The 144179-nt window shown below is 42.3% G+C and overlaps 2 protein-coding genes across 13 annotated transcripts; both read left to right on the plus strand.

Annotated features, from left to right (window-relative positions):
- The first annotated feature begins 1724 nt into the window (after positions 1–1724).
- NADSYN1 (NAD synthetase 1) lies at positions 1725–31881 on the plus strand. 6 transcript variants are annotated; one of them, XM_050955331.1, is made up of 21 exons: positions 1727–1905; positions 3373–3433; positions 3952–4068; positions 5224–5277; positions 5718–5807; positions 6377–6428; positions 7171–7259; positions 12644–12761; positions 14204–14335; positions 15119–15193; positions 15407–15531; positions 17364–17412; positions 18928–19030; positions 20261–20429; positions 21483–21618; positions 21872–21978; positions 24467–24598; positions 25637–25737; positions 26516–26670; positions 27677–27853; positions 30779–31881. In XM_050955331.1, exons 1-21 carry the CDS (start codon positions 1821–1823, stop codon positions 30830–30832), a joined length of 2181 nt encoding a protein of 726 aa, XP_050811288.1. In that variant the 5' UTR covers positions 1727–1820; the 3' UTR covers positions 30833–31881. The 6 variants fall into 6 exon arrangements, with proteins under 6 accessions (XP_050811293.1, XP_050811291.1, XP_050811288.1 ...); XM_050955332.1 differs by having other exon boundaries at positions 1728–1905; positions 25637–25706; positions 26542–26670; XM_050955334.1 differs by lacking the exon at positions 30779–31881 and having other exon boundaries at positions 1726–1905; positions 26542–26670; positions 27677–27775.
- A 6789-nt stretch (positions 31882–38670) lies between these two features.
- Positions 38671–97606, plus strand: TPCN2 (two pore segment channel 2). Of its 7 annotated transcripts, XM_050955320.1 has the most exons (25): positions 38671–38856; positions 44774–44838; positions 45487–45563; positions 46177–46354; positions 52918–53034; positions 56640–56746; positions 59748–59820; positions 62563–62662; positions 63073–63138; positions 66304–66368; positions 71804–71901; positions 72337–72418; positions 77897–77983; positions 79427–79546; positions 79976–80035; positions 80119–80247; positions 81895–81944; positions 85028–85127; positions 88546–88617; positions 90571–90644; positions 91141–91231; positions 91336–91418; positions 92403–92484; positions 95691–95776; positions 96476–97606. In XM_050955320.1, the coding sequence occupies exons 1-25, from the start codon at positions 38724–38726 to the stop codon at positions 96552–96554; spliced, it is 2274 nt and encodes a 757-aa protein (XP_050811277.1). In that variant the 5' UTR covers positions 38671–38723; the 3' UTR covers positions 96555–97606. The 7 variants fall into 7 exon arrangements, with proteins under 7 accessions (XP_050811277.1, XP_050811280.1, XP_050811281.1 ...); XM_050955322.1 differs by lacking the exon at positions 45487–45563 and having other exon boundaries at positions 38823–38856; XM_050955321.1 differs by lacking the exon at positions 38671–38856 and having other exon boundaries at positions 44778–44838; positions 45487–45574.
- Positions 97607–144179: the final 46573 nt, after the last annotated feature.

Here is a 144179-nt window from a genome sequence, read left to right on the forward strand (position 1 = left end):
GAAGAGTGGATGCTAATGAGATCTGTGGGGGTTTTGAAAACCTAGAGGGCAATTGGACTGATTAGAAGCAACAAAATTAGTCTGAGCCCAAGCCCTAAAATTTGGGAATCTTGAATTGCCCCCGAAGTCTGGAGTCTTTGGATCTTAGGTTTTGCTTTGAGTCCATCTCTATTAAACAAAACAAAGGACAAGACAGTGGAGCAGTGTTGTCAGTGTTCTGGGCTCAGTGGATTCAGGGAGCCCATATGTGAGGGAATTACAATATCTGAGAAATAGTTAATACATGAATAAAGATTCTAGCAGGAGAAGAAGTCACACTCAGGATTTTGGCTGCATTCTTCAGTAAGCTGCTATTACACAAACCACTTTAATACCTAATAATTAGCTATGTAAATTGACTGGGTAGGGAAACTTCATAGAGCAAGGTGTGGGATGGGAGTACAATTAAGTTTCATAATACAGAACCCTATTCTATGATTTTCTCAACACTCATATGAACTGCCACTTAACTGAGAAAGAATTGGGCACGTTCAGCACCAATCAGAAGGCACTCAGCCATTGGGTCCTAAATGAAGAAATGGACCCAATCCTGTTCCCACTGAAGTGAAAGTGGACTTCTGTCTTTGATTACAATAGGAGCAGGACTAGACCTAGTTTTACACTCATTCTCCTTCATTTTATTTGTTATAAATGTATGTTAGTTGCCACCACTAAAGCATTTAGGTGAAGGGCCGGCTTTAGGCCTATTCCACCAATTCCCCTGAATTGGGCCTGCGCCTAAGAGAGCCCCGCACACAGTGAGAATCCCTTCCCTGGCTAGAGGCGCCTTTTTAATTTTTACTCACCTGCCAGCCCTCTGGGTCTTCGGCGGCACTTTGGTGGCGGGTCCTTCGCTTGCTCTGGGTCTTTGGCGGCACTTAGGTGGCAGGTCCTTCAGTGCGGCCGAAGACCTGGAGTGAGTGAAGGACCTGCCGGCAAAGTTCCGTCAAAAACTCGGAGCACTGCCTGGTGAGTATAAGCCCCAAGTGTTTTTTTAATTTTTTTTTTAAAGTCATCCATGCCGGGGCCCCGCCGAAACTGTTCGAATTGGGCCCCGCACTTCCTAAAGCCGGCCCTGTTTAGGTGTCTTACACCTTATATTTTAAACAACAAAACATAAGCTTTTTAAGTTGAAAAGCTCTATTCCAGAACCCTGTGTACACTGAATGAACGGCACAATCCCAAATATTCCATGGATTGGCAGGTCAAGCACAAGCTTGCTTGTTTTAAAGGGCCCTCTAAAATAGTTTAGACCCAAAGCTGTTTTTAAAAAGTTTTACTAAAACCTACTATTAATACAAATGTTTTCATGAACACTCCCTCCCCTCCCGATACAATTTGCTTGGATTCCTTTGCGGTGTCCATTGCAACCTGCTGCTAGGCCTTCAGAGCTGGAAACTGACGCGAGCAGCAGGGGAACAGAAACCCGACAGGGACAGGGCCCCTTGGAGGCTGTGCTGAAGGGTCTCGCCTCAATGCCTGGCACCCAGCGGCGGCTCTAGACATTTCGCCGCCCTAAGCACGGCGGCATGCCGCGGGGTGCGCTCTGCCGGTCCCGCACGCTCCACCCACCCCGCGGCATGCCGCCCCAAGCGGGCGCTTGGCCTGCTGGCACCCAGCCCGAGCTCGGCTCTGGGAGAGGAGGGACGGCAGGAAGTAAAACAATGTCAGCGGCGCCGGAAGCGCTTAGCTGTGCAGTTTGTTGCTGGTGGCCGGGTGGGAGCTGCTTTGCGTGCAAGCAGCTGCAGGGGAGGAGCGGCGTCCCGGGCGGAGCGGCAGCCATGGGCAGGACCGTGACGGTGGCTACCTGTGCCCTCAACCAGTGGGCGCTAGATTTTGATGGCAATTTGGCAAGGATTTTAAAAAGCAAGTGGGGGCACGTTCGGGGAAAGGCTTCAGCCGTCACCTAGCGGGGAAGCGGTGATTCCCTGGCCTCGGGGAGGGAGATTTCTCTCAGCATCTTGGGACTGCAACTGCAGTGGGGGGTGACTAGAGAACTGAGCCCCAGGCAGGCGGTCCATGAACTCCTGAGCCCCACTAGTGTCCAGCTAAACTCAGTGCAGAGGGTGATGTTATTGCCCTGATTGAATTAAAATGGGGGGTTTTTTGAGCTGGAGTGGGTCGGCTGACAGGACAATTTTAGCCTTTTTAAGTCCCTAGTGTAGCTCCCTGTGTCTCTTCCCTGGCATGGGAAAGTGATACCAGGAGCTGCTCTGGGGACCTGGAAAGCCTGTATTGTCCTGCCAGCTGACCCACTCTGGAACAAAGGTAGAATCCGAAGAAAAGAGGGAGGTTCTGCTTGGAAGGAGAAAAGTGAAGATTAAGGCCCAATCCCTTCCTGAACAGAGCAGAAAGAACCCTTTCTGAGCAGCTCAGAGATTGCCTCTCTGATGCCCTCCTGTGTGACTGGGCACAGAGAGGGAGCTGAAGCTCTCAGTGGTCAAGCTAGCATCAGTGTTTGCACAGTAGATTTTTAGCCTCGCTTTTCCAGGAGGTGAACTGTTTTGTGAGGCCTGTTTTCTGGTTCTCACAGTATGTGCTAGTTGTGTGGAGGAGCTGCTGCAGCCTCAGGTGTGTAGCAAGCACTGAACTGAACCCCTGCCTTAGTTTGTACAGCCCTTTCTGATCCATTTCATTATATATTAGCTTCCCTTATGATAAGGCTCTAATGGTTAGATTTTCAAAAGAGCTCTGCTCCCAGTTAGGTATATAAATGAAGTGGTTATTGCAAAGCTCTTTTGAAAATCTGCCCATTTTGTTAAGGTGCTAGATGGAAACTGAGCCGTTCTTAAAAATATGACTCTACATAAACTTGAGCCAAAAAGTATAGTGACACTTCAAAAGGACTAAAACGGGGTAGGCAACCTGTGGCACGGGTGCCGAAGGCGGCACACGAGCTGATTTTCAGTGGCACACTGCCTGGGTCCTGGCCACCAGTCTGGGGGGCTCTGCATTTTAATTTAATTTTAAATGAAGCTTCTTAAACATTTTAAAAACCTTATTTACCTTACATACAACAATAGTTTAGTTATATATTATAGATTTATAGAAAGAGACCTTCTAAAAACGTTAAAATGTATGACTGGCACGTGAAACCTTAAATTAGAGTGAATAAATGAAGACTCGGCACACCACTTCTGAAAGGTTGCAGATCCCTGGACTAAAAGATTACAGGATGACACTGTTATATGGATGGAGACTAATAAAACAAACCTGGGACTGTATGTCCAATGCTGGGCTCCCCTATGCACACTGACAGGTTAGATTACCATTTTCTGTCTAGAATGGACTCATCTTTTATCCTTCCCCTCCCCCCCCCGGGCCATTTTATAGGTATTGAAATAGCAAAATACAAAGGAGCAAGATACAGACTTGGACCGGAGCTTGAAATTTGGTGAGACCATCTTAATTACTGTATATTGGGTATCTTTTTAAGGAGGAGAAGTGTATATTGCTCATCAACAGAATAACTGAACAGCAATGAATGGTCAAGAACAAATTGTAATGCAGAATACTCTGTGTAATATTATGCAAATTGCAGTGTAAACCCCAGGACTGGCTATATGAGCAAAAATATGTTAATGGTAGCGAAGGGTGCAGGATTGGGTCCTTTGTTTTGCAACTCCCAGTGGCATCAATTATTAAGTTTATTATAATGAAAATTCCAGATGGTAAATGTAATGTTCAATTCTATCCTTTAAACCATGTTATTTTTTGTTAAAAAGAATACTTCAACAACAATACTGTAGAATTTTAAATGCTGTCAATTTAAATGGGTAAACTATATGTTTCTTTGTGCTCTGTGTAATTGCCATATGTTTGGGATGTTGTTTTTATCTTAAGTGACAGTGGCTTCTTGTGTCTAATTCTGATCTCATCTGAATTTTTTGCCTGGTATCTTTTTGTACACAGTGGCTATGGCTGTTCAGATCACTATTATGAATCTGATACGCTGTTACATTCATTTGAAGTTCTGGCAAAGCTTTTGGAATCTCCTGCCACTCAAGACATCATCTGTGATGTGGGAATGTAAGTGTTGTGTAATTATTGTGAAGGGGTTGCTGCCTTGGAAAACGGTGACTTGGCTGTCTGAGCAGACACTACTGGATAGCAAGGACTCTAGAGTTACAGTGGCCCAGCTGTAGCATTGCAGCTGTAGCATAGACAATACAACAGCAAAAAGGGTTTTTCAGTTGCTTTAGTAAATCCACTCCATCAAGAGGTGGTAGCTTGGTCAATGGAAGGGTGTACAGTGAGGGTTAGGTTTATCTAACTACATTGAATGGGATCTGAAATGTTTCAATAGTGCCTTAATGACTTAGACTCCTAAGCCCCACTTTGAAAAGTGATTTAGGCTTACAAGTGCCTAAGTTGTTTTAAAAATTGGACTTGGGCTTCTGAGTCATAAAGGCGCTTTTGAAAACTTATCCTCCGTATTTAATGTTGTTGTCCAGTACCAGGAGCTTTGCTACTGTGCATGAAGTTTTTACATGGGAAGAGCTGCAGTATGAAAGTGGAAAAAGAACCATTAGAAATGTCTCTTTCTTCTGGATACAAACTGGGTAGTTTCACGGTTTTTAAGTTTGAAAAATAAAAAGCCCAGTTTTTTCTGTTTTAAAGAGATTTGAGTGGAAGGATCACTAGGATTTAGAGCATACTCTTGGGAAACGAAAAGTCTGGGTTCTATTTCTAGGTATCATGGACTCGTGTGATTATATGCAATTTTTTCAACCTTTCTGTACCTCAGTTTACCTGTCTGTCCAATGGGATTAATATTTGCATATATCCCAGGAATGTTGAGGCTCTATTTATAAGTATGTGTCAAGGGCTTTATGATCCTAACTAGCTATCACAGTGAAACTACCTTCATGAGTAGAAGCAACCTTACATTGACATTAGGGAAAATGTTTTCAATTATGTGCTGTTCCCTAGTCAGATTTCCTGTATTAGGTTAAGTGGTTCTGAATTTCATCATTTTAAAATTAAATATGTAAGATCAGCTTTTCTACTCTGCTGACCCAGCTGGAGGTACCACACAAGTCAAATGAGGCAAAGGATACTAAAATATATATCACATTTACAGCAGATCTCCTGTAATGTGGTAGATGTGTTTTTCAATAATCACCTTGTTTTATTAAATGAACTTAGCTTCAGGTAACACTGATTTTTTTTTTCTTTGTACAGGCCTGTTATGTGCAGAAATGTTCGCTACAACTGTAGAGTGATCTTTTTAAACAAGTATGTATTTCTTATCTAGATAATACCTTTTATAGTCACAGGTTAGGTTAACTTCTTGGTGTATCGTTATCAGTAGAAAGCAGATCATATGGCAACACATTTATATTTAAAGAGACAACACCAGCTTCGTATCTGTTAATTTCAAAGAGATTAGCAATTGTTGTGGACTTTCTGTTTACAATCACATCTTATTTTTTAATGTAAACATCAAAAATTCCCACTGCTGTGTGACAGACCTGCAAAACCAAGAGAGGAAGTTGAAACAGACAGACTATGCAAGGGGAAACAGTGGAAATGACTGCATATTTGACAGCAATTTGTATACAAAGTAAATATACTGAAAAAAATAAATAGAAACTTGGCATTTCTTAATACTCATTTGCCTTTGCTGCAGTGTAAGTACTTAAATCCCCTCCCCTCCCTTTTCTTTTTTTTTAAAGGAAAATTCTTCTGATCAGGCCAAAGATGATACTGGCAAATACAGGAAATTACAGGGAACTTCGATGGTTTACCCCATGGAGCAGAGCACGGTGGGTTGTGTACAGCGTACTACTAAAGCTGCTAAAAAGCATGGATTTGCCATTGCAGTCACAGAAAAGGGATTGAAATCCATCCCCATTCCCATGCATTATTTCTACTGCAGGTTCAGCAGCAAGGGAAATTCATGTAAGCCACCTAATGGTATCTTTAAATAGGACTAAACTTGTATCCTGTACAGCCGTGCATGGAGGGGAGGCTCTTTACGGAAGATAGAGTCTGCTGCCAATGTGGCAGTGTCCTTCCCCCCATACCGCTTCCCCCTACTGCCTTCAGACCAAGCAGAAACCTTTCCATGAAGTCTAGGGTTGGAAGGGTCCCAGCCTATTTACAGATCTAAACCCATCTCCAGCTGGGTATCTTCTCTAGATGTTTACAGAAGATTCTACCTCAAGAATAGAGGATGGATTTCTGGCCACCTTGCGGTACGATCCACGTGTATTGATATAATGGTCCCTTCTGACCTTGAACTCTATGAAACATCAGGTTAGCATTGACTATAGCATTGAGTTAAAGCAGAACATTTATTTCTGAGAACTGCTGATTTGTATAATTGTTTTAGGTTTGTGGAGGAATATTTTCTCCCCAGGATGATACAGGAGGTGACAGGACAGGTGAGTTTAAGGAATGTATTTTCTGATCTTGTTTTAGTATCAACTAGACGTAACTTAATCAAAAAGAACTTAATGACAGTATAAAACTGGTAGGCCAAATTTGGCTGTCAGTCACAACAGTGCAATTTCAATGGTTTCAGTGACATTTGAGTTACTTGTGAGAATGAGTGAGTGAATAATTTAGCCTTATTTACTTAAATGTTAATGTTCTGCAGCAAGGCAAGAGGGTCCAAAGTTTGCCCAACAGAGGATCACATTGGCTGCTTACCAGGAGCTTGAGGATCATACCTGAATTTCCCAAAATAGAACAGGTTTTTCTCCTTGCTTCATACACAAGTGCAACCTGCAACAGTTGCATGTTACAGCACGAAGTGCTCCATCTTGATCTAAGTAGACAGCTCTGACTTATTGCCACACCTTTTTGTTAAATCTGAGAGTGACTTCTAGAACTGCATGGGCTACTCCTGTTCTCCAGAATCTTTAATTAAAAAGAGATGGGCCTGAACCAAAACCCCAGCTCCTAACACCACTGGGACTCTGGGAAGAACCTGATCTAGATTTTTCAGTTTGGGCCTATCTCCAAGTAAAACCAATTTGAGATTAGAGAATGTGCATTGTGCTTTTGGTTTGATACTAATTTTATGTAGGTCAGTATTTTTCTTTTTTGGGGATTACTTTTTTAACTCCTGTTAGACAAGGCCCTCTGTTAAACATGCATGTCTGTGTTCTCTGTTTTCCTCAGGAAACTGTTCCTTTTGGTGATGCAGTGCTAGCAACCAAAGATACATGCCTAGGGAGTGAAATCTGTGAAGAGCTGTGGGCACCAAATAGGTAAGACAGACAGATGAATGAAAAATAGGATGAAGCATGTTCTGAAGCTGTCAAAAGGAGAGGTGCCTCTGCAAAGCTCAGTTAATGCTCCTCTATGGAAAAAATCTTTCAGAAAATGCCAGCATAATTCGGATTATCAAAACATAACAAGGAGCAAGAAATGCATGTGGAGGGGGGAGGGTGCCTAAGTAAACAAGTCAAAGAATTTTGTTGTCTTTATGTGTTACAGTTTCAGTGTTGACAACTCTGTGTGCTTGAGTCACTCCTTGGGATGACAGATCAACTTGAGAGTTTTAATTAACCAGTTTATGTACCAGAAGTTTAATTGTACTACAGCAAGGAGTCCTGTAGCACCATATAGACTAACAGATGTATTGGAGCATGAGCTTCCGTGGGTGAATACCCGCTTCGTCGGATGCACGCATTCACTCACGAAAGCTCATGCCCCAATATGTCTGTTAGTCTGTAAGATGCCACAGGACTCTTTGCTGCTTTTACAGATCCAGGCTAACACGGCTACCCCTCTGATAATTGTACTACAGTGTCTCCCAGGATAATACATATGGAACCAGCCTTTCCACTATGGTTTTGTGTGTCTTGTGAAGAATTAGGAAAGATACTCGTTGTGACGTTCCCCTCTGGTGTTATCTAGACTGGTGATCTGCTAGGCCACTCCAATCCTTGACTCTGGGAGCCAGCCTTACCCTGCTCTGCTGTGAGAACCCCGACTCCTAGGCTGTTGATGCACAGCCTCTGGCATGTAAGCTGCTCCCAGCTACTTGCAAGCGAATGACACTAGCCAATATCTCATTACGAACTGGGGAAACTTTTGGGATGGGAGAGCCTATAGCGGAGAGATAGGCTCCACCTAAACCAAAGTGGAACCAGACTGCTGGCTCTAAACATTAACAAGATTGTAGAGCAGTTTTTAAACTAGGAGATGGGGGAAAGCCGACTGCTGCAGAGGAGCATGTGGATCGGACACAGACTTCTCTCTATCTCCTGATGATAGGGAATCTCCAGGTTATAGTCAGGAACAGAGGACGGAAGAGGATAATGTAAGGGCCGGATCAGATGATAAACAGTCACATAAAAAAGAATCTGGCACATCAGATAAGGGCAGACAAATAAACAGGGACAAGTTTTTTGTTTTTTTTAAAGTGCTTGTACACAAATGCCAGAAGTCTAAATAATAAGATGGGTGAACTAGAGTGCCTTGTGATAAAGGAGGATATTGATATAATAGGCATCACAGAAACCTGGTGGACTGAGGACAATCAATGGGACACAATCATTCCGGGGTACAAAATATATCGGAAGGACAGAACAGGTCATGCAGGGGAAGGAGTGGCACTATATGTGAAAGAAAATGTAGATTCAAATGAAGTAAAAATCTTAAGCGAATCCACATGTTCCATAGAATTGCTATGGACAGAAATTTCATGCTCTAATAAAAATATAACATTAGGGATCTATTATCAACCACCTGACCAGGACAGTAATAGTGATGATGAAATGCTAAGGGAAATTAGAGAGGCTATCAAAATTAAGAACCCAGTAATAGTGGGGGATTTCAGTTATCCCGTATTGACTGGGAACATTTCTCTTTAGGATGAAATACAGAGATAAAATTAAATGACTGCTTCATGGAGCAGCTGGTACGGGAACCCACAAGGGGAGAGGCAACTCTAGATTTAATCCTGAGTGGAGCGCAGGAGGTGGTCCAAGAGGTAACTATAGCAGAACCGCTTGGAAATAGTGACCATAATACAATAGCATTCAGCATCCCTGTGGGGGGAGGAACACCTCAACAGCCCAACACTGTGGCATTTAATTTCAAAAGAGGGAACTATACAAAAATGAGGGGGTTAGTTAAACAAAAGTTAAAAGGTACAGTGACTAAAGTGAAATGCCTGCAAGTTGCATGGGCCCTTTTTAAAGACACCATAACAGAGGCCCAACTTCAATGTATACCCCAAATTAAGAAACACAGTAAAAGGACTAAAAAAGAGCCACCGTGGCTTAACAACCATGTAAAAGAAGCAGTGAGAGATAAAAAGACTTCCTTTAAAAAGTGGAAGTCAAATCCTAGTGAGGCAAATAGAAAGGAGCACAAACACTGCCAGCTTAAGTGTAAGAGTGTAATAAGAAAAGCCAAAGAGGAGTTTGAAGAATGGTAGCCAAAAACTCCAAAAGTAATAACAAAATGTTTTTTTAAGTACATCAGAAGCAGGAAGCCTGCTAAACAACCAGTGAGGCCCCTTGACGAGGGCTCCAAAAGGAGCGCTTAAAGACGATAAAGTCATTGCGGAGAAACTAAATGGATTCTTTGCTTCAGTCTTCACGGCTGAGGATGTTAGGGAGATTCCCAAACCTGAGCCGGCTTTTGTAGGTGACAAATCTGAGGAACTGTCACAGATTGAAGTGTCACAAGATGAGGTTTGGGAATTAATTGATAAACTCAACAGTAACAAGTCACTGGGACCAGATGGCATTCACCCAAGAATTCTGCAAGAACTCAAATGTGAAGTTGCGGAACTATTAATTAAGATTTGTAGCCTGTCCTTTAAATTGGCTTCAGTACCCAATGACTGGAAGTTAGTTAATGTAACGCCAATATTTAAAAAGGGCTGTAGGTGATCCTGGCAATTACAGACCGGTAAGTTTAACGTCGGTACTGGGCAAATTAGTCGAAACAATAGTTAAGAATAAAATTGTCAGACAAATGGAAAAACAAACTGTTGAGCAATAGTCAACATGGTTTCTGTAAAGGGAAATTGTGTCTTACTAATCTATTAGAGTTCTTTGAAGGGGTCAACAAACCTGTGGACAAGGGGATCCAGTGGACATACTGTACTTAGATTTCCAGAAAGCCTTTGACAAGGTCCCTCACCAAAGGCTCTTATGTAAATTGAGCTGTCATGGGATAAAAGGGAAGGTCCTTTCATGGATTGAGAACTGGTTAAAAGACAGGGAACAAAGGGTAGGAATTAATGGTAAATTCTCAGAATGGAGAGGGGTAACTAGTGGTGTTCCCCAGGGGTCAGTCCTAGGACCAATTCTATTCAATTTATTCATAAATGATCTGGAGAAAGGGGTAAACAGTGAGGTGGCAAAGTTTGCAGATGATACTAAACTACTCAAGATAGTTAAGACCAAAGCAGATTGTGAAGAACTTCAAAAAGATCTCACAAAACTAAGTGATTGGGCAACAAAATGGCAAATGAAATTTAATGTGGATGAATGTAAAGTAATGCACATTGGAAGAAATAACCCCAACTATGCATACAATATGATGGGGGCTAATTTAGCTACAACGAGTCAGGAAAAAGATCTTGGCGTCATCGTGGATAGTTCTCTGAAGATGTCCACGCAGTGCGCAGAGGCGATCAAAAAAGCGAACAGGATGTTAGGAATCATTAAAAAGGGGATAGAATATAAGACAGAGAATATCTTATTGCCCTTGTATAAATCCATGGTACGCCTCGAATGCTGTGTACAGATGTGGTCTCCTCACCTCAAAAAAGATATTCTAGTACTAGAATACGTTCAGAAAAGGACAACTAAAATGATTAGGGGTTTGGAGAGGGTCTGATATGAGGAAAGATTAAAGAGGCTAGGCCTCTTCAGCTTGGAAAAGAGGAGACTAAAGGGGGATATGATAGAGGTATATAAAATCATGAGTGATGTAGAGAAAGTGGATAAGGAAAAGTTATTTCCTTATTCCCATAATACAAGAACTAGGGGTCACCAAATGAAATTAATAGGTAACAGGTTTAAAACAAATAAAAGGAAGTTCTTCTTCACGCAGTGCACAGTCAACTTGTGGAACTCCTTACCTGAGGAGGTTGTGAAGGCTGGGACGATAACAATATTTAAAAGGGAACTGGATAAATTCATGGTGGCTAAGTCCATGAATGGCTATTAGCCAGGAAGGGTAAAGAATGGTGTCCCTAGCCTCTGTTCATCAGAGGATGGAGATGGATGGCAGGAGAGAGATCATTTGATCATTGCCTGTTGTCTTCACTCCTTCTGGGGCACCTGGCATTGGCCACTGTTGCTAGACAGATACTGTGCTAGATGGACCTTTGGTCTGACCCGGTACGGCCGTTCTTATGTTCTTATGTAATACAAAATGCTGTCAGATGCATAAATTAAACGAACAGGAAAAAAATGTAAATGTTTCTCTAAATACTTTCATTCTCTTCTAGTCATTCTTTGTTCCTTGTAGCTATAGAAGGTGCAAAATTTTCAAAAATGTGATTGATTGTCCTTTTTATATCAGTATATTTTCAACCAATTTCCTATAAAAATAATTAAAAAAAATGCAACATGCTCATTTTCTCATCTCCATGTCATATGACTGTAGTTGATTTATTTGTTTGTGCTGTGGTGTTTGCTGAGAAGGTGAGAGTGGAGCTACAGACCTTGGAGGAATGCTTTCATTCCCTCAATGTTAGAAAGATACTCAGATATATGAACAGGTGACTTCCTTTGAATTAGAAGGATGGTATTTGATAATGTAAAGGAGGACGATCAGGGCAGGTGCAAGGATGTTTCGTGCCCTAGGCGAAACTTTCAGCTTGCGTCCCCCCCCGAGCCCTGTGGCAACTCTCCGCCCCCCTCTGCCCTAAGGAGCCCCCCCCGTGGCAGCTCCCCACCCCCACTGCGCCCTGAGGTGCCCCTCCGCGGCAGCCCTCTTCCCCCCCCTCCCCTCCCCCCCGCAGCAGCTCTCCCTGGCCTGAGGAGCCGGGTGACAGCTCCCTGCCCCTGCTCAACTCTGCTCTGCCTCCTTCCTGAGCACGCCATCACCACTCCACTTCTCCCGCCTCCCAGGCTTGCGGCGCCAATCAGCTGTTTGGCGCCGCAAGCCTGGGAGGGAGAGAAGCAGAGCAGAGCGGTGTGCTCAGGGGAGGAGGCGGAGCAGGGGTGAGCTGGGGCGGGGAGCGATTCCCCTGCGTGCCACGCCTCCCCTTACTTGCTGCAGGCAGCCCTCCCCGTACCCCCTACCCCAGCTCCCTCCACCTAAATGTTGATGAGGACCGGGGCAGCCAAAGATCCAGCCACCACGGTCGCTACCGAAAGACCCGAAATGCTGCTCCCCAAATGCTAGTGCCCTAGGTCGCCTAATGCGTTTCACTGGCTCTGAGGACGATGAAAGCCCCTCCTTTTCTCTGGAAAACAATCCATCCATGACAAAGGAACAGCGCAATGCAGGGAAATAAATATGATGCTTTAGCAAATATTTTCATTATTTGAACTAACCAAGACATGTATTAAACTGGCAGTGGACTACTCTAGGCATGGCAAAGAGATAAAATTAGTGGCAACTAATGACAAGTGGAAGTGCCAGCTGAATATTATACTGTCTCTTATTTTTATAGCCCTCATATTGAAATGGGTCTTGATGGGGTAGAGATCTTCACTAATTCATCAGGGAGTCACCATGTGCTGCGGAAAGCTCATACCCGTGTGAATATGGTAAATTCTGCAACAGCAAAGGTAGATCTTTTTAAAGACCAACTCATCTCTTCATTACTTACCCCAGTTTTTCAGAGTAGTCTCCTCTACTCTGGTAGGGCATAGTGTTGCCTGCCTGTGTTAGTAATTAGGCTTGATGGCATTGGAAAGCTAAATCTGTAATCTTCTTTTCATCTATCTATCTATCTATCTATCTATCTATCTACAAAGGAGAGTTGGCAGAATCTTTAAACCAGGGTGTATTTAATTAAACCAAACCCCAGGGATGTGAGATCAAAAGAATTGGTGCCTTTGATTCTTCTCTAGCTTTGTTGCTTTTACAAACACACAAACACACAAACAAAAACTATAACAATAAGGAGACAAAACCACCATTCAAAGTGACTAATTATTTTACTGTTGAAAGCATGAAATGTTGTATCCGCTTTATGCAGAAAAAAATTGTAACCAATTGTAAACCGATGTAGCTCTAAACAAAATATACATGCATACTGTATGGTGCAAATTTACCAGGATTAACAGCTCATTACTTGGTTATATTCCACTCAGTGAAGGGGAGAGATTTCCTGGCATGAGCACAAGTCTCTGTGGTTCCGTTAAAGCCACAGGCTCCTTTCTGATCTTAATTAAAATGTTCATATTGACATGAGAGCTGAAGAAATATCAATAAATATACCATGAAGGGAAAATAAAGATCTGGGTTTACACTGAAACCTTGAGGCTTTCCCCTGCCGCCTCACCTTATCCCTTTGCCTTCAGAGGTTTATAACTGCAGAGGAGATTAGCAAAATGAAAATTTTTCCTAAAGCAAATTATTTAAAAAAAATTAAGATGTTAGGATGTTTTGCGTTTTTTATATCTAAAACTCACCTTATTTTAAAAGAGAAAATATATATTCAGTGATTAGGCAAAAACTGTATCTGTTTTTAATAAAGATGGGATGGAGGAGGAACAAGCCAGTGAATGGCAAGCTAAGCCATGAAATGTGGTTAGTGTGGGTATGATGGTCTCTTCATAATAATTTAACATGCTTTGCTTGCTTAACAATATTTGCTGTGTCCCAAGACATCCAAATATAATTTCTTCCTCACTTTGCCATGCCCTCTATTATAAAGAGTTGTTATTTTTGCAACACCTGCCATCTTGAACTTTGAATTTCAGTTTTAAAGTATAGGCCTCTATTACTTGAACTAAAGGGGCAACTCCATTTGCTGGTTGCAGCCATCTGAGGCAGATGTAACACACTTAGCCAGTGTGTTATATTATTTGTTTTCACAGGGCCCACAAAGTGCTGAGCACTTTTTTCAATCAAAAAGGAAAGAATAGTCCCTAAATTAGTCACAATGTAAAGATGGAGAGTAGACTTGGGAGGGGGCAAAAGAAACCAGTAGTTTGCCTTTTAACATTCCATAGTTTTCAAACTGTTATATTTTGAAAAAATATATATATTTTTTTCTTCTTAGAGTGGTGGGATTTACGTCTTAGCCAATCAGAAAGGCTGTGATGGTGATCGTCTGTACTATGATGGTTGTGCCATGATTTCTATGAATGGAGACACTATTGCTCAAGGATCCCAGTTTTCACTGAATGATGTGGTAATAAACTCAGCTGACTGACCCTGCGAGATTCATTTCACTCCTTGGTCTCCCTCAGCATGGCATTGCTATCCTTCTCTCAGACCTTGTTGCAAGGTGAAGTCAGTGAGACTGCTTCTACACTGAGGCTTTTCAGAAATTCTCCCACCATTGGTCTAGCACAGGTTCAGTTCTATTGGTGCTAGGGAGGCTGGATGCCATAATATAGACCAAGCAAGTGCCTTTTTACTAAGTTATCCAACCCTGCTCCAAGGAGGTCTAGATGTCACAGTGGTACAATTGCTTGCCCCCAATCCACACTAGCACTTCTTGTTTTGCCTGCAGTGATGGAACTACAGGAGGGTAAGAGTTTCTGAAAATGCTCATATAGACCAGGCCTGGAGGTTTGAATATCAATGTGGAGAGGAGCAGGCCTTGTTGGTTTATATGTGTTTATTTAAGCAATTGGACACAAAGGTGTCAATTAGAGTGTAATTATTATAGGCTCAGTTTTGCAAACCCTTATGCAAACAAGAAACTTGTTAAGTCAGTATGAACTTTCTCATGTAGGGATTGTGGGATAGTCTATTGTCTAGTGCATTCAGGATAAATTGTTCTCATTTAATTCATGTGAGGAATCCTGTTGAAGTCATTGGTCTTACGCTCATGAGTAGATTGAGCAGGAGATATCTACAGTGGAAATGAGTGTATCCCTTTTTAAACAATTCTTTGTCCCGCACATTTGGGTTTGGAAAGGCATTCTGTACCTTTGTCGGATGTCTAATTTTAAATGCCTTTCACCAGGAAGTCTTGGTTGCTACACTGGATTTGGAAGATGTTCGAAGTTATAGGGCAGAAATTTCATGTCGTAACCTAGAGGTAAGAATTCTTCAAATGTGTTAAACTTGTGCTCTTTGAATTTCCGTAAGTTATTGAGTCAACACATCTTCAATTATTGAAAGAGAGACTGTTGAAATACTTTGGTTTCTGCAGTATTCCAGAGGATGTATTATCTGTGAACATGTAATGCATTTAGAGATAAATGCTACATTAAAACTGATGACATCCCAAATTTTCTATTCTATTAATTAGGCAAGCAAAGTGAATTCCTATTCCAGAATAAAAGTGAATTTTGCTCTGTCGTGTTCTGATGATATCTGTATACCTGCATGTGAGCCAATCCAGTGGAGATATCATAGTCCAGAGGAAGAAATCTGGTAGGCATAAATGAGGTGAAATGAATTTACTCAAAATAAAAATATAGTCTGTTGCATACTTTATTGGTAAGGTTAAAAAAATTTGGACTCTAAAATTATTTCTTGATGATATGCAAAGTCCTAGAAGGGAAGTGTCTAAACAAAGGAGATCAATAAAGATGGATTTTTAAATATGAAATAGTTCTTATCTTATAACTGTTCTGGAATATTTATTAAGGCTGTCAATTAATCACAGTTAACTCATGCGATTATCTCAAAAAATTAATCGTGATTAAAAAAGTTAATTGTGATTAACTGCACTGTTAAATAATAGAATACCAATTGAAATTTATTAAATATTTTTGGATGTTTTTCTACATTTTCAAATGTATTTATTTCAATTACAACATAACAAAGTGCACAGTGCTCACTATATTTTATTTTTATTACAAATATTTGCACTCTAAAAATAAAATATTTTTCAACTCACCTCATACAAGTACTGTAGTGCAATCTCTTCATTGTGAAAGTGCAACTTAACAAATGTAGATTTTTTTTTGTTACATAACTGCTTCAAAAACAAAACAATGTAAAACTTTAGAGCCTGTAAGTCCACTCAGTCCTATTTCACATTCAGCCAATGGCTAAGACAAACAAGTTTTTTCACATTTACAGGAAATAGTTCTGCCTGCTTTTTATTTACAGTGTCACCTGAAAGTGAGAACAGACGTTCGCATGGCACTTTTGTAGCTGGCATTGCAAGGTATTTACGTGTCAGATATGCTAAACATTCATATGCCCCTTCATGCTTTGACCACTATTTCAAAGGACATGCTTCCATGCTGATGACACACATGGAAAAGAAAAAAAAAGCGTTAATTAGATTTGTGACTGAACTCCTTTGGGGAGAACTGTATGTCTCCTGCTGTGTTTTTCCCACATTTTGCCATATATTTCATGTGGTAGCAGTCTCTGATGATGACCCAGCATGTTGTTCATTTTAAGAACACTTTCACTGCAGATTTGACAAAATGCAAAGAAGGTACCAATGTGAGATTTATGCAAAGAAGGTTCCAATGTAAAGATAGTTACAGTACTTAACCCAAAGTTTAAGAATCTGAAGTGCCTTTCAAAATCTGAGAGGGATGAAGTGTGGAGCTTGCTTTCAGAAGTCTTAAAACAGCAACACGCTGATGCGGAAACTACAGAATCCGAACCACCAAAAAAGAAAATCATCCTTCTGCTGGTTGCATCTGACTGAGACAATGAAAATGAACATGCGTCAGTCCATATTGCTTTGGATTGGAATGGTGGTTGAAGCATGAAGGGACATATGAATCTTTAGCACATATGGCACGTAAATATCTTCTGACACCGGCTACAACAGAGCCATGCAAATGCCTGTTTTCACTTTCAGGTGACATTGTAAACAAGAAGTGAGCAGCATTATCTTCTGCAAATGTAAACAGACTTGTTTGAGCGATTGGCTGAACATGAAGTAGGACAGAATGGACTTGTAAAACTTTAGAGCCTACATTATTTTGTTTCTGAATCCAGTTTTTTTTTACGTAATTCTACATTTGTAGGTTCAACTACAGCTTGTAAGGGGGGATTTGAAAAACACATTTTCTTTTGTTTTTTACAGTGCAAATATTTGTAATAAAAATAGCTATAAAGTGAGCACTGTACACTTTGTATTTTGTATTGTAATTGAAATCAATATAGTTGAAGATGTAGAAGACATCCAAAATATTTAAACAAATAGCATTCTATTATTGTTTAAGTGTGTGATTAATCGCGGTTAATTTTTTAATCTCTTGACAGCCCTAATATTTATATTTTGTAACTTACAGTCTTGGCCCTGCATGCTGGCTTTGGGACTACTTAAGACGCAGTAATCTGGTAAGGACTCTCTTTTCAACATTGTCTTTCTATGTTTTAACCATAAGAATAGTATAGGTAGCTTGCCTCTACCTACATCTCTTTAGAGCAAGATTATTCTGTGAGACTTTTCTCTAGTGTCTTTGGTTCAAGCTTAAAGCACTTATTCAAGGTGTGTCTAACTGTTCTCTTCAAATCTATTAGTGCTCAGTACTGCTTTCTTTAAATTCAATAACTCCCATTGACAAAGGGTTTTTTGTGTGTGTGGTTTTTTTTGGTAACTTAAGTTGGTGTTCCTGTTTCCTGCAAGCAACATATTTTTAATGGCATGATAAAAACATCCTTTCTTCCCTGTACCCAGAAACAATATACCAGATTCATTGCTGACTTGCACCCTGGCAATCTGACTAAAGTCAATGGAATTGTGTAGGGTGTAAATCAGCACTGAATCTGGCCAGATTGTTTAGGATCTCTCAAGAGAAATCCCTTATAAGAGCTTCATTCATGAATCTGTTTTCTTTGTGCAGTGATGTTGCTGTTGACTTTTTCTTTCTTCTGCTTGGTTTTGGGCCCTCTTTTCATCATGCGTATCTCTATGCCGTACATCACACAAGTGCTGAATTCTGATGCTTGTATTCTTACCAGTTCTGGGCTTGCTTCTGCACCCATTGAAGTCCAGTAGAAAACTCATATTGACTTCTGTGGGAGTAAGACTGAGCCCATTATGGCTGTTATTGGGAGAGGCGTATTACTCATGTTTCCTCTGTAACATGAAAATGGAGGTGACCATCATGTAAACTATTGATGAATAGGACAGTGAATTTAAGATTTAACCCACAACAACAGTTTATTGCATCTGCAACATATTCAACCATTGCTAACACGCACACAGATGAAATCTCAGTAGTTGTTGAGAGCCTACAGAGACACATGAAAAAGTACTAGTCAGTTACAGCTCTCTAAAAATAGGTGGTCCCTAACTATAAAGAAAACATACAGCATCCGTTACAAGGTAATTGCTTTTACCGTTCCTTGCCAACATAATTCTGATGATCACCTTCCATCTTCTCAAAAGCCATTTTAAGTAGATGGACCAAAAAAAAAAGTGACAAACACACATGCTAGTGGTTTGATTCCAAAGACTGTGTTTTGAAATAAGCAGAAGATCACATTAAGCAATGATCCAAATTAAACAGTGTGGATTGGATGCTAAGAATTCCATCCTTCTTAATGAGCTTTCCTTAACCACGCTAGTGGGTGAGGACCTGTTTAGCAGCTTTTTCTAGCCATCAAAGTAAAAGGTTTAACCTGAGACTTGGCTTGGTTAGCCAATGCAAAGTGATAAGGGTGTGAAATGCTTTGCTAGATCTGTTTTCCAATTAAGTACTACCAGACATGACTGGCCCTGCTGGCTGAGCATGCGTAACTCACCTGAGGGAGGGAGACAGGAATGGGCTCAACATATTGTTTCTGAAGGGTAAAATATGTTTTTACAATGGCACTTCTTACAGCTTTTTCCATTGTTTGCTGTTTAAGGCAGGATTTTTTCTACCGCTTAGTGGTGGAATTGACAGCTCTGCTACAGCTTGCATTGTATACTCCATGTGTCACCAGGTTTGCCTTGCAGTCAAGAATGGAAGTAAGTTGGGGTGTGTGTGTGTATCCTTGTCAAAGTAACCAAGCTTGCTAATGGTTAGAGGTAGATGAATATTAGCCATTAGTACAGTACAGACGGTGCAGCATACTGGTCATGTTCTTAATTAGAGAGCGGGCCCAAGCACTACATTTCAGTGGAGTGTGGTAGCTAATTGCCTTAGACGCCTTTTGAGAAACCCAGCCAAAATGTGGATCCAGATTTCAAAGATCCAAACTGTATTTATGGGTTTTGGTCAGCTATGAAACTCAGGCTATGTCTACACTTGTGGTGTGTGGAGTTCACCTGCAGCATGCCTGCTAGCGGGGGTATAAATAGCAGTGTAAATAGTGATGCATGGCTTAACTGAATAGAATAGAGTGCCCTGCATGCCTGGACCTTGATGGTGTACTCTACATATGGGCTATCTATATGCCCAAGTAGTGCCTCCCACGTGGACACTGCCATTTTTAGCAGTGTAGTGTCTCACTGCCTCCCTGCTGCTAGAGCCTTTCCCGGCCACAGTGTAAAGCTGCTGTGGGAGAAGGTGGGGGAAGAGCAGCAGGGAAAGGCTTCAGCAGGAGACAGCAGGTAAGGACTCCGGCAGAGGGGAGCTGCCAGAGCCTTGCCCTGCCACCATCCCACTGCCAGAGCCTTTCACTGCCGTGGGTAGCTACATGTGTAGTGCATATCTTCACTTATGGGCAGTGCATAGAATACATAGCCATGGATCTGGATTATTCTTTGGATTTATCTTCCAAACTCTGAGATGTTTGGGTCTAGTGTTCCAGTTTATTGTGGGAGAGTTTGTTCATTTTGGGTGAAATTCAACTGTACATTGGCCAGCACAGTTCTTAAGCCACGCTTAAGTCTCACATGTGCTTAAGGAAAGTTAAGCCCTGAAATTGGGTTGAAGTAGCATTTCATCCTTTCATCCTTATGAAGCCTCTTTGTAATAAATGGGACAAAACTTTTTTATATTTATAGATGCAAAGCCAGCAGCAAACTCAATAATACTCTTTAATGGAATTGAGGACATTTGAAATGCCAACAAATGAAGTGTTACCTTATTTTGTGAAGGGTTGTTGTGAGGCTTAGTTCCTTTATGATTATAAAGTGCTTTGAGATCCTCTAATGATTGTTGCTGTGGAAGAGCAAAGTATTATTAGCAGTAGTATAAGGTATCTGTGATGCATCATTTGATTTCTCATTTTACTTTTACTGGATTGTCTGCAGATCAAGGTGTGCTAGCCGATGTACGTAGGATAGTGAATGATGAGACCTATACTCCTGAGGATTCCCAGGAATTCTGTGGACATATCTTCACCACTTGTTACATGGCTAGCGAGAACTCCTCCCAGGATACATACAACAGGGCCAAATTATTGGCTGAACAAATAGGCAGGTATAGAATAAGAAATACTTGGATTAAATAATTGCAATTAAGATTTTATATACAGTTTCAGGTTTTCTAAAAGACCAGTATGAGAGTAATAAAGGTGGTAAGTAGAATATTATAGCCTTTAATATCTGAGCGTATGTGTTGGTGAGGCGTTAGAAACATTGGGGGAAGAACAGAGAAACCAGTCAACTGAACTTGAAAAGTCTGCACTCCAGGCTCCCCAAGTCTAGAAGCCGGATATTAGGTGGTGGTAGGCTTCAGTGCAGAAGTGGGCAAACTACGGGCCACATCCGGCCTGCAAGAACATCCTGCCCGGCCCTTGAGCACCTGGCTGGGGAGGCTACCTCCGGCCCCTCCACTGCTGTTCCCCCTCCCTTGCAGCCAGGCTGCTGTGTGGGCAGCACTCTGGGTGGCGGGGCTGTGCGCTCCTGCAGGGCAGCGCAGCAGCATGTCTGGCTCTGGCCGGGTGGCGTGGCAGCCAGACATGCCACTTTGAGTGGCATGGTAAGGGGCTGGGGTGTTGGATAAGGGGTAGGGGGTCCCAGGGGACAGGGAGTGGTTGGATGGGGGGGAGGGGCGGTCAGGGGATGGGAATGGGGGGGTTGGGGTTGGATAGGCATGGGAGTCCTGGGGGGCCTGTTGGGGCGGGGGTAGGGGGATAGGGAGCAGGGGGGTCGGATACGGGGTGGAGTCCTCGGGGTGGTCAGAGAACAAGGGGGGGGAGTTGGATGGGTCGGGGGTTGTAAGGGGGGCAGTCAGGGGGTGGGAAGTGGGAGGGGTCAGATAGGGGGCAGAGGCCAGGCTGTTTGGGGAGGCACCGCTTTCCCTACCCGGCCCTCCATTCAGTTTTGCAACCCCGATATGGCCCTCGGACCAAAAGTTTGCCCACCCCTGCATTAGTGCCTTATTCCTGTATCCTTGATTTACATGCTAGAGAATTGAGGGTTTAATTATTTTCTTCACATAAGGAAGACAAAGTTAAAATCATTTGTTTTATACTGTTTTACCTAGTCGTACATATGCAAACTGACTTACTTATGCTTGTAATCTTCTCAGCTATCATATAAATCTAAACATAGATGTGGCAGTGAAAGCCATTGTGGGGATTTTCAGTATGGTGATGGGCAGATCTCCCCAGTTTCGTGTCCATGGAGGGAGCAGCAGGGAAAATCTGGCACTGCAAAATGTGCAGGTATGCTTTTGTTGCCCCAAAGGAACCACCCCACATAACCCTTCTTATAGTAACATTTGGGGATTAAGTGACACTGGGTTGCGGTGTTCACTAGTCAGCTGTAGAGACTGGAGCTCTAAAGGTGGCTTAGTTCTGAAGTATGCTGGGCTCATGGTAGTTCCTAGTGGACATTTGAATTTCTTTGAATTCTGTTTTATGAGGGAGAAAGTAGTTTGCTTTGTAAATCTGCTTTATTTCTCAATTTGATTTGTAGGCTAGAATAAGAATGGTCCTTGCCTACTTGTTTGCTCAGCTGAGTCATTGGGCTCGTGGGATGCCTGGTGGGCTTCTAGTGCTTGGATCAGCCAATGTGGACGAAAGGTGGGTGAATATTAGAAATCTATTAACAAGTCATCGGGAGTCAAAGTCACTGCAGTCTTTTGTAACTCCACTGGATGACAGTATATACCAATGCCCCAGAAAATATAATTAATTTTAAAACTAAAATGAGTGTACTGGAATCAATGAAAACATGAACTGAACCAAATTAGTAGACATTTTTCAGATGCCCATTAGAGAATTGGTGCAGTAATTTGATAAAAATAACAGCTGTTCCTTTCTCAGCAATCTTCAGTAGTGACCCATATAGTAAATAGAAAATGAAAGTGAAGCTAATATTTTGTGTCTTTTTAATGCTTTTATTATTAGAGATTTAAAAAAACAAACAAAAAAACCCCCCAACAACTTTGGAAGCCATGCAATATATTTTAAAAAATCAGGACCAAGCTTAATAGGTTGGTCACAGTAAGGTGGGGCATCAGAGTGGGATTTTAGTTGCTATTGAGGTAAGAAAGACAGTATTTTAGTTGTTTTTGTGTGAAATGCCTTGCTTAATTGGTTGGTGGAGGCATCCGAATTAGATTTATAGTTGCAGATCCTCAAGTTATAAATGGGGGAGTTGGGCGTCGATACACTGCAATGTAATACAAAACAACAGTCAGACATACTTAAGTAAGCACAGGGTTAGTGGGACTCACCTTAGCTGACTTGTGTTACAGAACCCTGGGCTTAAGTGTCTACATTGTATTTAAACCCTACATTGAATTGTCTAACCCGTGCTCTAACCTAGGGCTCGGACATCCAGACTGCAGTGCGCAGACTTGAGTCAAAGTTACCATATCCCAAAGTCTCCTGTAATGTGGTCACTCTAGCCATAGGACTGTGATGCACTGTGGGAAAACCTTACTGCCTGGCCTGCATGTTTTACATGCTGGAGAATTGAGGGGTTGTCGTTACAGGAAGTTTGAATAGCCCACCAAACCCATAGTAAACCCAGGATGCTCTCTTATAGTGTTCTTGAAGATGGGTGATCAGAAGAGAATGGGTTAATGCTGACCTGAGCTGCCACTGTTCGCCAAGGTGGAGTGGTTTCCCTTTTCAGTAGAGTGGACTGCAGATTGTTGGGATAGAGAGGACTAAAGAAGTTGTCCCATGGAATTGTGGGATACTTTTGGATGAGTCCCAGGACCCAAGTCAAGCAGCGCTGCATCTACACTGCAGAGCAACAGGGCTTGGACCCTGGGTCCCGGTTTCACTTGAGCTGTGACCCTAGAGCTCTGCAGAGTCCTGGGACCCTGGGTAGTGTAATTGGAGTGTAGACACGAGAGGGGGTTGGCTTAAGCCTGGGCTAAAGCATAGTCTTATGTTGCAGTATAGACATTAGAGATCCCAATCAAGATCAGGGCCCCTGTAGTCCAGGCACTGTACAAACACACACTGCATTGAAACTGTCCCTGCCCAGAGAGCTTACAGTCAAATAGAGGCATAGAGACTTTCCCAAAGCATTGCTGAAGCTCAGAGGAAGAGCCCACAGCTCCCAAGTCCTAGTTCAGTGTCCTATTCACTGGACCATCTTGCCTCTCTGCCTGGGCCGGTGCAAGGATGTTTCGCACCCTAGGCGAAACTTCCACCTTGCGCCCTCCCCCGTCCCCAAGGCCCTGCCCTGAGGCGCCTCCCACCCCCCACGGCAGCTCCCCCCCTCTGCCCTGAGGCGCCCCCCGCAGCCCTAGCTCACCCCTGCTCTGCCTCCACCCCGAGCACGCTGTCTCTGCTTCACTTCTCCCGCCTCCCAGGCTTGTGGTGCCAATCAGCTTAGGCGCTGCAAGCCTGATAGGCGGGAGAAGTGAAGCTGCGACGGCGTGCTCGGGGAGGAGGAGGCGGAGCAGGGGTGAGCTGGGGCCGGGAGTTCCCCTGCATGCTGCCCCACCCCCTACTTGCTGCAGGCAGCCCTCCCTGCACTCCACTGCCCCAGCTCCCTCTGCCTAAATGCCGGCGGTGACTGGCGTGGCCGAAGATCTGGCCGCCGTGGTCGCTGTCGAAGAAAATGCTGCCCCCCAAATCCTAGCGCCCTAGGCGACCGCCTAGGTTGCCTAAATGGTTGCACCGGCCCTGCCTGTAAATTACTTACCCTTCTGATTTCCCAAGAAGGTGGTCTCTGATTGGTTGGATTATCCAGAAAAGTTGAGACCTCAAGAGGGAAGAGCCCTAAGAAGTGGCTTGTGCCAGTCCTGGGAGGCAGTCAGCCTACATTGCTTCAGGAAATACAATTTTCATTTTTTTTTTATTTGCAAATCACTTGTAATACATACAGTGCTAACTGCAGTTGCAGTAGGTATTAAAATATTATCACCTCCCTGCCAGAGATATAATGGTCATTAGAGTAGCACTACCACATCCGAACAATAATCTGTTTACCCTTAATGTCCCAGTGACTTTAAAAAAATGATAGCCTTATAAATACACATGAAAACATAAAAGGCCCTATTTTTATAATCTTGGTTGTTATATAAAGTTCCTTATTCTTTTTCAGTCTTCACGGATACTTGACCAAGTACGATTGCTCCAGTGCCGATATCAATCCTGTTGGTGGAATCAGCAAGACTGACCTGAGAAGTTTCATACAGTATTGTATGGAAAACTTCCAGCTTACAGCACTCAGAAGGTGAGTGGTCAAGTAATGATTTTTAGGCCCTGTTCTAGCATCCATATTCCTGTTCCTCTCCTACAGTGTGTGCACATGTGTAACATACTGGAACTCCAGTTCTGAACCTCTTATGCCACTGTAATACATGTGATAAATAATAATAACTTCTGTGTTTAAATGTGGCTGCAGCTTCTATATTTTTCCTGATCAGTGTGGACAGAGAGATTTTTCTCTGAAAACCTGGCAGCCTAATAGCACTATTAATATTGGCCTTCTATACCTATCAAAACGTTGTAGTCTTTAGCATAGCTTTAAAACAAGAGTATATTATGGTTCTTGCAAAATAAATCCAAGTGAATATTTGTCAAGGAATTTATGCCATAACTGTGCTAGCAACTACGTTTAAACATGATTCCTACTAGGGCTGTGTCTACACTAGGGTTTATTTTATGGCAACTTTTTTCTATCATTGCTAACACGAGCTTGTTGAGGGTGCTAGTGGAGACAATGCTGCTGTGACTGCCTACGTTTTTACACTGTTATTTAAAAGGGACAGTGTTAATATGGTCAGCTTGAGGAGCTGTTCTATACTAGCTTTCCCAATGTTGTAACCAGCAGGGGAGCTTCAACAGTGAGAGACTCTTGGCAGAAACTCATTGTAGGCAAGGCTATGCTCTTTTTCAGCCTTAGCCTGGACAGGGATTTAGATGGATGCAAGACTGTTTATTTGCTGTTTCTGTGAATTTAGCACAAACTACTGAAAACTTCAGGTGCAGAACTGATAGTTGCTGTGCTTGAATCCTGAGGTCCTTATTCTATTTATACTCAGACTTGACTCAGGAAAATATATTATAACTATGATTTTATAATAAGCATCACCCTGTGCACCTAGGAGAGCTTTTGGCACAAATGGCAGTAGTCTAGTAGATGTCCCATTTTCTTTTTACGATCATTTTGCAGGTTGTGCTCCCGAAATGAACTTAAATAAAGCACTTGATATTTAGCAGGCCAGTCAGCTAATGTGATTGGTTTGAATGAATGCTTTTTCCTACACAGTATTATATCAGCTCCACCAACTGCAGAGTTAGAGCCCCTTGCAGATGGACAAGTGTCTCAAACTGATGAGGTAATGGGCAGTGACTTTAAAAAATGCTGTGGTAAGCCTTATTCACAACTTGTTTTTTGTTCAGTAGCAGCGCTGCTGCCCGTCTCCAAACTATGACTAAGATACGTTTCTCTCCTTTTGAATGGTCTCATAAGCCATTCCACAAAACAGCTCTGTAAACATTAATATTTGGCACTAGGCTTGTTTATACAGGCCAAGAGTTTCAGAAGTAATGCATTTTTGGATGCCTTGAGTTTTGGGAGCTCCACTCGAGATATTTGTAAGGGGTATGTATTTCTTAGCTCTTTCTGAAAATCAATCCCCTTCAAGGCCTCTCAAGTTGGACCCCCCCCAAAATGGGAGTCACTCAAAGTCACTAGTCACTTTTGGAAATATTGGCCCCAGAACTTTGTTTCTTCATTTTCTTTATTTAGCTGGATATGAGATCACTGTTCAAACCTACAGAACACCCCTGAAATCTAGGCTGGTCTAAATTCTAGGGAACTGTAGTGTGTTTCTAGGAAAGTGGAGGTTAAGTCAGGGCAGAATTTAGCTTCTTGTCTTCAAGCAGAAGGCCAACATCTAAGTTTATCTTGCTTCTGTGGTACTTGAAGCCTGTGTTCAAGTACCACAGAAGGAAAAATCCTTTTTATTCAAGAAATTCTCTTGCTAGCTAGATGCAATATATTCCCATAAAAAAATTCTGAAATTTCATTGCAGTCCTTATTTTCAATGGAGATGGATTTTCTATTTAGTATTTCTCTGATTAACTGAATTTATTACTGTCCCCTATAAAATAATACATTCTGACTCATGTTATACATTTTCAGTGCCCTTTTTGTGTATGATATTTCAGGAAGATATGGGGATGACATACACAGAGCTCTCAGTCTATGGCAAACTAAGGAAGATGGCCAAGGCTGGACCTTACAGCATGTTTTGTAAGCTGATCAATATGTGGAAGGAGATCTGTACCCCAAGAGAGGTAAAAATTTAAAAAATCTTGTATTTAACAGAATTTGCTCTCTGAAAAAGATCACGTGTAGTTTTCAGAACTTAAGAGGAACAGCTTAATCAGTCTCTTGTATTTAGAAATACCCTAGAGAGGTTAAAGAAGAAAAGACCAAATTTCAAGAGAAATCTCTCTGTGGAAACCTGACAGCTGACACTGATCACATACTGCCCACTGTCTGTGTTACGTTTTGCTGTTTCTGCTTCTCAGAAAACCTTTCTCTGCTAGTACAATCTGGCACAGATCCTAGAGTGATTCTGGACTTTTGTCTATACTGCAGACTGTTAGATCAACAGTTAGGTATTCTGAAGGGAACTGTTTATTTTTAGATCTATACATGCCTGGCCAAATTCTGCCTTCTCTTATGTGTGCCCAATCCCCATGAAGTTAATGGGTGTGCCGTGAATATATTGCAGGAGAGAAGGTGGCTCTTGATTTTCAAAACACCTAAAAGAAATCCATGTCCGCATATCCTGTGACAGAGTTGGTTGGAGAGGTGTTATTTCCATGACATTTCAATGGGTACTTGCTTTTATCCCAGCAGTGCCCTTTCTTGGACCTCTGTGAGGAAGGGAAGTTCTATTATTCCCATTTTACAGATGGGAAGCTGAGGCACAGAGAAGCTAAGTGACTTGCCCAAGGTCACACAGGAAATCTGTGGCAGAGCAGGGAATAAAATTTGGGTCTCTCACCCAGCCCAGTGCCCTAACCCCTGGGATATCCATCTTCTCCCTTATAAAAAACATTTACAGCAAAATAGTACAGATGTGTTTCATTGTGACACTTTTGTGTATTCTGATACTTTAAATGCATATTACATAGCTAGCTTCCTCTGTGGTAAGTACATTAGTAGTGGTAACTAATACATATAAATTTGGATTTGTGAATTATCCCTCTCCAGAGTAACTTGCTCGTCTAGAATTGTGTTTAAGTTCTGAGAAATTTCAGTTGACCTGAAACTATGTGTTTTGTACACCAGGTGGCATCCAAGGTTAAGCATTTTTTCAGGATGTACTCAATTAACAGACATAAAATGACCACCCTCACACCTGCCTATCATGCTGAAAACTACAGTCCTGAGGACAACCGATTTGACCTGAGACCTTTCCTTTACAACTCCACCTGGTCCTGGCAGTTTAGGTCTATAGATAAACAGGTAAGCATAGTTCACTTCTTCTCTAGGTTTATTTTAAATCATTTGTGATACGATAAGCCCAGATCCAGTATATCTACAGAGACGAGATTCCTATGATCTAACTCTTAGGAGAGCATAGTAACTTTTTAACTGTTACTTTAACAGGGGTGCGGAGGAACATTTAGGGGAGTGTGGCGGGGCCCGGCTCAGCCTCCATGGAAGGGCAGGGAGGGAGTGCCACCCAGTCCTGCTCTTCATCCAGCTCTGCTCCAGCACAGCCCCAGCACAAAATGTGGTCTGGTCTGGGCTCCGTTTAACCTCAGTCTGAGTGTCCCCACCCCCACCCCAGGGCCGTGTCCCTTGCCACAGCTCCCAGGGGTGGGAGAGACAGGGTTAAGGGGGGACACAACCTTGAAAAGTTTGGGGACCACTGATCTATGCTTATGAACTCCCTGCCCATTCAGAGCAACAGACCAGCACACAGTAACAGAAGTCTATCTACACGGACCTGTTTGCAGGATGGGACCTAAAATGGTGTGACAAATTCAATAAGAGCTGGGAAATTCAGAGTGTAGGTGTCTGCCCATCTGCCTTTACAGCAATCCCCTCTTTGAACCTTGAAGTCAATGGAGTTACACCAGGATTAATTTGACCTTGTATGCCTGGATATAGCAACTGTTTTTAGACTGACACGGTGAGGTGTGGAGAGGATCAAGTGGTAGCTGTAACTATGAGTTGCTTGGCTTTTTGTGGGCTTCAGTCACAGCCTTAACATTATTTCAATACATTTTCTTTTACCATAAAAGTGCTTGGCTGAGGAATTTTAACACATCGGCATTTTCACTGCCAAAGATTTTACATTTCAGTTGCTTTTAAGACTATGTTTACGTACGCAATAAAATATTAATTCCCACCTCTCTGAAATGTCAGGCATGCTGTAATAGTATCTGACTCCCTGGAAACCTAGGATAAAAGGTACCATATGGTGTATTCCCTTTTTAGCCCCACCCCACAACTCATAATTTTGGGCCTTTTCCCATTAAAGCATAGGGCAAAACTCCTTTTGGCTTCAGTGGGAGCTGGATTGGATATTTTTGTAGGATCAGACTGTAAAAATCTGGCCTCTCTTTTTGTGCCTATAAATATTTATGGGCACAGTGAATATCACTTAGACTTGTAATGACCCAGTGTATTGGCATATGCTTCCCTGTGATATTACTTGTGCCTGCAGGTATTTGCCATTGCAAACTGTGTGCAAAGGGGGGGCCAGTTTAAAAAAAAAAGAATCCATTCCTTAAGTTTTGGCTTATCCAGTAGGTTATAGCAGCAGCCTGTGCTGGTAACTGTTTCAGAAAGTTTTTCACAAGACTCAAAAATAAGGGCATGTTACAGGGTTCACTCTGCACTGTGGTGCCTTCTGCTGGCTGTTGTGGGGATTAGCTCTGTTCACCAGTACGCCCTCCTCTGGTGGTGCCTCGCCACCATCACTCCTGTTCTAGGATCCACGTCTCTCCAAGGACTGCGGTGTCCTCTTCAGCAACACAGCCCTCTGGCTATGCTGCACTCTGTGCTCCCCCATTCTGGGGGACCTGCAATCTGCTGTTCAGACACTTCCCTTAGTGGCTACTGCAGTATATTGTCTGGCCACTTCCTCGTGGCCACAGTATCCTCTTTATCCTTGCCTCAGACTGTCCACCTGCAAACCCCAGCACCCACCCAGGAGCTGTCTCTCGCTCCCCCAACCCCTGCTAGCAGCACTGCCATGTCTAGGGTGCTGGCAGTTCTCTCAGCCCTCTAGGGACACAGTCCTTCCTCCCTGGGCTCCCCGCAGAGAGCTACCTTTCTGTTCCCTGCAGTTCCCTTTTTATATGGGCCTGCTTGGCCCTGACTGGCTGCTCCCTTTAGCCCTTCTCTGATTGGCTGCCTCTGGTGCAGCCTCCCTAGGGCTCTATTAACCCCTTAGAGCCAAGTGTGGGGCAGATCATCACAGGACCTCTTATAATACTACAGGACAAGATTGGTCTGTTTTGGGAAATGAGTGCACTAAGGGTTTCCCTTGGCCTGGAAATTCTGCCATCACAGGTCACACACTTGTAATTCCTAAGAGAATCATCCTCCAGGACAGTGTCACGTGTTGACTGTTGTGTTCCTGTATTTGTAGCACAAAGCCCAGAGATAAGATGTTAATTGGCGACAGCTTGAGACAATGGTTTTATTCAGATTTGCCAGACCTGCAGTTATGGCTCATTTCATCCTCCAGCACAAAGGGGCTGTTGCCCTGGTAGATCTACCAGTGTGAGGGAATTCCCAGGTGGTGCAGCTCTGATGCCACCCTCCATGGCACGAGCTCTTCTGCACTCTACTACTACCTGGCTTCCAAAATGGCCCCCTGGGGCCTTGAGCAGCTGGCATAATTTACAGCAGCTGTGAGGTGATTGGGGCATGGGCTGACCAGGGGCGACTCTGTGTATTTTGCTGCCCCAAGCACAGCGGTCAGGAGGCTTTCAGTGGCACGCCAGCGGGAGGTCCGCCAGTCCTATGCCTTCGGCGTACCCGCCGCCGAATTGCTGCCGAAGCCACGGGACTGGCGGATCTCCTGCACGCATGCCACCAAAGTCAGCCTGACTGCTGCCCTCACGGTGGCTGGCAGGCTGCTCCCCATGGCTTGCCGCCCCAGGCACATGCGTGGTGCGCTGGTGCCTGGAGCCTCCCTTGGGGCTGACACAGAACCTGTTGGAAGGATCAGGGACTGAGGGTGGTTGCAAATCCTTTGCATACACCTTTCTCTGCTGTTTCCAGTGCTTATTGGACACAGCTGAAATCTGGCCTATAGCTTATTGTTCCTCAGTTCATTGTTCACTACCCCAGTTCTTTGTGTGAATCTAAAATTAATAGCAGAAATTAAATGCAAATTTGTTTTTACCTCTGTACCTTGTTTACTTACAGGTTTCCAATCTAGAAAGTAAGGAAGGGAAGCCTGTACCTGAAGATGTGGACTGACCACTCTCCGTTCTTATACTACTGACTTAATAGTGGGTCTACAAACACAACATTCAAGGATAGAGTATATTCTGAAGATCAGCATGGTTCCAGTGTCTGAACAGACTATAGAGCTGGTTTATCTTTTTGTTACCAGTTATATCTGTAATTAATCAAACCCAAATTAGTTTGGACAAGTAAGTTTCAAGCTGTATTATTCATGATTCTGAATGATTTGCTTTAGCTGTTCACTGTTTGTTATTCATGGTGTGCGATTGGTCACATACTTCACATGATCATGGCTGAAATTTAAAATGTAAAAATAAAGATTGGACTTTGGGGTTTTAATTTTTGGATAATTAATCATTCATGATTCATTAATATTTTCACATATACCCAAAGATTGTCTGAGTACTTGGAAATAACAAGTGATATGATCCCTCCAATCACAGAAACCTGGGTCAGTGCTTTTGTGTGAAAATGTGTGTGCCCATATAAAATTTGACTGGGCCTAATGAATGGTCTGCATGTGATTTTTATCTAACATATTGAACTGAAAGCAAAAATCTTTATAGTCTCTGGCACATGCTGCTGTGAAAAAAACTAAATTTTCATTTTATTGTGTAATAAATTCACATTTTTATAATGCTAATTGGCTCTGTTCTTAACATATTTTTTATTTACATAGAATTGACTAACTCATCTGGTTTAGTGATTGGAGCAGCAGAGTAAGATTCTAATTTAACAAGGTATTTGAGCATGGGCCAAATTTTACATACATGAGTAGTTTCTAATGTGGCCCAGATCAGCACTCCTAAGGTCTGTTTCTGGCTCTGCCATCTACTTGCTGTGTAACCTTTGAAATTCACTTTAATCTCTGTGAGTTTGTTTCCTCATTCCTAAAATAGGGATCTTGCCTAGTTGATATAATGCTGAATGCGCTCTGAGATCCTCAGATAAAAGGTACTTTACTATTATCTGTAAAACATTATGTAAAGGTGAGCTGCAGACAAAACTGAGCATGCGCCCTTTTTTTCTTCTTTATGATTTATAAAGAAAACTTTGGTATACATGACGTGTAAAATGTTTCCTCAGTGTCTGGCACTTTTTTGAAAGGAGATGGGGATAAGTCTGGTATTCTGGCTAACATTTCTGTTCCCACTTAACCTGTCCAAGGCTGAGCATGCACTGTCATCAGTAAGTGAATAATGGCTGCTTTTACTTGCCTGTGTAGTCACTATGTTAATGAAACTGAGCTCTCTACTCTGTAAAACACTTGAAGACAGAGTGAGCATAGGAGAGATGGTTATAAAACCAGCTTTCCCTTAGCATTCAGTAAGGCTGCCTTACCCACCCACCTCTTGCTCTTCACTTATTTTAAGCTTCACCATCTCATAAATGTGTCTTCAGTTGTAGACAGATACAAAGGGAATGAAGGCAAGAGTTAGTCATGTTTCCCTTTTCATCTGTTGCCGTAACATTTAGCCACTTCTTACTTACATTCACTGAAGTTACATATGATGCCCTAAATCATGCCTGGATTTCTGCTATTGAAATAGACTGCAGGCAAGGTGGTGGATTGACACAGGGCAAGTTTCCCACCATTCCCTGCTTCCTGCAGACCAGTAGAGCTTGAAGCCATTCATGAAGGCAACCAGCTGGTCAGCCTTTTGGCAAGGGTCCCATAAAGTCCTGGTTGGAGTCTAAAGCTGACTTCCCCCTTCAGACTCAGGTGGCCTTATTGGAATCCTGGGAGGTGGGTGGGCACAAGCCCGCCCACATCTAAAGGCTCCTTCCCCAGCCTTGCAGGAGGGACCACTGGACCTGGGAACCAACTGAATACAGGGGACAATGAATGAATAACAGGGTCAGGAGTGAAGGTCACAGGTTCAAAACCAGGGATCCAGAGGGGGACACCAAGCAGAGAACCCTGGAGAGTGCCCACTGCTCCTCAAAGCTGTCTAGGGAACCGGTAGACGCTGCTCAGAGGAACTCTGCCTGGATGCATGAGACCACAGAGGAGCAGAAATAGGCTACACAGTTGCACTGCACCCCATCATCTAGTGTCCTCTTCCCGGTGTTGAAGACAGCCACTTTAGCCAGTTCCAGGAGAAGGTTGACGAGGAGGTCTCGTGACTTTGTGGGGCCACAGACAGAGCATGCAAATATAAACAGAAGTAGGGAAAAGTGCAGCCAGAACCTCAACAGGAGGTTCTTGAGGAGCCAGAATAGGGGTTGCAACCTGGCACATTCAAGATAAGTGAGTGCCAGATTCTCCCTCACATTGCAAAAGGGGCAGGTGTCAAGGACAGAAGCAAACTGTGCCAGGTACATGCCCATGCTCATGGTTCCATGGAGGAGCCACCAATCAATATCCCCGTGGGACCAGGGTGGAATAGAGGCTGGCCCACAGGAGTTCCTCACCTTCCACAGGTGGTAGATAGTCCTGCCATTTGGTATCAGGTTGGGACAGGGTGACCACTACTGCCACCTCCCCACTAGGGGAGAAACCTAGGTTGGATGCAGCTGCCTCTGCTGGCACAACAATTGATGCTCTGTGAGCCAGAAGCAGCAGAATTTAGAAAAGGTAGATTTTGTTTTTAACTCTTCATATGGTCTGGAATCTCAGTCAGAAATGAGAGCTCTTCTCCTTTCACTGTTTTGCTAAAGCTATTGCTTCCTACCTCTTTTGACAATCATAGGAGAAAAGTAGCAATGAAGGGCTGTTGGTTGCGGGGGTCCTCAGTGTGTTTCCAACTTACAAAAGAGAAAGTGAGAACAGCCAGAATCACATAATTATAACTCGGCAGGTAGACTTTCTGCTGCTACTCCTATACTATTGAGCATTTTAAACACTTCACAATTAAGATGAATCTCTCAGACTGTTCTTGTGTTTCCATTGTGGCACTAACACTGTAAATGACCATGTCCTACCACACCACTGTCACATGCTGGTTGAACCAATCAAATGTATCATTTTAACATTTGTTTTTGAAGTTCTCTCTGTGTTGCCCTTACAGCAGACAACACCCTTAATTCAGCATTTACCAACAGTTAGCCCACAGTGCTATTAGCCATATCACCATTTCCCCCTCTCTTGTAAAGGGAAATAACTGTGGTCAGCTGTTGGCAAATGCCAAGTTAATCATGATCACTCTATCAGTAACTCACCAAAGGGAATGTCACGTAGTTATTTCCAGTGTTTAAGAAACAGGTGAAGAAAAGTGTTAAGCCTGCTGCTGCTCCCTTGGAAGTCAATGGAAAAACCTAATGAGAGCCAGTTCTGGCCCATAATCAGTGGGAGCTAATGCTGTGTTTCTGTTGCCAAAATATACCAACTCATTTTCCCCCTGTTGAAATGTCATATTAAACAGAGCAAGATAACACCTTCAAAATTCCACTAGGTGTCTTAGTACTAATTTTTTTTTTAAATAAATGGCATGTTAGCACCATGTCCTCATTTCTAATAGTTGAATTCAAGTTCTGGCTGGCTTGGACTTGTTCTGAGCTGATTGTGGTGGAGAGAAAAGGGGGAGAGTTGGCAACTCACCTTAGATGTCACAATCCTATTATCACCATTGGGTGTTTAGTAATTGAGTGATCAGACTAATTGGTTCTGTCTGCAGTTTTATCTTTCCTGCCTATTTGCTGTTGCAAACCGTCTCCTTTGGTAAGTCCTTTTCTCTCTAGTCTCCTCTTGAACTCATAAGTGATCATTGCTGAGGCTGGGTACACAGAACAAACCTAATAGAATGCCTGGGGCAGGGGTGTGGTTACCTATTGAAGTTAATAGACTCTGAACCCGAGTAATGACTGGAGCGTCAAACCAATGGCTGTTAGAAACCAGCACACTGGGTGGGATATTGAGGTACACTGGTCTACTTTAATTTTTGAGTTTGGGACTGTGTCCAGATCAAGGATTTTGGCTGTCCCATTATAAAAACAGGTGATGTGAAAAATGGACATACGAGTTCAGATCCTAAGCACACAGCAAGGTTTGGTTCAGGCCTAGCTTTCATTAAGATGGATAATATACTTCTGAAAAGTTAGTGTTTCTAACTATAAATATTTTGCAGTTGGAACACTGACTTGTACAATAGAAAAGATCTTTGTTGCCCAACATGCCCTATAGTTGAACTGTTATTCAGTAATACATCATATCATTTATTGCTTAATCTTAAAAAGAAAATTGCCTAAATGATTATTACACAAACTTCAGTTAGTTTTGGAAAGTGGGTTTTTTCATAAGGCAGTAACTTACATTTTAAAAACAAAATCAGGGAAATAATTACATCTCAAAAATATATTGACAGTTCAATGATGCTCCCACACAAATAGCCATATCGGTACCATTGGGTGTGAAAAAGCTTTCTCACAGTAGGATTTTGGCTTAATGTTTTTTGAGGCAGTCCTACATATCAAAGTAGACTTTAAAAATTGAAAAGTCATTTAAACAGTGGAAAAGTTTTTCTTTGTTAAAACAAATAAACCATCCCAAACAATTTTAAGTGAACATTTGAGATGATGAAAAATGTGGCAAGGTGAGGCTAGAGACTGAAGTATTTCTACTGGATAAGTACAGCACATAGTGACATTGCAACCTTTCCCTTACTGCTCTGCAACCTCAATTCTGTCCTGATGGAACTGCTTTCCAGGGTAGGGAGATAGCAAGGACTACACGGGCATTGAGACTGAGCTGAAACTGTCAGCCCCACTACCAATTACAATAGTAGTACCTGTCCACTAACAGTGATCTCAGACCATCAGTTCATTTCAGTGGAAGAATATTTTTAACACTGCATTTTTCAAAAGCCAGTTAGGAAGAGCTAAGCACTCTGGGTATGTCTTCACTGCAGTAAAACACCCATGTTTGACTCGTGTCAGCTGATTCAGGTTGCAGAGCTATAAAATTGCAGACTAGAGCCATGAGGATCTTATTGCCTGGGCTCCAGCCCACGCCTACACTGAAATTTTATAGGCCCGCAGCCCAAGTCAGCTGACATGGATCTGACACAAGTGTTTAATTGCAGTGTACACATAGCTAAATACAAGGTGGAACAGATTGTTAAGCATAAGAGAATAGACCATTCAAGGTGAAATAGGACTGCTACTGCAGGGGTGTTAAATGTCTACTTCATTTATTTAGCTGTGACACTCTGTACCTTTCCCAGATCTGAACAGCTCTGTATAAGCTCACAAGTTTTTCATGATGAGAACTTGGTTCAATTAAAGATATTACCTCACTCACCTTGTTGCTCTATGATCCTGAGACCAACATGATTACAACACTGCAAACATTAATAATTGTCAAACCAATTTAAATCACAATGTGAAGATACTGAACCATGAGAAGTATTCAAGAATTCACCCTAAATCAGTCAGAAGAGCATTCCTCTGATGCTTCTGTCATCTTTGCTTACCATAGTAGACATCTGAATATGAATCAAGTGACAAAAGGAAAAATATCACCTAATACAGGCCTTGTAAAAAACCCTCTTCTTCCCCCATCACTAAAGAGAGGAGGGCATACAGATTTAGAAAAATGGGCAGGTTGCAAAATAAATTGACCATCAGCTGTGACTACACAGATTTATGCTAACATTCCACCTTAAAAATATCATGGCCAGAATGGCTGTATGTAGTAATTTCCCCCAACGTTCTTATATAGCTGGAAGATTTCTCTTAAATGTAAAATCAGTTCTTTGCTGATCTCTCAATCCTTTTATATTACAAAATTACCTATATTTCTACAAATTAAAGTCTCTCAATCTCTGTTTTAAGTCTTGGAGATACATTGTAAAGTCCACAAGAACTAGAAACGCATAGAATCTTGTTCAGATGAGACGTACTGTTAATTTAATTACACTGGTCATATTGCCCATTAATAATTTGACTATATTTCTCACTATATTTTACTCTTTCCAAACTGCACCTGTAGTTGAAACTGCATAGTAAAGAATTACAACAAAAAACTATAATCCTACAAAGTCATCTAGATCTTTAAAGGCATACAATAGAAGGGAAATCTGATGCAACCTGTGGATAAGGTGTGAGAATGGAAGGTTTAATTATTCTGAATCACACAGTCTGGCGGAAAATACACTGCTTCTTTGAAAACGAAGAGAAGTTTTGACGGAAAGTGCAATTTCCAGTGAACTCCTTGGCTTCCATAAATTAATTGTTTCTAAAAACAATGTTGCAGGTAAGTACAGTACATGCTTCAAAACATTTAATTATAATAATGAGCATACACTCTTCAGGGCAGGGACTGCGTCATCCTAAGTGTTTATACAGTACTCTGTGGTCCTGATCCTGATTGGGAATTGTGGGTGATACTGTAATACAAATAATAATCTATATTGTGCTTTACATGTTCAAAGCACTGCACACAATCAGCTGTCACTAATTCTCAGAACACTCCTCTGAAGAGAGTGCATAAGTAGTCATATCTTCATTTGAGACAGTACAAATTGAGACAGAAGGTGAAAAGACTTGGCCAAGGCTATACAGTGAGTAGGTGGCAGAGACAGGACTTTCCAATTCCTAATCCAGTGCTCAGTCCTCTGGAAAAATGTTATGGATGATATGACAGTTAATAAATGAGGTTCTTAATTATATCTGTAGTCACTCAGTGTACAGTAAGCCCACTCTTACCTCATGTTATTGGATTCTACTCTAAAGAAGCTGGCCTAATGCCATGTATCAAATATTAGCCAAAGGCTTTCACATAGGTCCAGATCCTCAAATATTTAGGCACCTAACTCTCCAATGGACCCAAAATACCTTTGAGGGTCTGGGCCAGGGGTAAGCAACCTATGGCACGCGTGCCAAAGGAGGCACGTGAGCTGATTTTCAGTGGCACTCACACTGCCCGGGTCTTTGCCACCGGTCCGGGGGGCTCTGCATTTTAATGTAATTTTACATGAAGCTTCTTAAACATTTTAAAAACCTTACATACACCATACACATACACCAATATTTTAATTATATATTATAGACAGAGACCTTCAAAAAATGTTAAAATGTATTACTGACACGCAAAACCTTAAATTAGAGTGAATAAATGAAAGGTTGCCAACCCCTGATCTGGGCCATATTTACTGCAAATGAAGTACTGTGCTGTCTAGCTACAGGGTGGTTTGGAGAGGCCAATGGCAGCAGAACTACTCCAGGATCGGGGCAGGTAATTGATCTGTACTGTCCAGTTCAGCAGATTTTTTTAAAAACTGGTTCCTGATTTGCTGTCTTGTGCAGCTGTGACAATAGTGCTTTGCAGACAACAATCATGATGCTGTGTTGGCAATGTAGGCTCCAGCCCTTCAGAGAGATTTATAGTTCTGCTCAATGTGAACCAAGGCAGCAGGAGTGACTGTGCGATACTCTCCCGTGGAGAAATGAAAGTTGTTTATCACGTATGTCCTGACTTCCCTGCACCAGCTGAAGGAGAAAGCCTGGTACAGCAGCGATCACGCTGACAAAGCTGTGAGTTAGCCAGCCAGGAAGAGGGGCTCCAGAGCGTGACAGCAGCCACGAGACCCAGCCCCTACTATCTCCCCCTTCCACTGGCAGATCCTAAACCCCACTGCACCCAGGAGCCCTCGGAGCATCAGCCCGTCGCATACTGAAGCCCCTGGCTACCCATATCCTAGTCCCTGCGAGTCCCCCCTCGAGCGCCCGCCTTCTGCACTGCAGCCCCCCATGGGCCGGCCGGGCCGGGGTCAGGCGGATCCTCCTCCCGCTGGCTGCCGGGTCACGTGTAGCGGGCGGAGCCGGCTCTCCCGGGGCAGAGCCCCAGGCGGAGTGAGGGCGGCTGCCTTCCTTCCCGTGTGAGGCGGGCGGCTGCCTTCCCCTGTGAGCCGGGCGGCCGCGACTGGGACCTGCTACAGGGGAGCGCCTGGCGCCGCCGCTGTCCATGGAGGAGGAAGCCGGCGCCGAGAAGGAGCCCCTGCTGCCTGCCCGGACAGCGGGCCGCGGCTGCCCGCCCAGGGGAACCTTCGGGACTGGCGACTGCCCCGATCCCGCGGCCTCCTGCACCGTCCAGGAGGGTGAGTGGGGCCGGGAGAGCCTCGGGCATGGTGCCACGGGCTGGTGCCTCGCAGAGGGGTCCCGCTGAGGCACGGAGATCCTGGGGCGCTCCGCAGCCTGCCCAGGGACGGGGCTCTGAAAAGTGGCACCTATATAGGCGCCTGCCCCTCTGGGGGAGCCCATAGTGGGTAGGTTTTGTCCCGTAGAGCATAGGCACTGCAGCCCGTGTGGGGGAGCGAGAGCCTCTAGAGCTTAAAAGACCCCTTGGGTCAGCGATCTCACTGCCCAGGGGTATTGCCTAGACAAGCCCATAGAACAGGGACTTCAGCGCCTGGTGGGCGGTGTCTGTAGCATATGGACTGGTGCCTGCAGAACCTAAGTCTTGGTGACTCTAGGGTGGGTGACAGCTGCAGAACAGAGATCCAGGGCCAATGGAATGATGCCTGTAATCATTCTAGACTGAGGGCTTGTCTGCAGGGGGAAACTGATGAAGTGGTTGATGGTGGTGTAGCTCCACATCTGGACACTCTGTACTGGAATAGAGGTAATTTTATTCTGGAACAGTTTGCTCGGCTTTGGAAGTGCACTGTTTATTCCAGACTAAAGTGATTGTTTATTCCTAAATAGGATTTCCACACAGGGAGCTATTCCAAATTAGCTGTCCTGGAATAAGATAGTTCTGTCAATTTCCCAGTGTAGACAAGCCCTGGTGTATCAGAGACTGATAGTGTATATGCATAGCTGGCATGTGGATTTCAGTTTAATTTGTCACATTGCATTACTTGCTGTCACTATGCCACTGATTTATTTACTTACTTATTTTGGATGAGCCAGCTGACTAGGGATAATGAGTGAAGAAGAACAAGAAGACTTGAGGTTTAACCTTTTCTCAACCCCCCACTCCTGCATCATGCTGTTTTCTTTCAGATTTTTTTATGTTAAGAGCTAAATGCTTTTTTCCCCTCTCTCTTACAAGAGATGTAGACATCTTAAGTGGGTGCTTAAGATGTCTTTATGTTGAAGGGAAGGTGTTGTGGAAACTTCACACTGTCTTTAGGCTGGGATTTTCAAAGGAGCCAAAGGGAGGTATGTGCTTAATTCCTATTTGAAATTCAACAAGAGTTGGGTGGCTATCTCTATAACTCTTGTCAAATTTCAGTAAGAATCGACCCCTTAGGCTTCTTTTGAAAATCTCAGCCTTAGATTGCAAGCTTTTTGTAGCAGGCACTTTACTTAATTGTGTCAAAGTGGCCCAGTTTTGTGCTGAACTCAGTAATACTCTTGAACTGAATGCCACTTACTCACCATTGTGTGACTTAGACCTTAGTCCATCCCGTGCTTTGCTGCACATTGTGCTACCCACATTTGCCATTCTTGCCTGCCAACTGCTGTTCTCTCCAAATCTTCCCATTTCATGTTGGGGTGCTTGATATCATGCAGAACTGTTTATTTCCATGTTATTCACGGTCTTCCTCTCTTTCTTCTTGCATTTTCTGGCTTCCATTCAAGGGCAGTATTTGCTACGTGTTCTCTTTCCATTCTCAGCACATGTCCCAGCCACTGATGTTTTCTTTTGTAGATTATTTGTGGGAGGGTGCCTTGTCCTGTAACTTTTCTGACTTCTTCCATTGTTTGACTTCTCGTGTTAAATACTGCTCAATATAAGGGTGGAAGAATTGGGCCCAATCATGTCTACACTACGGGCGCTATTACAGCTATGGTTCTGTAGCGCCGTTGTGTAGATGCTTCCTACATCAACAGAAGGGTTTTTTCTGTCACTGTAGGTATTCCATCTCTCTGAATGGCTGTAACTAGGTCGATAGAAGAATGCTTCCATTGACCTAGCTGTGTCTGCACTGGGTGTTACGTTGGCATAGCCATAGTGTTATGAGGTGTGATTTTTTTCACACCCTGGAGTGCTGTAGCTATGTCTACCCGACTTTGAGTGTAGACTAGGTCTTTGAGTATTGCATTCTTGGTAGTGCATAAATCACACAAAACTGTCTTTACTAGAACTGCAAACACATTTATTTTAATATAAAACCTAAGAGTGGGATTTTCCAAAGTGCTCAGCATTGCCTTAACACTATTCTTACTGAAATCCGTGGAAGTGGAATTAAGTCAATACTTGGTGCTTTTAAAAATCCCATTCTAACTGTTCCCCCCACTCCCCAGTTCCTGACAATATTCCTGAAATCAACTTTGCCCTTCTTGTTCTGTGGTCACACAAATGGGGAATCTAAGATTTAAAAAGATCAGACTAATAAAGGCCTTTTCTGCTGTTTGGAAGCAGCCTCTGTATTTTTTTCAAAGCAATTTAATTTCTGTTGCATTTGTCTTCATGGTTGATGTCACGGTCTGTTTAAAAAAGATGTGGTGGTTACGCGCAAATATGCAGTGAAATTTTTAAGTTGTTTTCTGACCTCTTAGGAAATTGAATGCTGTTCAAATCAGTCATCTGGGAATTAATTTCAGTGGTGCATATTGCTTAGTAATGGCTTATGCTTTTGAACCAGGGATGTGGACAAAGCTGTACGGGATCAAATTTTTTCTCATAATGTCCCAGTCAGCCTCCTTGACTGCCATGTCCTGCAGGGATAGTTTGGAGGTGCTGTTACTGAACTTCTGTCAGCTATAGGAACATCATGAGGACTTGGCATTTTTTCTTAAAATTCAGGGACTCTATAGCCTGTCATTGGCATGTATTATGTGTGTGTCTGAGCCCTGTATTCATTTGTTCTCTGATGGGGACTCTTCTCCTCCTCTACAAGCATGGACTGTCTCTGGTTCCCTTCACTGGGTTAATTACTGGGGCAATCAGAGATTCCTTGATGCCAAAGGCATATAATCAAAATAAAGGTGGACGTGCTCACTTTTCACTCTTGCTGTATATATAACCTACTACAGACTTTGTTAATGAATTTTGGATTGATAATTTCATAATGGGCTTAAACTGCAGCAAGGGAGATTTAGGTTAGGCATCAGGAAAAACCTCCTAACTGTCAGGGTAGTTAAGCATTAGAATAAATTACCTAGGATGGTTGTGGAATCTCCGTCATTGGACGTTTTTAAGAACAAACCCTGGCATGCATTTGTCTAACCTGCCTAGATAATACTTAGTCCTGCCTTCGTGAAGGGTACTGGACTAGATGACGTATCAAGGTCTTTGCAGTCCTACATTGCTATGATAATATAGCTGTTATGTAGTGATGCTTTATTTTACTTCATTACATGCTATCAGCTTTTCCTTTGTTTTGGATCCTGCCCTGGTAGATGTAGTAGTAATAGCAGCGGGTAGATATAAAAAGAGAGGACCCCATCCTTCTCCCATTTCAATCTGTGGTGCCCCTCCACTGAGTTCAGTAGGATCAAGATCAGGTGCAGAATTTTGAAGCTATATATCTTTTTTTAAAAAAGGTAAATCTGGATAACAGACTAAAATTGTGTTGAGCTATAGATGCTACCAAAAAAGAATTTGGCTGAGACTCTCTTAAAGAGAAATTGTTCTGATTTTCTTCATCTCTGACTTTTGCTGACTGGAAATGCAGCCCTTTGTGCCTGTAATAACAACTGGGTAAGAGTCAGTCACTTAAAAATCATTCCAACAGGATTTATTTCACTTTTCCTTTTCTCTGATTAACCTCTCTATGAGCCCTCGTAGTGGAAGGGATGTTTTTGTCAGCCAAGCAGTAGGCTTCTGGGAATCAAATACTCAAATCCTGACAAAGAAATCCTGATGCTGAGTGCAATGTAAGTTACTCAGAGCTTAATGTCTACATGGGGCAACTTACTGGCATGATACAATTATCAACATAATTTAGCAACATCAAGTAAACTGAAAAAAGGCTACTATGACACTGAATAAGAGTGTCCACGTGGGGAATTATAACTATAGCAATAAAGCTATACCAGTATGTTCTGTGTTTGTACAGTGCCTAGCACAATGGGGTCCTGGTCCAAACACTCTGGTAATAAAAATAATTAACAATAGTAATGCTAATAAATTTCCCTTTGTAGAGAAGCTTTCAGTGTGTGGATGTGTGTGTCTTTTTAATAGACCTTGCAAATAGAAGTCCTGTCTGCTCACATAGACATTAAAGTTCTTTTTAGAAGAGGGGTTATCCTTGTATTCTTGTCCTTAATGTCCTCTCCCACTCCCCATACTGTTGTGCACCTGTGCATTCAGCTGATGGTGACCTTCATTGCCAACACGTAATTGATTTTCAATGGAGCTCTGTGTGTAGTTAGCGATAGACATTGGTGTCCGTCCTTTGTTTTGAAAGGTGCTGTATAAATGTAAGAATCTCATTCTTATACCACATGTGTGTGGAGTATGTAATATTAATAGGGACTGAGATTATTCCTGCGGAGTAAGTGAGGATTCAAATAGCAAGTATATTATACTTTTTTTAAAGCCATAGCTACCTATTTTTTATGGTTTCCTGCAGACTCTTAACTATGTGAGATATTGGAGGTAATTGTCCTGCTCAACTCAGCATCTGGTGAGGCCTCAGCTAGAGTACTGTGCCCAGTTCTAGGTGCTTCACTTTAGGAAAGTTGTGGACAAATTGGAGAGTCCAGAGGAGAGCAACAAAAATGATAAAAGGTTTAGAAAACCTGACCTAGGAGGAAAGCTTAAAAAAATTGGGTATGTTTGTCTTGAGAAAAGAAGACTGATGGTGGAACCTAAGTCTTCAGATACATTGAGTGTTACAAGGAGGACGGGAATCCGTTGTTCCCCATGTCCACTAAAGGTTGGACAAGAAGTACTTAATGGGCTTAATCTGCAGCAAGGGAGATTTAAGTTAGATATTAGGAAAAACTTTCTAACTATAAGGGTAGTTAAGCCCCAAGGGAAGTTGTGGAATCCCCATCAGAACAGATTAGATAAACACTTGTCAGGGATAGTGTTGGTATACTTGGTCCTGCCTCAGCTGAAGGGGCTGAACTTAAATGATTTCCCTTCTAGCCCTACATATCTCTGATTTTGATACTACATTTTGAGCGATATTGTTCCTTTTGGCCTCAGGGTTACCAATGGTCCACACAAATTTTATGCCCCCTTGTTGAAAATGTTTACATCGGAAATGATGAAAAGGTTATAGAAAGAGCTGTTTACTCTAAAGAACTGTTACACTGACAAAGCATTTTAAGTTTCCTGAATTATTTTTTTGTATCCCTCAGTTTGGCGCACTGTCACACATTGCATTCTACAGTTAGGCCTTGTTGAGAGGCATGGTTCTTTGCAGGAGACGGGCCATTTTAGGGACACAGTTTGGACAAATTTTGTTCCAAATTTAAGGTTTTGAAAGCTTTCTGTTGGCCTTTAGTTTTGTAAAAGCTTATTTTTATATGACATCTTTTGACATTTTCATGGGGAAAGGTTGCTCTTCTCCTGAAACAAATGACCTGTAAAGCTTGTAACCCAAACACTTTGCTTTAGAAACAGGCTACAGGAGGACCTGAAAGTGAAACTGGTTATATATAGACTATCTATATTCACTTCAGAATTTGAGAGTAAACCCAGAGTAAATGGTGAAAAGAAAAGTAGATTTCTTTATTTCATATTAACTCAGTTAAGGTAGTGTTTATAAGGTAGGAAAGAAGCTTCATCTCTTCATAATCCACATTCAGAAACATGATAAAATTTGACCACGGTAAGCAAGTTGGTATGCTGAGACCTCTGCATATTGGGCTGACTTTTATTATCTGGTTGTTTTTGTGCTCCCTTTTCTGTTATTCTCTCTTGTCTTTTATACCTACATTGTAAACTCTTTGGGGCATAGATTATCTTTTTGTTTTGTGTTTTGTACAGCACCTAACCCACTGGGGTCTTGGACTGTGATGGGAATGCCTAGTTGCTACCATAATTAATAATTGGTGCGGCAGGCTTTGCCCAGGTAACATAAATGACCAGTGTTTCTTTTAACCTCACAGCTGCTGGAGCTGATCATGATCTTTACATAAACCAAGCTGTAGTATTTATTGAAGATGCAATACAGGTAAATAGAATTTGTTTCTTTCTTACTGTGCCTACGGTGGTATGTATTTGTTACCTGTTATAATGAAGGCTATGATTTAGTCATGGTGGTGGCGGAAGTCACAGCTCTTAGGCTCGCTCTTATTTTCATAATCCGTTTATTCCACATTTACTTAGGGTATTTTGAACAACCTTAGATTGAAAGAACGCTAAATAAGTGAGGGTAATAATTAGACTTGGTGAGAGTTTAGTGGATAGAGCAGGAGGCTACTGTCAGAACTCCTGAATTTTATTTCCTGCTCAGTTACTGACTAACTGCATGGGTTTAGGCAAGTTAGTTAGCCTCTCTGTACCACAATTAACTGAGTTATATATGGCAATAATTGATGCCTACCTTCTATAGGTGTTAGGGTATAATTTCTATAAGTAACATGTTTTGAGGTCTTTGGATGAAGAGGTCTTTATAAAAGCAGTTTCTTTCCCATATCACTTTTTCTTCACATGTGTGCAAGCTAAGGGGTAGTCATTGGTGGACTTCACTTAATGCGAACAGTAATTTTTCTTTTTTAGTAGCCTCTGTGTCTTAGTATAAAGCTGAAAGTGTCTCAAATTAGGTTTTAAATAGCTTGATCTCTGAATTACTTTTCTGTGCTTTGCCTCCTGCCTCCAGTATCGTTCCATAAACCACCGAGTGGACTCCAAATCCCTGTGGCTTTATCGATGGTATTATTCAAAAATTTGCCAGTGGTGAGAACTTGGTATTCTGCTCTTTTTGTCTCTCTAATTTAGCAGTGGGTTTTGAAATGACTTCTTGTCTCTGTATTTTGTTAGTTTGAGTAGCTAATATAATAATGGTGGTTTTATTGCAAAACAAACTTTTCTAGCAAATCAAAATGAAGAATAACTGTGCAAGTGATGAGAATGGACAGTACCAAGTATTGTAAACTCTCATGGAGATAGCTCTGTAGAATTGCATGGGGCTAGTAACATGAGTAAAGACTGTTTGCGGGAATTAAGGGTTTGCAGGATCATACAGTTATTCAGGCTTGTGTTTTGTTGCTAGCATTTAATTAAGCAATAGCAACTATGTGTCTTCTAGTTCATCTATTTTTCTGTGCCATTAAAGGAGCAACATTTTCCAAGCTGTGGTATTTGGTTTGAGACTGGCCTTTTTATTCTAAATGTAGACAAAAAGTCCTTTACTGCATAGGCATGTTATAGAGTGCTTTCAGATGGTTTCCACTATATGCATTAAGCTTAATACCATTATGAAATTTGATATCCTTCTGATATCTCACTTAATTTTGTGACCAGTGTCTGTTTCCTTTTATTCCTGTCTTTATGTTCCCCACCCTTCCAGGGTTTTGAGTCTCACCATTACTCTAATCTTGGCTCTGGCTTTCATTGAAACCCCTTCTTCGCTCACTGTCACGTCAGATATACGATATCGCGGCACAGCCTGGGAGCCTCCTTGTGGCTTGACTGAAAGTGTAGAGCTGTTTTGTTTCCTCGTCTTTATAGCTGACGTCTCTGTGAAGGTAAGCAAAGTCATGGTCTCTGCCGTATGTAAGAAGCATGTGTGCTTGTTCAGCATATTGATGGTAGACTCAAAGTGATCTGTCTGTCCTTTCTTTATATTTTGGGAGATGGTGTGATTTGAAAGAATATTCAGGTTTGCAAGTTTTGAATTTGTGTTGTTTGATTATATCTTAAATTTTGGAAAAAATGCAACTTCACGTTGATGTATAAAAACAGTGCAAAAACACTTCAAAATTAGGGAGATATGAGTCATGCATTTCTAAGAAATACAGCCATATTTCCTTAAATTCAGACTGCTGTTCACTGACAGTAAATAAAATGATAATTGTGTTGCTGAGGCCCAGATCTGGCTGACCTTATTTGGCCAGGTATTTTTACTATTTTTGTTAGGGTTGTAGAACTGGGACCTAAATGATCCAGCTTGCTCAGATTCAGATTAATTTCTGAAATTTGAACCCTTACATGCTTCCTGTTTTTTGAAGGATCAGCATTTCGATCACTGCACAGATGTTTACCATGTGTTTGTGTGTGTGTGTGTGTGTGTGTGTGTGTGTGTGTGTGTGTGTGTGTGTGTTTGTGAGGAACATCTGCAACTTCTCTTGACTCTTACTTAGCTCTGCTAGTAGAAGAATTCTAGGAGTCAATGTAAGGTATTTTTTTCCACATTCTATGGGAAATATTTGCAAACAAAGACTGAGGCTTTGTCTATGCTGGCAAGTTTCTGTGCAGTAAACCAGATTTCTGCATTGTAACTCCCAAGGTGTACATGCTGCCAAGCCAGTTATCAAGCAGAAACTGCGCAGTTGCAGCACTGTAACAAAACCACCCCAATGAGAGGCATACAGCTTACTGCGCCGGAGATAGAGCGCTGCAGTGCTAGTGTAGACACTCCGGTCGATTACAGCACTGCAATTGGCTCCGGGAGGCGTCCCACAATGCCTGTTCTCGCCTCTCTGGTCATCTATTTGAACTCTACTGTCCTGCCCTCAGGTGACCAACCGTCATCCCCACCTCTTAAATTCCTTGGGAATTTTGAAAGTCCTCTTCCTGTTTGCTCAGTGACGCATAGAGTAGTCTCAGCACATCTTTCCAGGTGACCATGCCTGCTCCATGCACCAGATGATCTCCCGCTTGGAGCAGTGCTGAGCTGTTAGACCTCATCAGCATTTGGGGAGAGGAGGCTGTCCAGTCCCAGCTGTGCTCCAGCTGTAGGAATTATGATACCTATGGACAGTGATGAGCTGCTAAAATATTAACAACAGGTTCCCTCCGTCTCACCCCACGAGGGGGTCATGGCCCCCCCCCGGGCTTGCTGCCCCTTCCTACTCCCCACGTTCTTTGATGCCCCCCTGAGACACCTTCCCCATCCACCCCCCTTCCCTGACCCCTGACTACCCTCTGCTGCCCCATCCAATCCCTCCTCTCATTCCTGATTGCCCTCCGAAACCCCTGCCCCATCCATCCACCCCTTCTCCCTGTCCCCTGACCACCCCTGGAATCCCTGTTCCTGACTGCCCCCCACCACTCCATCCAACTCCTGCTCCTTCATGACTGCCCCCCGAGGACCCTTGCCCCCATTCAATCTCCCTGTTCCCTGCCCTCTGACCGCCCAACCCCTATCCACCCCTCCCACAACCCCCCAAACTCCCCTGCCCTCTTCCAACACCCCCTCCCTGCTGCTCCTTGCCGCCTTACAGTGCTGCCTGGAGCCGCTCCGCTGGGACCAGCACCAGCGCTGTGGGGCCTGAGCTGGGCCGGGCCGGAGCTGCAGCGCCAGGACCAACACCGGCACTGGTGCTGCGGGGCCAGAGCCGCAACCATGGGGCCGGGCCCAGCACCGGCACCGCGGGGCCCAAGCCACAACCGCGGGGGCGGGGCTGGAGCTGCGGAGCACAAGCCGAGCCGGGCCGGAGCTGCAACCGCGGGGGCCGGGCTGGAGCCGCAGGGCATAGGCCCAGGACTGGCACCTGGGACCGGCCGGGCCGGAGCTGCAACCATGGGGGCTGGGCTGGAGCCACGGGGCATGGGCTGGGGCTGGGGGCACTCGGCTGGGAGGTGCCAGGCTGGAGGGAGCAGCGCTCCGGGACCAGAAGCTGTGCTGGAGGGAGCCGCTGAGCCAGCCACACCTCCCCTCCCGCCCCACACCCCAGCTTACCTGCCTGCCTGCTGCTTGTTCAGGCTTCCCGCGAACATCTGATTTGCAGGAGACAGGGGAGGGGGAGGAGAAGGGGGGCAGAGCAGGAGAGGAGGGGGAAGTGAGCTTGGGCCAGAGCTTTTGTTAAATAAAGCCCTTACAGAACCGGTTGTCCTGGAACAACCTGGAACTAAAAGGCCTGCTAAATTTAACAACCGGTTCCTGTGAACCGGTGTGAACCAGCTCAAGCTCACCACTGCCTATGGACAGATTTCATGATGCATGACCGAAAGGGGCCATGACCAGGACACACTGCAGTGCAGAGTCAAAGTGAAGAAGCTGTGGAACGCCTACCACAATGTGCAGGAGGCAAACTGCTGTTCCAGTGCTGCGCCCACGAGCTGCTGGTTCTACAAAGAGCTGGACACGATAGTCGGTGGCGACCCCACCTCCACTGCGAAGGCCACTGTGGATACTTCGGTGGCTCGTGTGCCAGTTGAGAGTGGACCGAGCAGGAGGAGGAAATCTTGGACGAGGATGTGGAGGGGAAGGGGGACCCAGAGGCAGAGAACGACTTGGAGGTCAGAGATGCATGAAGCCTGGAGATCTTCTGTACCTTGCAGGAGGATAGCCTGTCACAACTGTCAGATCTTGGCAAAGTGCAATCAGGAGAGGAGGCCCCTGGTAAGTGGCTTTGACTTTGGGAATCGCTAAAGCGCAGACAGGAGGGCTGCAGAATCAGACTTGTGTCTGTATGATGTGTGTACCAGCACATGTCTAGTCTGAGTAGTGGAACAGGGTGTTGATTGACTCTCACTTCATGGGAATCTGTGTCAGAGATCTCCAGGAAACTCTCATGGAGATTCTGGGCAACCCACTGCTGCAGGTTCTTCGACAGAGTTGCTTTGTTTCTTGCCCCATTAAGGGTAACTTTCCTGCACCACTGTCCTGTCACTGGGGAGGTGGTAGGACCACTGCTGCACAAAGGCGAGCCACATAAGGGCCAGGGCGGAAGCCGCAGTCTTGGAGAAAACCCTCCCTTGATTCCCTGCTCACTGAGTTATTCCTTAAACTTTAAAGGCAAGAGGAGCGCGACGTTGATCTCGCCACCCATAGTAGCTACGACGCGAGATTGCTTGTGGCATTCACGGAGGTGCTGACTACCATGGACCGCTGTTTTTGGCTTGGGAAGTAAGCACTGAGTGGTGGGATCACATCATCATGTATGTCTGGGATGACGAGCAGTGGCTGCAGAACTTTTGGATGAGGAAAGCTGCATTCATAGGGCTGTGTGATGAACTCATCCCAGCCCAGTGGCGCAAGGACACAAGAATCAGAGTTGCCCTGCCATTGGAGAATCACGTGGCAATTGCATTGTGGAAGCCGGCTACTCCAGACTGCGACTGATCGGTCGCTAACCAGTTTGGAGTGGCAAAGTTAACCGTTGGACTCGTGTTGACAGAAGCATGCAGGGTCATTAACCACATCCTGCTCCGAAAGACCGTGACTCTCGGCAACATGCGTGACATTGTGGATGGCTTTACGTAAAAGGGCTTCCTTGAATGTGGAGGGGCAATAGACGGCACGCACATTCCAGGGTTGGCAATAGACCACCTATCCACCGAGTGCGTTAATCAGAAGGGATATTTCTCATTGGTTCTCCAGGTGCTTGTAGATCACTATGGGCATTTCACAGACATAAACACAGTCCAGGAAGGTGCACGAAGCAGGCATCTTCCGGAACATTGGCCTGTTCAGGAAGTGCAGGCAGGGACTTCCTTCCCGGACCAGAAGATCACCGTAGGCAGGGCTGGCGCTACTGTTTAGGCAGCCTAGGCAGCCAGGATTATTGAGGGGGTGGCATTTTGCTGGGGGGGCGGCAGGCGGCTCCGGTTGACCTGCTGCAGGCATGCCTGCGGAGGGTCCGTTTTGGTCTGCGGCTCCGGTGGAGCTGCCACAGTCATACCTATGGATGGTTGGCTGCTCCCGCGGCTCCGGTGGACCTCCCGCGGACCTCCCGCAGCCATGCCTGTGGCAGCTCCACCGGTGCCACGAACCAACGGACCCTCCTGCAGGAATGCCTGTGACAGCTCCACCGGAGCCGCGGGATCAGCGCCGGGGGGCGGCGAAATGGCCGTGCGCTTAGGGCGTGAGAAACCCTGGCTCCGGTCCTGACCGTAGGGGATGTCGAAATGCCCATTGTGATGCTGGGAGACTGCTTAATGCTGTGGCTTATGAAGCCATACACGGGGCAACTTGACAGAAGCAAGGAGTGGTTCAGCCGACTGAGCAAGTGCAGAATGGCTATTGAGTGTGCTTTTGGCTGTTTAAAGACCCACTGGTGCTGCCTATATGGGAGGCTGAACCTGGCTGATGACAATATTCCTATGCTTAATAATATAATATATGGAGATATACCTATCTCATTGAACTAGAAGGGACCCTGAAAGGTCATTGAGTCCAGCCCCCTGCCTTTACTAGCAGGACCAAGTACTGATTTTGCCCCAGATCCCTAAGTGGCCGCCTCAAGGATTGAACTCACAACCCTGGGTTTAGCAGGCCAATGCTCAAACCACTGAGCTATCCCTCCACCGCCACATGCTATATATTCCATAATATTTGTGAAGGGAAGGGTGAAAACTGCACTCAGGGCTGGACTGCTGACGCTCAGCACCTGGAGACTGAATTTGAACATCCAGAGACCAGGGCTATTAGAGGGGCGCAGTGTGGGGCCATAAGGATCAGGGATGCCTTGAAGCAGCAATTTGAAGCTGAAAGCCACTAATATTTGTTGCTATGCTTGGGAGTGCAGTGCTGTAATGCTAGGAGGTGATTGTGATTGGTGTAGATGATGCACTATGAAGGTGTAAGAAAATTGCCTGTTGCTTTGCAGGGCTCTGTTTGTTTTCAATTAATGGAATAAAGATTGCTTTCAAACCAAAACAATTCTTTTATTAAAAAACAACAACCAGAGGGGGGAGAGAAACAAAAAAACACATCAGCACTGAAGGGGATGGGGAAGGGAGGGTCCCAGGAGTAGATGGGATCCCAGGAGAGTTAAAGATTTGTGTATGTCCAGGTATCCTGTCCAGCCTTCTCCTTTGGATTACAGTGCATCTGGTACTGTACTTCAGCAGGGCTGAACTGCAGAGGGATGGATGTTGAGTGCAGTGGGTACTGGAAGTCCGCAGGGCTGGACTGTGACGGGGCAGGGGTGGAATGCAGCGAGTACAGACTGGAGCCAGAAGGTTGGTAAGAGTGTGTTGACGGTGTCTGGGGGTGCACAAGCGAAAGAGTTTTGCAACAATGGCTGCAGGGGAGGGCGAGTGCGGAGTTGCTTGGTTTGCAGTGCTAATAGTGCCCTGGAGCATGTCTGCTTGGTGCTCCATAATGTTTAAGAGCCGTTCCCTGGCTTCATTCTGGTGTGCCACGTTCTCCTTTTGGTTCCTTTTCTCGCTGTCCTGCCACTCTTTCAATTCTTGTTTTTCGGCTGTGGAGTGCATCATAACATCACGCAGCAAGTTCTCCTTAGATCTTCATGGCTGCTTTCTAATTCTGCGCAGCCATTCAGCCACCTATAACAAAGAGGGAGGTTGGGCTCCCAAGGTCGTATCTGTGAAGCCAAAATGCAACATTTTACAGAAGCAGTATTGTTTGTAACACGCAAACCACTGATTTAAAACACAGCCACTATTCACAAACCTGTCACTAGCTGGCTGACCCCAGGCAGGCACATGAGCCAAAAGACTCCTAAAATGGTGAGCAGCTGCAGGGGCAGGGGAAATCAGTGTTCCAGGACCATTCTGTACATGGGGCATGTGGCTCTTGGGGAGAGCCAGCACTATAGAGGGGGCCTTATCGTTATTGTCCCCACATTTTCCACAGGCTGTGTTCATTATGGAAGATATCTTGCTGCTGTTAGTGAGAGCGAGCAGCATATTGGTCAACAGTGCAGGATCCATTCCTGCAGACTGAAGAGAAAGGGTGCGCAGTACACAAACTGTTGATAGATGATGCTAAATGCGGATGGAAGCACAGGGATTGCTGGGGTGCGAAGCAATGCATCACAGGGCATTGGGACAGGACCCAAATGCCCCGCGACCCCCTCTGCCTTACCACAAATCTTAGCGGCAGAAGAAAAAGAGATGCTCTGTGGGATAGCTGCCCAGAGTGTACCACTCCAAATACCACTGCAAGTGTGAACATGCTATTGCGCAGGCAGCTGACAGTGTGAACACACAACAGCGGTTTCCCGTCAGTGCTCTCTGAGCAGTGCTGTAACTGCCGGTGCTGTAACTCTGCCAGAGTAGACATACCCTTAAAAATAACACATCTTTTGCAGTGTATTTGGATCAGTTTCCTTTTCAGTTTATTGCCCACTCAACTTGTTATGGTTTAACAGTTGTTTAAATTTTGTTTGCCTTCAAGAGTTATTTAATTGGTTGGGAAGAATTTCAGAAAACGAAATGGCTGCTGGCTTATGTCCTGACACTGGTTGTTTCCGTTATCGACTGGACTGTGTCACTGAGCTTTTCTTGTACAGAGGTAAGAACTGTTATTCCCTCCATCCCTCCCCAAACTATCAGGAGGCTTGTGGCAGGGAGGGAATTATTGCAGAGAAGGTGTTTAGAAGATGGCTGGGGTGTCTTGCTTTTATTGTCTTGTGTTTGCTGCTAGAGTGAGCATAATGAGACATTTGGAAACACCTGCTGTAGCAAAGCTAGTCTTTTGCGACTCTTAATTTGTGTTTCTCAATAAAGGATGTAATGCTCTCTGTAAAATTAAATAAAGCTTGGCCAATGTAAGTAGTCTTTGTGATAATTAGAATGGAAGAGAAAAGATTGGGCATTTGGAGAAATTTCATTGTGCAGGAGGAAGAGGACAGAATTTTCCTTTGGATTTAACTGTGTAGGATTTACTGAAGGTAGTTGCCCATGGCCAACCCTCCCTCTCAAAATGTCAAGATAAATAAGGGTGACCAGATGTCCCGATTTTTATAGGGACAGTCCCGATTTTTGGGTCTTTTTCTTATATAGGCTCCTGTTACCCCCACCCCCGTCCTGATTTTTCACACTTGCTGTCTTGTCACCCTAAGATAAATATAGTGCCAAATTTTGCTTTTTCAGAGGGAGTTGCAGTCATTTTAACCATGTGACTTTACAAAAGTAATATGATCAAATATCTTGTGACATGCTTCTAAACACACATATCCTAATCATAATAACCTAACTCTTCTCTCATCTTCCTCCACTGTGCAACAGCTCCCCTAGCTGTAAGTAACTCACAGTGAATCATCATCATCATCATCAATCAGTGATTACAAGATATTCAAATGATCTAAATATACAGGAAGAGAATGAGGCTGGAGTTTTGCATTTTGTGTTAATGCAGATTCCTGTGCCAAAGCCATTGTCAAACACCGCCCATCTGCCCCCCCCCCCCCGGCAAAGCACGTAAACCTTGCTTCAGATCATTTGCAGGAGTAGCCAGGGGTTTAACGCAGTTGGTGCTGTTAGTATTAAATTGTTAGCCTCACAATTTTGTAATGCATATTTAGTGACCAGGATACTGGTGCAGTGGCAAAGAAAGAATTTTTAATGTTGAATGGACTTAACAGCTGAACTTGCATATGAAGCAGTAGTGTTCTGCTGTCCCAGCTAGCTTCTTTTTTATATTTTACCTGAGAGACAAGGTGGTTGAAGTAATATCTTTCATTGGACCAGTTTCTCTTAGTGAAAGAGACATGCTTTTAAGCTGCACAGAGCTCTTCTTCAGATCTGGGAAAGGTAATCAGAATGTCACAGCTAAATACAAGGTGGAATAGATTGTTTAGCATAAATAGTTTACCCATATTGTAAGAGACCAAGGTGAAGTGCTAGTTAACCTCTCTGCAGTCATAGGACTAAAAAAGAGGAGATTAATGGGTTACAGATTGTTATAGTAAACTATAAATCCAATGTCTTTATTAAGTTTGTGATATCTAGTATCTGGCAAAGTTATGAATGAAAGCTGTTCTTTTGAAGATGTTGTGCAAGTTTCCTTTGAGGATGAGGATTGAGAGGTCAGATACAGAGTAATCGTTTTGTGAAGAGTGTTCACCCATCAGTGATGATGTTCTTTGTCCTTTATCATTTTTTGTGTGGGAGTTCTGTATCTGACTCATCAGACCTCATCTTCAAAGGAAACGTGCGCAACACTTTCAAAAGACAAACCTGGGAGCTTAAATTCATAACTTTGCTAGACACTAGAAATCATAGACTTAATAAAGACACTGGATTTATGCTTATTACAACAATCTGTAACCCACTAACAGCCCCCTGCCCCTTCCCGTGACAAGAGTGGTGTTAACGAGCCACTTCACCTTGAATGGACGTTTGAAATATGTGTTAACTACTTATGCTAACTACTTATGGCACTCAGGCTTTGTATACGCTGGCAAGTGAAAGACAAGACTTTTGTCATTGAGGTATTAAAAAAACACACACCACCCATGAAAGACAAAAATTTTGTTGATGACAAGCTCCGGGGTGAACAGCACTTTGTCGGCAGGAGAGCGCTCTCCTACTGATAAACAGCGGCTACACTGCTTGCCTTTTAGCGGCACAGCTGTGTCGCTAAAATCTGCGTAGTGTAGACATAGCCTCAGAATATGTTTCACAGACCTGAAGAAGAGCTCTGTGTAAGCTCAAAAGCTTGTCTGTCTCACCAACAGAAGCTGGTTCAATAAAAGATACTACCTCACCCACCTTTTCTTGCTAATATCCTGGGACCAATGCTGTGTACTTTTGAGATAGGTTTAAATACAATAACAACAACAACAACAAAAGGGGCATCAGACCAAAACCTTGGTTGAGGGAATGAGGTAAATGTCTTGTTTTGTTGCTGCATCAAGTTAAGTAGTCTCTATATTGGCTAGCAACTGCTTCTGTATCTAGACCGTTGTTAATATTTAGGCCTGGTCTGTACATAGTTTTTGTACGTTTTTGCTATTTCAGATAGGGGTGTGATTTTTCTACTGAAAATTGTATTATAACCTATTCTCCTTCTTCTATGGGAATGAGCTATACTGGGATAAACGCCTTTATAGCAGTATTGCTGCATCCAAACTTGGATGGTGGTTGTGGGCTTGTACTACTTTCACTATAAAGGTATAGTTAAAATGGTACAGGTTTTGTGTACAGAAAAGCTTTTTGGGAAAACCCTGTGCACCCTAATGTACAAACCCTGGACCCATCTGTCTATAAACTAAATAAAACCTTGTGTGTCTAAAATGTTACATTTACCTCCATCCCTCATCCTTGTAGTGATCCTGATAATTTTTCAGTGGCCTAAGGAGTCCTCCAGCAAAACCAGAGAAGTAAAGACTTAATATTTCTAATGTAAAAAAGGTCTGTAAGGGAGAGGGAAAGCAGAAGTAAAAGATAAATACAGCATGAAAAGTTTTGGACTATGTCCAAATATAATAAAAAAAAAATCAAATGAGAAAACTATTTTCCCCTTTGAAGATCACTTTTTTAAAAAAATTAAAGAATTTGTTTTTAAAAATATTTACATAGAGGCTGATGTAAAAAAAACAAAACTAGATTTTTGTATGTTCCTTTCCCCTGTGCACAATACAGTTTTTGCCTTTTGTTTGCAGAATAAAACTTTGTAAAATCATATACTTGGCAAGGGATTGACAACTAATGGTTAGAACAAGGGACTGAGTCAAGAATCCAGGGTTATGGCATGCTCAGCCACTGATTCACTCTGTGTCCTGGAGTAGGTTATATATTGGGCGATTTGAAAATTACACCCTTAACCCCTGTGTGCCTCAGTTTACCTGGCTGTTAAATGAAACGAATGATGATTTAGGTACCTTGCAAGGTGATGGACAACTAATTCATGATTGTTTGTAAAGCACAACGAGATCCTTGTGTACAAGGGGCTTTAGAAGTACAAAGTGTTCTAATCGCCTTCAGTTATATTCTGACCTTTGGACTGGGTTTAGCTACTGCATAATAAAATTTTTCCTTTTATGAAGTGTCATTATTTCTGGGAACCCATAATTTTCTTAATGTTTTCTAACAAAAATGCCAAAAAAATTAGTGGTGTCTGCTGTGTGAAACTTTGTAGGGCTCAATACCAAACCCACTATTTTATTTTCACAGACTGTGAGAATAAGACGAATCATCCGGCCTTTCTTTCTCCTTCAGAACTCCTCTATGATGAAAAAGACCTTAAAATGCATCAACAGAACGCTGCCAGAAATGGCAAGGTAAGTAACAGCACAGTAATTTCCCTCAGATCTGTTGCAGCCTGGTACCTGAACATGCCTTTTAGGTAGTCTCATTATTCTGGGAGTGTGGAATCTGGATAGGTTCTGTGTTGAGAGAGACCAGCTAGGTAAGTGATTAGCGGATGAAAGAAAGTCTCTTACAGGAGCAGGCTGTGGCCTACCTATAGCTGGGAAAATTATCTATGCAGTAACTTGAATGTTACCCTAGTGGTGAGGTGAGCGAATTCTGTTCTGTATAGTTTCTCATATTGCGCTCATCACCATAGTAGCTGAGTGCCTTCCAGTAGTGCATTAAGCTATATGACTAAGGGTTGATCTACACTACAGAGTTAGGTCGACCTAACTCTGTAAATGTCTACACTACAATGTTGCTCCCGCTGCTGTAAGTCACCCACTACACTGACCTACTAACTGTACCTCTGCGAGAGGTGTAGTGCTTAGGTTGATGTAGTCAGGCTGATGCAGTGTCTGTGTAGACACTGTGTTACTTACATTGCCTGTTGGCTGTTAGCCTTGCACAGGGCTCATAGCTGGATCCCCTCTCCCCCAGGGTCGACAGTTCCAGCTATCAGCCCTGCACGGGGCTCATAGTTGGAACCTTCTACCCCGGTGAGCATGTGTGTGCGCACCAGCTTTCAGTGCCCCACACAGTTAAGTTGATGGAAGCGCTCCTGGTGAGGACATGCACAGCCAACAAAGGGGGTGTAGTGTGGACATGAATCACCACAGTAATTACTGCTGTGGCTGTACATCAGCTCATCTTAGGTCAACTTAATTTTGTAGTGTAGATAAGGCCCAAATCTGCACCTGTCATGTGTTGTTTGTTCTCTCATCCTCTTCTTTAGGGAGAGGTGTGTGCAGTAGAATGTTTTGTTTTGGTAGGATTTTAGGGTTCTTTAGGTTGGTTGCTTGTTTTAAATAAGCATGTTACTATGCTTCCCATCACAGTGGCCTAAGGTTCTCAACGTTTCACTTCCTTTCTGGCAGCTTGAGACCTGGTGATTGTGTACCTTATCCTGAGAGTTGTGGGTATGATCACTTCTCAGTATGAGACCACTTGTCTATTTTAAGTCTTGCCAGAAAGCGTGTGATGCCTCTAAAATGAGTAACAGTACTGATGATTTGTTCATGTGAATGTGTTTGTGTCTCTCACTTGTATATAATACTTTGGCACTCATAAAGATCTTTTTATATTGAAAGTACTATTGTGACGGGGATCCTAGTAGCGAGCCAGCTCTAGTCACTCTAATTGAGTAAACTGCAAAGAATGGGGCAAACAATCGCCATGGAGCTGATGGATATGCAGTACTTAGATTTACCAAGCCAGCATAAAATAGCTTCTTTATTACCTTATTGGTTACTCAGAAGTCCAAACAACACAGTTCCCTTGGATCCAACCCCACACCTCCATCTAGGTACCCACATCAGATATGATGAAAATTTCAGTAAATCTTATTTCATCATATAAAAGAAAAGGTTCTGCCAATCCCAAAAGACCGGACACATTGCCTCCCAGGTTAATAAATGTTTCAGATCTTACCCCAAATACACACTGCAGCCAATTCTTATTAACTAAACTAAAATTTATTAAAAAACAACAGAGAGAGAGTATGGTTAAAAGATCAATCTACATACAGACATGAGCTCAATTCATTGAGGTTCAGATTCCAGCAGAGATGGTGAGCTTTGTAGTTGCAAAGAGTTCCTTTAGAATTCAGTTCATAGGTCATAGTGTCCAAATCTCATATTCAGGGCGTACCAGCATAACTGGAACCTCAGTCATGCCACTCAAACTTCCCCTGCAGAAGTATAAGCAGATCTGAGATGACAGAATCAGACCCAAGGATCTTGTATACAATTTCATGTCCTCTTTGACAAGTTGGGAGTTCCTCGGGGAACAAAAGGTAATTCGGATGACTTTGAAGGAGGTCCATCAGCAGTACTTAGCTGTACTGCTTAACATAAGGCCAATTGCTTGTTCCTCCACCATTCACAGTACATTTCAAAGAGAGATGAATATCGAGATATCTCATGTTTACAGTTCGTTTAAATGATATCAGAATACAGCATAGACGAGGGACTGTTGATTACATTATCGACCCTTCTCATACATATGTAAATACACCAAACCACAAACATTATCATTATCCCTACATGTCTTTTGAGGGTTATTTATTTTGCAGGATGTTTAACCCTTTCTATCCATGTGTCATGACTATGTACATTTATCCTCATAACCCCTTGCATGAGGGGAAACAGGCATCAGCTGGTTAAGTGACTTGTCCAGGACCCAAGAGAGAATCTGTTTCAGAGCTGTGAGTAGAACATAAAGAATTCTTGGCTCCCAGTTATGCACTCAAACCATTAGGCTACCTTCTCCCATGATGCATTTATTGCAGGGTGCATTACTTCAGTATATTCATTCTTAGGAGAGCGTTAGCAGTACAGATATCGCATTGTATGTTCTTATTAGAAGCGTTTAACTTGAAATCCAAGTAAAGAGTGCAATCACACAGCATGGTGCTTTTTTAAAGAGACCTGTTCCTGCGCATGCGTGGGTATGGTATATAGACTTTGCTATATCCCCTCACATCTCTTTGTTTCACACAGGGCATATTAATGCTAGAATCAAAGATATTTACAAACCCTCTAAGACTATATATTTTTGCCAGAGAAGGTCATAAGGCCTAATGATATCCTCATAATTAAGTGATAGAAGACTATGACCCTGATTCTGGAAAGCATTTAGATGCATGCTTAAGTTCCACTGACTTCAGTCCTGCAGTCAGTTTTGATTGACGTCAGTGACACATGCTTATGGGTCCTGAATAGGGATGCTTTTCCAAATGAGGCCTGTATGATTTGTTTAATTACTTTGCTCTAGCTTTTTTTTAAAAAAACATTGTTTTTGTTTAGGACTGTGTCCTCTTGTGTTTTAGCAAAAGAACTGATGTCAACATATATATTTTGTCTCTGATAGTGTTGTTCTGCTGCTAGCTGTTCACTTGTGTCTCTTTACCATGTTTGGCATGCTGCTGTTTGCTCGATCAAAGGTAACTAATAACTAACATTTATGCTGTGACAAATTCTAATGTTGTTTTTTCTCGACTGAGTGGCTGTTGCATATGTTGGTTGTCCGATTAAGCCAGAGAAACCCATTCCCCAACCTTCTTTGTCAGAACTCTTGGGATGGATTTATAATCTCTTACAGGAAGGTTGTTTTTAGAAACTGAATTACAAAACATACACAATCTGATGTTTGCTGTACTATATACACCTCTACCCCGATAGAACGCTGTCCTCGGGAGCCAAAACATCTTATTGTGTTACAGGTGAAACCGCGTTATATCGAACTTGCTTTGATCCGCCGGAGCGCACAGCCCTGCCCCCCTGGAGCGCGGCTTTACCGCGCTATATCCGAATTCGTGTTAAATCGGGTGGCGTTATAACGGGGTAGAGGTGTATTTAAGAATGCATTGGAAGGTCACTTCGAAACCAGTTTTACGGTCTTTTCTTTCTCAATCTCAAAATGCTATATCTCCAGAACTGAACTTCATCTTCATTTCTGAGCTGTGACTACACTAACGTCCCTACTGCATTTTGCCTAGTTCTGTTCATAGCAATCCTGGCTGACGTGGTGAAGATGCCAGCAGCCTTATCCATGCAGGAGCTTCCAGTGTTGTTAGAGTTGATAAAGTTGTATTGGTATTAGCACAGGTGAGAATTTTAAAGTGGGAGCAGAAAGGCTAGTGTAGTAAAGGCCCTAAAATCACAGCATGTAAACAGGGCCTTGTGTGTGTGTGTATATATATATAAAGACAGAGAGAGAGAGCGCACCCACGGAGTTGGCACCTATGGTCTGACTAGTCGTGTCCTGGGTAAATTTGTTCTTGAGCTTACTTGAGTTCATTTAGAAATGAAGTACCCAAGCGAGAGAGTGCAAGCAGACCCATTTCTAGCAATGGGAGAAGCTATTTGGCAGAGGACCTGGGAGATGTCAGAGGGTCTCTGTGCAAGATGGTTGGGGCTTTCTCCCGTATGAAGACTGCACAAGTGACAACTGTGTTTGAGAATAGTTCTCAGGCTGTGGTTTCAGGGCCTTTTTTAAACACAGCTGTCACTAACATGGCTTGTTCTTCAGTGTGGTTAGGGCCCGAGGACCTGTGCATGCTGAAAAACTGAATGTCGGCTGTCTGTAACTAATAAGACCTGTTTCTACGTTGTATTATAGACATGATCTGTTTTAATTGTATCCACAAATTTTTCTACAGCTTTGCCTATAGAGTGCTAAGTTACTTGTTAATCATTTTACCACACCCTGACAGAGGAACCTTAGAATAAGAGTTTGGAAAAGCTATTATAATGATTAGTTTCCTATCTGCACTGTAAGGCCTTGGCTACACTCACACTTTACAGCGCTGCAACTGGGGTGTGAAAAAACACCCCCCTGAGCACTGCAAGATACAGCGCTGTAAAGCATCAGTGTAATCAGGGCAGCAGCGCTGGGAGCACGGCTCCCAGCGCTGCACGCTACACCCGTAAGGGATGTGGTTTACATGCAGCGCTGGGAGAGCTCTCTCCCAGCACTGCCGCTCTGACTACACTCACACTTCAAAGCGCTGCCCCGGCAGCACTTTGAAATTCCAAATGTAGCCATACCCTTAGATAGAATTATGTTACACTGTCTATACTGCCACTTTACAGAGCTGAAACTTTCTCTCTTAGGGGTGTGAAAAAACAGCCACCTGAGTGCTGCAAGTTTCAGTGCTGTAAAGTGGCAGTGTAGACAGTGCACCAGCGCTGGGAGCTACGCCTCTCGTGGAGGTGGTTTTTTTACAGTGCCGGGAGAGCTCTCTCCCAGTGCTGGTGCAGCGACTACACAGCCATGTTAAAGCACTGCTGTGGCAGTGCTTTAACATTGGTAGTGAAGACATAACCTTAGGCCTTGGCTGCAACACCCCACTGAGCGCAGCAAGTTACAGCGCTGTAAAGTGCCAGTGTAAACAGTGCCCCAGCGCTGGGAGCACACGGCTCCCAGCGCTGTAAGCTAATCCCGGGGAGGTGGAGTACCTGCAGTGCTGGGAGAGCTCTCTCCCAGCGCTGGCGCTGCGACCACACTCGCACTTCAAAGCGCTGTCACAGGAGCACTCCCGCGGAAGCGCTGTACAACTGCAAGTGTAGCCATACCCATAGTGTCTGCGAACTGTGTGGTAATTAGCTTCCCATACAGGCTTGACTTTTGCAGTGTAGCTAGGGGCCTAAGATGCTACTGTCTGCAGTAAGGTCTCCTATGTTGGTGATTTTATCATACTCAGAATCCCATTCTCTTCGATGCACCGAGCTGCCCTCTCAGCTTGGAGGGGATCTCTTTTAATCTTTGTGCCATTATCAGAATTGCTTTAAATTGCTACACTCCCTCTTTGTGGCATTATCTTCCCTCCTATGTCCATAGACTTCAGGCAGACCTAAATCCTGTATTAACACTTCTACATCTTGCTGTTTTTAACTATGTTCTTTCTTACATTTTAATGATTGCTAATCAGTCAGATGTCTGCCTGAAGGCACTGCAGCAGCATAACTGATTGATTGTATCAGAACCTTGCATGTAAGTTGCCTACATCTTCTACACTACTCTCACAGCTCTCTTCCACCTTGCTTGGTAGACTTGGCTGTCTGTATTGTATCAAGCAGTGAAAAGGGTTCTTGAGTGATTCTTAACTGATTTTCCCTGACAAGACAGAGGCTTGTTGACACCTCAGTGTTGCTTTGGTAATAATATGGGTCTCTGTGTCTAGGATAAGCAGCAAGACAAGGAATGGGTGGGATATTTTCACAATTTGCCAGATTCACTGACTTCACTGCTGGTGCTGCTGACTACTGCAAATAACCCTGATGGTGAGCAATCCATTCCAAAGTCATTCTCAGATCCTCTCTCCTATTAACAATATAAAATAGTTGATGGAATGGATTCCATTGCTCCCCTTAATTTACAGTCTGGCCACTATCAAATGATCCTAAATATCCTTACTCTTCCATATAATGGTTCCTTCCGCAATTAGTGAGAAAACTGCAAGGACTGCTCCAAATTTGTGTCCCTTTTAACTCTTTAAAGCCTTTAAAAATTTCTCCAACTTCTGCCTCCATTGAAACAATTTAAACTGTCATAGTTTCATTGACTTAAGCTATTACAATTACCCCAGCTCATTTGCCCCATGGTCTCCACCTATACCAGATCAGGATTTTAAGTGTTTGTTTCTTTCAGGCACAGCATTCCTAACTCTCATTTCTTTAAAAATTTTAAACAGTGATGATTCCTGCATATTCTAAGAATCGAGCCTATTCTATCTTCTTCATACTCTTCACTGTATTGGGTAAGTCACTTGTTTTCTTCAGTAACTTCAGGTTTGTACACACTATCACATATGTCCGTATAACTTATGTCGCTCGTGGATGTGAATAAGCCACCCCCCGGAGTGACATAAGTTACATCCACCTAAGTGTTGGTGTGGACAGTGCTATATCAGTGTGAGAACTTCTCCCACTGATACAGCTAATGTCTCTCAGGCCTGGTCTACACTACGCGTTTAAACCGAATTTAGCAGCGTTAAACCGATTTAACCCTGCACCCGTCCACACAACAAGGCCCTTTATATCGACATAAAGGGCTCTTTAAACCAATTTCTGTACTCCTCCCCGACGAGAGGAGTAGCACTGAAATCGGCATTGCCTTGTCGGATTAGCGTTAGTGTGGGTGCAAATTGACGGTATTGGCCTCTGGGCGGTATCCCACAGTGCACCATTCTGACCGCTCTGGAAAGCAATCTGAACTCGGATGCACTGGCCAGGTAGACAGGAAAAGCCCCGCAAACTTTTGAATTTCATTTCCTGTTTGTCCAGTGTGGAGCTCTGATCAGCATGGGTGGCCATGCAGTGCCAAATCCAAAAAGAGCTCCAGCATGGACCGTATGGGAGATACTGGATCTGATCGCTGTGTGGGGAGACAAATCTGTTCTATCAGAGCTCTGTTACAGAAGATGAAATGACAAAGCATTTGAAAAAATCTCCAGGCTATGATAGACAGAGGCCACAGCACAGTGCTGTGTGACAAGCGTAACGGAAAGCCAAAGAATCAAATGGACGCTCATGGAGGGAGGGAGGGGGTACTGAGGACTGCAGATATCCCACAGTCCCCGCAGTCTCCAAAAAGCATTTGCATTCTTGACTGAGCTCCCAATGCCTGAAGGGTCAAAAACATTTTCCCGGGTGTTTCAGGGTATATGTCGTCAATTTACACTCTTCCCCCCTCCCCCACCGAAAGAAGGGGGAAGAAAAATGTTTCTCGCCTTTTTTCAACGTCACCCTATGTCTACTGCATGCTGCTGGTAGACAGGGTGTTGCAGCGCTGAACACCAGCATCCCCTTCCCAGTGGCAGACGGTACAATATGACCGGTATCCTTCGTCATCATCAGCCCGTGAGTGCTCCTGGCTGGCCTCGGTGAGGTCGGCCGGGGGCGCCTGGGTAAAAATGGGAATGACTCCTGGTCATTCCAAGCAGATGGTTCAGAACGGCTGATAACCATCATCATAGCAACTGGAGGCTGAGCTCCATCAGCCTCCCCCATTTCATGTCTGAAGAAAAGATTCTATACTACCTGGACTATCATAGCAGCTGGAGGCTTCCTCCCTCTCCATTTTATCTCACTAAAAAGTCAGTGTTTCTTATTCCTACATTCTTTATTACTTCATCACACAAATTTGGGGACACTGCCACGGTAGCCCAGGAGAGTTGGGGGAGGAGGGAAGCAACGGGTGGGGTTGTTGCAGGGGCACCCCCTAGAATGGCATGCAGCTCATTATTTCTGCAGGATCTCTGGGGCTCTGACACGGAGCGGCTGTGCTCTCTGGTTCTCTAGTACATTTGCCCCATATTCTAGGCAGGACTGACTCTATTTTTAGACAAAACATAAAGAAGGGAATGACCCGGGGAGTCATGCGCCCCTGGCCTACCTCAGCGAGGCCAGCCAGGAGACCCCATGACAGCAGCAGACGGTACGGAATGACTGATAACTGTCATCTCATTGCCAATTTACAATGGCATGGCAGACGGTGCAATAGGGATGGTAACCATCTCTGCTACCTTGCAAAGGCAAATGAATGCTGCTGTGTAGCACTGCAGTACCGCGTCTGTCAGCAGCATCCAGTACACATATGGTGACAGTGACAAAAGGCAAAACGGGCTCCATGGTTGCCATGCTATGGTGTCTGCCAGGGCAATCCAGGGAAAAAGGGCGCGAAATGATTGTCTGCTGTTGCTTTCACGGAGGAAGGATTGAGTGATGACATTTACCCAGGATCACCCGCGACACTGTTTTTGCCCCATCATGCATTGGGATCTCAACCCAGAATTCCAATGGGCGGGGGAGACTGCGGGAACTATGGGATAGCTACGGGATAGCTACCCACAGTGCAGCGCTCCGGAAATTGATGCTAGCCTCAGTACATGGACGCACACTGCCGAATTAATGTGCTTAGTGTGACTGCGTGCACTCGATTTTATACAATCTGTTTTACAAAACCGGTTTATGTAAAATTGGAATAATCCCGTAGTGTAGACATACCCTTAGGGAGGTGGTTTTATTATGTCGATGGGCGAGCTCTCTCCCGTCGGCAAAGAGCATCTTCACCAGACATACTACAGCAGCGCAGCTGCAGCGCTTCTAGTGTAGACTAGCCTGTAGAGTGCTAAGTTGTTTGTTAATCATTTTACCACACCCTGACAGAGGAACCTTAGAATAATTGGAGTTTGAGAAAGCTGTTGTTTTAATTTTTTTCTAGGATTTATAACTACAAGAGTCTTCTTTCTTTGTGTTTCTTTTACTTAAACTTTGCAGTTTTATTTAACTCTGAAGTATCTTGAAGTATAGTTTTCATGAAAGATGCTTTCAGCAATTTTTCTCATTTTTAGATAGGTTAGTCCATGACCTGTTGTTAGTTCAAACTTTTGTAGAGCCATACATGCAAACTATTGGCAAATTCTATTAGTTGGCCTGGCAGGAGGGCAAGAATCAGATATTTGTTGTGAGGAAACTAATTGTGTTGAATTTTAGATTCACTTTACTAGCTCACTGTGCAACATATGCAAATGTTGTAATTTAATTCTTTTTTTTCTATCAAAATTGTAAGATGTAAAGTTCCAGTCAGTTGAAAAGTCTTCATTAGTTTCTGCATTTACAAATACTTCTGTCTTAAAACCTGACTTCCTGTTATAGTTCTGCTTATTATTTATTAAGTGAGCAATAGAAATGTTGAGTTTGATTTCTCTCTTGGTGGCTATTATAAAAATGTTGTAATGGCTCCTGTTTTATGAGATAGCAATATTCAAATCCTATAGGTGTGTTGTTTCACCAAAAAATGACTCTGCGTTTAGGTCCAAATTATTCATTGTGTGGCTTCGAGTCAGGCAAACATGATATGATTCAAAGAAAGTGAACTAAATGTCCAGCGGATCTCACTATATGTATTTCTGTTCTTAAAGGAAACCTGTTTCTGATGAACTTGCTGACAGCAATAATATACAATCAGTTTCGAGGATACCTTCTGGTGAGTAAAACATGCCTTTTTTGTGTGATGTTATGTGCTAATCACACTATTGCTGAGCCATAAACGTACAGCTTATCAAGATAGCTCTAAGTCTGAAATGCACGGGAGTGGAGTGTGAAGTCAACTGGAATAGTCAAAGCAGCACAACCTCTTTGATTGGGGACACAGTTACAATACTATAAAGGCGTGTTATACTAGTATAGCTTCTTCCTGTAAGGGAAGAGGAGTAAGCTATACCCCAGTGTAACTGTGTTCTCGTCTAGAATTTGTACCGATTTAACTATTGTGAAAAACCTACACCCCCCTAACCAAAATAGTTTTTGCTCTGATACAGCTATGTGGCTCAGGCTTAGGTGTATTATAAAAAAATCACTGTTATATATTTCTCCTGCATGATTCAGCATGTGAAATCATCAAGTCAGAAGTGGTGACTGGTCCTAACTAAAGTCGTGTTACTATAACTTCTGCCTGTAAAGAGAACCTTTTCTCTCCATTTTATTTTTATTTTATGCTTAGACTGTATCGTGGCACATGCTGTAATTTAAAGTGCAAATCACTGAACTTGCTGCAGAACTTGAGTTCCGTGGAAGTGACTAGCCAGTCAATTACAAGGAGACATTAATCTGGCTTGTTGCTGAATCTTCATTCCCCCTTTGCCACCATTTATTCACTGGGTTGGGGGGAGAGTTACTGCCTGAGATACAGGTATATCCATGGATACTTGCATTCAGATAAAAGGAGTCTATGATCTATAAAGAATCAGTTGTACACTATATACTTCTCTGCACCATAGTACCGGAGTACCTTTCAGTAGTGTATTAAGCAATGTGGGGATTGTTCTCTCTTATTCTCTCCTCTAGGGGAGAGTTGTGTGTTCAGTGTAGTGCTTTGTGTTGTCAGATGCTACTGGTGTGGTGCTCTGCTCTATTCAATGTTGATATCACTCGGCTGCGTGCGTGTGTTCCCTCTGTGTGCTGTCCCAGCTCTTTGAAGATAGCTGACACAGCAGACCTGAAGAGAACCCCCAATGACCACAGAGTCTAGTAAGGTACGAAGGCATGTCGGCCAGGTTTATTGCTGTATTGGGCACAATAGTAGTTCTCTGTAGATTTCTCAGTCTAATTCAGGGCATACTACAAATATGTGCCCACGATCAGTGGACTCGGCTCAGTCAGTGGCGGGACTTTCCACTGCCCCCTCGGCCGGACAAAGACACTGCCCCAGGGATGCATCCTTATACACAAGTACAAACAAGTTACACATCACTCCTAATGTATTGAGGTGCAACCCCTCTACGTAGCAAGGTGCTGCCTCTCACCTTGTACATGTTGGTTATAACAAAACAACTCTATCCATCATATTATCCTTTTGGCCTTGTCATTGGGATGGGTCAGCCTGTTCCTTGTTATCTGTGTGGAATGTGAATGTTCTGATCTCTAGTATTCAGTACCTTTTAGGTACATATCTTCTTGCAGCATTAGCCCTTTCCTTGCCAGCTTCTGTGAGCAGGGCCTGCCTCTGGCTCACAGCTTAACTTTGCTTTATGTTAGCAAAGTCTTGACCATTACTTTAGTTCAGACCTCAGGCCTCATACCGGGCCTCAGATACCAATGTTTATGTCTCAGGGCCTCCTCTTACTACACTTTGTTTTGGTTTGCTTTAAAATGTACATGCTGCTGAGTGTTTATATTGGAGAAGGCAGGTCAAAGAAACATGCCTTACCCCGGAGCAGGAGATAGTGAGACTTGTAATGGTCCTTAGCTCCTGGGGGAGTTTGTTGCACAGTCTTGGACGGACCACTGAGCATGCTCCGTCTCCTGCACAGACGAGCTTTACCTTATGTATATCAGTGTTGGTAAGGTGAAGCTTGGATCGCTTCAGCAGGAAGGGCTGTGAGTGCTAACTCAGAAATGAAAAATCATGAAACGGTGGATACAGGCAGAGGTATTAACATGATACAGGAATGAATCCCACAGCATTTGACATGTTAGTGTCGCTCATTTTTGGGTCTCTTGCACGTTGTACCCACATGTGGTCCTTGGCAGTCTGAGAGAGAGCTATGGGTAAGAGTGAGTCAGTGAGAGGAATAGGGAAAGGCTCTCTCTGCCTCAAAAAGGATTGGACATCAGGTTTTACGCTCACTGAAGAGATAAGCTCTTACCTTACCTTAAAACTAGGGATGTCAAGCGATTAAAAAATTAATCATGATTAATCGCACTGTTAAACAAGAATAGAATACCATTTAAATATTTTTGGATGTTTTCCTACATTTTTAAATATATGGATTTCAATTACAACACAATACAAAGTGTATGGTGCTCACTTTATATTTATTTTTTATTACAAGTATTTGCACTGTAAAAACACAAAAGAAATAGTATTTTTCGATTCACCTCATACAAGTACTATAGTGCAATCTCTTTATCATGAAAGTTGAACTTACAAATGTACAAATTCATGCACCCGACGAAGTGGGTATTCACCCACGAAAGCTCATGCTCCAATACGTCTGTTAGTCTATAAGGTGCCACAGGATTCTTTGCTGCTTTTACAGATCCAGACTAACATGGCTACCCCTCTGATGAATGTAAAATTATGTACAAAAAAAATTGCATTAAAAAACAAAACAATTTAAAACTTCAGAGCCTACAAGTCCACCAAGTCCTACTTCTTATTCAGCCAATTGCTAAGAAAAACAACTTTGTTTACGTTTGCAGGAGATGGTGCTGCCTGCTTCTTGTTTACAGTGTCACCTGAAAGTGAGAACAGGCATTCTCGTGGCACTGTTGTAGCTGGCGTCACAAGATATTTGTGTCAGATGCACCAAAGATTCATATGTACTTTCATGATTCAACCATCATTCCAAGGGACGTGCATCCATGCTGATGACGGGTTCTGCTTGATAACAATCCAAAGCAGTGTGGACTGACGCATGTTCATTTTCATTATCTGAGTCAGATGCCACCAGCAGAAGGTTGATTTTCTTCGTTGGTGGTTCGGGTTCTGTAGTTTCCGCATTGAAATGTTGCTCTTTTAAGTCTTCTGAAAGCACTCTCTACACCTTGTCCCTCTCAGATTTTGGAAGGCACTTCAGATTCTTAAACCTTGGGTCAAGTGCTGTAGCTATTTTTAGAAATCTCACATTGGTACCTTCTTTGCATTTTGTGAAATCTGCAGTGAAAGTGTAAAATGAACATCATCTGCTGGGTCATCATCCTAGACTGTTATAACATGAACTATATGACAGAATGTGGGTAAAACAGAGCAGGGGACATACAATTCTCCCCCAAGGAGTCAGTCACAAATTTAATTAATGTCTAATTTTTTTAAATGAGTGTCATCAGCATGGAAGCATGTCCTCTGGAATGGTGCTTGAAGCATGAAGGGGCATATGAATATTTAGCATATCTGGGATGTAAATACCTTGCAATGCCAACTACAGAAGTGCCATGCAAATGCCTGTTCTCACTTTCTGGTGACATTGTAAATAAGAAGAGGACGGCATTATCTCCTGTAAATGTAAACAAACTTGTTTGTCTTAGTGATTGGCTGAATAAGAAGTAGGACTTAGTGGACTTGTAGGACTTGAAGTTTTACATTGTTTTGTTTTTGAGTGCAGTTATGTAACAAAAAAAATCTACATTTGTAAGTTGCACTTTCATGACAAAAAGATTGCACTATAGTACTTGTATGAGGTGAAATGAAAAATACTATTTCTTTTGTTTATCATTTAACAGTGCAAGTATTTGTAATAAAAATAATATGCACTTTGATTTCAGTTACAACATAGAGTACAATATATATATAAAAATGTAGAAAAACATCCAAAATAAATTGGTATTCTCTTATTTGGCAGTGCAATTAAAACTGCAATGAATTGCGATTCATTTTTTTGAGTTAATCGCGTGAGTTAACTGTGATTTATCGACAGCCCTACTTTAAACTGCTGCCACCACCTTCTTGAGCATAGATCTTAGAAGATGGCTTTTCCATTGTCTCTGAATTAACCTGGGTGTTTGCTTTTGTTACCATACAAAAGCTTTTCCTGGGACTGATTTATTGTATTTTGATGTATAATACGCTTTTAGGGGGAAAGAGGCTGCCAATCCTAGGCCATTAATTAAGAATACACCAAATGGGCACTGTGGGGTTGAGAAGGAAGAATGAATAAGAAATCACAGGCTGGCAGTGACTAAGATCAATTCTTGGTATCTCCCACAGCATTCACTCTACTTCCTCTTTCCCCTACCCACCCTCTTAGTTATTTTTCTTTAGAACTGCAAAAGGAGTTCCCACGTAAGGTGAGTGCCTCTTTATACAAGGTGGTTGAGCGAGCCTTTGTATTGCCCATGCTTTCTCGATATTCCTTACTCAGATCATGATTTCTCCTCCCATAGGAAATAATCCTACCGTTTAGACATAGCCCTGCTGAATTCCTCCTGGTACTCAGAAGTGCACAGGGGAAATGGTTCTGCTGCTGTGCCCCTCGTGGAGTGCAGCATACTCCCTGCGATACGATACCCAACTCACTCCAGGAACCTGTGCAAAGGGGATGTTGCTCCCAGGCTCCCACAGCCCTTTGGAGGGAATGTGCGCTCTGTGGGGAGCAGTCTTGGGCTTTCCTTGGCGGGAGGGATCTGTGAATGTGACAGATAAAAAGGTGGAGAAATGCCATGCATATTCCTTTCCTGCTCACCACTCCTCACCTGTCTCAGTTTGGCCTACAGAAAGATAGTGGAGAGACGCACATGTTTATTCTTTTGGATACTCTAATACCACTCATCAGCTGCACATTCTGGGGTTAGTTCCCCCAAAAGTGTGCTCACACCAATGGAGGCCAGGTCTTGAAAATCAGGCCCTGGATGTTTACGTGAACTCAGATGGTCACCCATTTTCTCTCCCTTTTACTGTCCAATCTCAAGGAAGAGAAGGCAGGAAATCTCCCAAACCAGCCATAATTCCTGAGGATGCCAGAAGGCCAGGGTGTTCTCTGGCCAGAAGTCTTGGTCCTGTAGGGAGACTGGACTGTAGCTTTCTTCTTCTCTGTACCCTGTCTCCTTGATCATGCCTAGCAATTTCAGGACTCGTATGTCTTCTTGCCCTCTCCGAGCAATATGTCTTCTCTTGGACTCCACTGATCTCAGCCTTGAAATTTTTTAAAGTTACTCTTTAAACTGCAGAGCAAATATACAATTGGACTCTGTAGTTGGACTGCTGGTGGCTAGTGGTGGGGGAATTGACAGAGAGTGGGTGACCTGCCCTTGCTGAAACCCACTCTTAACTGAACAGAAATGGCTCATTTTGAGCCTTGCAGTTTGCTTTGGTTTGAGAGATGGGCAATGACTCAGGGCACTCTTCACTTCAGCTACGCGAGTTGCCTCTGTAATAGCTACTGAAAAGTAACTTTTCTCCTCTGTATTGTTTTCACTGTATAGAAATCAGTTCAGTCCTCGCTCTTGAGGAGACGTTTAGGAATCCGGGCTGCATTTGAAGTGCTGTGCTCCCCGAAGGAGAGTCCTGTCAGTACAAATGAGTAAGTGAAGAATGCCACAGTGTATGTTGCTCTGGGGGAAGAGAGCAATATTTTCCCTCCGGTTGTGTCTGCTACTTCTCCTGAGATTCCCCTTTTTTGGGGGAATACAGATTATCACCCATTTGTTTATTTAATGGGCTGTTTTTCCGGCTGCCTTTCTCCTGCACCCTATTATATTATATCCATATCCTTTCAACACAGTTCTGAGGCTGTCATTTGTGTCTGTCTTATAGGTGGGGGAGGATGGAAGCTGGTTTTTGCTTTCACACCTAATCTTCCTTGTCTGTTGTAATTGCTTTAACGAATAAGCACAGGGCTGGAGTTAAGAGCAGCAGTTTGATGGTGCCTTCATGAGAGGCAAGAGAGACAGATTATATTTCAAGATGTCCATCAGAGTTAATTGTTTCTTTTTTTTTTTAATTTAATTTTAAACAGATTGTGTGTCAGTGCTAATACCTTACTACAAGTGCTTCAAAAAGTTGAAATGGATTCTTGCTGCAAGCAAGCCATCTTGAGGGTAAGAATCTGATTTTGTTTGATTATGTTCATGTCAGTTCTTGTTAGAGGTTCTGGCCTGATAACCGTGGAGACTGAAGTCTTCTGTTTAACCACAGAGCAGATCTGAGAGTGGGCACATCAGCAGAAGCTTCTTCCTACTGCCCTGCCGATATCAGAATCCCCTCTGAGTGTGAGAGCAGAGGTCAGGTTGGGCTGCAAGACCATTGATTTCTTGGCCTTCTTGCTGAGACTGTGAATGGTGGTGTGGAAACGGTGTCCAGTCTGCTCTCAGCTGGTTTTGGACCCCCAAACTCATTTCTCTTATGGGTTAGGGAGCAGCTGTCTGATGAAAATAACTTTTGGTCACTACTGGCAAACTCTATTTGAACCAGTGACCGAGGGCAGAAGGCTTTATTTCTTATTATAACCCCCTAGAGCCATTCAGCCACTTCTTAGTGTTGTTCTAGTTTTGTTTTCATTAAACATTTTTTGTTGCAAATTCTTTTTTAAAACCCTTTCTTATAATATCAGTTTTTTAGGATTTTATAATGGAAAAGGGGCAGCTGTGTAAAAATGGTAACTAAATCAGTTGAGCAGACTATTCTCAGTATAGTGTGGCTCTCAAATCTTCTCTGAAGCCGTTGACCAGATGTAAGGGTTGCTCACTCTTCAGGGTAGTGGGCAGGGAGGGTGGAGTTAGTGTTGTCTCTCCCATGTGAAGAGACGGAGAAAGCAACAGTCAGTGAAAGATAATGTGTCAGGCTTGCTCGTTTGAATGCTTCAAAGCACACTTTAGAGCTATCAGAGGGGTAGCCGTGTTAGTCTGGATCTGTAAAAGCAGCAAAGAGTCCTGTGGCACCTTATAGACTAACAGAGGTATTGGAGTCTGAGCTTTCGTGGGTGAATACCCACTTCGTCGGATATCTGACAAAGTGGGTATTCACCCACGAAAGCTCATGCTCCAATATGTCTATTAGTCTATAAGGTGCCACAGGACTCTGCTGCTTTAGAGCTAGGAGGAGAGCAGACCTAGATGTGCTAGAACAGGGGTAGGCAACCTATGGCACGGGTGCCAAAGGCGGCACACAAGCTGATTTTCAGTGGCACTCACACTGCCCGGGTCCTGGCCACCAGTTCAAGGGGCTCTACATTTTAATTTAATTTTAAATGAAGCTCCTTAAACATTTTAAAAACCTTATTTACTTTACATTCAACAGTAGTTTAATTATATATTATAGACTTATAGAAAGAGACCTTCCAAAAACGTTACAATGTATTACTGGCACGTGAAACCTTACATTAGAGTGAATAAATGAAGACTCGGCACACCACTTCTGAAAGGTTGCTGACCCCTGTGCTACAACATGGCTTTCTACAGTATTTTCTTCTAGCATTTGAAATGCCCATTTCTAAGGAAAACCAGGGCTAAACTGTGAGTGATAGCATGCCCATGGTTAGCTCCTTTTTGGCATTAGTAAGGCTTGTGGGAGGCTTAAGTTAAGCAATGAGGTTGAAAATCTGCTCCCTAAAGACCTGACTTCTGTCACAGTTCAAACTCCAATATCTCAGAGTGGAAGACATAAGTCCATCCCTGGATCAGAGTTTAACAAGCCAGCAGTGCATGTGTTCTGTCACAGACATTGTCACAACATCTTTAACAATGTGACCTGGTAATGCCTTTGTGACCAGGTGCCTGGATGGGCCACATTGAGAATGGGCAGACTGCAAGGAATAGGGCAGACAATCCCCCAAACTGGTGGTTTATTCTATAATTAAATTCATAGACTCATGGAATATCAGGGTTGGAAGAGACCTCAGGAGGTCATCTAGTCCAACCCCCGGCTCAAAGCAGGATCCCCAACTAAATCATCCCAGCCAGAGAGGACCTTAAAAACCTCTAAGGAAGGAGATTCCACCACCTCCCTAGATAACCCATTCCAGTGCTTCACCACCCTCCTAGTGAAAAAGTTTTTCCTAATGGCCAACCTAAACCTCTCCTGCTGTAACTTGAGACCATTACTCCTTGTTCTGTCATCTGCTACCACTAAGAACAGTCTAGATCCATCCTCTTTGGAGCCCCCTTTCAGGTAGTTGAAAGCAGCTATTAAATCCACCCTCATTCTTCTCTTCTGCAGACTAAACAATCCCAGTTCCCTCAGCCTCTCCTCGTAAGTCATGTGCTCCAGCCCCCTAATCATTTTTGTTGCTCTCTGCTGAACTTTTTCCAATTTTTCCACATCCTTCTTGTAGTGTGGGGCCCAAAACTGGACACAGTACTCTAGATGAGGCCTCACCAATGTCGAATAGAGGGGAATGATCACATCCCTCAATTTGCTGGCAATGCCCCTACTTATATAGCCCAAAATGCCGTTAGTCTTCTTGGCAGCAAAGGCACACCGTTGACTTGTATCCAGCTTCTCATCCACCGTAACCTCTAGGTCCTTTTCTGCAGAGCTGCTGTCTAGCCATTCGGTCCCTAGTCTGTAGCAGTGCATAGGATTCTTCCTTCCTAAGTGCGGGACTCTGCACTTGTCCTTGTTGAACCTCATCAGATTTCTTTTGGCCCAATCCAAGGAACAAAACAGCTTCTGTAACTCCACATTGGTTAACAAGAAGCTATTTACAGTCCCCTTTAAGCAGTCTTGCCCTTGGTCCCCATTTAGATAAACAAGTCTAATATAGTGAGGATTTACTGAAAGCCTGATTTGCCATATGTGATGTTCACCAATCGAAAAGGACCAGACACTTATCCCCAGGACAGTATGAGTCTCAGATCTTACCCAGTATTCACACAGATGCTAACCCTTTAGTGACTAGAAAACTAAAGGTTTAAAAATAAAAGGAAAAAGAAGAGAGTTGCAGTGGTTAAAAGAGCAATATACATACAGATATGTGTAAAGTCCTTAGGTCAGTTTTATAGCAGAGATGGTGAGGCTTCTGATTTGTAGAAGTTTTTCTGGAATCAATTTAAAAGGTTATAGTCCAATAGGCAGTCCAGGAATAGTCTGTTCAAGTTCTTCCATGAGAATTCCAGGGTAAACCTGGTGACCTCAGTCTTATGGCTTGGACCTTACCTTCCATGTTAAAGTTTTAAGCAGACCTGAGATGTCAGGGTCAGGTCTGGAGCTTTCCTTTATAGCTCCCTAGCAAGCTGACAAACCTCGTGTCACAGTAAGACCTCCCCTGAGATAGAATAGGCAGTGGAGATTGTTGCTTTGTAGCTAATCTTCTATTTCCTATGCATACACAGGTAAACTAGTTGCATTCATTCAATTAAGGCAATTAGCTAGTACTTCCTCATAGCATAGATAATTAAGTTGAAGACAATATAGATAATATTATTAGCTTCTAACCGTATAGTAAAACCTTAGGACACCAGAGTTATGAACTGACAGGTCAGCCACAGACCTCATTTGGAACTGGAAGTATGCAGTCAGGCAGCAGCAGAGACCAAAAAGAAAAGTAAATACAGTACAGGACTGTGTTAAATGTAAACTACTAAACAAATAAAGGGAAAGTTTAAAAAAAAGATTTGATAAGGTAAGGAAACTATTTCTGTGCTTCTTTCATTTAAATTAAGATGGTTAAAAGCAGCATTTTTCTTTTGCATAGTTAAGTTTCAAAGCTGTATTGAGTCAACGTTCAGTTGTAAACTTTTGAAAGAACAACCGTAACGGTTTGTTTAGAGTTACAAACAATCTCCATTCCTGAGGGTTCATAACTCTGAGTTTCTGCTGTATCTTACATCTTTGATCTTAAGATTAAATGAACTATCTGCATACATACTATAAAGCAATTAAAACACCAAAGGGAATTAACCTGTACAAGCTAATCTGTTAACTTTGTTAAATGTCTAACAATATATAGCTAAACACAGATAAATACACTTAGCATCTACTCTTGATTTCTATTACTACAATTAATGGGTTAATGATTGCTGGTCTAGTACATCTCTTTGAAATTCGCATACAAGTGGATTATCTTGATTACATTTCAATGCCTCTTGTTAAATTGTTATGGGTCATACCAAGTTGGCTTTTCTGCCCATGTCTCAGCCTTTTTTAGGGACACTCTCTTGCACCAGGTATTGCATATGACAGCTTAGGAAAGTACATTACATATAAACATATGTGTATGAAACTCTGCATAAAGCCAAAATAAAGACTCTTGAAGTAGGTTTAGTTAAAGAGCAGCAGGAGCCAGATGGCACAAATATGCTTGAAATGAAATGGAGGTTGGAGTGGGGGTGGGGGGGAGTATATATATTTTATTTCCCTTGGTTGTCAGTTATAGTCTGTTACTCAGAGCAGAATGTATGGGGGGGGGAATATAGAACAGAAGGTAGGTAGCCAACTCATTCCAATGGGAGATCAGCATCAAAGTCAATCACACTATTGGTTAAGTGTTTTAGGTACCTATGTTTTGAACGTTTAGAGTTGAAGGCAGTGGATCTCAACCTGTTTACCATTGAGGGCTGCATATGCAGCTCTGTGTGTGTTATGTGGGCTGCATCCACACAATATATACACTACCTGTCTGGCCCTGAGGATGTCACATGGGCTGCACAGCTGTGTGCTGGTTGGGCCGCAAGCAGGCTGCAGGTTGAGAACTACCGGTCTAAGGCAATGCAGTGGCACCAGTGTCAGCTCTCTAGTGTAGCCGCTCTGTGCCGAAGGGAGAGCGCTCTCCCGCTGACATAATTAATCCATCCCCTCGATGGGGGGCCTCTCCTTACCCCTTATGTCTGCGGCCCCACCCCTGTTCTGCCCCTTCTGCCTGTGCCCCGCCCATAACCCCACCCCTTTCTGCCCCTTCCCCAGGGCCCACCCCTGTTCCACCCAGGGTCTCCCCATCCTCTGCCCTCCCCACTGCAGTCCCACAACCCCTTTTTCTCCTTTCTCTCCTCCACCGCTGCCACTATGGTCCCAAGACCAGAGAAGCTCTATTCCCGCACCATGGCCCTGCGACTGCAGCGAGGAGTGAGAGCTCCTCCAGTCTTAGGGCTGCAGTGGGGGTCTGGGTGTTGGGGCTTCCCCTGCCACCCCCTCCGCCCCCGCCGTCCCTCTCCCGTGCTTCTGCAGGGGACCGGGGTCGGGGCGCTGGGGCTTCTCCTGTCCCACCTGCCCAACGCTACTGCTGGACAGTGGGTTGGGCCCAGGGGCTTCCCAGGGTGAGGAGCTTCCAACATCCTGTGGCTGCTGCCAGGGACCGGGTTGGAGGCTGATGGGGGCAGGGGGTGGTTTCCTCTGTTCCCGTGGCGGCTGCTATGGAGTAGAGTTGGGGCGTGGGGGCTTCCCATGCCCCACCTGCCCGGTGGCCAGAGCCCCTTGGAACAGGCCCCAGAGCTCCAGTGGCTAATCCACCGCTGGTCCTAATCCAGTGCCTTGCCTACTGGAGCCTGCTGCTTCCCTGAGTACTGATATAGTCTTCAGGCATCTGCCATCCCTACAGATGTTTTAAACACAGATGTTGATTTGTGTTTCTCTTGTATGTAAAGACAGTTCGGTCATGCCCTCATGGCATACTGTCAGCTGCCCTGTTTCAGAAACTCTTTGATGAACTCGACAAAGATCCTGTTAAACAGGTATGTGCATGACAATTATTTATATAGCACTGTTAATCTGTGCAGTTCTGTACAACAGTAAATAGCAAGCTTTGGCTGTGAAGACATGACATTGAGCAGACAGTACATATATATGGAGCGATGAAGAGTCATCGGTTACACGGTGTGTTCACTGTATTATTCCTAAATGTTTTTTATAGTGGCAAATTCCATTGGTTTTCAGTCAGATGGCCACTTTTCAAATGTTGAGGCTTAAAACATTAAATGCATCTCCCAAAAAACTTATCCAAACAGAATACAAACAAAGATGTTTGTAATGCTTCTTATCTTGGAGTTCTTAAGAGATTCGACTAAGCAAAATGGGCGTAAATTTTCCTATATTAGAAGATATGATTAGTAATAAGCAACTGGAAGATGAGTTGGAGAGAGACTTCACATTTCCCCAAAAGTTCGTTTGTAAGTTAGCTGTTATAAGTGCAGGAAACTCAAACTACCATGTATAAACTTTATGTTTAAGTGACTGGACTGTGCTAGAAGAATTAAACCATTTCACATTAAAAAAAATAATCTGTCAGTAGCATTACATCGAAGAGCATTTATTCAGTCTCCTCATCACTTGGTCTCTAGAGCAATAAATACATTAGATAGGATCGATACTGCAAATTTATATGTATTGTTTCCACGGAGAATTAACAAGAAGATGTGCCTATGGTGCATTATTATTTAAACACCATTTTTGATCATTAGAAGTGCGTACGGGAATTAACTAAAACCACACACGGTAAATAGGTTTGTGATGAAATGTGTGAGGCATTTTAAAAGTTTTAGCATCATGAGAAAGTCCCATTTTAAGGTAAATCATTGTCCCCACATGTTTATTTTTTGGAGGACGATGTCAAAGTCTCCCTCAATAGAAGTCTTGCCTCCCAGTCCTTGAATGAAGTCATTTTTGCTTCTTGACTGCTAGTGAAACATACAATCTTAAAGCTTGTCTGCACACAGCTGCGTTGATTTTTTTAAATTAAACTGGTTTTAAAACTTTTTATAAACTGGTGCAAACCCTTGTCTGGACATTCATATTTTGGTTTAAGGTGGGCTTACTTTGGTTTACCTTAAACTGATTCCTAATCAACATAAGATAGATCAAAATAAACGTGTCCTAAACCAAAATAACAGCATTCATGTGGTTTTTGGCACCAATATCACTGAACTGGTTTAAAAATCACATCTTTAGTTAAACGGATACAACTTTATGTGTAGACCAGGCTTTAGGAACAAATTCAGTCCTGCCATAAATGTATGCAATGTCTCTGAAATTTGAGCTCTGTGGAGTTTTGCTCCCTGCTTGCATTTGGGTTGAGTTTATCCTTTATTCTTCTCTTAAATTGGGCCTTTCTCCCTACTCCTTCTAATAAAGGTTTTAGACTCTGAATCTCAAAAATGTCTGTGTTCTTTTGTTTTCAGCATCCTCCCACACCAGAGTACCAGTCTTCTTTTCTGCAGAAAATGCAGTTTGCTTTTGGCCATCACTTCTTTGGCTACTTAGGGAATGTTGTAGCACTGGCAAACATAATTTCTATATGTGTAAGTATTGATTTTTGCATCAGAAACAGAGCAGGAGTTAGTTTTGTACATTACTCAGCATTCCTACCACCACCTTATGCAGAGGTCTCTATTATGGGTTGTTTAATCTTGCCCAGAATATTTAAAACTAAGGAATAATTTCTCTGTTTAGAAAGGAGTCTGCAGAGTGTAATAATAACTAGCTCTTGCATAGTAATTCTAATTAGTAGATCTCAAAGTGCATTACAAAGGAGATCAGTATCATTGATCTGGGGCACAGAGAGGTGAATAAGCAATCATATATTTTTTTCTTCGTTTTTAAAGTGCCCTACTATCTCAGAGCTGGGGGGTGGGTGTGGGGAGGAGCCCATCTTGATTTTATGTGGTGCATTTTTGCTCTAGGGTACAGCAGCCAACTATTGATTCACTAGAGGTTTTTTGTTTTTCCAGGTCATCTTGGTAATGGATGCAGATAAGCAGCTTTCTGAACGGGATGACTACTTCTTGGGGGTAAGAAGTATCAATGTCTTATGTGGTTGCTGTTGCTCCTCAAAGCTTAATTCTAAGGATGTTTTTCATTTTACACCTTCTAGGCTATAAATTGTTTTTTTATCCTGTACTATCTGCTGGAAATGCTGCTGAAAATACTGGCAATGGGATTTAAAAGATACATATCGTACCCAAGCAATAGATTTGATGGACTTCTGACTGTAATTCTGCTGGTAAGTTCATGAGGTAACTTCCACTAAGTTCTTGAAAGTGAGTTTCTAGGATGACCCAGATCTAATGTCAACATTATTTGGTTGAGTCAGAGAGAGAACGATTTATACAGTCTTGGCACATGTGAGAAACTGATCAATACATTTTCATGTTGAAATTAAATTCTGTCTTGTTCCTGGTATCTCAGAACAATGCAGAACCTTTAGCGGACAACATTGTGGAAGCATTTTTCACTACTACTGGTTGGCATGTAGCTTTCACTTGGTCAAAAATTTACCCTTCAGTGATGAGATCTACTTGTTTATATACACTCAGACTGTATTGATATTCCAGAATATTAACAGATATATTTTACCCCTCATTTTGGAGATAGATATTTGGAGTTGTGAGCGTCTCCATACACAGTCTCCTCAGTGTTAAATCTGAAGAGCTGAAGTCTCTTAAACAAAAGTAACAAGAAGAGAAGCTATTGCATATAAATCGATCCCCAATTGCTCTGCCGTCGACTCCTGTACTCCACCGCGGCAAGAGGCAGAAGCGGAGTCGACGGGGGAGTGGCGGCAGTCGACCCCACGCCGTGAGGACGTGAGGTAAATTGACCTAAGATACCTCAACTTCAGCTACGCTTTTCTCATAGCTGAAGTTGCGTATCTTAGGTCGATTTCCCCCCTCCCACGACCCCAGTGTAGACCAGGCCTTACATAATCTATAATAACCTTACCGTTTGGGTGGGGAGTAGCAGACTAATTATTCATGTAGTTATTTGACGACAGCTGGACAGCTGCCTGAGACCAGATTCAAGCCTGGTGTAATGGATTTACACTTCCTTAGACCAGATCTAAATTTGGTATTCTGCACCCACTTAAGAGCCACCCGTTGCTTTTTTGCTTTTTGTCCAACTATGTTTGTTTAGATAGTTTTTGCCCAAGAGGCCAACAAGTTGATGTTTAAGCTTCTGGCTTTAAAACAAGAAGCCTTTTCCAGTTTAATGTGGGGGGAGGAGAATTCATTGTTCATGCACACTGGATTTAAATGGAGAACATTCTTCAGTTGCTCTTTGTAATCACCCAGATGGGGGAGCTGAAGGAAGTTAGGGCTTAAGTCCCATTTAAATACAATAGAATCTGGGCACCTTTCTTAGGCTCCTCTGAAAACCTCCAATTCTTAATACCCTATAAGATCTCTTAGTAGAACAGTAGTAAAAGCCTTTGTTTTATTTATATTTTCAAAGTTGTTTCACTAATGATATTCTCAAAGACTAGGTGAAAAATTCTGACTTACTCTAAATTCTAAAACTTGCCATTTTCAGCTTGGACTCCATAGAATTAGTTTCTCTGAAACTATTATTGCAATTCTGAAACTGCTAGTCTGCCTGCTGCGAGGTCTTGTATCTAAACAAAATCCTGCATGCACTTTAACTTATTTCCGTACAAGAAGTAAGGTTTACTTCCCACCACTGGATTTGGGTGGAGAAGCAGGAGTAATTTTGTGATCTGGTAGCTGAAATTGAAAATTACCTAGCTTTATAGCTAGTCAAATTAGTGACTAAAACTCTTGGAAGAAGTTTGAGGTCAAGTTCTTGAGACTTCAATTCACAAAACAAACATCAGAGTTGCTGCAGTTTTGCCTCTTTTCTTTTGTAATAAAAGGTTTTGGAGGTCTCAACCTTTGCTGTGTATGGATTTCCTCATCCAGGCTGGTATGTATTCTTTGTGAGCATTTCTAGCTCTTCTGAAAATTGTAGCATAAGGAAACTCACTGGTGTCGGGACTTAAAAGATCCTGGTCAAAAATCGCATAGCTCACATGTACTCTCATTGGTTCAGTGTCCAGGGACAACTAACTATTTATAAACATTGGTTGTTCTTATTTTTCAAACATGATACACGTCAGCTATTTGTCTACATATACCTGCTGTAACTTGCCAGACCTACTGAAAAAAAACACCTGCCTACCATAACTTGTCAAACCTGTTAAAAGCTGCTTCAGTAATTCACCTCTCCAGTCACTAGAGGTCAGGCAATACAGAGAATTGGGAGAATACTGTTCTGTTAGATCTCTAACAGAATTTAAAAAAGCTATTCAGCTGTTCTGAGAGAAGGATGAGTATATGTACCGTGAGGGCTGACTTAAAATTATAGCAGAACAGACTTGGAGAAATAGTTTGTGTCCCTATAGTGCAAAGTATATGAAATGAAATTTAATATAGTGCAAACATTAACATTGTTCTGTTTCTGTAACAGGCTTCAGTTAAACCTAACTGTATAGACTCTTATCACAACTTTCACTGTAGCTTTAAGTTTGAGTTTTGTTGTAGAAATAAGTTGTAGATGCAGAATTTCTCTCAACTCTCTCTGTGTATTGGAGTAAAAGATTTTTGAAATATACGCACACAGTAACCAAGCAGTGGTTTAATTACTGCTCTTTGCATCTCATGGCTCTTGAGTTATGACTGTTCAGTGGCTCTTTCCCCTTAAGCAGAAGAACAAGAATCATAGATGCTCCTTTAAAAATGGCACACTGCTGCAGCTGACTCTTGCTTTAAACAGTCATACAAGTGATCTGCTTCCACTTACTTTTGGAAAAAGAGTCTGTCCTCCATTTTCCTGTGACAGTCATTTGTAACGGACTCTAGCACTTAACTTTCTTCCCTCTGTGTTGAAGGGCCAACTTTTAAAAGAAATTTTCATATGAATTTTATCCTGCTTTAATGTAGGTATTTTCTGAGTCTTATTTCATATAGCAGTCTTTGAATGGCACGAAGTAACTGGTAATTAGCTGTCATAGCTAGAAAAATTGTTTCATTTGGAATGCAATTCGAATGACATATCTGAGTTAAATGTGATGGTTGGATAAACTCTGTCAGAACGATATTAATAGCTGTGAATAAGCTGTTTACAGTGGCTTCTCTGAATTTAATTAATTTTCCACGCAAATTCATCTGATAAATTTGAGCTTAACTTTGCCCTTTGATTTGTGAATGCACATCATTATTATTTGATATCATATTTGTATTGCAAGAGCATCCGCAGGCACCAGTCAGGGATCTGAGGCTCTATTGTGCTAGGCACTAGCATACCCACCCACCCACCACAGAGTGAAAGGAATGTCCCTGCTCCAAAGAACATACAACCCAGGTGGATCAGAATGAATCTTGAGATGTCCGTTACAGTGCGTTAGCTGATTGTTGGGTCTGCATGGATATATCTACATTGCAATAAAAGACCCATGGCATGGCCATGGATGGCCTAGGTTAGCTGACTAGAGTAAGAGAATATAAAATTGCAGTGAAGATGTTGGGACTCAGGTTGGAGCCCAGGCTCTGGAACCCTCACGCTCATGGGGTCTCAGACCCCAGGCTCCAGCCTGAGCCTGAAAATCTATTACTGCAGTTTTATAGCCCCACAGCCTGAGCCCTGTGAGCCTGAGTCAGCTGACCCAGGCCCAGAGACTTGGTGCTGTGGGTTTTTTTATCACAGTGTGGATATAACTGGCAGTGTATTAAAATATTTCCAGAGTATGCCTTCTGTGCTGGGATTTCTTAATTCTTGCTTTAGGAATTGGATTGAGTATCTTTGTTGCCTGAATCACGGCTTTGGAATTTTCACTTATTTGTTGGAGAATTTTTCATTTTCTAGTAGCCTTTTTCCCTCCCAGCAACAGAAGCACACAATGTTCCAATGTAAGAGCCGACTGTTATTAGCACTGAGTTTTCAAACGTGACCCTGTAATGTGCAGAATGCTGTTTTAGTTAAGCAGTAAGGCAAGGAAGGATGTATGATAATTTGTGTGAATTCAGTGTGTAGATTGAAGCCTGAGTGCAGCAAAACCAATTCTATTAGTGTATTAGTAGCCAATAATGCACATCCCTTCTGTAACTGCACTACTCTGGGATCTCTTATATGCAGCGCACTCTTTGTAATTTTTCATTGCTATTCATCGACTGTGAAAGTCAGTTAGTACTTGGAAAGATTAAAAACAAATCCTTATGAGTAAGGAATTATCACTGAAAATAGTAGAAAAGTTTGAATGTGATCGATGCTTTTCTTTTTCTTGGAATATTTTAATTAAAATATCCTGTAAGATCAAGAGGTCTGCCTGCTATCTACACACATTTTTAACATGGACTTTAGAAAAGGAATCTAAATGGGTGGAGCATTCTGCCACCATATCAGTAATGAGGTGCACTGCCATGACTCTAGCTTTTCTCCTCCCTCGTCAGTTAGTAGTAGCCTGGCTCAGCATGGATGCAGCATACTCCTAGACAGGTTCAGGTTTCCAGAGGGACTTACATCTAACCTATTTCTTTCACTTCCATCCAGAGAATTCAAACTACACAAAGTCAATCTCCTTTGAGGAGACCGGAGAAGGGCTGTATGGTAGAAACAAAATCACTTGACCAGGCATTTCAATACACATGTAAACAGCTAGGGATGCATGTATGTCATGTCTGCATTTAAAATTGTAGCTTAAGTGATGGCAGCTATCTGTGGATCCCTTCCTTGTCAGTCATTAATGTTTCCTGTGGCTGAGACTCCAATCAGGTAAATTTTCAGCTCTGTAACTGTCAGCATTAGGTTTATAAAGAGATTATACATGATGAAATAGAACTTCCTTTTTCTAAAAATTATTAACCCACAAATGTTGAGAAAAATTTGGGAAGAACAAATAAAAAAAATTATCACCAGTTGCCTCTCCATTTGTTTTTTTATTTATTTTTTATTTTTTTTAATGTCACTAGCTATTTCTCTAATTTGTTCCATTATTCATGTGTCTTTCGTAGGAGACCCGAAATGATGGGGTTGCTGTCTCTGTGGGATATGGTGCGCCTGGTGAATATGCTAATTGTATTCAGATTTCTGCGGATTATCCCTAATATGAAGGTGCGTGTGCCTTGCTTTTTCTCACTTCCTGAATTCTCGACTAGTCCAACGATAAAACTTCCTAGAACCTTCTCAGAATAATAACCCTTTCATCGCAGATGGGCTTGAATTGAATTGAAGAGGCATCGAAGTTGGGTTTACAACTTGGAAACTCCTCGTTCTCAGTCCTCTTCCAGCATGTGGAGTGATGTGGGGGAGGTATATACAATGATCGGGTGGTTTGGATGTGATTGCCCATCTCTTTTTATGCTGGTGATCGGGGGCCCTGTCTAAGATGTGGGCCTGTGCAAGTGCACTGAGTTGCCCATTGGTTAATCTGAGCCTGAGTGTAGCTGTGGCAGCATGGGCTAGCTACTCAAGTAAAGTCCTGTGAGAGAGCCTAGGTATGTACTCAGGCAGCTGCCCGAGCTGCAACCAAGTTGCGGTGGCCACACTGCTATTTCTAGCCCACTAGTTGGGTGAAAGCTAGCGCACCCATGTCTAAGGTGGAAATTTCCAAGGTGGAAATTCCAGCTGCAGTGTATACATATCCTATAAGTGACCTTTTGTCTTATGCTGCCCCTCTTGAACACCTGAGTGGATGCAACTAGAATGAGGAATTTACAATAGTTTCTAGGTGCTACTCTGGCTCCCCCACTTAATTTCTTTAACAAACCCTGTGTTTGAGGGCCTTGTATTGGGATTTTGTTGTTCATGTAAACAGCAACCTAGGATGAGACAACCACTTTATTTTCACTTGCAGTCTAGGTCAGGATTTGAACACAGATTCACAAAGGTGAAATGCCTGTGCACTTATCCTTGTAACTGAAATTACTTCCCACATCCTCATACCCAACCCTACCTACTTACCACCCACGCCCAATTTCACCTCAGGTTCGAAGAGCCGATGCAGTATATGGAAATTTTCCTCTTAAAAGTGCAAATCTTACTTATTTCTGGCTTGCAGTGTATCTGTAGCTGTATCAGTCCCAGGTTATTAGAGAGACAAGGTGAGTGAGGTAATTTCTTTTGTTAGACCAACTTCTGTTAATGATGGAGACTAGCTTTTGAGCCAGACAGAGCTCTTCAGGTCTGGGAAAGGTCGAAAGCTTGTCTGTCTCCAACAGAAGTTGGGCCAATAAAAGATACTACTTCACCCACCTTATCTCTGTGGTCTGTGATGGGATGTTAGATGGGTTGGGATCTGAGTTACTACAGAAAATTCTTTCCTGGGTGCTGGCTAGTGAGTCTTACCCAGATGCTCAGAGTTTAACTGATCGCCATATTTGGGGTCGGGAAGGAATTTTCCTCCAGAGCAGATTGGCAGAGGCCCTGGAGGTTTTTCGCCTTCCTCTGCAGCATGGGGCATGGGTCATTTGCTGGAGGATTCTCTGCAGCTTGAGGTCTTCAAACCACAATTTGAGGACTTCAATAACTCAGTCATATGTTAGGGGTTTGTTACAGGAGTGGGTGGGTGCGTGAGATTCTGTGGTCTGCATTATGGAGGAGATCAGACTAGATGAACATAATGGTCTCTTCTGACCTTGAAGTCTATGAGACTGATCCTCTTTTATTTCAGATTTGTATCAAGTGATGCCAGTATTAACCATTGATGCCAGTATTAACCATTGAGGATAATATAGTGTTGCTCTAAGATTGAATCCTTCTAATTCTCTTAGCACTCTGGTCAGTTGAAAGCTTTGGTCCTGGACAACAGAGACTAGTGCATAGCAAGTGAGCCTGCTGTAGAAAGGCAAAAATAGCCAACATTTAGAGCTGTACACCTGGAAATATTGAAGCTGCTTATAGCAGTGGTGAGCCCATATGAGGGACAGATCAGCCAGGAACAATCTGGCTCAGCCTTGTTGTGTGTCATATCCATATGTTATGCTCAGCTAGTACCATACTGTAGACTGCACCTGGGAAGAAAGCAGACTTGGGTAGTTCCAAGAGAGACACAGAATCACAGATTATTAGGGTTGGAAGGGATCTCAGGAGGTCATCTAGTCCAACCCCCTGCTCAAAGCAGGACCAATCCCCACTTCCCTGAATGGCCCCCTCAAGGATTGAACTCACAACCCTGGGTTTAGCAGGCCAATGCTCAAACCACTGAACTATCCCTCCCCCTTCAGAATTGGGTGAGGTCTCTCAGGCTGCCTGGGCTGGGAGATCCAGGGAGCCTTTGCATCCCAGTTCAGTTGAACAAATGTTTAGCAAATGTCAGGGTGAAGTGCAAATTGGAAAGTGAGGAAGTGTGGTCTAATGGTTCAGACACTTGATCAAGAGTCAGGAGTTGTGGACTCCATTCCTGGCTCACCTATGGTCACCGTCTAACTTTGGGCAAGTCACTTAAGGTGTTTGCCTCAGTTTCCCAGTCTGTAATTGTGACAGAAATGACAATTTCCTGCAGTATCCTTGACTATTAAATTTATGTATTATTCTGGGCTGAGATTGTATATAACTCTTTGGGTGGGGAAAGAGGTAACCTGTGTAACTACTGGGAGTACAAAAGACTATTGAAAATGTACCATACAAGTGTGGACTTTTGAGACAATAAGTGTTAAGTGGATTTTCTGGGGATTCGCTAGGGAGAGGTTAATGCAAATTCCCCAACCCTGGTTATGTAAAACCCCAGCTTTTTGAAGTTTTGCCCTGAATGAGTGTTTGTCCGCTGATTTACCTGTTATTGAAGGCCAAGGTCAAATGTCCAAGCCAGTTAAAGAAATGGCTGTTCTGCCCAGTCCAAGAGGGTGGGGGACCCAGTTATGGCTGCCCTTGGCTGGAGCTGGGGTGACCTATGGTAAGCTTTTTAGCATGTGTATAGGTTTTTTTATTGATTCAATATGTTTTCTCTGTAGTCTGTTTACCTTAAGAATAGATGTGTTTACTTAGATGGAGCCATTTGGTAACGTAACTGGCAGTACACTTCAGAGAAAAAGCAAAGTGCAGATACTGGCCTGGTAAGGCAATCTGGTTTACTGGGGATATCACAGTGTAACCCAAGGAACTCTGAAACCCCCAATCAGGAGGGAGAAAGACAAGGGTCTCAGCTGAAGACAGGTGATATCTGGGAGCCTGAAAGCTTTAAGTGGATGCCCTGAAAGGACCACAGAGGGGGAATACAGTTACTGCGAAACTGTGACAGTGCTATTGTAATAGCATCTACCTCAGAAGAGTATATGGCTTCATTCATTAACTGTACTCTGTATGTGGCGATCCATGGATGAAACTCGCTGCTATTGTTTGTATTGTCATAACAGCTAGGAGTCCCAGGCATGAGTCAGGACCTCACTGTGCTAGATGCTGTATTAGAAGTGCAAAGTATTTAGCTGCACTTCATTTTCCCAGCCTACCATCATTTTGTGTCATTTTAGTTACAATAGATCAGTGGGGTTTAAAAATGTATAATAAAATATAAGAATTCTGTGTTTTGTTTTAGTTCATGGCTTTGGTTGCCAGTACATTGCTGGATCTGGTGAAAAACTTAAGAGCCTTTGCAGGGCTGCTGGTGGTGAGTTACAATTTGAGATTGTCAGTCTTTCTATAATATGCTGCAATATAGGGTACGCTTTCAACAGAGTAAACCAGGGAGACATTGTCCCCAGTAACAACAGCAGAAGCTACATGACTAATTTCCATCAAACAGCACATCAGATATTTGCTTCCAAGTGTTCATCCTGCCCCCTAGCAGTGCAACCCTTCCTAAGGAATCAACAAACTAGCTGATTATTATATGTGGAGCTGGTAGCAACTTTCCATTCGAAGACACTCTGTTCAGTTACTTTACAAAACTTTAAGCATTCAGGATGAAATTTCCGGTTTCTGCCTCAGGCCTTTTTAAGTTTCAACTGAAACAATTCAGCCATGTCCAAGAAGAAGATTAAGGAAATATATGTTGCCCACATTAAAAACCACCCCAACAACTAGAGCCCTGATACAGAATTTATATCTGTGGATATAAAGTGGATATCCGCGGAGCTGCAGGGCTATACCAGGAACCGCAGTGGTGAAAGTAGCAGCATGTTGGGCCTTGGCTTACAGGAGCCAGCATCCAGGCCGTGCAGCTCCTCCAGTGTGGCTGTAGTGTCCCCAGCCCTGTCCACAGGGGCAGGCACTAGGTTCACCAGCAACTGTTCCCGGTTGTGCTAGAGTGTGCAAGTGGCTTGCATGCTCCCGGACAGGAGCCGCACCGCAGTCTCTGCCCCAAGGAGCTTACAGTCTAAGAGACCAATCTTGTGATAGGCTGAGCACCCTCAGTTACCATTAATTTCAAATATTTTTGTTTTAAGTTGGAGTTGAGGATGCTCAGTTGATCTCTTTGCATGATGAGGCCTTATTACATTTATTGTTGATTTGAGACTTATTTTTTTCCAACATTAGTCTGCAACATACATTGTTCGTATCATGTTCATTATTTATTGGCCAGTTTCTCTCTTGACTGTTTACTGTGTATATTTGACTTCATTTCATAGCTGATGTTACAGGACATAAAACTGATTTATCATTGCTAAGCCAGATGCCCCACCTACTGGCAGACTGTGGAGGTGTAGCATCAACTGGATCCACATGTTTAGAATCCTCTTTTATGTAGCTCAGAGTATAGTACCCTTTTCCTTCCTGGGACTTTTTTAATAACAATATAGAAACATGAGAATGGAAATTATCCTGGCATTTTCACTATAAAGCTCATGTTGTCTCAAGACAGCCTAGTAGTAACTCTTCTTCAGTAAGAGTTGTAAAGCATTGACAACTTTCTGAAGGTTATTTCTAAGGCAACTTCTGACATAAGGTAAAATTTTCAAAAGTACCTGAGTGATTTCAAAACATAAGTCCCATTTTCGAAAGGCACTTAGTACTCATTGATAATCAGTGGGAGTTGGTCCTTTTTCAAAATGGGAATTATGCTCAAAAGTCACTGAAGCACTTTTGAAAATTTAACTTGAGCGCGATTACAGCTGTGCTTTTACGAAGGTTTCTGATTAAGTATAAATAACTGATTTAAATTTGGCCATAGCTTAGGTTTGGTAGAAGCTTGCTTTTAGGAAACCCAAGTCCAACAGCAATCTTCCCATAACTTTTTAAAAATCCCAATAGAAATAGTTTTTAACAGCCACATCTCTGTAGTGTTTTCAGTTCAGCCATCACAGCACAGAGAACCAGAAGGTGAAACTTATCATAAAGAAAAGTGACTTCATCATTTTTTTAACAATTCCCTGCTGAATAGACTATAGAAGAAAGCATACAGCATGGAGTGAAAAATAAGTGGGCTTTAAAAAGTTCTTTCAGTTCTAATAACACATGGTAATTTAAACAAATTCCCTTACCTCTGTTACTCCATGAGTTTTAAGTTGATTGTGTTCCTTTTTAACATGGAATAGTCTCTGAGGAGCTTATCTTACAACACCCTAATTTATTTAGTTTTTGAGTATTTTAGTGACTAATGCTAATGTGTATTCCTTTCCAGGTGGTTTACTATGCGTTTGCTATAACTGGCATAGTGCTATTTAAAGGTGCTGTTGTTCCTATGGGAAATATCAGGTAAGGCTTTATTCTAAATGTCCAGTATTTGGAAAGATACTCTTGGTTTTTGAATCTCCACTTTATACCTCTGTTCTTATCTTTCTGGACTCTTTGATAAGTACCTCCATCCACAGTCTTCTCTTCTGTACACTTCTCACTATTATAGTATACTTTCTAATTTGTGGTGGGCCAAGAATCTTGGACTCGCTTACTCTGAGCCTCTTGGTTTTCCCTCCTTATCTGTCTCTTTCTTTCTCTCCAGTCTGTCACTAATCTCTTAAATCTTGCAAGTTTTCCTCCCCTGCTCACTATTCTATTGTTCCAACGTCCCATCACTGTTTTGAGTCTCCAGAATGCTCATCCCCATCTTGGAAATTTCAGACCCTTTTCTGCTTTCTCTCTAACTAGTGCTCTCTTTCTGCCTGTGTGGAGGTACTCAACTCAATGCAAGCGTTCTACCTATAGAACAGGGTATAACATATTATAATAACATTACACTCTAATTTCATTGTAGTGTTGTCAATACAACATCTGGTAACAGGACTTTGCAGTGTGGGACCTATGAGCAGTTGGAGTATTGGCCAAACAACTTTGATGACTTTGCTGTGAGTGTGGTTGCTAGTAGATTATGTTCTGTGTTTTCTGAAGATGTCTAAGTAGGACAGTTAGTGCAATAACCACTCAACCTCTGTTTCATCTTGTTCCTTAGGCTGCAGTAGTAACTCTCTGGGATGTCATGGTGGTGAACAATTGGCAAGTTTTCCTGGATGCATTTTCAAGATATTCAAGTCCGTAAGTAATAAAACTGCTACCTAAGAAGACCCTCCAATGGAGTATTATCCTGTGTTCTAATCAACATAGTTCTTCAAAGTAAATGGGCAGAAACTATAGGCAGATCTCACATATTATGATCTGGGAACAGGAATTGCATATGAAACTACTGCCTGCCTGCTGCTATGGAGCTGCCTCTATTCAAATCCACCTAAGTATCTAGTAACCAAAACTTGCCACTTAATGGACAGCTGTTTATTGGTCTATGTAAATTGGTAGTCTCAGTCCAGTGCCCAGTGAGCATCGCATTTAGCAATAATTTGGAGTCTTTGTTGGCAGTTGACTTGACCCAGAATTGAATTGACCCTGGAGATTGGACTCCATATAAGTTTGCTTCACACGCCTGGGCTCCTTTGAGGCCAACCTTGAAATGTGTTGGTAGATCACTGTGGGGAAGCTTGTGTTGCTGCCGTATCAGTTCTGTAGATAAACGGAGGTGTTCAGTCTCCCGTGTTGTCAGTCTAGCATCTTTCATTCGCATTAAGTAAACATGGATAGTTTAAGAATCTTGATGTACTTTAAGTTAATTTTTCCTTCCTTTGGTTTCTCAGTTGATTAAAGCACAATGTACTGTACCATGGCAGTTTTGCCATTGACTTTGGTGGAGCCAAGATGTCACTTCATATTTCTTTTTCAGAATTCAGACTCGGAAATTGATGTGATAAGAGTGTGTGTTTGTGTGACGGGTGGGTTCTGATGGGGGACAGTGTATTTATCTCTCAACTGATTGAGATCCAAACTTAACAAATGGTTTCTCCCAGACTACTGTTTTATTTATGAAAATGTTGAAGCTTTTCACGGGGAAAAATGTAAGTCCATAGCTTTGAACTCTCATGGCTTTTTAAGGGGGCAGGGGACAAACATTTACATTATAAGGTGGAATTGTTAGTCTCATAATATTGTACACATCTTTATTTTTTTTTCTTTAATATCCTCCTTCTCTAGGTGGTCAAAGGTCTATTTTGTAGCCTGGTGGCTAATTTCCTCTGTCATCTGGGTCAATTTGTTCGTAGCCTTACTTCTGGAGGTAAGGGAATGAGTTTTAGCTGTAGATTCTTGAACGGTGTGAGAATTTTTATGCAGATCTATTGGAAGTAGAGTTTTGCCATTATGTGAAGTTGAGCACTCAGTGATGGAATAAATCCAAAGCTTGTCCAGGCTTAAGAGGACATCTAGTGATAAGAGTAATTATGGACATAATACTTAAATTAACTTTAGAGAATATTGTCCATCCAATATCCTCTAATTGGAGTGAAAAGAGAACAGTTATTATTAGCATGAACTGTCTCAACTGTTCTTGTGTGTATCTGGTCACCCCTTGGCACATGAGAACTGTATTAAGCTGGAGGGTGTATTTTCTGGATGAGGTCATACAAACCAAGGTTCTGCTTGCTTTGTGTAGACGTTAAAGATTCCGGAGCACTCATTGCAATAGTAAGTATTTTTTCCAGGGTCTTTTGGACCGCATTTTTCCTGCACCCTTGTTGTATGTTACACTATTTGCTGGTTGGCCATCACTATCTGCCCCAGAGCTGGTTTGCATTTTATTGGTGCTGAATGATTATAGTTGGTAAACAGCTTTGAAAGGTATAAATGTAATGTGTTCTCAGGGGCGCCTCTAGACATTTCGCTGCACCAAGCACGGTGTCATGCCACGGGGGGCGCTCTGGCGTTCACCGGTCCTGTGGCTCCGGTGGACCTCCGCAGGCACACCTGCGGGAGGTCCATCAGAGTCGCGGGACCACGGACCCTCCACAGGCATGCCGCCGAAGGCACCCTGCCTGCCGCCCTCCTGGCGACTGGCAGAACGCCCCCCACGGCATGCCGCCCCAAGCACACGCTTGGTGTGCTGGGGCCTGGAGCCGCCCCTGGGTGTTCTTATTTGCCATAAGTACCACAGACTTGCCTGTGTGCTGTACTTACCTGTGTATCTCCAGTACTAGTCACCTAGGCTGCAGGTTGTGGTGGCCATGCCCATTACAGAGAGAACTGGCTCAATAGGATTCTAGAAAAAGCCATTCCCGTTTGCAGAGGCTGTGCCATGGCTTTCCACTCCTGCAAAGGCACTGAGGTCAAATCCAGAGAGACTGGCCTGATTTAAAGAGGTTGCCCTCGAGAGCAGGGGTTTCAAACACAGGGCTCACGGGGTAATTTTCTGCGGCCCGTGAGCTCCTTCTGGTCCCCCCGCCTTCCCCCAGCATTTACCTAGAGCGCCTCCAGCCTGATGCACACCAGGGGAAGGGCAAGCTCTCTGCCTGCCTGCCCTGCCCCCGCGCCGCCCTGGGAAGTGGCCAGAACGTGGGGAAGGTGGGGGCACGGAGGTTTGTGTGTTGTCCTTGCTTCAGGCAGCACTCTCAGCAGCTCCGATTAGCCATGGTTCCCCATTCCCAGCCAATGGGAGCTGCTAGGGGCGATGCCTGAAACAACAGCAACATACAGGCCCCTGTGCCCCTTCTCGCCCAGGTTCCGGCTGCTTCCTGGAGCGGTGCTGGGGGCAGGGCAGGTAGGCAGCCTGCCCTGGCCCCAGTATGCATCGGGCCAGAGCCCACTCCCCCGAACCCCTCCTGCAGCTGAGCCCCCTGCCGCACCCCGCACTTCAACCCTGCCGAACCCCGCACCCCTCCTGCACCTGGACCCCCTACCCAAAGCCCCCTGCTGCACCACGACCCCCTGCACTGAACCCCCTGCCGCACCCCGCACCCCTCCTGTACCCCAACCCACTGCCATGAACCCCCTGCCCCACCCCTCCTGCACCCTAATCACCTCTCGTACCCTGCAACTCTCCTGCACCCCGACCCCCTGCCCTGAGCCCCCTCCCGCACCCTTCCTGTACCCTGACCCCCTGCTGTACCCCTCCTTCACCCTCACTCCCAGCCCTGAGCCCCTGCCACACCCTGCACCCTGACCCCCTGCCACATCCCTCCTGCACCCCGACCCCAGCCAGAGCCCCCTGTCACATGCCTCCTGCACCCAGACCCCTTGCCCTGAGCCCCGTGCTGCACCCCGCACCCCTCTTGCAGCCCACCCCCCTGCCCTGAGCTCCCTGTGGCACCCTGACCCCCTGAGGCACCCCTCCTGAACTCCACACCCCAACTCCCTGCCCTGAGCCCCGCCACATCCCTCCTGCACCCCTGGAGGCAGGGATGGGGCGGAGTTGGGGTGGGGATTTTGGGGAAGGGGTTGGAATGGAGGCAGGGAAGAGGTGGAAAGAGGCGGGGCAGGGGCAGGGCCTCATAGAAGGGGCACGGCCAAGGGTGGCAGGGGGGTAGGTGTCAGTAATGCGGCCCTCAGGCCAATGTACTAGTCTTCATGTGGCCCTTGTGGTCATTTGAGTTTGAGACCCCTGGTCTAGAGCATGGTGAGGATTAAGCAGGTTTTAAAGGTGATGTTGAAATTAGTATATAAAAATGTTGTCATGACAGGCCTGCAGCTTTACCAGTCATTTGCCTCTGCATCCTTTCTGGAAGTCTAAATAGCTACCAGGTAGACTCTGGACTGCCAACATCATGTCTGAGCCTTATCTATGAGCATATTGGAAGATGTTCTACCCTTGGGGACAGCCCTGCAGAGAGATCCATTGGCTTCTTCAGCAGATTTGAGGCATAGATCTGGTGTAATGGCTTGGAGGTGGCACTGTGCGGCAGGAAACTTTGTTTCTGCACAAGTTGTCCATCCGCCTCTTGTCATTGTGTAAATCAAAGCAAGCGAAGAGACAAGCCAGAAAATATATTCTTTCTTTGATAAAGCTGTGACATTTTAACTTGAAGTATGTCAAAGAAATTGCTTTTCAGCTGGGGGGAACTTAAGCAGGTGAATGCTAGCAGGCACATTTTACAAATGTGATATTTAAATTAGGGAATGCAGTTTGTACACTCTATAGGACCCAGGAGTCCTTCAGTCCCTTTCCTCTATTTTTACCTCCACCATCTCACTGTGTGACCATGAGCAAGGTACTCATCCCTCTCTCAGGCACAGAAACGTAACCAGTGATGTACCTCAAAGCGGTGTGTTGAAGTGTTAAGTTAATTCAGTGGAGTGCAAAGTAATATTTTTATTATTTGGTATTTTGGTTCATTATTATGCACCTCATATACATGTATAACTGGCTCTAAGAACATTCCTGTTCTGGGCTTTAGGGGGATTTATACAAACTAAACCATGGGGAAAATATAAAACTTTATGTCTAAAGATGCTAAAACTAGCCTTTTATTTTCTTTCACCTTCCAATTCCAGAACTTTATTCACAAGTGGGACCGTCACTCCCATCGGCAGTCTCTCTCAGAAATTGAATACCAGACAACGGTGGAATTAATGTTCAGGTGAGTGGATAAGACTAGGATTAGGACTAGGTGGATAACAGCCTATTTTTAAGGATGTTAATCTCCTTTTCAAAGACCGTGTTCCAGGTGGGAACAGGGTTTGCTTCAAGCCTGGTGAGTAAAAGTACAAATCTTTTAGCTATTAGCCTGGAGCAGTCCTAAAAGTGCTTTCCCTATGCCTGCCATGACCTGGCTTAATACCTAACCTTTAGGAACATTCCACTCATATGATGCGAGGAGAACAGGTGCTAATAATGAAGGACTGCTCTGGGTGGGAAGGGTAAAACAATCCACATTTTTGGCTTTGTGTTAGACTGTGGGTGGAGAGTTGATCGTGTTGCATAAATAGAACTTGTGGTACAGATTTAACGTGCAACGGCTGCACTGGGAGCATGTTCTCATTTGACGAGTTTTTTCAGGAAGACACATCCATTAACCTCAGTTATGTTGTACTGTGTGCAGGAAATTGCTTCCCTTCTCCTTGTGGGAAAACAGCTGCTGGTTTCTATGACACATTGTAGTGTAGAAGGATGGATCACTCGCACCGGGATGCATCATTAGGAAGGATCAGCCTGTTGTAATTGAGATTATTTGCTTCAGTCTTGAAATAGGGATGTTACATCTCAGTATGAATGTTGCAAAAAAATGTTGAAAAATCTCCTTTGCTGCCCTATGCAACTTATGCTTTTTTATTTGTAGGGATGTTTTGGAAGAACCTACAGAGGAAGAGCTGATGGAAAAACTGTACCAGCATCCACACCTGCAATTGTGTAGATGACAGATTGGTGGGAGGACCAATTTATTCACGCCTTTTTTGCAATAATGTTGTCAGCTGGAGGACTGCCATTGCCGTGAAATGGAATGGATTTTCTATAAAGTGCTATTAACCTGAAACCTTACAGGAAAGCATGTAACATTTTAGTTGCCATTTTAGTTTGACTCTTGAACTACACCTGCAATGCAGAGAACTCTGCAGGGAGAACTTTTTTAACTTTTTTTTAATCGGCTCCTTTTTAAAAAAAATATTTAAATTCTTCTAATTTGACTTGATTTTAGAGTCATTTGATGAGAATATGCAGCTGTTATTTTTATTAAGTGTCAGGACAAGGAGTTGTAGACTATTTTATTTTGATTTTTTTTTTAAGAAGGAAGAGAGTATTAACATGACAGTGCACTTTAATGCAAACACTTATAACCACTGTGCTTGCTGCTTTTTTGCACCATAAATAATGAAACTGCCTATTCTGGCATTCAGTGTGTGCCAAGGACAGTGCCTTGAAATTCTTGACTGAATTAGGCAGTAATGCTCTAGATTCTCAGCCTTTTTGTAATAAGGGAAATTGAAACACTATTTTTATTGAAATATGATGCCAGCATTCTTTTGTTTACTAAATGTTCATAATTATACAATCCTGTTCAAAAGTTCAGGTCGAAGGTGGAGATAGTCTGTATCAGTTTCCTTTTTTTGACCATTGTTAAGGGTTGTGCCCATGTTGTGGTTGCATTATATTGATAACACTATCAAGATCAGTATAATTTTGGATGGAACAATCATGGCCTTGGTTTGCAATCTGGAATAATTAAGCTCTACTTTGGAGAAAATATCCTCCTGTTGCTTTGAAAATGAGCTCTTCCTTTTTGCATTCTGACAAGTCTTGTTTTCCCTGGGTTCATACTTAGCCAGAGTTTGTTTACCTCTGCAAGAATTTTAGTGGAAACCCTGTGTAAAATATATCATGTATCCTTCTTGGGTGGATGAGGAGCAGGCAATCATGTTCAGGCTTCCCCTTATAAACTATACCTGTATATAATAAATTGATTTTTAATTCAGGGGAGTGATACCAAAATCATTGGGGGTCATCTTACCTTTTTTTTTTTGTTTTTTTTTTAGCTGGATAGGACCAATCCTGCAAGGTGCTGGGCCCCCCTCAGTTCTCACTGTAGTCCATGGAAGCTTTTGTGTGCTTAGTATTATGCAAGATCATATCCTTTGTGCTCTTTCCATTTGTCATGGTCACATACGATACCACTAGCTTTGGTCACCCATCTAGCCTTTGGTGATCCATCTAGCTGTTGGGTAAATAACTTTTTGATAATACGTACATACATCCTAAAATATGTCGTAAGTGGTAACGATATGTCCCGTTTATATCGTAGTATCACTCTTAACAAGGCATTTCACCTTGGCTCTTCAGGTCAGGTAACCCTTGAATTATCCAATGCATTTGTGATTGATCCTGTAAATAACATTTGTTAACAGTTCTCAAGTCCCTTACTTGAGATATTTGTAATGAAAATAGACAAATCAACTTCAAATACACGGTTGTGACCAAGCCTGCAGTGACAAGGGCATGGATCAGATGACTAGATACAATAAGTCGCTTCTGTTTCTAATGTCTCTGATCCATTTAGTCACCAAAGGATTTTAAGTGGCTCTGCAGTTGTCATCCCCATTTCTTTTCCTTTCTCAGCCATTCCCTGTCCCGAATTAGTCGTCTTTCTTTCCTATTTTCTCTCTAATGCTGGTAGCTGAAACAAATTTTGGCTGGGATTATGGGGCATTTGATCTCAATAGCACATTTCTGCACCATCCATTTTCCAGCAGTGTCTAGAACATGCTTTGGGAACACAGGGTTTCCTCACCCACTGTATAGTTGTACTTATGAAACAAATATGAGTTGAACTTTAAGTCACTCAGGAAATCATTATTTGCTTGTGGGGTCACCTGTTAAGCCATCCTCCCATGCAGTCACCCCTGTGTTTTCTGCTAGCCCACTTCTTAATTCACTCACTCTGCGGCTTCAGAAGCTGTCTTTTATTTTCACGGAGTCTCAACCTACTGTCTGTCCCCATTTCTAGCCTCCCTTCCTTTCTATTTCCAGCTCCATCCTACCGTGGGATGTCCTCTCTGTGGTGTACTAGCTGTTTTCCCCAGTTCTGGTTAAATATTTATTGTATCATAGATGTCAGAGATTGGGGAAAAAAGGCCTATTAGGTCATCTAGTCCTTGGAATCAACACAGGATTGTTCCCTATTTTCTAGCTTTTTTTCCCAGTACAGTTCGGCAACAAGACACTCGCACAGTTGAATAGGTTCCCCTATCTGATGCATCTCATCAGTAAGAAGTTGGCCTAATTTTTTCTTAGTTTAGTGTAAGCCAGTTACTCCTGGTTGTTACTCTTTAACCACATTAAACAGTTCCTTTCTTTCCTCGTTTCTATCCTCTGTATACTTGGTGAATTAGGTATGTCCATCCTGCAAAGTGGGGCTGTCAGTTCCTCTATGCCTGGGATGCTCACCTTTCTATTTTGGCTCTTCTTTTATTTGGCCATTATGTTCCATTGTCTACCAAAGTAGCATAACTTGATGTTCATATAATCTTCATAACTCATGTTTTCTGTATGCAATCCTTGCACGTGGACAGATGTGCAGAGAACAGTCTCTTTTAGTGCTTGTTTGTTTGTTGTTTCTATATTGGATTGGGAATGTAATGCAGAACTACATACAGGAAATAGCGTGTCTAATATAAATTGTACTGTAAGAGGTAAATGACTGTAATATAACTCATGCTTTAAATGCACAGAGACACAAACAGGAGTGTATGTAACTATGAATAGGAGTAAATCAGAAAGGTTAATTGATAAAAATGTCCCTTTTATTCCATTTTTCCATTTACGTGTTCTAAATGTTGAAGGACCTCATATGTAGTTTGATCATCTGAAGTGTTGAGCTCTTTCCATGACATGTTGAGCACCTTCCACTCCCACTGATTTCAGTAAGAGTTGAGTGCCCGGCACTCCTTTGGCTCAAACCTACATAGAATTACCATGTATGCTGTGTTGCATAATCTGGACATAGGCTTGTTGAGGGTGGGTAGATGAGAGACAGACAGACAGACAGACACACACACACATCTGGAAGAAATGACCACTTGAAAGCTTTGGAAAAATGTATTAAAACCATAGTTTGGATTCTCATATGTAGATATAAAACCAAATTTGTTGCTGTATCCTCCGAGGATCTTTTTTCTTCTGGTTTGCTTTCAAAGCTGTTCTGTAGAAATGGCAAAAAAAAAAAAATCGTCAACTCCATTTTAACAAATCCATGACCCAGGGAGAACTTTTCAGTGTGATTACTTTGCTTACTGTTGCCATCCAAAACTTTTTAGTGACAGCAGGATTGCACCTTAGATCTTCCTGTTTCAAAATCACTAGCCTCCCCCCACCCCTTCAGCTAAAGGAGAAGCGTATATACAGCTATTGCAGTATCAGAGTTTAAGGGACAAAAGCTGAGGAGTTCTGACTCTATTCAGTAGGAGACAGTACAAGCACACTGCTCTATGGGGAAATGTATAGAAGAGATTCTGTTCAGAGCTGCAAATGAGATTCTGTTCAGAGCTGCAAATGAGACAGGTGGTATAATCCTGTTACTATGCACGTGTTACAATGCATAGAGAACAGCCTACCATTAGCAGGTAAAGTATAAGAGCTTGATTGAGATGGGGGAAACAGACCATAGTTTCTCTACATTTTTATTAATATCTGTACTGTGTTGCTGTGTGTAAATCTTTTCAGCTGCACAGTTTGCTGCTTTTGGCGAGCATTTATTTTCTAGGTTTTTGGAGCAATAGAAAAAATGATTCCCAGTATTCATTAGATATCCCCAAACTGCAAGGTCAGGTTGGCTTAAACACTTAAGTATGTGCTATCTTTTATCCTGTGTAAGTTACAGGGTTTATCTTTTCACTTGCTGGTAGACCACATGTGTTGGCAGCTATGCATACTGTTATGGTCTTAGAAGCTGATACCACTGCTTAATGTTCCTTTATCTAAATAGAGCAGAGGTTTTCAAACTGTGGAGCATACCTCATGAGGGGGTGTTGAAGAATGTTTGGGGAGGGGCAAGTGGAGCAGGACCTGAGCCACGCCCTGTGGGAGAGGGAGTGCCACCTCCACCCCGACTCACCTCAGCAGGCCGCTCAGCCTGTGGGTCAGTGGCAACATCCGCCACGGCTGCTGATTTCCGCTTCCAGCAGCCTTTGCACCCAACACTGGCTCCACCCCCAGAAACAGTCATACGGGCCTTCCTGAACCCTGAAAACACGAGGTGGCAGGGGCAAAGGGGCAAGTATTGCCCTACCCTAGCAGTGCAGTCTGGCTGCAAGGTAAAAGTTGCCCAACTGCTGGGAGAGCCACTGGTAAGTATCTGTGTATTTGAAACTTGCAGGTGTAGATAATTTAATTAAATCTGTGCTAAGGTCTCTGTTAGGTTTATGAGTAGGCCATCAAGCATACCTTTGCATGTGTCTGTTTTGTCTGCGCTGGGGGGAGACAACCAAAATTGAAACTCAAAGTGGGGCTCAGTTCAAAAAGTTTGAAAACTGCTGAAATAGAGACTGTTTCAGTATTCCACCTGCCTCACCTGCATCTTTACTTTTTATGAAAACCAGCTGACCAAAATAAAAGTAGAATGTGTCAATCTGCTCTTCTACTTTTCATAGGGTTTTACCATCTTAACTTGATTGTATATGGGCCCAATTCAAAGCCTGGTGAAATTGGTGGGGGGCGTTCCCATTGCTTTAAAGGGCATTGGCTCAGGTCCTGTATCAGCACTCCTGGGCAAACACTTTCAAGCTTTCATTGTGAACCTGTAAACTCTGAGGAGGAGGATTTGGGGTGTATGTGAACGAGACGGTGTGTGTGTGTGGATGGAGGGGGAGTAGATGGGGCTTTGTGCATATTTCCACTCTGAGCATCTTAATTCAACATTTCATTTTCCTTGTTATTGCTGAACTAAATCCTAACTGCTATAAACAAATAAACATTGATTGGTAAGTCATTTACTTTTGTTTCTATCTCATATTTCACAAAGTTACACATAAACATTTGGTCATTTTCTCACATCCTTCCTTAATCCTGTTGTGTATAGTTGGCTTATTCTGCAAATTTGTTATGAATAGTTTTTCTGTTTTGTCTTCTCCTCCCCTGACCCAGTCTCCCAATTGTTCGTTGGCTCACCAATTTATTTATGTTTTGTTTTTCTAAGATGAAATGTGCATATTTGTACACAATGAAATCCTGCAAAAATCAAAAGGGATTTGATAATGATAACCAAATTAAAACTTAGGATAAAACTCTGTTTCCTAAACCAGAAATGAGAACTAAACACTTAGGAACCTGAGACACTCCTGAAAATTAGTCACATACGCATTTTTTTAAATTTTACCCTTAAAGCTTTTTTTATATGCAAATTTTCTGTTTTTTTTCCAGTTAATACATATGAAAAAAGATACATAAATCATTAACAGTAATGTAATATATGGTGTTTTGGATTATAACTGTAGAATATTATAGTATTTTTTTTAATAAGAGTTTAAATAAAACACTTTCCACCTGCTGATCTCAACAGCGAAGATTTCTAAGAGTGACTAACAATTTTGGAGGCCCGGCTTGAGATACCTTAGACTGGGGACCCGATTTTCAGTAACTGCTGTGCATACAGCCTCTGAAAATCACTCCCCTTTTATAAAAACAACAAGGAGTCCGGTGGCAGCTTAAAGACTAACAGATTTATTTGGGTATAAGCTTAGAAAGTGGGTTCTTTACCCACAAAAGCTTATGCCCAAATAAATCTGTTAGTCTTTAAGGTGCCACCGGACTCCTTGTTTTTGTGGATACAGACTAACACGGCTACCCCCTGGTACTTGTCCCCTTTTATAGTCTCAAGTTGAGCGCCCAAAAGTTGCACTCAAAATCATTAGTCATTTGTGAATATCTGGACTAACAAGTTTCACAATCATTAGCTGAGCGTCACAACATCCCTGTAAGCTATTTTCCCCATGTTACAGATAAAGTGAGGCATGAGAGATTAAGGGCTTGTCTACACTGGCACTTTACAGCACTGCAACTTTCTCACTCGGGTGTGAAAAGAGCCCCGCCTGAGCGCAGCAAGTTTCAGCGCTGTAAAACACCAGTGTAGACAGTGCACAAGCGCTGGTAGCCACACTCAGTGCTGGTAGCTACATCCCTTGTGGAGGTGGGTTTTTTTAGAATGCTGAGAGAGCTCTCTCCCAGCGCTCTGCCGCGACTATATAAGCCACAGCAGCACTTTAACGTTGTCAGTGTAGACAAGCCCTAAGTAATTAGCCCAAGGTCACATGGGGAGTCTGTGGCTGAGGTGGGAATAGATCCCAGATCTCCTGACATCCTTAGCCACAAACCTAACCTTTCTCCCTGTAGATTGGAGTGCATGTGCCAGAATTATTCTCTCTGTCTGCAGAGTTGTTGTGTTTTCTGAACATTTTCCCTAGTTTCATGTTGGGAAAACAAGTTTAAGAGACTTTATTTGTTTTTAAACTAAATACATAGTGATGTATGTAGCAAACTGTTTAAATGGCCACCTAGAATTATCTCCTTTGCAGAGTATGTGAAGAATTTCAAGACTTTGTATAAAATGTAGTTGCTAGGTATAAGAAGTGTGTGTGGGTTTTTTTAAAAAGTGCCTTAGTGGGCTAACAAACTACTGCATTCCTGGGGGAAAATAATGGTGTGCAGTTGCCACCACTGGGCATGCATGTGGCTGCCAAAGATGGAACTTATGCTATGTCATGAATTACCCGTGTTACTTATTACGGGGGGGAAACCAAAATGTCTGCTATTGCTCACAATTATGATTCCAACCAACAAAAATATTTACTTGGAAGTACAAATGAAACACACAGGCTCTAAAACATTCCAGAGCCATTTCGATTTCAGTTCTGTGGTTTCAGTGAGACAGACAATACAGTATCCTGAAGTCACATTAATGCAAACGCTAGAAGAAACAGGCTGGCAAGAAATCAGGGTTGTCGATGGTTTTATTAAATTGGACTTGTCAGAATCTCAGGTTTTCATGAAGTTTATTAGCACGGACTCTTGTATCTAATTTCAAACTTTGAATTTTCATACTAAGCATATTAAAAAGTTTGCTCTGAATTCAAGATATGAATTTTTGTAACTTAAAACTGCGATTGCGCAAAGACAGATCCCAGGCTGTCCTGTTACTTTTTTTTTTTTTTTTTTAAAAAAAAGCTCAATATTAAACATTTTCTTAAAAAAATACTGGGTCATCTGTATTGCAGTAAGCTGGCAGAGCAGGTGTCTTGGCTTTGTTCTGTGTGGATACTTGGATGCCCCCCTTCACACTCAAAGCACCTCCCAGCTACTATGGATTTTCTTCAAAACATCCCAGTGAGGTAGGAATGTATTACTGTCCCTCTTTTGCAGAGGATCATCCAAGATATTTGGTGGCCTGCCCAGGGTTACATTGGAAATCCATGGGAGAGCTAGGAATTGAACCCAGAGTCCCAGTTCACAGCCTTAACTGCGAGGGAAGCTTCATTCTTTCTTTACAATACAGTAGCTGTGAATTTCAGGTGTATGTTGTAAAAAGATGTTGACATTTCCATCTTAACTGGTTCATAATTTTGCCACTGTGCATTCTTAAGTCTTCCATGTTACTCTTGTTTGTTTTTGTGTAGCATTTTTTTATTCTATTTTAAGTCCTTCCCAAGATGAAGCTCAGTTTTTAGACAATAGAAGGAAATCTGGCAGAAATATCTTGGAACCTCCAGACCTGAAGAACTAATTGTGGCTGTTCTATCAAAGGGAGAATTTTAAAGATTTGCCATCTGATTTACAAGTATTAAGGCTTTTGACTGCAGATGGGCTGGGACTGGCACGCCAGATCCCCATTCCCATCTCCTAGAACTTAGCGCATATCCAGGATTCACTCAGTTGTGCAAATACTGTATTAAGAATATACAAAACCTAAAGGGTGAATACCACCCAACACAAATATTTGTCAGTCTACTCTCATCCTTGGCCTGCACACTCGCTTTAGGAACATTTAGATCCACTTCTATAGCATCTGCACTTCACACAGTTGATATTGTTACCTTTTTTAAATATAACTTTCATATTCTAACACATGGGACATAAATGCAAAGGATCAGATTTTTTCAGAAGTGCTGCACACCTACAACTGCAAATTGAAGTTGATCAATGGAAACTGGCTCTGTGCCTGTGTGTGCTCTGTGCTCGCATCCAAATTGTTGAATTCTTCTGCAGAATCTAGCAGACATAACAAGATCCCATGGCTGGAAGTTGAAATCAGCAAAGTTCAAACTAGAAATAAGATGCGATACACCAGATTGGATATCTTTCTAAAATATATGCTCCAATTCAACTGCATTTATGTTGGGCTGGATGCAGGAACTGCTGAGTGAAATTCTAAGGCCTGTGTAATGCAGAATGTCACACTGCACGAGCATAATAATCACTTCTGGTCTTACCACATGCTTATGGACAACAGAGTGAGTCTGTTACCGTCCTGAAGAGAAGTCTGATTTTGTTCTATCGAGAATTGTGATGCAAATCTGTAATGCTCTGGCATCAAACTGCTGCAGAGTTGGGCCATGTCAGTATGGCAGGGTTCTCTATAATAAAGATTCTATTGAGGTGAGCAGGAGAGCCAGTCTAACCTGTATTATTTTTCTTAAGTTTCTTTTCTGCATTTTGGGTTGAATTGATTCCAAATCTAATGTGCTGAGCTGTTGCCAGTGCTCATTTTATTAAGTAATGGTCTCAGAAAGTAAAACCTGAGTCTTTAATGTGGCCTCTCCTACCTGTTTTAATACCGGTGAGAATAATCTTATATTTCACCAAAACTACATGTATTTAGTTTCCAGCATCCTGGATAATTGATGGTTCCTAATAAAAGACTTGAACAATCAGCTGCTATAGAAAAGCAACTCTAAAGAACTTCAACTTTAATTTTACAGAAAAGGTGTTAAACCCAGATAATAAAACTCAGATCAAAGTAGCCAACAGAAGGGACCATAAGAAGAGCAGATTGTCCTTTAAACTTCACCGTGTTGTGCAGGCTGCCACCTCTCTCTCTTTCTTTAATCAAATTTCATGAAAACGCAAAGCTATTCTTTCCTAATGTAATTCAATCGGCGCCCTTGGCTGGATCAGCAGGAAAAGCACCTGCCTTGCTTGCTTTAGGTTTGGATGACAGATCCTGGTTGTCTGATAGCAGTTGGTTAATCCATAACCCAGGCATGTGGCCCCAACACCACCTGTCATCCAGGTGAGTGTTTAACCGTATTAATACCAAATATAATACATCTTGACTTTTTTATATTAAACACACAGTGCACCCAATGATGATCATGAGTAGGAGTATTTAATAAAATGAGATCATAAATATCTAACGTGCTTTTTGTTGAGCAGTAAAATTGGTCACATGCTGTAACTGAGGTCTAAAGTTAACTTGGTCTCTGGGCCTTCTCTTAGGTAGATTATATAGGCTAACAGAGAACACTTTCAAAGGCTTTCCCTCCCTGTGTTTATCCTTCCTTTGTCCACTGGCCCTTCCTCCTGCCTCCATTCTTGTTGTAATATCTACTGCCATCAAGCACTGCACTGTTAACTTAGGCTCTCATTTGAAACAGCTGCATGTTGGAGACCCTCCATGGTGCCTGTTAAACCTTTGTCTGAGACATTTTCCAAAATACCTGCTTCTTGTCTAGTCTCTTGAATGCCTTTAATATAATCCTCCTGGGACCTGTAAAATAGTCTCCTGTACTACCTAACTGTGTAGTGAAGTTGGAAAGTAAAGTGTAGCCGGGCATGCTGACCTTTGGGGCCCATCTTTTTTACATCCAGAAGCAAATTTTCTAAAGCTTTCAGCATGATTTGGTTGGCCTCGTATCATAGTAGGACACTGCTGTGAAATTAAGCTTTGAACTTCTCCAAAGTTTAGAGGTCTTCAGTGTCAGGAACTCAGCTGGCTCCCAGCACAGTTGCCTGGCAACCCAATGCTGGGCCCAAGGAGTGCTCACTAAGTGGCTGTTCTTCCTGATTGGACAGAAGAGCCAGCAGATCATCATTTAAGCCTCATAGCAACAGCAGCATAGCAGCTGCTCAAGGCATTCTAGGCTGGCAGCTGCACCAGACCTGCGTCCTGTTTTCTGCACCGGTCCTTGCTCCAACCCCTCACTCCCCTCCCTGTTCCTGCTCCAGCCTTAGTCTCTATGTTCCTCTGAACACCCGACTCCTGGCTTCAACCACTGGCTTGTCTTCTGACCATGACTCCAGTTCTGGTCTGACTCCTGAATCCGAACATTGGCTTGTCTCCTGACCACAACACCAATTCCTCCTTCTGGCTCTGCTCTGACCTGTAGGCCTGACTCCTGTTCCAAACCCTAGATTGCACTGACTAAAACCTGGTGTGTGACAATTTGAGCAGCCCATTAAAAGATAAGAAGGGACATCACCTTGTGGCATGGAAATCCCCTCTGGAAGGGTCCTGGTAGGAACCCAACTCATCCTCTCGGAAGTTGTTGGGATCATGCAGGAATTGCAGGCTCAGATTGCCATGCTGTGTGACCGGAATGCAGTCCTTCCCATGCAGGTACAAGCCCAGGCTGCAGTTCCTGTTCCCCGAACTTTTGCATCCACATCCCGCGAGCCTAGCATGCCCTTACCCGGTGAGTCCAGTGGGGACTGTGTCGAGTGTCATGGGTTCCTTAATCAGTTCTGTTTCCAGTTTATTTTGTGGCCACACGTGTATCACGTGGATCAGTCCTGAGTGGGATTAATAATGAGTCTGCTCAGTGGAGAGACCTTGAAATGGTCCTGCTGCTGGAGATGTCCAATTCTTTCCTTGAACATTTTGAGAACTTTGTACAGACAGTGGTGGGTATCTGTCTTGACCCTAATTGGGAATGTACTGCAGAAGCTGCTCTCCATGCTCTCTGACAGGGTCCCTAGTCCATTGCTAATTATGCAGCTGAATTTCCATATCTGGCCACAAGCAGCTACTGGATTGAGCTACACAGTGACACCACTTTGGGCAGGGCTCAATGACTCAAAAATGAACTAGAACAGGTGGGACATCTGCCTAACCTGGGAGCGTTAATTGGTCTTTGCACTAGGATTGATGTCTGGCTAACAAAGTGGACCCCAAAAAAGGTGTGTTCCCCGACTTCTGTCAATCTGAACTCCATCTCCCAGAGCCCCAGCTGCCTTACCAGATCTTGAACTGATGCCAGTCAACAGAGTCTGGCCCCATCTCTCCAATGAAAAGAGCCATTGCCAGACGTTAGGGTTGTGCCTGTATTGTGGAATGTATTGTGGAATGCCCAGGCACGTTGCAGCAGGATGCCCAGCCTAGAGCTGGCCAATCCCTGGGTTGGGAAATGCCAGGAGGGTTGGGTTGGGCCAACTCTCCACTTCTCCCCATAGTGAAGTATGTTACTGCCTATCCACCAGAATCTTGGCAACATCTTTTCTAAACACTGCCACTCTTCGTCTCCTTCATCTCTGGCATTCTACCCTACCCAATATTCACTTAGAAGCCTTGGTCAATTCAAGTGCCTCCAGCAATTCACTGACCAGAACTTTAGGAGGCATTGGATCCTAATACTCTGCAAGGACTTTCCTTAGCTCATTGGGGCTATTGACAGTCCTTTCTCCAGGTTCCATCACACATCAGACAGGACCCTAGGAGGTCATAATGCTTGGTGGTTGCGAAGAGATCATGGGGTTATGCATGCTCCGCATTTACAGGTTGTCTTTGTTGTCCCCTGGCTTGTCACATGACCCTTGAATCCACTGACAGTCATGGTCTATGCTCTTCTCTTCCCTGTGGTGCCCACGAGCATGGCTTGCCAGCCAAGACTGATCAAGCTTTGTGAGGTGCTCGCTCCAGCCTCTGTGGGATACAGAGCTGCAAAGCATGGGTTCATCAGCAGTGCCTGAAATTTTTGCCAAATATAGGGAATATCTCAAGGTATTTGACAAACAGAAAGTGGACATTCTTCTACCTCACTGTTATGATTACCCCATTGATCTCCAACCAGGCATGGAGGTTTCTTTTGGACACACATCCTATCTGAACCGAAGTGCTAGTCCTCTGGGAATATCTGGTGGAAAATCTGAAGAAGGGGTTCATCCACCCTTCAACTTCCCCAGTGGGAACACCTATCTTCTTAATGGCTAGTAAAGAGGCTCCCTCTGACCTTGAGTCTAATATTAAGCCCCCAACAAGATCACTGTCCACAGTCAATATCCCTTCCACTCACAGGCAAACTCATGGAAAGACTCTGTTCGGTTAGGTCTTCACAAAGGTAGACCTGCATCCAGTACACAATCTGTTCAGAAACCAGCAGAGGGAAGAATAGAAGACAGCATTTTAAACCAGATATGGCCATTTCAAATACTTGTTGAGATTGACCCCTTGGACTTTACAGTAGGCATTGTCCTTTCACAATTCAGAGGTCCTTACCAGCTGCTCTGTCTCTGTGCTGCCTTCTCTTGGAAACTGACTCCTGCAGAGGAAAATTAGGACATGGGACAGGGAGGTCCTGGCCGTCAGGGCTGCCTTTTGAGGAATGGCATCATCTCCTTGAAGGGGCTGAAGTCCCTGTCTGAGTTCGGACACATCACAAGAATTTGGAACATCTATAGACAATATGTCAGATTCAATGGGCCTTCTTCCTCTTTCAATTTGACTTCACAGTTATGTCCAGGGTCTAAGAATGGGAAAGCAGATGCCTTGTCCTGCAAGGACAAGTACTTTGAAGTGGAGCAGGAAAACTGCCATGTTTAAACCTTCCCACTTTGTCTGTGGGATCATCAGTGGTCATCTAACAATTACTATCCATTCTCTTCTCCCAAGTGGTCCATTTGCAGCCCCAATCTCATGGGCTGTAAGAACCACCAATGTTTCTCCAGAAGCGCGATCATGGTCTTGACCTCCTATGGGAATTTCATCACAGATACCCCGAGAAGCCAGGGCCTCTAGGAGCAGTCCTTGGGATGGGTGCAAAGGAGTGGCACTGTCAGGAATTCAGCTGGCTCTGGAGTCTGGGTGCTGTCACCTGGAATCCCGATGATCTTGGCTAGGTCCAGTGAGCTCTCACTAAATGACTGTGCTCCCTGACTGGACAGAAGAGCCAGCAGATCATCATTTAAGCCTAATTGCAACAGCAGCACAGTAGCTGCTTGATGCATTCTATGCCCACAGCTGCGCCAGATCTGCTTCCTGTTTCCTGTACCAGTCCTTGCTCAGTCCTGCATCTGTTCTTGCTCCAGCTATAGTCTCTATCACCCTCTGAATCCTCTGACTCCTGGCTTTGGGTGCTGGCTTCTCTCCCAACCACAACTCTTTCTGCTTTCTGGTTCTTTTCTGACCACTATGTCATACCACCTACCCTGGTGTGTGAGATTCAGTTCTGTCCATTTGTTTAGTTCCATCTCTCTATTTCATACATGGGATTTCTGCTTTATGCACTATGGTGTTTTACATGGGTTCTCACCCGGGAGTCATGAACAGATGTTGGGGTGGAGTTCGGAGGGCCATCACCAACTTGCTAAAAGGGAAGGAAAGTCCTGGTTAAGTCATGGCTACATGGAAAAGGTTAAGAACCACTGATGTATGTATGAGGGAGACTTTTGCATACTTTCCCCCTACCTGTATAACATTACTATCTTAGCTCTGTTTTGAGAAGTTCCTGTAATGTTAGTAAAAATATAGTTGTCAGGAAAGAGCCCATTTTCTAGAAGAAACTCTTGATATAGTAGTTGCAGAGTTGTACACTAGAACCTAGTTCATGCCAATTATCTCCAGCTTTATGGCTGCAATGGGTATCTCCTTCATCATTGTGCAGTTAAGGGGGAGGGATAGCTCAGTGGTTTGAGCATTGGCCTGCTAAACCCAGGATTGTGAGTTCAATCTTTGAGGGGGCCACTTAGGGACCTGGAGTAAAAATCAGTACTTGGTCCTGCTAGTGAAGGCAGGGGGCTGGACTCAATGACCTTTCAAGGTCCCTTCCAGTTCTATGAGATAGGTATATCTCCATATATTTTTTTTAAGTTGTCCCCAGAACTGATGCCATCATGTAAGAGTTAGAAAGGGTGGGATCCCGTGAGGATGGAAAGTGTGTAGTGGCAACATGAAGAGGCCATTTACTCCAATAAGAGCACCAGTTCTCGGTGTGTCTTAATCTCATTGTTCTAATTTCCTTATTTAGAGTTAACTGCTTCTTTTAAGAGCTCAAAACTGGGAGCCATGTACTCAAGCATGTCAACCCTGCTCTGCCACTGATTTTCTATGGCCTTTGGCAAATCAATTCCACAGTGTCCCCACCTGTAAAATAGGGATAAATGGCTGCCCTCATTAGGGATATTGTGAGGATTATTTTGTTCCTGGGCCCAATTCTCATCTGCCTTGCACCATGTGTTTTCACTTACTCCTGTGCCAGGTATGTGTAAAATGATGCTGGTCTAAATAGACCAAACGTGGTAGAAAGAGAAGGATTATTATTCCCATTTTATAGATAGGTAATTGAAGCACAGGGAAATTAGTTGATTTACCCAAGGTCACACAGAAAGTCTGTGGCTGAATTGAGCATTGAACCCAGATAGCCTGAGTTTCATAAAACTGCTTGAGAAGAGATCAGTCCAAGCTTGTGATGTGAGGTCTCCACCAAACATGTCCTAATTTTCTGTCAGTTCTATGCAGGTGTATTTATTTCCGACATCACTGGTGCTTCTTCCCTTAAAGGTGTGCTCAATGCATGATTGACAGTCTGACCAAGGAGAGCCGGGCATGCTGACCTTTGGGGCCCATCAGTAAATGGGTGGAGGAGGCTGCTCGTGAGGGACTGACCAATTTCCAGTGTTGAGCAATTTCAGGCCTTTTTAGAGAGCATGAGAGGTTTTGCAAGAATTCAGGAGGCTCAGGAATGTTTCCCTTTTTGGCCAGTAGAGGATGCTGTGCTGCAGACAGATGAAGCTGCTGGAAAGGCCTGCCAGGGGAGTAGGTGGATGCAGCAGACTGCTGGGGGGAACTGGTTGTGTGAGCGAGGATCAGCGTTTGTGTGTGAACATTTTTGTGTGCATTGCAAGGCTGAATTTTCAACCCTAGCTGTCCCACACATGCTGGATATAGGCAAGGAGAAATGAGAAATTGGAAGAAAAAAAATTGCCCAAAAAATCATGATTTCTTTTTTTTCCTTAGGATTTTTTGGATTTTGGCTCATGATTTTATACTCTTGGGGTAGTCAAGACTTCACTTCCCTGTGCATGTTGTTAGTAGAGGGAGTTCTGGACCCCAGCTTAGACCCATCACAAGCAATGTATTTAATGGCTGTTGTTAGGTTGTTTGATCAGTCCATATGAATACGCTTAACGGAATGCTGTCAACACTGTTAGGTGCTGAGGTCCAAAACTGAAGTTCAGTGTAATACAAGATTTAAAGTTTTACAAAGCCAAAACTTAACAGAAATGTTTTCACACAGTTCAAAAAATATCGTACAAAGTGTTTGTTTCTGCTGAAGCATTTCTAGCCCAAATACTGGATTTGTGCTTGCAGCATAAAAACCAAAAAAGGAACCCCACAATCAACAGCCCAGTATAGTTTCACTATCCTAGGGGTATGGCTACACTAGACAGTGTTCAGCAATGCAGCTGCACTGACACGGTCGCGCCGCGGTAAGCTCTATAATGTAGCCGTTCTCCTGCCAGCATAGTGCTATCCACACTGTCGCTTCTGTTGGTGTAACTTATTTGGGGGGGGTGATCTATTCACCTTCCCTGAGCAACATAAATTATGCTGACATAAGCTGTAGTCCAGACATAGCCCTCGCTGAGTAAAATGTAAACAAACAGTATAAACTGTGAAAAGTAAATGAGACTTTAAAACAATCTTCACTTTCAAGAATCTAAGGTATTATCACAGATAAAAGAGTAAACATTTTTCACACCTTTTGTGGATAGTTTTAAAGAAATGAGCAATTTTATTTTATTTGTTTCTTATGGGTATAGATTTTAATTCACACTTTTGGGAAAAACACAGCGAGCACTCTAGGGAACTGTGTTCTTTTTTACATTGGGAAATTGCCAGCATATTTTAGGTGCTACTGAAAACAAGAGTAATGAAAAATCTGCTTAAAGATGAACTAAGCACTTTTAAGCTATATTTAAATTTACTGGCCTAAACATTCCAAAATGACACATTTTTGTTGCCTCTGTTTTTGGATACTCAGCTTAAGTCTGTTGGAGATTCAACTTGAGGCTACTTAACTGTTGAGCACCAGCCCTCTGAAAATCAAACCCCTTCAAAGAGTCTCAAGCTGAGCAGCCAAAAACTGAGACCCTGAAAATCATAATTCACTTTTGAAAACTGACTTTTCTACGAATTCAATATATAATCTTGTACCTTTTAAAGTCCACTAATTTGAGCAGATATACATGTCAGCATTATTAAAACATGCCACAAACCTTGTAAAAAGAAAATGACTTCAAATTGGAATAACTTGGTTCACTTTCTCTATGCGTACACCTACGTATTACGATAGCATTTCTTTGCCATTTACTTAGTTTCCTTTAAAACATATCTTTCATCAGTTTTCTAATTTTCTATGTGATTTTTATCATTAACAAAGCTGAACTGTTAAACTGTTTCACAACAACTTTTGAAGACTGCCCTTAAAAAATGGTTTGAGGTGGGGTTAATCCCAAGATTCAACCAGTGGTGGTTTCCTTTTGTCCCTTAGATCTGATGGGATACTACATGTATTCATATAACATTGCCAACTTAATTTAGGTGCAGTAATAAGGACTCAAACAAGTTGTTCTTTGTAAAGAAACCAAAGAAACAAACTGAACAGGGCCTAAGTGAAAACAGTGAGGGAATCTGTGTGTCTGGCATTGACATAATGCTGCGAAATCAATGCTTTGATCAACTATAAAGCATAACAGCTGTGTGCAAGGTTTGCTGTGGTTAGCTGGCATTATCTCTTGCGTAAAGTAAGTACATTGTAAACCAGTAAAAATTAACTGCCAGAGTACAATGCTGTTTTTGTGACAGGGAATTCAGATGAAGTTTTGCGGCTGTTGGCAGATTGATAGAAAGAACAGAGGTATTTGCATACAGGTGAAGAGAGGCTGCAATGTGCCATGCAGTCCAAGTCACTGAAAGTATGCAAAGTGCCTCCAGCTGTGAGCACTGTCTGTTAATTAACTTGAGAGAACATCTTACCTGGCCAGTTACGGAAGTGGGGGAGGCTAAGAAATGGGCAATACCAAGAAAAGTCATTGGATGGCAGCAAAGCATTTATCAGTTGGTGTTGCGAATATTAAAGCTCCTACAGGGTTAAGCCAAAAGGATTGTAGCTTGGCATAATTTTAATGCAGGTAACTGGGAACAGTGTCATATTCTAGGACAAGATTTCAGCATGGCCTATGTGCTGAGAGAAGCGTGAGGAAGAGTAAGAACCTCTCCTTCCCCCCCACGCCTATATGTGCACACACCTTGTTCCTAAGTGACCTCAGCACTTTAGGTTCCCAGGGCAGCGGGGTAAGCAGGTGCTGTGTCCCCACTGTGGCTCCCACTCCTGAGCAAGTGGGCAGGGAGAGGGGAAGGGAGTCAGCCAATCAGGGATTTGATTTGCATGAACTTTTATTGCATAATTTCAAATGGACAAGTTATTAAAAGGGAAAGGACTACTAAGGCATTGTCTACACAGGGAAATTGTCTGGCATAGCTGTTGTGGAATAGCTTTGGGAGTGGAGTAATAATTCTGGAATAAAGTGACTTTTATTCCGGAATAGGGTCTATAAATGTGAAGCTAATCTGGAATAGCTATTGTGGAATAGTTTATAGTTTTTTCTTCACACCTGAAGAGCTCTGTGTAAGCTCGAAAGCTTGTCTTTCTCACTGACAAATTTGGTCCAATAAAAGACATGACCTCACCCACCTTGTCTCTAATGTCCTGGGACTGACATGGTGACAACTACATTGATTATTACAGAATAAAATATTCCAGATAATTTTCCTCTGGTAGATTAGACTTTAGAGGGAGGTCTAGGCAAAGCATGTGTAACTAGTGTTAGTTGAACTTGTTTAAATTTCCCTAGCTACTGAGCTAGCTTGCGAGTGCACTTAATCCTGTTTGTTGCCCCAGGAGTTACGGTCCTAGATTGAGTCTCCATTAGACCCAAGTTTTGAAGTGGATTTGCGGTTATGACCATCATTTGTTAGTTTCAGTTCCCAACTCCTACTAATATTTTGAACTGAGTCCAGTCTGAAGTTTTCTACTTTATAGAGCTGAGTCTTTTGAGAAGCAAGAACATTTGTGCCCTTTGCTCTTTTAGGAAGTAGAAAGACAACATCAGCACTTGCTATGCGTTATAAATATCAGGACTCTCTTTTTACTGGAGGACTTTGCCAGTGTTTGGCAGTCTTGGATAATGAGATCTTCCATCTTGTAGCTGGAAGTTAGGAGCTTATACTTCCAATTTGCGTGTCTACTGGATTTATTTTAAAAAGCAAATTAAACTTTTAGGATGCATTTATATACAATACCAAAAAAAAAAAAAAGAGGAGGTGGAGGCAGGAAAGAATCTCCCTTTCTCCTTTTTTTCTTTGTGTTCACCTTTAAAACCTTTCTATTTGTACATACTGAAGAATGCAGATACTGTACCCATCAGTGTAGCTCGTAGAAAGATAATGTATTACAGGATTAGGGAGAACACAAAAATATAGCTCTACAGTGTACGAGATACAGAAGTGCATTTCTCTTTCATCACATCACAAAGATGGGGCTGCCCAGGTTGTCCACCCACCATTTTTACTCTGAGGAAATGTTATTAGAGGAGTACTTTATATGCACTACCACTGTAAGTGTTGAAGCTACCTTTTTAATGGCTGGAAACTCAGTGACTGAATGGATTTAATTTAATTTAGCTTCTCTTCTGCTGTCTTACTGGCCCAAAAGCTACAGCAATGTGGCAGAGGAGATGCAGCTTGCTAGAGGGTTTTGGATTTTGCTCTGGTTGGGAGGCCTAACTTAACATTCATACATTAAGAAAAAAAGTTCTCTCTGAAAACTATTTTAATAAGGTGTCTATAAAATGATACCATTGTGTTATCTCCATGTATTATTGTAGAAGAGTATTGTAATAATGCTGTAAATGAACACCACAATTTATAAACAAGCGGTAAGACGTTCCCTGCCCTGAAGAGCTTACAAACTAAGTCAGACAAGACAGGACACAACAGAATACGTCAGATAAGGCACGGTATGGTATTATTTTGTTTTCTTAGATGTATGCACGCAACCCAAACAAGTATGAGCTCATCCTGTATAAATACTTAAATTAAAACAACCATTCAGTAAAACTCTATGAACAATAGTAAGCTCTTCATATTCCACAAATTCTCAGCACCCCACCCAACAACCTAATCTTTCATTCTCATCCAGAAAAAGCCCTGGAGAACAAATGGAGCCTTGCAGTGTGAACCGAAGGTCAACAGATTCAGACTCCAGAAAACCTAGGCAGGAAGGAAATTTCTCCCCACCAACTACAGGTTGCCCTGCTCCTTTGTGATTTAAATTGTGTGGAGGAGGTGTCAGCCCAAGTGTCTGAGAGGATTGCAGCTGTCATGGTAATACATGGAAAAAGGCAATCTCTGAGGCATCAAGGACCAAAGCTATTTAAGGTGTTAATGATCAGCGCCAGTGCAGCTCTTGGAGCAATAGTGTAATATGCTTTCTCCATGAAACATCAGCTGTCACACTGAGAGTGAAGTTAGGAGGTGGAGGGGATGCTAGCTGGATGTTCCAGTCAACGGGACTGCAGGATAGAAGGCACAAAGCCAGGGTAACCAAATGTCCCGATTGTATAGGGGCCGTCCTGATTTTGGGGTATTTTTTCTTATATCGGCGCCAATTACTCCTCACCCCCATCCTGATTTTTCACATTTGTTGTCTGGTCACCCTACACAAAGCAGAGAGTAGGAGAAGGAGACAAAGGTAGAATAAAAGCAGCCATAAATTTATCATGTCACTTGTATTATTCAGTGCACTTATGCACAATGTACAGAGCTGGTGCATCCAACACCTTTGGATTTCTTAGGGTACATCTACACTGCAAAGAAAAACCCATGGAGCTGACTCTCGGAGCTGGATCAGTTGACTTGAGCTTGCAAGGTTGGATTGCGGTGCTAAAAATAGCAGTGTAGACATTCCGGCCCAGGCTCTGAAACCAAGCAAGTGGGGATGGTCTTGAAACCCAGGCTCCAGCCCGAACAGGAACGTCTACACTGTGATTTTGAGCCCAGCAGCCCGAGCCCTGTGAGCCTGAGTCAATTGACCTGGAGTCTGAGACTTGCTGATGAGGGCTTTTAGTTAATTCTACAGATCATGAACAGATTTGGTCCCTGACTGTAAGTCCATTAAGGCCAATAGAAAGACTCCGTCTGATTTCAGCAGGCTTTAGATCAGACCATTGATGAAATATGAAAATAATAGTGGACTTCACGGGTTCAAACTTCATGGAAGAATAAAATAAGTTGGCAATGTAACCATCAGATAGATCTTTACAATCGCAAATTACTGTGCAAACAAAATTAATGTTCATAGTAAAAATGATTCAAAGATTTTAAAAATTATACAAAACTTTTTAAATTGGATTTTCAAATTTGTCTTCCAGTCACCCTAAAAACAGCTAGTTTGGCTGAATCTTTTGGATTTTTGGAGTTTTATTATGTCCAAATATGACACATCACATTTGGAACTAACAATTTTGAAGGAGTGGAATGCTTTCCCACTTTAAAACCCTTCTTCATTTTGAAGTTTATCCAGACATCTCTATGTGATGAATGGGTGAGCGCTGGAAGGTGTAAATCAGTGTTCAATGGGAGCTACATTGATGTATAGTCATTGACCCAATACCTATGGTTCCCTGAGCTAATAAAAACACATATGTCACCAAGACTTGATATTGTAACTGTATAATTAATGAAAATATAAATATATTGATTAGTTTTCCTTAGAAAAGCATCTATCCTTTTTTATCATAAACATTTTCAAGGCAGTGGTAATATATTTCATGTTATATTGTGCATGTATATAATGCATTTATTTTAAGGATTTCATTGGTAAAGTGGTTAAGTTGGTTCAAAGTAGGATTATCCGCATTTTAGAGAGAGAGTTTAACTGCAGCAAAGGTAGCTTAATTAATTCTTCACTTCTTGTGAATTGTGTGTTACTATTTTCCTGATTTCTAGGTGAACATGTCTGTGAAGCTCTGTACCTCAGGGAAACACCCTACACCCCCATGTTAATCTTTATAAAATGATTATGTGGTACCCAATGCAAAGTTTGTCATGTTGCATGTCTTTGGAAGGCTCATGATGCATTGCACATGGTTGTTATAGTGATGTTATAGTAAGGTTATAGGATATAATTTCATGTATATAGTTATGAGGCTGAAAATGTATCCTCATGGCTTAAAGCAAGCCCATGCAGAAACTCCCTAAGAACAGACAGGCAGTTCACACCTCCTCAGGGCATGGATGGGACAAACCCAGCCCATCCTCACAGAAACAATGGACTCTGGCTTAAGGAGCAACAAAAGAATCTGTTAGACCCTCACGGGAGTCACCCCCCTTTCTTTGGTCAGTTTGGAACTGTGATGATGTAATGCTCACCTGACTCTAAAGGGGGGGGGGGCAAAGCCATGAGTGAAGAAAAGACATGATAAAAGGGAGACACATTTGCTATGCTCTCTCTTTTCCACCTCCATCTACAGACAGCACCACCAAGCAACTGAAGTGCTGATCAAAGGGGAGTGCCTGGCTGAAGGGCAACCAGCCAGCTTGTGGTGAGAAGCATCTATGTTTGTAAAGGCACTGAAAGTGTTAAGATCAGCTGAGAATGCATTTTGCTTTTATTTCATTTGACCAAATCTGACTTGTTATGCTTTGACTTATAATCACTTAAAATCTATCTTTATAGTTAATAAATCTGTTTGTTTATTCTACCTGAAGCAGTGTGTTTGGTTTGAAGTGTGTCAGAGACTCCCCTTGGGATAACAATCCTGGTACATATCAATTTCTTTTTTAAATTGATGAACTTACATAAGCTTGCAGCGTCCAGCGGGCATAACTGGACACAGCAAGGCAGAGGTTCCTAGGGTTGTGTCTGGGACTGGAGATATTGGCTAGTGTCGTTCGCTTGCAAGTAGCTGGGAGTAGCTTACATGCCAGAGGTTGTGCATGAACAGCCCAGGAGTGGGGGTTCTCACAGCAGAGCGGGGTAAGGCTGGCTCCCAGAGTCAAGGATTGCGGTGACCTAGCAAATCACCGGTCTGGATACCACCAGAGAGGAACATCACAACATCATTTTTTTAGCTGTTGACTGTGCCATGCATCATTGTAGCATGGGTATTAAATCTTTAATATCTTCACCCTGTAAAACTGGCAAAGACAGAATAAATAATATCTGAGCGGTCCAATGCATTTAAACATAGTTGTCAAAAGTGCACCCCTTCCTCAGCACGCTCATTCCCTGCTGGTCAAGGTGAAATTTTGTCCCAGCGAAATCAATGGCAAATGTCCTTACAGTCAACGTGTCAATGGCAAAACACCCCATAGTCTTGGAGTGAAATCCTGGTTTTATTGAAGCCAATGGGAGTTTTGCTAGTGACTTCACTAGGGCAAGGATTTCACCCTAAGAATATTAAACTAACCCAGATTTCCTGAGTTTAGCAGCAACTTGAGCCCAAAAAACTTGTTAATTTTTGTGTGTGTTTATCATATGATGTCCACCTATAACTCTTAATTTCCTGGATATTTTTCTCCATTCAAGAACAGTTTGAAGATGTACAAGGTTAATGTTTTCAATATCTCATCAATGTTATCGTCTGACTGTGTCACAACTGCTTTTAATTGCCTTTTCCTTCATTTGAAAGAAAGCCCAAGTAATTCGGGAATTTTCTTGAGTTTCAGAAACAAAACTCACAAGGGCCTATTCTCCTCTCAGTAAATATCTCCTGTCCAGCACTCCGATAAAACATGAAGGCATGAAATACTGGATTTGTTCTACAGATTGGGGATGGGGAGATGGGTTTGGCATTTTTTTCATCCAGCCAGCAAAGTTGATTATCTTTAATAATGCAACCTCTAATGTTTCATCGTAATCTCATTTTTTAAGGAAATGTTTGAGCATTAAGGATTTTCCCACAGCACTGAAACAATGTGCCTTTCCCTGCCAAAGATCACATTCATGTATATCCTCCTCATTCCTGTAGCTTAAAGGTAAAGTTTGGAATTTTTCCAGACGACTAGCTGCCAACTTACCATCATTGATTATTATCAGTATTCATTTGACTGAATTATCTGATGTATAGCAAGGCATGTTCTTGGCTGTATGTAATACTTTAGCTGTTGCACAGTTTGGGACCAAATTCTGCTTTTGTGTATTTTGTTTCCCTTAAGGCTTTTCTTCATGATATATTTTTCTGAGAGAGAATAACTCCTATAATGCAATTAGAGTACAGCATTGTGATCAGTAGAGGGGTAAGTTTCTGCACCCATACTATAAATCAAAGACTTATCCTGTTTCTTGAAGTTAAAGAGTCTTCAATGGGAGCAAGAGAATGCATAAGGACTCTTGTGCCTTCTTATAATTCATGGATTTTTTTTTAACTCTGCAGATATTTTGGACACACATTTTATTACAGTAACTTCTTGATCACTTGACTGGAAGATACTGTCAAAAGCAAAGCCAACCTCCATGCCAACCAGAATCCCCTAAGATTAGTGCTATTTGAGGAAAAACAAACATTATAATATAATGATGTCTCAGAGCACTGAGGAATCTACACAGTAGATAGGCTGCTGAAGGGAGATCGTAACTTATCATATAGTGTTAATGAAGAACGTGCTGCAAAGGTTCTGAAGATTAATCTGGGTCAATTAATATGATACGAAAACAACAAATAGCAATAATTATTCCATAGCAATTTAGCAATCAAAATTAAAAGGTCACTGTCATCTTAAATCATGTGTTGTAAAAATGCTTTGTTTTACCTAGTTACTAATAATACTATAGAGTATTAAACAGAAATTTAAAAGTACAATTTCCTTCTTGCTACTTTATGCTTTCTACTATTTATGTATTTTTATTTTTCTCTGCCTGGATGGTAAAACTTAGTGATGTCCATTTCACTGTGGGGGTCTCAGTTCTGCAAACACTGTAGGGAAACTTTTAAAACAGTTTTGGTTGGAATTAAAAAAAAACACAGAGAAATATTTGTTATTCTTAGGTTTTACAAAAAAAACCACAGAGAAATATTTGTTATTTCTTAGGTTTTACAAAAAACATGCCACATATTTTCCAAAATCTAAATTTGAGGCCAAATATGAGTTGTCCTTTAAAGCAATAATGACTTCTGGGGAGTTTGCTAACTGTTAATGAATGGCTGGAGGAGTTGTCAGGCCTCAGACAAGTGGGTTTGAAAATACTTGATTTGTCCTTCTTCATTATCTTCCCACCCATAGGGTTATGGGTCTAGAATTTTAGGTCCTACGTCCAACCTAATAGATGTTTTAATAGGTTAATCAATTGTTAGTCTAACAAGTCGATAGATTGCTAATATTCATGGCTTATATCCATCCATAACAAATACTATTAATGTATTTCAGCATCTATTAATAATTTATTAACCCTTTATAAACCATTTATAAATGTACCCTTAATTAAAAAAAAAGTGACCATTTAAATTTTCCTTCAAGGTTTAATATTAAAGACAAGTCCAAGGTCAAGATGGGCACAGGCAGGCTTTAGAGTAGTTTATATTTTGGCAAGTCAGCTGAAGAACCACGTGGAACTAAAATTAGTAAAGTGAATGCAGTGAAGAAAGTTCACACGGTGTAATGTCCTATGGGCAGTATTAATGTTGATTTACCCAATCTGTTAATGGTGTGGTCCATCTAGACCTTTGGAACATTCCTTAGCTCCTTATTTAATGTAGGAAGACTCATTTCTGAAATTAGCATATAAATTGGCGAGAGTCAGCAGCCCTTTTAAACAGTATTTTACCCTTGCGTCATGGCACGATAACTATTGCTATTTAAAAAACAACAAACAAACCCTAAAACAATGAAAATATAACGAGGGGGTAATCAGCTTTCACAGTCACTTACCCTTTAAATGATTATTGAAATGAGAACATAAAATCAGTGAAGTTCATTAACTTTCAGAGTTGGGATCTTAAGGAGTTTGGGTAAATTGAATGTATTTAGTAATGAGAAATGCATTATGATAAGCTAACAACTGGCAGGGCTGTATTAGGATTCAAAGATTTGTTATACATAATTATAAGTAGAGGTTTTTCTCTTTCACACCTTCAATTTCTCTTTCTCTATTCTGTGATCTTGCACACAATTCAGACCATATCACTTTCCCTGTCCTTTACATTCCTTCAGGGATCCAATCGGAATGAGGCTTTTACGGGAGTTGGGCCTGATTGTAGGAGGTGCTGAGTATCAAATCCTTGAGGAAAGAAGGAGCTAGGCACCTTTCAGAAACAGGTCCTTAGTCCCAGCCATTAATTTTTGTCAGCCTGAAATTCAGTACTTGATTGTTCCAAATTTATTTGCCCAGAGTAGCATCCAATGCCCTGTTCTCAGGATATCTTGTTAAAGGAAAACTAATTTAACAGATTCAGCTCATGCATTTGTTAAATAATTAGGAATTTGCCTCTGCATGTGTGTACAGGGAGAGAAAATAAATAATGGGATGGTGTGGTAAAAAGGTTTTCTTGGCATGAGTCTGAGATGACCCCATTATGTGTGATGAAGCCACAGTAAGTTGTATGTGCCAATAAAATCCTTATGCCAAGCCCCCGTGTTCTGCACATGCCACATATTCTACAGAAATACTGTATTAGGAATACTGCTAGATAGTGTTATACATTTGCATGGGACTGTTTTCCATCTCCCTTTGTAAGGCAGGTGCTTCAGTAGCAATAAGTCCTACTGTCCAAACTCATGATTGTAAGGTTGGATACCTTTCAAGGCTTAGATGCTGTGTGACCTACTGAAAGATTGGGAATATCTCCTTCCAGTGTTATAAAGCTGCTCCAATTTCTAGCCGTGATGGGTTACAAGATATTGGACCTTAAACATGTCATGGTCCGTTTCCCTGTCCTGTACTTTCGACCAGTATAATTTTGGGGGTTGAAGAGGAAAGGAAGTCCTTCTTTAGTAGTTTGCTTGAAAACAAGTCTCTTTGTAACATTAGAATAAGTCTCCGGGAGGAGCAATTTCAACCCTCCTCACTAGTCCCTGTGCAATTGACTTTAATATTCCTTTTAACTTGGACAGTCAGTGTCCCCAGGTAAATTCTGATAGTTGTCATTTTTGCACTTCTATCACCTGACATCTGAAGATCTCAAAGCACTTTTACAAACCTTCTTTAAAGACTCCCAACCCAGATGGGGAAACTGAGGAATAGGCACTTGTTCAAGTACAATGTGAAGGGACCCTATTTGAGATATCTTTGTATAGCTTCTGGCACAATGGGGCCTGGATCCATGATTAGATCATGACAAGAGGACAGTGCTGCTGGGACTCAGAAATCCTGGCTCTCTCTCATATAATCTGCAATGGGCCAGGTGGGTATTCTAGTCCTTCCTATTTGAGCAAATAATAGCAGTTCTTTTGTGATTCTGAACTTGTGCTGGTAACTGAACTGCATTCATTTCACAGGCTTTAAAGATTATCTGATCCAAAGATAATTTTTGACACTTTGAGACTAGTCACCGGATGAATCAGTGGATGTTGTTGTTTATGCAAGTGAAAGACTGATTATATTGCTTTTGAACGGGCACAGTTTCAGATAGATGCTATGCAAGTTTCCCAGAACACCTCAACCCAGACCTTCCATATTTCTACTATTGCAGTTCTTGGCCTTTGTTTAGAACACAGTGCTATCTCTGCCAAATTTGCAGGGATAGTTGTGATTTGGACAAGTACCTTTGAGGGACCAGACTGAGATTTTTGCTCATTGCATTCATGGCCGAAGTCTAATTTGAGCCTATGACATGAAAAGCTAATGCATTTACAGAGGAGGTGCATAGTGTGAAGAGGGTGACGTATGGTTATGTATTCATAGTCTGCATCTCCTCATAATAACTGGAGTTTAAACCTGCTCCCAGAGGAGAAAGGCCTTTCAATTTTCTTATCTACCTATTTTGGTGATATTTTGTGCCATATGGTAAGTGACGTATGTTTGATTTTATTTTTTCTTTTGAAACTTTTCTTGCTTGAATGACATCTTAAATGTTTAGGTTTTTTGTCCCTTATTCCTCAGTTTAATTGGAATTATGATGCCCATCAAAAAGCATTATTGCATGGTGACCTGGAAATAATCATTTCCTTTCATCTGTACCAAACATTTGTAAGTAGTTAAAATGTCACAAACCAGAAAGGCCTGAGTCACAAAGAAATGGCTTTATGTGAGCACTGTAAAATATGAGATTTCATTACGCAAAAAAAAGGCTATGGATTTTATTTCTGGTCCACAAAGCAAACGTCCAACACATGTGGAATGTATAGCAGGAAGTGGGTCCCTTTAAGAGTTGTGTACAGATCTGTGAAGAAAAGCATTTGTGGGTCTGAGGGAATAACCTCTTTCAGTAACAAATGGAGCATCTGCTCTGGGCCTCTGGAAGGATTTGTGTTGAGATCTTACTCTCCAAGTGCACACATTCCTCTGAGGCAGACAGGTGTTAAAGTGAAATGGTGCCCAGAGGACGAAGGCTCCTGATACGCTATCAGCAGCCTAACCACATGACGGATGCAAAAGCTGCCAGCACAACTGCTGAGGAGTTTGCCAGGAGTTTAGATGCCAAATGCTGGGAGAAGATCTTTGCCAGCTTGGCACCTCTAGGACATGTGACTGCTGCCTGGGAAGGAGTTGTCTTTATAATATGCTAGAGAGAATGGAACCATAAGCTTCTTAATAGTTCATCTTGAACAGGATGTCTTGATATTGCAAATATAAAATAGTAAGCATTTTACAAGTATATGTGTTTGGCACCTGTGCTGGCTTTACAGAGGCAGTGCCATGGCATTACATTTCTGGTAGTGGAATTAGTTGGCACCCTCACATTACACTCCTGGTAGTGGATAAGGGGTCTGAGTCAAGTCCACTGAGTGGAGACTTCCATTGAGTGCAGTGCTGGGGTTTGGATCAGACCCTTAGCTGTGGTTATGGACTTGCACTCCTGGCAGTGGATTTAGCTGGTGCCATAACTTTTTGACCCTGGTGCATTTTTTGGCAGTGGCACAGTGATGCACTGTGCAGCATTATGACTGAAGCAGACAACATAGGGCTTCAGTCTATGGACAACCAAGCATAGACAACCGAGCATCCCATATTCCTGTTCTGTTGACTTTCTTCCCACTTTCTCTCCTTCCTTCCTCTTATTCAGTGGTGGCTGTTATATGTGAACATTGACCAACAGCTCCAGTGAAAACAAATGAAGAGGCAAGGCACAAAGAGAGAAGGGAACAGATTGCCAGATTTTAACTAATTTTTGTAATTGATCACAAGTTCTTCATCTCATGCTGAATTCTAAGAATTGTGGTAAACTAAGGGCTGTTGGCAAAATGATACACATGCAGGCACAGGAGTGGCAATCAGAGGAGGATATTTGTATTTAGTTTTGGAATTCAGTGCGACCATTACTGAAAAGTCCTGCCTATATGTTCCTTTACTGGTTGTATTCCTGGGTTATGGCCCCAATTTGGCAAAGCCCTTAAGCATGTAAGCCTGTGAGTAATTGCGCAATGGTGATATTCACATGTATAAAGTTTAGCACATGCTTAAATGCTTTGCTGGTTAGGGTCTAAATGGCTAGTTTCATTTCCACTTGTGCTCACTGTTCCAGCTGAGGGGATCACAGAGCACAGCCAGTCCACCAAAATCATTTTGTTCCTGGTCTGCCTATGGAATTGGGGCTGGCTGGAAGTACCCCCAATACCCTTCTCCATTCCTCTTGAAAACTGAAGGACAGTTCCAGTTCTCATGGATTCAAGCCATGCCCAGCAAGGCAATTATAGTCCTGAATTAATTGCAGATGCTGCACTGCAGCAAAACAATATCACGACTTTGCATCATGATATGTCAAAATGGAATAATGGACATTATTAATAAGGGGGTGAAAGGCTTAGATTTTAGGTGGGAAGGGGTGTACAGCAGCCTTAATGGTGATTCCTGAAACCCTAACATACTCCTTGAGATTCCACATTCCACTGATGTTAGGGCTGTCTTGTCAACCTGTGTTCATGGCATATGAGTAGTTTTATTGACTCTTAGAAGAATAATTATGTAAATGCATACCAACACGAGCAATGCCTGCCCAGTTGAGCCTTTACAGTGCAATTATTAGAGCTCTTTGATGTTGGACCTAGAGGATCTACCAAATTATGAATATGAATATTCAGTGGTCTGACAACAGCATACCATGCAAAAGGAGAATACAGAGGGATGGGAAAAATTCCATCAGTAACAAACAGCTATATTCATAAAGTCCAAGTGAATGAGCCCTGCAAGATATTCTAGCATGTGCTGTTCAGAGTCCACACAGATATTTTCGAAACTACCATCCGCATCGGAAAGCTGCTGGTCAAATGACTCTGATTCTCTCCAGTAGTTTCCTGGTATGCCTGGGGTGGGGTTCCAAAAAAGGAGTGACTGGCTGTTGTTTTCTTCGCAAAAGCCTGTTTTTCTGATTAGGATCAGAATGCATCCCTGGGCTTGGATACTTTTATTTATTTATTTTTTAAAAGTCATCTCTTGACTAGCCAGAATACAAAAGGTATAGGTGGGAAAAAAATCCTTCTCTGAAAAAACTCTCATCTTCCACATTTAAATACTTTAAAAATGGCTTATGAAACAGACCAAAGAAATACACTTGTGGACTGAGATAATCTGGCCCCAAAAGCCATTTAAAGGAAAAAAAAGGTAAATGTCAGAAAATGTAAGTTTAGAAATAAAGAAAGATAGTTTAAATATATCTACAGGAAGAGAGAGAGATGGAAAGTAACACACATGACAGATAGTCGTCATGATATTTAATGCATTACTGAAAGATGCTCAGATACCATTCTGATAGTATGAGAGTTGTTTAAATGTGAAAATAATCAAGAATAAGGTAATATGTGAATCTGAAAGATTAACTGTTCCTGATTAGCTCCATGTGTGAATATTTTCATTCCAGAATAAGAGTGAATTATTCAGAATATCATCATTCAGAGGTGATTAAACTAAATTGGAATAAGGCACTCTTATTCCAGAATAAGAGCGTCCACACATGAAATTAATCAAGAATATTTATTCCAGAATAAATCCCTGTGTAGACAAGATCCTGAACAGAATAGATCTACTGCAACCTTCGCTATAACCTTGCTACATTCATACTATGTAATGAATTTGTAGATGGGTCAGCAAATTGCTCCCCTACACGCTAAGCTTTTGGAGCTAACTTCCCTGGCTCTTTGAATACTGCAATTCATCATAGCTACCACAGGATCGTAATTGCAGGGGAGTAGAGAGAGAGGCAATATACATTCACATCACTTTGAAACCAAATTAAACCTTTGACTACCCACTTCTATACCAGCTCCACACAAGCATTTCTACAGGCTAAGTTAAAGCCAACCTAGAGGCCATGGAAAAGGTCTTACAAAAGACTAGCCAGGAAGCCAGTCGCAGACCCAGATCCTGCTGCTACAAAATACAATCTGCCTCTTGGCACCTAGGTCTTGCAGCTGCCAGGCACTCTCCTTATGTGGTCACTGGTATTGGCTCTGGGGCTGGAGCAGATAGAGGAGGAGGGCTAAGGGGAACACATTCATCATTGCCAGCAGCGAGTGGAGGCAGTGCCAAGTCACTATGTAACTAGGCACTTTGTGCCAATTTGCTCGGTAATTGGATTGCTATTTGAAAAATTGAAGTGGTGTCTAGAAAATTCTAACCTTTGCATTAATGTATGAAGTTTGCAATTGAGTAGGCTGAGCATGCAGAATGTGGGTGACCAATCAGGCTGTTTGCACAGGAGTTTGGAACAGTGACTTTAGGAAGTAATTTGATTACTTTCAAGAAGATTACACTGGTTTCAGAACCGGCTCCCCTGCGCTGGAGAAGAAGAAACAAAGAACAAGATACAGTACGATGGAAAGCAGAAATGCCATAGGCAAAATGTAACCCACTGCTCACTCAAGGAAATTAATGCAAAGTTGCCATCTAAGAGTGAACTTTTTAATTGAAAATAAATATTAGAGAAAAAAGCTAGATATTTTGTTGTCATTGTATTTTCTCCCAAAAAAGAATACCAATTAACATAATTGTATAATATCAATATTCTGCACTATCAAACTGTTTCTCCATATCAGTACAGTGCATATTGCTCTTAAATGCATTTGACTCTGCTAGTATTTATTGAATAAAGTACATATGCTAATACTAAATAAGAATATTGCATTATGTTGGATTATCCAAGTCCACAAAGCCATTTCTGTCCAAAAATATGCCTAGACCATGAATCCTATGCTGCTCCCTTTGAAGTCAGATTCAAACCACCTTTTGACTGCAGCAGCAGCAGGGTTGAGCCCAGTAATGTAGTGACCTAAATTGTCCATCATGCTTGTCATTATTCTTTGCAGTTGAACTAGCCCCTATACATATACACAAGGTGGATTATTAACCCCCAAGGATAACTTTTGTAGTTTAAAATACAATCTATTTGTTGGTAGACATAAAAGTGTTGTTATCTGTCATCTTCCTAAATTAGAGGAAACCCTCTCTGGCTTTCTTTGTGCCTAAACTGAGAACTGCGTATTTAAAAAAACAAAACAAAGCACTACTATGGGCTTGTACTGAAGAAGAATTTTTTGGAACGTCTGTGAAATGTCTGATTATTTCTCATGCACTCAGTCCTGCTAGAATGAGGTTAACACATGTCAAAGCAAAAGCTAAGGAAACTTTGGATGAAATTTCTGCCCCTAGATGGAGTATTCTGCACACTGGTATTTTTGACATTATGGGAGAATGGAGCTGTGTGTTAGAAGCCTTGAAATGTCTCTTGTTCTGAATTCCCCTTACTGTTTACTAAGCACTGTTTGTTGGGGCTGGAATAACTGGCTCCCTCAAACCTTTGAGAAGAGGAAATCCAGAATAAGGCTTGTATGTATAATACATTTGGGTACTCCGAACTAAAGGGCATTGCAATCTTAGTGACTCTTATTATTTGGTATGTAATATTGTTAAATACTGTATGCAAAAAAATACAGAAGCCTATAACTTAGTAAATGTATTGGTGATTGCTATGAAAAAGCTGACATTTACTGCTTGCATATATTTAATGCTGCTGTGGTATTTATGGTATTCTCAGTGCACAGTGAATATTGTGGCAACATTAACTATTTGCAAAACATTTTAATAGTGACTGCTGTAATATAGGGGGTGGGTGCTGACGGCTTCACCATTGGCTCAGCAGTGTCTGTTGCTTTTTGTCTTCAGAGTGATCAGAATAAAATGTCAGTTTTCAAGAATCTAGCTGTAAATGTCCCATGTAGGAGGCAGAAAGACGGTTTTGCCATCTTACAGTTTCTGTGCTTCACAACCTCTAGCATTTTCACCTCTCGTGACAATAGAAGCCCTATGGCAGAGATAGGTGCCTATACTGCACTCACAAATTAGGTGGACAAGAGCTCCAGGAAGCAGAGTTGCACAGGCAACATGGGTTCTTTTGAAAATCTGGTCTTTTTCTGTTGTGCTTTGATGGATGAATAATGCAGAATTCAGCTCTGAACTTTCTCAAAGCCTAGGATGTTCACATTATAACAGGAGGGACCAGCTGCAAAGCTTTCATCAGGAGTAGGAGCCAAGTGCCCCCAGAATCTAAGGTTTTGGTTTGGGCCCATCTTTTATATGATGCAAACACCAACAGGGTTTAGGGTAGGAAAAAGACCAAACCATTGTGTCTTGGGAGCAGTTGTACAAGTTTTTTTCTTAGGACGGAAGAAAGAAAAGAAGAACGGGGGAAAAAAAAAAGAGCACAAAACCATCTGACTAGAGGCCTGGAAAATACTTTCCAACTTTCAAAGAAAGAAAAGGGGGGTCTTAATTCAGATTTGCCGGAATCGTCTAATTAGTCCCTTTAGGGCCGTGCACCTTATAGTCTGTGCCACCGGATTCATCCTATAAATGAGACGATGGGCTAATTTATCTTGGCAGCGGTAAGCGGGCCTTGTGATTGCCCTCCTTACAAATACTGGCCTGATTTTAGGAAAACACTACAACCAAGTCTGTTCCCTTCCCCTCCTCCCCCTTTTCTGAGCACGGCCTGTGCTTCTTGCCCTACTTCCTTGCCACCAACCCAACCCGCCCCGTCTCGCACACAGTGACATACCTCACACATTTGCCACTGCTAACAGCAACCTGTCAACTCTTTCTTTGCACTGTGCTAGGCGCCCTTTGTTTTTGCAGCCCAGCAAGCCTTGCAGCTGTTGTCCGGGGCCTGCTCCGACAGCCTGTGATCAGTCAGCTGCAAAATCCTCCCTGAACAACTCTGTATTCACAGCTCTAATCGGGCCCACGGACTGTTTCCTCCTCTCTCGCAGTAAATCTTTATCACTTGCGCTCTGCTCGTCAGTTAGTGGCGCCAGCTCTTTGGGCTGCTCTATCCCTTTCCCATACTCTGCTGTGCTGTGTGCTCTGAATGCTAACTCCAGCCTTGTTTAGACTCACGGCTGTCTCAGTGCTGCACTCCACATCTCGGGAAGGTCCAAATTCTTGCTCTCTCCCTCCTCATCCTTACAGCTACATGTATAGCAAATTTATCTCTCTCCCAACTTAAGGGCTCCCTCTGCCTATTTCATATTTTACCCATATAAGTTAATTACTTGATTATCTTTCCGTTTCTCCCAGGCAGTCTGTCATGTGTCTATTGCATAGCTGTCTTTGGTAAAAGGATGAGGATGAGCCATCCAGTTCAGGGTGACAGCAAAGCAACCCCTGGGAGGAACTGGCATAAAACTGAATTTGAGTGCATGCCCGAAGTGATTAACCTACCTCTCAACAGTTACTCATGCAGGGAAGGACATTTCCCTCCATCTCCCCATCTCTTGTTGCCATCTCACTTCTTTAAACAATGTACATCAAAAATGTTGAATCATGAAACAGATTCTTCAGATAAAGGATCAAATTCTGCTCTCCCAGGGCCCCCACTGAAGGCTGTGGAAGTTGGTGGTGCCCAGTTACTTATTGGTTGGGATTTGTGTAAAATTGGAGTGGTTCTGTTGAAGACATTGGAGTCACGCAGCATTAGCAACAGTGTGACTCAGAGCGCAGTTTGGCCTGTTGCTGTTTATACTACAGAATGAAAACCTCTTCTGCCCCCTTTACCTTTACTGCTCATTGTGGGTCTTTGTCCCCTCACGTATTTAGGCTGTTTCAGGATTCTGGAAATGGGACCCTATCTGGTGAAGGAGGATGATTAATACAATTAAACAGCAAGTTTCTTACCATGGACTGAACTAGCTTTGAGCTAAAGCTCATGTGGGATTAATTTTAGAAACAAGAGAATGTGAAATGTAGATGAATATCTTCAGTTCATAAATAAATTGCAAGAGGACTGGACTGAGCACTGGATTGAGAGCCAGGAACTACTGAGTTATAATCCTGGCTCTGATGTGGACTCCCTCTTTGGCCTTGGAAAGTTCACTTAACCTCTTTTCCTCAGGCCTGCGTTCCCTCCACCCCTCAAATTAGGGATGATAATACCTCAGAAGGGCAGGGTTGTGAAGATTAGCCTGTTAGTATTTGTATTGTGCTTTGGTGAGAGAATGCTAATTATTATTAAGGAGTGTTTGTTGGTAACTGGTCATTGTTAGAGGCAGTTGTGACATATAGGCACAGGTTGTGTGGGGAAGGGTGGTCTTGTGGTTAAGATGCTGGACTAGGAATCAGCCAATCTGGGTTTAATTCACTTCTGCTACAGACTTCCTGTCTCATCTTTGGTAAGTCATTTAAACCCCTGTGCTTCAGTTCTCCATCTGTAAAGTGGGGACTGCATGTACCTATCACCCAGGAGTGTTGTGAGGATAAAATCATTAATACATGAGAGAAGTGAAGATACTGTGGTGATGGAGATCATATAAGAGCAGAGAGAGAGATTCATGGTAAACATAATGACTGTATCAGTCAATTTGACACACAGAGTGAAAATATAGTCAAATGTAGTGCACAGAGTTGCTCTGCAGTGGTGCCAGTGCTCATTAATTTAGCTCATAACGCAATGCTGGCAGCTTTAGGAATATACCTACATATATTCCCTGTGTAATTCCATTTGGATGCAGTCATCTCCTTCACTTCCTGTCCTTAACTGTCATGTGTAGTATTGGAGTGCCTTGTTAAACAGCTATTGGATGCTACCCCAGATGGAATGCATTCCACTGGTGTGTCATAGGATCTATACATACATTTTGGGCTTGATTTAAGAAGCTACATCACACCCTCTTGATTTTTGCCATAGAGGCATCTAACTATGGACTTCTGTGGAGTTGTGCCTGCATACAAGATTTGAATTTGGGCCTTTATTTTCTGTAGGCCAACCATAGGGGAGGCAATGGTATATATATGAGCTAGGGCAATATACGTTTCCCATAAACTGGCTGATTGTCATTTTTTGGAGAAAAGTTTACTGCAGAGGCTGCCATGGTGATCATGAGAGTTGTTCCAGTCTGGAATTCCAGCAACATAAGAAAAATGGGTAAGATAATATCTCAATAAGTTCCCAAGCATACATCTTAGAAGCAACTCTCTCACTTCAGCTGATTTACCATCATTTGATTTCCTTTAGTAGATGCCCTCCTTCCCTCAAAATCTGTTTTAGCTACAGAGGAGCACAGGTTGGGCAGCTTGAAGAGGCTGTGTTCTGCTGGTGAGACTTTCCCAGAGCTGTCTATGAAGTCCCACCAGCCACCCTGAGAATGGTGGGGTTGGTAGACATGGAAGGCACTGTTGGCTGTTTCCCCTTGTCCTTGGCAGCAGTGGATGTGAAAGCAGATTCTGGCCCCATTGCTTTCAATTAAGGGGTATATCGTTGTACCCAGATATTTTGGAAAATATGTATGCTAAAAACAGTGTGCTTAAAAAAAAGTCATCCAACTTTCTCGCTACAAAAATCAACTGCTCTTAACGACCTCAGCAAAAAACTGGATGTCTTATGAAGACTCTATATTTGTGTTATATAATGGTTGTTTATAGGAAACTGAATGGAAAAAAGAGTTTACCTGTAGCTCAAGATAGTGTAAGTGACTGTCTTAGCTTTTACATTTGTGGGTGAGTAGATGAGAAATGGTAATTTCTGACTACTTTTTTGCTAAAGTATGCATAAGGACAGCTAGTGCCCATAGTGCTTCTCAGGAGTTCAGGTGTTGACAAAAACAAACAAAAATCCAAATTTTATACCAAAAATAACTTGCCCCCTCAGCTGCTCAGTAAGTTTGCAGTGTCTTGGTACTGGGAACTCAGTCCTACTGGTTCTGCAGACTTCTATAGTGTTTTCCAGGATGGATCAGGTCTGCATTAGTAATGGCTAAAAAAAGCAGGCCCCCTCCTCTTAAAAAAAAAATCTTTGCTTTAAAACAAACCAAATCACAGAACACTATTCTGGCCTCCCTAATGCATCAGAAAGAAAGAAAATAGGACCAAATGCAATTTATTCTTCCCTTTGTAGGTGACAAGTAACCACAAGGTCATTCTCTTCCTTCTCTGTGTCTACTCTAGTCACTGATGTTGCTGCCTTCTGAATGGAGTGAATATAGGAGGTTAGACTCTGACAGAGTAGGTGGCATAGATGTAAGAGGTGGGTGCTGCATACATATGTATGATGAGTATGGGACAGTGTTAGGGACTGTTACGGATCATTCTGTCAATGTTGCATAATGTTTCATTGCAACTCATTAGCAACACGGAGCACATCAGGCTTGTCTTCCACTTGCTATGCTGGATTCCCAGAGAATGTTGAGTCAAGTCCAAGGTCTCAGTCTTTATTTTCATGGTGGTCCAATTGTCAGAGTGCTGCTGGAAGGCACTCAGGTGCTAGAGTGAGGAGGATGGTTAAGAACTTGAGTAGAATAGGCTGGTGAATGTAGTTGGTGTGGGTAGAAATGTGGGGAAGACAGTGTTTTATGTATTTTACCTTTGCATTTCTATTTTATCCAAAGGCTAACCTTAAAATAATTCTTCCTAGTTTTCAACCATCTGTTTTTTTTAAAACAGCATTCTATTAAGTTCTTTTCCTCCTTCGTTATTGATAATGTATTTACAATTGTAATTCCACCTTAATGGAGTCTTTAGTCTAGGAATTTCCATGTCAGATTTGCCTCAAACTTTCCAGAAAAATTCCACCTTGGCATAAGTTCACACCTATAACTAAATGAGGTGGCATGTTGCCAGAATCAGGCTTAAAATGGAAAGTTAGTTTGAATATAGGAAGACTCTAGTTTCTCCATAATTATTACATAATATTAACTTATAATCAGACCCAGAAAGAACTTTTACAAGGAGATTGATTTTGTTTTGCTCATGAAACAGCATTCATCTTGCTTTTTTTCTGACTATCCAAGCGGGAACACTTGATATTAGCTCTCCTCATTTAGTTTAGCGAGGAACTTTATTTGCAAATTTCCTGTTCATCTTTAACAAAAACATGTAAAAGATTAATAAAGAATGAAGAGAAAAAATTATAAATGGATCCATGTGGCTGCATCTTCTCCAGACACGAATCTTTTTTTCCTCACTGAAGCAGTTGAGAGGGAATGCAGGCCATGCAGTGCTTGTTAAAACTGATGCAATATCTTTTCCCCTCGGGGCATTTCTTTAATCAATGTTTCTTTATACCATTAGGTCATCTCCTCTTTTTTTTTTTTCCTGAAGAATCCTTGTTTTGTATATTTCTTGAGCATCCTGACATTTATTCTCAGAATTATGGCCTGATCACTTCCTTTCCTTTCCTCTCAACATTCCTGTTGTTTTATCTATTTCAAATGCCTCAACACAAAGATAACTCCATCCTATTCCGCACCACCACCACAGCAATCCTCCCCGCTCATTGAAATATAAAAGATCCCATGGTCTTACAGATTTTCTTTATGCTTATTTTGGCCTATTTGCAACCCAAATACATCATCATGCTCTAAGACGCCTCTCTAAGGCTCTTGGATCAATTAAAGGTAGCCCTATTCATTGGCAGTACAAATCTTTGCCTATTAACTCTTTCAAAGGGCATTTGTCACAGCAGAAAGCTGTGAATGCTGTCTGGGTTCATTGATTAAAAAAAAGTATTGTTTTTAGGCCACTGAGTATCTTAATTAGTTGTAATCAGAGGGTAGCTTGTGTCTGTAAAGTGATACAGTTACCTTTCACCTACTTGTATTTTGTGTTTTCTTTTTTAAAAAACCAAAAAGAATTGAAAAGTAATTCAAGTATATTCTTTTTTTCAGAGACCTAACAGAAGAGCCTTGCTGGTCAAAGTATGATTTATGACACCATATCATAAGGTGGGATGTTTCTTCCAGTGATGTTTCTAATATTTTAATGAGAGGGTCTCACAAAATTCTCCCCCTTTAGCCTCTGTGTAGGGGAGGCACATACTTACAGAGAAGAGAGGTTAGAGACCAAAGACTCTCTTCATTTGTTCTCCCATTTATACAAACATTTTCTCATAGGGAGGCAAAAGTACTTGGCAAAGAATCTTAGATCAAGGTACAGTTTGCTGGAAATGTTTAAACTTTGTTCCTGAGGAATATACTGGTATATTGATTGGACGGCATTTAATGTGTTGGGTTTAGAACAGAGAGGAAGGGGAGCCCTGGGAGTGAGTTCTAGGACAAAACCCGGATGCTCTGAACATGCCAAAGGTAAGAAAATGTATGAAAAAGTTGATCACAAGAAATAAGCCATCTTGGGCAGTGTCCACAGAATGAATGAGTCCAGAAGAGGCAGGGAAATCACCCCAGTGCTCCTTTCAGTTTAGTGATTGAATGTTATCATGGGGAGCTTTCTCCAGCAAATGGTTTTCAGGTCCTATGGAACAGATATAGAAATGCCTGCAGTATTGCTTTCAGTTTAAGTTCCCGCGCATTTTAGGTAGTAAACTTTGTATGTGCTCTCTCAGGGCTATGGAGGAACACTTTATGAAACACATCAAAATAAATAAGTAAAATGAGCTGGAGTTATAGTATCGTTCTGAATAGAGAGGAATTTTCTGTAGTCAAGTCAGCTTTTGTCTTTCACTGTGCATGGATAGATTCTGGTTAACTGTGGCCTTCTGAATACTTATATAGCCTCCATTACTGTAGTATCAGAGCACCTCGCAAATACTGATCATTTGCTCTTTAACACCTTGTTAGGTAGGATGGTATTATGATCTCCATTTTACAGATGGGGAACTGAGTCACAGAGAGATTAAGGTCACAGACAGATTAAGGGACTGGTCATGAGCTAAAATTTAAGCACACGTGCAAGTGTTTCCATGATTATGGCACACGTGACTTGTCCAAGGTCACACTGGAAGACTGTGTCAGAGAATAGAACAGAGATAATTTGAATCCTAATCCAGTGGTTCAACCACAAGTTTGTCCTCATTCAATTTATGTGTGGTGGATGCATGGAAACATCACATTTTCTCCTCTTCTTCACTATATGTGGGAAATATGGGGTAGTGAGATATAAGACTTATTTTAAGGTTGATTGTTTAACTGGGTGAGATATATTCTGCTATTTGAGCTTGGTTTGGATGGGCAAGTCGTTGCAGTTTGTCTTTTTCCTTTAGGTTTGTAAATTTTTGTCAAAGTGCTTTGTGCTTTGGCAGGTGCTTTTGAAATAAATTGGAAGAAATAAAATAAATATACAAAGCTCCACAGTAGCTGGATTCACTAATAACTGTCTAATGTGTATGTGTACGTTTGTTTATGTACATACACATATAATCGTTGTGTGTGTGTGTGTGTGTAGCTCTTTATAGTAGTTTTAAAAGACAAATATGATTTATAAAGTGTTACACATTTGTTTCTTTCTCCGAACTATTCCAGTGGAAGATCTCGGACTGAGATGAGAAAACGTAATAGACATTATTAAGAATTCTGATAAAGTAGGCTGAATAAATTTGTTTTCTTTGTAAGCCTTAATCCTGTGTTGTATTGGCTTCTTGGACATGGCTAATTTATTTGGAATTCCATTCTGTTCCTGACAGCATTCCTGATTAGCAGTTTGATCACCCGGAGCAAAGTTACATACCAGCTTTCAACTCTTGTAATCCAGCAGTGTAATTTTTTCACATGGATTTCTTTCTTTCTTTCTTTCTTTCTTTCTTTCTTTCTTTCTTCTTTCGCAGAGAGATGTTAAAAATAATCAAGATTGTCTGTTGGGAGAATGAAAAATCTATTCAAAGAAAACCATATTGTATGTTAAATTTTCCTTACCAAACCCTTTTTGTTCTATTGGGTGTTGTCTTCCTTTGTAATAAGGAAATGAATTAAATTCATCTTGATTTGGGTGTACAGTGAAGTGAACTGTAGATTATAATGCAGCATTGGTAAAGATATAATGAATCATAATAACCATTCAATTCTTTCTCTAATAGTGTGTTATCTGAAATGGATGATAAGATTTTTGGCAAATCCCAGTGTAAATCAACGTGCCACGAAAGCATTATGTACAATCAGAGGAAAGGGAGATGGATATATAGAACAAAAATTAGAAATATAGTCAAGCTTCAAAATTTCAGAACTGTTCATTAGTCTGATTGTCTGAATCTGTAAATCTTCTTCACCCTCTCATAGAGAAATGGGCCTGGTTCAAAATTTGGGTCTAAAACACAGAGCACCCCAAAGTTCATGGATGTTCAGATCTGTATATAAATATTTTTGTTTGCCAATCTGTTAAAAAAATAGCAGTACGAAATATTCCAAAAAGTATTGAGGGTGAAATTTTCAGAAATACCTAAGGGACCTAGGCACGAAAGTTCCCTTGAAATGAGAATGAGACTTGTGCCCCTAAGTCACTTAGCTGCTTTTGAGGATCCCACCTCCAGTCCATATTAGTATGTGATTCACTGTAGTTATGGTAAATTTGATGATAATTTATTTCTCATTCATGTGGGTATTATGTCCTATTGACATCAGTGGGGTTAAGCATATACTTAACATTGCTTGAAGTGATTAATAAGCACTTTGCTTAGCTGGGCCACATTTTTGATCCTCTACTTTTTAAATTTCAGAGACCCTTACAAAATTTCCAAGTAAAGTTTATGGAAGATGTCTTTTAATTATACCTTGAAACCAATGACATTTTATTTTGAAATAGGGAAACAAAATTGGGAGCTGTTCCATTGCAATGTGGAAAATTTCACAGTCTTTCCCCACCTCTAACAGAATATAGCCAACTTGCTCAGTGATGACATTTTACTCTGTGTGTGTGTGTGTGTGTGTGTGAAATTGGATCCCATTTTCCCCAAACATTCTGGTTTACTGTGAACATTTTGGCAAAGCAAAATTCAGTATTTTTGCTCACAACATGTTTTATGACCTTTCCTTACCACATGCAAACTTTATAACAGTAATTTTTGCAGCACTCTAGAAACATTGTGGAATCTGCAGTTGTTCCATGCTTATCTCCTCCTGGTAGACGTAACTTCAGACTTATGCTGTCAAAACTTTCTAGGGTGGGATGAAGACTAAGAGATAAATTGGAAATTGAATTTTAATGGTGAACCAAAGTTAGATTTTGACCAGATATCATTTTGGAAAAAAAAAAGCATTCTTTAGGATTAGACTAGATGAAATGTAGCATGTAGTAGCCCATTCCTTACATGTTCTAATCTCCCAAGGGTGTGCAACAAAATGAATTCACTAGGGAAAAAGTGTTGTCTAGTGATGAAAGCACATGACTGGGAAATGACAGACTTAGGGCCTCATCCAAAGCCACTTGAGGTTATTGGACTATCTCCTATCCATTTTAATGGGCTTTGTATCAGAGCCTTAAAGCCTGAGTCTTACACTTACATTGGTGTAAATCCTGAGTAACTATTAACACCAATAGAATTACACAAGCGTAAAACTGGTGTAAGTGAGAAAAAGATGCATATCTGGTTTATAAGTAAATTACTGTGTAAATTTGGGCAAGTTACTTAACCTCTCTGACCCTTAAGAAAAATGGACATCATAACTCCTACCTCATGGTACGTTATAATGCTTGATAAATTGCTTGTACAGTACTGTATGATCATTACAGTAGAGCTGCTATATAGGTCCTACTCTATTAGTATTTACCTGAGGCTTACTCATAGACTCATAGACTTTAAGGTCAGAAGGGACCAATGTGATCATCTAGTCTGACCTCTTGCACAAAGCAGGCCACAGAACCCTACCCATCCACTTCTATAACAAACCCCTAACCTATATCCGAGTTATTGAAGTCCTCAAATTGTGGTTTGAAGACCTCAAGCTGCAGAGAATCCACCAGCAAGTGGCCCATGCCCCACGCTGCAGGGAAAGGCGAAAAACCTCCAGGGCTTCTGCCAATCTGCCCTGGAGGAAAATTCCTTCCCGACCCCAAATATGGTGATCAGCTAAACCCTGAGCATGTGGGCAAGACTCACCAGCCTGCAGGAAAGAATTCTCTGCACTAACTCAGATCCCATCCCATCCAACATCCCATCACCGACCACTTGGCATACTTATCTGCTGATAATCACAGATCAATTGCCAAAATTAAGCTATCCCATCATACCATCCCTTCCATAAACTTATCAAGCTTAGTCTTAAAGCCAGATATGTCTTTTGCCCCCACTACTCCCCTTGGAAGGCTGTTCCAGAACTTCACTCCTCTAATGGTTAGAAACCTTCATCTAATTTCAACTCTAAACTCCCTAATGTCCAGTTTATACCCATTTGTTCTTGTGTCTACATTGTTACTAAGCTTAAATAATTCCTCTCCCTCCCTAATATTAATCCCTCTGATATATTTATAAAGAGCAAGCATATCCCCCCTCAGCCTTCTTTTGGCTAGACTAAACAAGCCAAGCTCTTTGAGTCTCCTTTCATATGACAGATTTTCCATTCCTTGGATCATCCTAGTAGCCCGTCTTGTTTTTCTCAAGTTGACTAAATATTTTTGTATTTTCATCTCATTCATCTCATTCATCAATAGAGCTTCTTTGTATAGACTCTGCAGTCCTTTTCATTTATTAATGTTATTGAATATCATTGCACATGCCTGATATGGTCTGATTCTGGCTTAGAAATCCAATTGGTTGCTTACGGATTGCATTTCAGCCACACTTAGAAAAAAGCAAATTCTACAACAAACTCCAAGGAATAATAGACAGCATAATACCATGCAGCAACAGGCAGATGTGAAAATACAATCCAAGTTTCGAAGATATCCCCAAATCCTTGTTAAACTGCCAATTGCTTCAGAAAATCTCTTTTTTAAGATAGATTTCTCAATTTAGTCCCTTCAGTTCCTCCTAGCCCCTTCTCCCTATTTTGTTTGCTATTGTTCTTCCTACACTGTCCATGTCTGTTGTTCTTTCTTGTATCTTTGACTTACCTTAAGACAGGGACCTTGTTTTTAAATTCACCAGTAACATGCTAAGAATACTGGTGGCACTGTCAAAATAATAAATAGTATATTAATGTAAGGACCGTAACCCTTTCCCCACTCTTCCCTCTAATCATCTGATTTAGATATGGGAAAAATTAATGCACCTAATTTGGCTCCTGATGATGTTGATATATTGTTCCTTACCATGTATTTTCTAGGAGATTCATTACAGTGGAAAAGCAATAGGAAAGGTGTTGTGACCCTGTGCAACACTGAAAGAACTTGGTATGTACATATAATCACAAGATTTTTGAACTAGTTGACTTTGCATGTCAGATTTTGTCCTCTAAAGATAATACCTTGAGCTAGTCTTTAATGTTGCTTTTTTAAAAGGCCACATTGTTTTCAATCTGACGTAGAGGACTTTGTGCAAGAGACTTTAGCTAAGTAAACTGAAATGAGATGCCTTTACCTTTCCACTGTGATAACTGCAGCGGACATGCCATGCTAAGTAGTAAGTGTTGGTCCTGGGGGTTTTTCTTACAATGAAATGTGTTAGCCATGCTGAATCGTGCAGGTTTCCATTTGTAGTATCACCATTATCGAATGTGTGATATATCAAGTAAGTCAAATATCCTATTTTCTAATCATAATTCATTTCATGTCTCTGCATATTTCATAGAAATGACTACAGCAGCCACCAGCTGTTTTACCAGTTATTACCTGATGTAATACCTGCTTATTGCTTATGTAACCTCACTAAGTATTTTAAATAGTTCTATCATTTTAGCAGTGTGGTGATACTCTGCTTAGGAAGTAGTAGTGTAGTTGGATTCAGAAAAGTAATACAGGAAATATGCATTTTTACCATTGCATTTTGAAAGTCACTCATGATGCATAATTCATAGGTTTGGAACTTTATCGCTTCCACAGGTACCATCAATTATCAAGACACTCAGTTACTGAATGATAGTTTTAAGCTAAATGCTGTCTGAAATAGTCAATGCTAAATTTATCTTGGTAAATAGTTTGGAGTTAGAAGATTTGCACTAAATATCTGTGGCAAGAAAATGGTGATGATGTCAGTCATGTGAAGATGGGCAAATAAATATTACAAAAAATTAATGCCCCTACATAGATGGGTACTATTTAATCTCTGTAGAGATGATCAGCTGAAGAATGATTTAACAAATCAGCAATGGCCAGAGAGAATGACTGAATACATTTTCATGTATGATACAGAGCAGACTGTTTGAAAAGGTAAGTTATTGAAAATGTTGCCAGCACTAGGAAAAAGTGTCCTATCAGAGATACATGGAAAATTTCAAATAATAGTACCTAGCACTTATCTAGTGCTTTTCATCAGTACATCTCAAAGCACTTTACAAAGGAAGAGGAATCATCATCCATGTTAAACTGCAGTTTGCTCACATAAAGTTTTCATTTGGAATATGGAATTATCTTGCTTATGCCATACCATTAATCTTCTAGCTGTGTAACCTTACTCTGAGGGCCTATATGACGATTAGAAAAGACTTTCTTTTCCTTTTCAGCAGTTAAAACATAGAATTCCTTTGTGTGAATAAACATAGAATGAATGAAAGGTGCCAACAGCTCTGGCATACAGAGTCTTCTGTTTATGGGCAGAACAGGTATTGACCAGACAGCAATAGTGCACACTTCCCCAGCACTATGCCTCAGCCTCTCCTGCTCCAGGCAGAAGTAGTTGTGCAGTCTCTCTGTCTGTTTTGTCGTTGACATCTCTGCTGAGGAGCCAGCAAGGCATAGATTAGAACCAATTGTGTCTGTGTGCGTGTTGGGGGGACACCTGTTTGCTAGGGGCTGGAATGAGATCAACAATTCATTTTGCATAACACAAATGATCATCAGAAGAGAATGATTCTTGGTCAGTGGCAACTTGAGATGGATCTGATGACCTAGAAATGGAAAATGCAGTCCCATGAGCTATCCAGGCTTGAACTCAGTGAATAAAATCCTGCAGTTCATTCTCAAGAATTCTGCCTGAGTAAGGACTTCAGGATTAGCTCACAGTTCATGAAAAGTAATTGACACAAAGGATTCATTTATACGGATTGCTGGGAACTGCATCCAAAGGAAGCAGAGGTGCAGATTTACACCTTTGTAAAGGAGGGTAAGTATCATTAGCTTCATTTTGCAGGTAGGGTGAGTGAGGCCCAGGCAAGCGTTACTTGCCTACAGTCATAGAATGAGGCAGTGGCACAGCTGGGGTTAGACCCGAGGTCTTCTGACACCGAGGGCTGTATTGTAGCAGATACGGTTACTAACAACTATTTTTCGGCTATTTTTTAGCCATCACTCTACAATGATATATTGTAAATAAATAAAATATCACCTGTATGGAAGTGAGTTATGCAGCATTAGCCAAAATATGTTTGTTCTCTGCAGTTCCTTGCATTTTTTAAAGAAAAATCTACTTTGTATCATATGAACTACCTGCAAGAACAAGCCCCTTTAAAGTCAGTTCCCTTTGAAGTTTGTATATATAAGAAGATACACCTTATTCTATGCATCTCTACAAATATTCCTTCTTAATCTTGATTATTCTTTTTCATCCTTTGGTTGAGAATTTCCATGCATAGGAATTTCAATTGGTTCGCATTCCTATATAAATGCACACAAGAGTAATTCATCAGGGTTTCTTTGTTTTAAGCAATCTGATCAGTTCCTATACCTTCGCACTCCCTTTAAAAATCCCCCAGGGTAGGTAAGGGAACATTTTTCTTATCCTCCGCTACCAGGAATGAACTCCTGGACCCTCTTAGAGCACTAATGTCACTGAGCCTGAAGCTTTGCTCTTGCTGTACAGTAGGTATAACAGTGACTGGACTGAGATTTCTGTCTGCAAAATGATTGCATGTCTACATGTGTGTACAGTTATGCCATGCCTGTGGTTACCTGCTACTGTTCACTGTCCTTGTGGAAACATGATGTGCTGGATCTCACAAGGTTCTCTTGGTCAGAACAATTTTGAACCACATTTGGACTGGTAATTTTGGGGTGCAACATTGTTTAATGCATGGCGTACTGGGCTGGGAGTTGGAAGATGTGCATGCTGCTCTTGATCTGACATCAGGAGCGGCGCCAGGGTTTCTGGTGCCCTAGGCAGAATTCGGGGCGGTGGGGGGTGGCATTTTGCACACATCCCATGGGGCCCATGGGAGCTTCCAGTTCTGCTCCCATCGCGCCGCCGAAGAAGGACCCTCAGCCGAAATGCCACAGGCGACAGCAGCAGTCATTGCTGAAACATTGGCGGTAGCTCAATTGCCTGCCGCCGTTTTCCACGGCACACCGGCAGAAGGTCCTTCTTTGGCACTACGACAGGAGTGGAACCCGAAGCTCCTGTGCGCCCCATGGGGAGTGTGCAAAATGCTGCCCTCCGAATCCTGGCGCCCTAGGTTATCGTCTAGGGTCGCCTAATGGAAGCACCGGCCCTGCCTGCCATTGCACTGGTGTGTGACCTTGGCCAAGTCACTTCGCTTTCTTTGCCTCCCTCCCACCCCCCCGCCCCTTGCCACCATGTGTCTTTCTAGTCTATTGGCCTCAATTCAGGAAAGCACTTAAGTGCAGTTGCTTAAGTTCATCCCTATTCAGGACAGCACTTAAGCACATGCTCAAGTACTCTTTCTGAACAGAGATACTTTCCTGAATTGGGCCTTAGACGGTAAACTTGTGAGGGCAGGCACTGGCTCTTACTATGTGTTTGCACACTGCCTAGTGAAATGGGGTCCTGGTCTCAGTCAGGACCTCTACACACTATTGTAATATAAATAATACATAATAATAAGGTTCTGGTTCAGGCCTGTTCTCTAATTTAAAAGAAAAAGAACTGAAGTTCTAAGT

The sequence above is a fragment of the Gopherus flavomarginatus genome, chromosome 5 (assembly GCF_025201925.1).
Source record: "Gopherus flavomarginatus isolate rGopFla2 chromosome 5, rGopFla2.mat.asm, whole genome shotgun sequence".
In the NCBI taxonomy this organism is placed as follows: Eukaryota; Metazoa; Chordata; order Testudines; family Testudinidae; genus Gopherus; species Gopherus flavomarginatus.

Coding starts and splice junctions, on each gene's coding strand:
- NADSYN1 (XM_050955331.1), top strand. CDS start 1,821: ATGGGCAGGACCGTGACGGTGGCTACCTGTGCCCTCAACCAGTGGGCG. Junction 17,413..18,927: donor ACTTAAGACGCAGTAATCTG/GTAAGGACTCTC, acceptor TTGCTGTTTAAG/GCAGGATTTTTTCTACCGCT. Junction 24,599..25,636: donor CAGCTTACAGCACTCAGAAG/GTGAGTGGTCAA, acceptor TTTCCTACACAG/TATTATATCAGCTCCACCAA.
- TPCN2 (XM_050955320.1), top strand. CDS start 38,724: ATGGAGGAGGAAGCCGGCGCCGAGAAGGAGCCCCTGCTGCCTGCCCGG. Junction 90,645..91,140: donor GTTCCTATGGGAAATATCAG/GTAAGGCTTTAT, acceptor ATTTCATTGTAG/TGTTGTCAATACAACATCTG. Junction 92,485..95,690: donor TCGTAGCCTTACTTCTGGAG/GTAAGGGAATGA, acceptor TTCCAATTCCAG/AACTTTATTCACAAGTGGGA.